Source organism: Copadichromis virginalis, linkage group LG1 (assembly GCF_057382275.1).
Source record: "Copadichromis virginalis isolate Kocher_CV1m ecotype Utaka linkage group LG1, C_Virginalis_male_GT1.1, whole genome shotgun sequence".
In the NCBI taxonomy this organism is placed as follows: Eukaryota; Metazoa; Chordata; class Actinopteri; order Cichliformes; family Cichlidae; genus Copadichromis; species Copadichromis virginalis.
Window position 1 is genome coordinate 41336333 of NC_140618.1, and position 121896 is coordinate 41458228.

General features: G+C 41.5%; 1 protein-coding gene across 6 annotated transcripts; it reads right to left on the reverse strand.

The window, feature by feature from the left end:
• Positions 1–50163: 50163 nt before the first annotated feature.
• On the reverse strand, positions 50164–120902 carry arnt2 (aryl-hydrocarbon receptor nuclear translocator 2). 6 transcript variants are annotated; one of them, XM_085463439.1, is made up of 20 exons: positions 120553–120902; positions 112741–112852; positions 109275–109322; positions 107611–107661; positions 105796–106009; positions 102634–102847; positions 94335–94437; positions 83022–83087; positions 82517–82602; positions 76912–76988; positions 72734–72868; positions 70718–70792; positions 66627–66778; positions 62401–62473; positions 61919–62042; positions 61201–61303; positions 60851–60992; positions 58689–58839; positions 52272–52417; positions 50164–52107 (listed from the first exon to the last, which is right to left on the reverse strand). In XM_085463439.1, exons 1-20 carry the CDS (start codon positions 120581–120583, stop codon positions 52009–52011), a joined length of 2202 nt encoding a protein of 733 aa, XP_085319565.1. In that variant the 5' UTR covers positions 120584–120902; the 3' UTR covers positions 50164–52008. The 6 variants fall into 6 exon arrangements, with proteins under 6 accessions (XP_085319565.1, XP_085319573.1, XP_085319531.1 ...); XM_085463447.1 differs by having other exon boundaries at positions 60851–60989; positions 120553–120900; XM_085463405.1 differs by lacking the exon at positions 107611–107661 and having other exon boundaries at positions 120553–120899.
• Positions 120903–121896: the final 994 nt, after the last annotated feature.

The following is a 121896-nucleotide window of genomic DNA, read 5'->3' on the forward strand; positions in this document are numbered from 1 at the left end:
GCGGGCCTCACTTGCCTCAGTTAAGGTCAGTATTCATGACTCCACCTGTATGAAAGAAAAAGTGCTTGTTACGCAGAGAGGTGTGGTGTGGAAACCAGTCGACATCACTCTTGACTGAACTCATTCGTTTATTGGTCAATCTTTCACACACACAGCAAAATGGCAACGTTTCCGTCTCACTCCCACATCCTGCAGTCCACCTTTATATTCTCTCAGATCAAACATTCTCAATTCAAATGTGACATAATCCTTCCAGAGAGGGAAAAGAAAAACCAAGAAGGTTAGTTTTCATAAATAATCCTAACATCATCAATCGCTTGTCAAGAATGGAAGCAGATATTTGCACATACACAATTTAAAGCTCATTTCACACTTCCCTAATTACTTTGACCAACCAAACTTGTACTCTTGCCAGCTCATATCCTATAAAAGAGCTGCATTTAAGATGGCTGGCACCTGGGTAACTTACACCAAACATTTATCTTCTATCTTGGTGCACAGAGGTATGTTAAGCACTCATTTTACATTAAAAACCCACCATAGGTGAGATGAGGCAGGACTTAGTGCTTCCTAACTTTACCAATTTTACACCACATGCCTTTAAAATGGTAAATGGCCTGTATTTATATAGCGCTTTTCTAGTCCCTAAGGACCTCAAAGCGCCTTACATATCCAGTCATCCACCCATTCACACACTGGTGATGGCAGCTACATTGTAGCCACAGCCACCCTGGGGCGCACTGACAGAGGCGAGGCTGCCGGACACTGGCGCCACCGGGCCCTCTGACCACCACCAGTAGGTAACGAGTGAAGCGTCTTGCCCAAGGACACAACGACCGAGGCTGTCCAAGCCGGGGCTCGAACCGGCAACCTTCCGATTACAAGGCGAACGCCCAACTCTTGAGCCACGATCGCCCGTTTATACTGTAATATTAACAAAATAGTAACACCATATATGCCTGTATACCTTATCAGGGCAGTGTTTAACCGAGGTGTTTTTAATTATTCTGACAGGCCATCAGGAACATGACCTGAAATGTCACAGTGTGAAAAAAACTTTCTAGTTATTATTGAGAAACTAAGTGCAGTTGCAGTCATAAATCTGACAAATGAATAACTGTCATTTCATGTTCTGCTTCTACATTTTGCATGATGTGCTGCTGAAGCTTTTTACATTTATATTCAGTTCAAGAAGTAAATTGAAAAGGGAGATGGAGACTGCTCCATTTTCACATTAGAGAAACCAGTGTAAACATTAAAACATGAATAAAATATTAAATTACACAAAGGATGAATGTCTGAAAAATAAATATAGCTCATTGATGTCAGCTCAAGTAACACAATCTCTTACCCAATGACAGAATCATTGTGCAAATGCATTTCTTCATAAAATTAATTTATAAAAACAGTTTGTTGCTTCCACTGTGATACATAAGAAGACTGTATTCATGAAACTGTGTCCAACAGCTGGGTGATGTGTGGGAGAGCGATTTGCTGCTAAAGCCTGCTGACTGCTCCACTTGCAGCAGAAGAGGTTATGACTGTGTTAACTTTGGCTTATTATATCAATCCCCTGACAGATCTCAGGCCTGTTTAATGTCTTTTTTGGGGTGTTTGGCTTACACAGAGGCAGGCAGTGCCTGAGGGGAAAATATCTTAAAAGAACTTTTTAGAGATTAGATTTGCCTGACTCACAGGGAGCAGGATGCTGAGGTCACTGCTTGATAAGCTGGCCGTGGATATATATCATTGTCTTATATATTTATATGTGTGTGTGTGTGTGTGTGTGTGTGTGTGCGTGTGTGTGTGTGTGTGCGTGTGTGTGTGTGTGTGTATTATTATTATTATTATTATTATTATTATTATTATTATTGTATTTCAGTGGTGGACAGAGGTCAACATGGGCACCCTGACTGATCTGCAGCTCTGCAGTCCCATGTGCAACAGACTGTGATACGCTGTGTATTTGAGCAATTTGAGCTATAGTACAGGGAGTGCAGAATTATTAGGCAAATGAGTATTTTGTCCACATCATCCTCTTCATGCATGTTGTCTTACTCCAAGCTGTATAGGCTCGAAAGCCTACTACCAATTAAGCATATTAGGTGATGTGCGTCTCTGTAATGAGAAGGGGTGTGGTCTAATGACATCAACACCCTATATCAGGTGTGCATAATTATTAGGCAACGTCCTTTCCTTTGGCAAAATGGGTCAAAAGAAGGACTTGACAGGCTCAGAAAAGTCAAAAATAGTGAGATATCTTGCAGAGGGATGCAGCAGTCTCAAAATTGCAAAGCTTCTGAAGCGTGATCATCGAACAATCAAGCGTTTCATTCAAAATAGTCAACAGGGTCGCAAGAAGCGTGTGGAAAAACCAAGGCGCAAAATAACTGCCCATGAACTGAGAAAAGTCAAGCGTGCAGCTGCCAGGATGCCACTTGCCACCAGTTTGGCCATATTTCAGAGCTGCAACATCACTGGAGTGCCCAAAAGCACAAGGTGTGCAATACTCAGAGACATGGCCAAGGTAAGAAAGGCTGAAAGACGACCACCACTGAACAAGACACACAAGCTGAAACGTCAAGACTGGGCCAAGAAATGTCTCAAGACTGGTTTTTCTAAGGTTTTATGGACTGATGAAATGAGAGTGAGTCTTGATGGGCCAGATGGATGGGCCCGTGGCTGGATTGGTAAAGGGCAGAGAGCTCCAGTCCGACTCAGACGCCAGCAAGGTGGAGGTGGAGTACTGGTTTGGGCTGGTATCATCAAAGATGAGCTTGTGGGGCCTTTTCGGGTTGAGGATGGAGTCAAGCTCAACTCCCAGTCCTACTGCCAGTTTCTGGAAGACACCTTCTTCAAGCAGTGGTACAGGAAGAAGTCTGCATCTGTGGCACTATGTTAAAGACAGAGACATGAAAATAGTAGCCCCCCATTTTATTTGATGCTCAGAGACATTTTCTTTTAGTAAGGCCACTGCAATGTAAGTTTTACTGTTGCATAAGTTCCGCCAGCAGAGGGCGCTGGGTCCTGTACGCATCGGTAGCTGACGCTACACTAGAAGAAGTAGTGTCAGTGATGAAGAGGCAGCGTACGGCCTGCGCGCCAAAGAACTGATTGTCTTATTTTTCTGTTTTTACAGGTAAGCTGGGTGGTTGATAATATAAACAGATGTTATAAAAGTGACAGACAGCAGTGGCGATTAATGATAAATGTCTTGTGTGTGGCGAATGTTAAGCTAAAGAGCTAATTTCCAAGTTGGTCCAGTTATTAGCCTGTGCCGATTCAAGTGTTAGACTGTACCGAAACTCTGTGAGCTCGGTGCAGGTGTATTTTTGGGTTAAAGCCATAAGATATATATTTTGCACAATAAGAGAAAATGTGAATTGCTTTATGTTTAGTTCATGAAGAGTGAATGCTGTAGAAATATGTTAAGAAAAACATTTATTTGAAAGAGATCTAGTTTATTAAATACAGTTAAGAAGACAGGTTCATAAATAGATTAAAACAGTAGTAAAAACAAGATAAAACTGTAATGAGAGTTCACTATGTTATTCATGTGTATAGTAAAATGTATTTGTGTGATTTAACCAGTTTACAAAGGTGGTGCATGTGAATGTGAAATTGTATAAGTTACTTGTATAAAGTAATGTCAGCTACACTAGAAGAAGTAGTGTCAGTGATGAAGAGGCAGCGTACGGCCTGCGCGCCAAAGAACTGATTGTCTTATTTTTCTGTTTTTACAGTTTTCTGTAAAAATAAATATGTTGCACGGGAGATGAGTTGGCCCATCATTTCAACAGTGTAACACATCCTTCAAGAAAAACATGATTTTCATGCAGGACAATGCTCCATCACACGCGTCCAAGTACTCCACAGCGTGGCTGGCAAGAAAGGGTATAAAAGAAGAAAAACTAATGACATGGCCTCCTTGTTCACCTGATCTGAACCCCATTGAGAACCTGTGGTCCATCATCAAATGTGAGATTTACAAGGAGGGAAAACAGTACACCTCTCTGAACAGTGTCTGGGAGGCTGTGGTTGCTGCTGCACGCAATGTTGATGGTGAACAGATCAAAACACTGACAGAATCCATGGATGGCAGGCTTTTGAGTGTCCTTGCAAAGAAAGGTGGCTATATTGGTCGCTGATTTGTTTTTGTTTTGTTTTTGAATGTCAGAAATGTATATTTGTGAATGTGGAGATGTTATATTGGTTTCACTGGTAAAAATAAATAATTGAAATGGGTATATATTTGTTTTTTGTTAAGTTGCCTAATAATTCTGCACAGTAATAGTCACCTGCACACACAGATATCCCCCTAAAATAGCTAAAACTAAAAACAAACTAAAAACTACTTCCAAAAACATTCAGCTTTGATATTAATGAGTTTTTTGGGTTCATTGAGAACATGGTTGTTGTTCAATAATAACATTATTCCTCAAAAATACAACTTGCCTAATAATTTTGCACTCCCTGTATAACAGATGAGATACTATAGTTGCTATAGTATTTCATCTGTTGGGTCAGACCACAAGGGCCAGTCTTCACTGCCCACATGCATCAGTGAGCTTTGGCCATCCATGACCCTGTTGCTCAGACCACTTTTGACAGATAATGACTGCTGCATACCAGGACCACCCAACAAGAGCTGCAGTTTTGGAGATATTATGAAGGAGCTATAAAGATGAAAGATTATTTAAAGTGACACAAATTTCTTGCCAAACAAGTCTTTCTACTCTTACTTGAGACAGGGTTTTCAATATTTCAGCATACACTGAACCCCACCTTTTAAAAAATGAAGTATTTCTTGGGAAGCCTTGGGGAGAAAGTGTCATGCAGTTTGACTTACTGAAAACGCAACCTAAGCTTCTGTTTCTCTTTGACACAGGCTCAGCATCATCTTGCGGCACCTTTTCCAGAGTTCAACACTGAATTGTGGGGAATTGTGTTTGTTTTTACACACTCCTGTTACCAGTGTTGGTCAAGTTACTTGAAAAAAGTAATCAGTAACTAATTACTTCCCCAAAAAAGTAATCCAGTTACTTTACTGATTACTTATTTTCAAAAGTAATTAATTACTTAGTTACTTTTTAAAAACACGATTTACAACCTGAAGAGGTGATAAAGTGATAGATCTTTCAGCCCAATTCTACTTTTTCTGCATAATCCATCATACAAAATGTAATCAAATGGAAAAGTCTCTTTTTAAAACTTGTTTTATTAGTTTTAAACTTTTAACTTTATGCATCAAGCAAAAATTTAATTATCTGCAACATTCTCTGACTGGAAGAAATTAGTTTAACATTTAAACCTATTTTCTGCACATTCCAGCACATAAAATAAAATATTTTTTGTGTTTACACTCAGTCTTTCAAATAGATGCAAGTAAAACACAGCAGACAATAAATAAAGTCAAAGACTCAGCGGTCCTGTTGCTCTATTTTCACCTGTAAAGCAGGAGTGGGGCAGGCGGAGGGTTAGCCTGGTGCAGGTGTGCCGCGGTCAGTGGAAGAATCCGCGAGTTTCTCTGTGAGTTTCCCATTACGTCGTAGCTACTCGGTGCTTGTTGGAAGTTTAGGGGTTTTTTTCGCTGTAAAAAGAAGTTTTCTTCCCACGCACAGCAGACACTAATGTTTTTGTCACTTTTTATGGAATCAAACTCAAAGTAAGGTCAGTACTTCCACGCTTTAAACGCTGCACGCTCATACTCTCTGCACTCGATATATGATCCACTGTTGATCTGCACACAGCTGTTGTCACGAACGGCGCACTCGCTTACGTCACTGTCGTGAGACATTCTCGCAAAAAATCACGGTTTTAGTAACGCAGTAACGCAGCGTTCCTACGGGAAAGTAACGGTAATCTAATTACCGTTTTTGCGATAGTAATCCCTTACTTTACTCGTTACTTGAAAAAAGTAATCAGATTACAGTAACACGGCAGAGATGGGCAGTAACACGTTACTTGTAACGCGTTACTGCCCATCTCTGCCTGTTACAGCTGAACAGGAGTCATGGGGTCACTTTTCAGCAAAAGACAGCAGCTCTAGCTTTTAATCATTCTTATCGTGTTCTGTGTAAGCTATTTGGAAATTGAGGGTTTACAACAGAGTCCATGTAATTCCTTGGCATTGATTTCTTGCTAGGTGAGTACTGTACAAAGTGAGTATTCCTCCAATCATTTGTGCTCTTGAATGCCATCTCGTTAGAGACTCAGAGATAAGCTGATGTGAAGATAGAACAAACTCAGCTCGTCTGCCTTTTAGAGGAGTAAGTGCTGACTTCTTTTCAGTAAACTCGTGTATAAAGCCTTTGTTTTAAAATATGTTTAAATCAGCCTGTGGATGATATTCTAGTCTTAGCTTGATTTGTATAAGAATCCCTGCGTACATTTCTGGGTTAAAGAAAGTTTAAAATTTTTTATTTTACCCTATAAAATATTAATTTCTTCTATTCTTTTAGTTGTTAGGTGCCTATACAATTTTACCATGAGGTGGATTTGTTTCCCCACTCCCAGAGTTCATTTTTGAGTTTGTCACTCTTACAACAAGCAGGCAAACTGGAGGATGTAGAGCAGCAAAACTCATCTTACAGTGACAATTTAAAAAGTATTGTTTTTTTATCTTAGATAAAATAATCAAATTAGAGCAACTAAATTAAGAACTAAAACTTCAATAGAGGAGAAATAACAACAACTGCAACCTTCAACCTAAGTGTTCACCCGTGTACTACAGCCCTGAAACTTCCTTGGGATTTCCTTGAGGAGCACTTGGAAAAACAAACGTCTGACTCAGTTGTGGGTTACTGTGGGTTCACCCTAGCACAAATGTAGCCTCAGATTAGTGTAGCACAGCAAGCGGTTTTCTTATTTGTCACGTACACAGTCATACACAGTATGATATGCAGTGAAATGCTTAGACAACTGCTCGTGACCTAAAGAAAAAAAGAAAAGGCTATGAATAAGTTAGGAAATAAATGTGAAAATTAAAAAGGGTAAATTTAACTAGGAAGGAATAAAATAAAATATATAAATTAAAGTTGAAAATAAAATAACTGTACAACAAATACACAATACACAGTATAGAACTATATAAGAATGTATGAAGAAATATAAATATATATATAGACAATAACAGCAGCTGTACAAGTATTAACTGGAAATGAAGAATATAGTGACCAGTGTTGTGCAATCCACATTATGTCCTGTGCAGTGCAAATATGCTTAAAGTGATTTAAGTGATGAAGTGAAAACAATGTCCAGAAAGTCCAGTGTGTGTGTAAGAACTGTATGTGTGGGTCAGTACTGTGTGGTGGTGTGATTGAGAGACCGTATCGCCTTCCTATAGTATTGAGGCCTGGAGACTGGCTAGGTCACTCCATGACCTTAATGCGCTTCTCCTTTGTTACTTTGGTGGTATTTTTCACACCATTGCCAAGTTGGAAGACCCATCCAAAACTCATCTTCAGTGTTACGGCTGAGAGAAGAGAAGGTTCTTGTTCAAGGGTTTACGGTATAGTTCCCCATCCACTGGCCCCTCAGTGCAGTCCTGCTGTAATCTTAGCGGGAAAACGACCCCAAAGAATAATGTTTCCACCTCAGTCTTGAATATGTGTTCTTTGAGTCACACTAAGCATTTCTCTTCCTCTAAACACAACAGATTGAGTTGATGCCAAGGAATTTAACTCTCCCAAGCCTTCTCTGAATCATTCAGATGCTCACTGGCAAAGGTAAGACGGGCCTGGACATGTGCCGTCTTGAGCAGGGAACCTTGCCGGCGTTGCAAGATTTCCTTTAGATTTCCCCCCTCATGTAGTTTTGGGCTGATCCACCACGTTTCTCATGATCATCTTCACCCCATGAGGTTAGATCTTGCATAGACCTCCAGACTGAAGGTTACTGTCAATGTAGCTGTCACCTTAAAACAGAATGCATGAAACAGATCAATATAATACCAATTTTATCAGTTTTCAGTAACATCATTCATTCAGCACATGAAGGGGCGGGAGAGCAAAATACTATTTTCATTTCAAAAGTGTAAGCTGACATTTTCTGTTGATTGGTTAGGTCACTGAATTACTTTGTCCTTTCAAAGCAAATTAAAGAAAGAACGGAGGGTGCGAGAGAAATCAGCTAACTTTAGAGGCTGATATAGAAGAAATCTTTTTCTCTGAGTTACTGGCAGAAAGCACACGCAGTAGTAGTGACTTTATTTCAGCTAATGTAAACTCATTCATGATGTTTGTGTTATATTATAGGTTGTGACAGGTGGATTACTGTCAGGGGGAAGGAGCATGGCCCACCCTGCATGTGTTTGTCTGTTTTTCATTGTGCTTACCTTGATACCTAAAAGCCTAAGAAATGGTCACCAGGTGTTGTGCAATTACTTTTTTTTTGTTTTTTTCAATGTTTACGTCCACAGAGGCTAAAGCGGTATCTATGACTAGAGTCAGAATACGCTGACACTCGATGTCTTATTCTTGTTTAAAAAAAGTAGTTCCGCAATGAAATTAGTGCTGATCTTCGTGACATAACCTATTTGACATCATTTTACACTTTCTAGCAACAGAAAGTTTGAGTAGACGAATTATGTTCCATTATTTTCTCACTCTGGAGTCTGTTTCCTGCCCCGATGATCCAATGCATTCAGACAATGGTAACACTATAGCACAGTTATGTCAGTGTGGTGAATAGAAAAGTTACAGGCCTAAACTGTGACACTTGTAAACTGGACATTTGTGCATTGGAGTATTAAAGGAAATTCTTCATATTTAAGTCTTGCTTGTACTCCTCAGCTTGTGCTGGAGTTCAATTCAATTCAATTCAATTTTATTTATATAGCGCCAAATCACAACAAAAGTCGCCTCAAGGCGCTTCATAGATACAGAGAAAAACCCAACAATCATATGACCCCCTATGAGCAGCACTTTGGCGACAGTGGGAAGGAAAAACTCCCTTTTAACAGGAAGAAACCTCCAGCAGAACCAGGCTCAGGGAGGGGCGGGGCCATCTGCTGTGATTGGTTGGGGTGAGAGAAGGAAGACAGGATAAAGACATGCTGTGGAAGAGAGACAGAGGTTAATAACAGATATGATTCAATGCAGAGAGGTCTGTTAACACATAGTGAGTGAGAAAGGTGACTGGAAAGGAAAAACTCAATGCATCATGGGAATCCCCGGCAGCCTACGTCTATTGCAGCATAACTAAGGGAGGATTCAGGGTCACCTGGTCCAGCCCTAACTATATGCTTTATCAAAAAGGAAAGTTTGAAGCCTAATCTTGAAAGTAGAGATAGTGTCTGTCTCCTGAATCCAAACTGGAAGCTGGTTCCACAGAAGAGGGGCCTGAAAACTGAAGGCTCCGCCTCCCATTCTACTTTTAAATACTCTAGGAACAACAAGTAGGCCTGCAGAGCGAGAGCGGAGCGCTCTAATAGGGTGATATGGTACTACAAGGTCATTAAGATAAGATGGGGCCTGATTATTTAAGACCTTGTATGTGAGGAGCAGGATTTTGAATTGTGGATTTAACAGGAAGCCAAAACAGGAGAAATCTGCTCTCTTTCTAGTCCCTGTCAGGACTCTTGCTGCAGCATTTTGGATCAGCTGAAGGCTTTTCAGGGAGTTTTTTGGACATCCTGATAATAATGAATTACAGTCGTCCAGCCTGGAAGTAATAAATGCATGAACTAGTGTTTCAGCGTCACTCTGAGACAGGATATTTCTAATTTTAGTTGCTTGCCTCTCCCGGAGTTGGCTACCTGCGTCCTGTGGCTCTCTGGCACTCCTGCCCTTTGGCTTTGGACCATAATTTTGCTTGGTAAAACTGCATGATAGGACAGAGTGTTTAAAAAAAAGAATAAATAAATAACTAAATATGGTCGACCCTCCTGAGCTTCTATGTTGCCCAGAGGGGTCCATGAACAGGGGTGGGAACTTTGTGGTGAACTAAGACTATACATGGATCATCAAGGTTACTGACATCATAGGTCACTACCTCAAGTTGAAGAAGCATTTCTGTCTGACATTGCTGAGCCTGTGTCTCCGTTGCTTGATTGTGGGCCCCCTGGTGAGGAGGTAGGGCCGGTGTGGAGACTGACTAGGCCACGCCGAGACCTTAATATGATTCTTCTTGAGCCAGTCCTTTGTTGACTTGGCCATGTGTTTTGGATCATTGTCATACTGGCAACCCACGCACAACCCATTTTCAATGCTTTGGCTGAGGGAAGGAGGTTCTCACCCAAGATTTGACGGCACATGGCGCCATCCATCCTCCTTTTGATGTGGTGCAGTTGTCCTGTCCCCTTGGCAGAAAACCCCCACCAAAGCATAATGTTTCCACCTCTGTGTTCGACAGTAGGGACTGTGTTCTTGGAGTCATAGGCAGCATTCTTCCTCCTCCAAACTCGGCAAGTTAAGATGATGCCAAATAGCTCGATTTTGGTCTCATCTGACCACAACACTTTCACCCAGTCCTCCTCTGAATCATTGAGATGTTCAAACGGGTCTGTACATGTGCTTTCTTGAGCAGGGGGACCTTGCAGGCACTTACAGGATTTCAATCCTTCATAGTGTAGTGTGTTACCAACTGTTTTCTTGGTGACTACGGTCCCAGCTGCCTTGAAATCACTGACAAGTTCCTCCTGAGTAGTTCTGGGCTGGTTTCACACCATTCTCTTTATGATTGAAACTGCATGACGTGACATCTTGCATGGAGTCGCAGACTCCTGCACACCTGTTGCCAGGCAGCCAGACCCAAGTTGGCTCTTGCTTGTGTCAAAGCTGATGCATCACCTGTCGAGATCGGAAATACAGAACAAGTTAATCAGAATTTTTCTGATCCCTTGTGTGACAGTGACCAATGTCACAGCAAAGTCAAAGGATTAACAATTTTCTTATGACAGTCTCACAACCTTTATGTTCTAGAAGCCACCAATGGTGTAACGAACATAATGACTGGAGTCAGTAACACTGGGTATAATTGGATGCCTGAGGAGCAGTCAGCTTAACAAAAGAGTCATAGAGCTTAAAAGCAGGCATCAGAACAAAGTGAGCAAGACCAGCCTTTGTTGACTTTTCCCCCCCAAACTATCAGCCTGCTGACAGGAGGCCTGTTAATCAGAGTCAATTAGCACTTAAAGCTTCAAAGACGCAGAGAAAAACAAAAAACTGATGCTGTTATGAAAAGGCCCCAGTCTGAAGGCTGCCTCATGACATCAGCTGCACTTTGTAATAGCATAATTGCGATCAGTAAGTCGAGGCATGTCCAGCTGTCACACAGGGATCAGAGGCTTTTCATGGTTAATCACAGCTTTCATGGAAGTCTAATTGCTGCTGAAGGTAAAAGAAATACTAAACAGAGTTCATAGCAAGACCAGGGGAGTATGTCAAAGAACCCAAAACTTCCAAATGTAATTCTTTCGATAAGCAAATGGCATTTCATATTTGGTTAGTACAGACTGCAGGAACTCTATGCAAGCAAGCTGGTTACTGATATTCAAAATAATATCAAATTATCACCCTTACCATAAAATAAAGTTAGTATGAATACATTTTTGTACATAGCTTGGGTCATATACAAATTTGTAAGTTTAACAAGAGCCTATGAGGAGGAACAGTGACCAACTCCCTGAAACTAAGACTGAAGTCATTAGGCATCAATTCCAAATCCATTTTGATACTGATTGCCTACCAGTTACAAATCCAAATGTTACTGCTACAAAGTAAAACACACGGTTTACATGCTTAAGGTGTTGGAGGGCCACACAGGCCTCTCTGTAAGAGAGGGTCTGAAAAAAGGTGAGAAGCAGCTGGATCGTGATGCATGCTCAATTATCCAGATCCTGTTCATCTGGACGTGGCGTTTTCAGTGGGAGAAACATTTCGAAGGTGAGTAACAAAACGTTCCTTCCACGCTATGTCCAGATGAACAGAATCAACCTTTTGGGAACAGCAGCTGTAGCACTTTCCTTTGAGTTTATTAAGGTTTTAATAATTTTAAAGATTTAATTTCACTAATTATAATTAGGGCTGGATCACGTGACCCTGAGCCATCCTTGAGTTATGCTGCTATAGACTCTGTCTGTTGGGGCACTCCCCTCTTTTTATTGCCCATGGGTTAATATTCTATACTGCAAGCCATTAAATGTAGTCTTCTCTCTACCATAGTTGGTGTTTTTGTCCGTGTCTCATTTGTAAATCCTTTTTTATTTCTGTCTTTTTCTTTTTTTTTCTTTTCTTTTTTTTTTGGGGGGGGGGTCTGTTTTTTTTTTTCCCTCTAACTCCCCAACTGGCCACGTTAGATTGGCTCCCTGAGTATACTGCTGTTGGAGGTTCCAGTTAAAAGGCTGTTATGAAGTTATGCTATGAAGTGGCTCTATAGTCTATATAAATAAAGTTTAACTCAACATAACTAAAGTAATGATGTTCTAATTATTTTTGACACAGGATCTCACAGAAGAGGATTGGGACCACTGGCACGTCTCTTTTTTCTCTCTCCAGAATTCTGAGATTAAAGTCACATTTCTGACTTTTTTTCTCAGAATCCACCACTGCATCTGATATATTTGCATTCTGCTTGTTAATTTAATGCTTGGATGCTGCTGCTCCAAGCATGAAGCTTTCTTTGCACAGTTTATGGGCTAATCTGAAGTCCACATGAAGTTTGGAGGTCTGTGGTGACTGACTCTGCAGAAAGTTGCAAATCTCTGCACACCATGTGCCTCGGCATCTGTGCCCCATCACTTCATGGCTGAGTTGCTGTCATTCCTAATTGCTTTCACTTTGTTATAATACCACTAACAGTTGAATGTGTAATACTTAGTAGCTGCTCACAACTAGACTTGTTGCACAGGTAGCATCCTATCACAGCACCATCATAAATGTTTGTAGAAACAGTCTGCATGACTAGGTACTTGTTTTTATGCACCTGTGGCGAGTGAATACTTTAGGCAACAGCGTGTACTCCTCCAGATTAGTTAACACATGGCAGAACAGTCCTAGTGTACTAAACCATCCTACTACCAGCCAATTACCTGGCACAACATGGAGACTGTTCACATGCATCATATCAGCTAACCTTCAGATGAAGTAAAGGTTAAGACCAGGCAGACCAACCAAGATTGACAACAAGACTATGACTCAGTGCCCCACACATGGATACTGGAGTGCGTGGCACCCTGTTACTGGGCCTTCTACAGCCATATTTTATCAAATTACTCACATCTCAATCAATCAAAGCTTTATTCGTCACATGCAGGTTGCCCTGCAGTGAAATGGGACCCCCCCCCCCGACCTTACACATATAGCACAAACATTACATGGGGATACAGGTCGGAGATTGGTAGAATCAGAGAAAAAAACATTGAAATGTACACTACAGTGGGGAAAGTACAAGAGGAAAAAAGAGACCCCTACTCATGCTGTGCTTCCATGGTAGGACAGCATGAGAACAGGAAACAAAAAAACTCCTCTGCACAAAAAAGCACATAAATGTCCACAGCACAACATTGTGAAGACATGACAAGCCACAAGGGTGGGTGGGGGGTGAGGAGTAATCCGAAGCGAACACAGCAGCCGCCCTGCACAGCGCTACCATTCCAGCGCGGCACACAGACCCGCCGCATTCCCTCGCAGGAAACAAGCATCGAAGGCGTTGGAAAGGGAGGGGGGATGATGGGAAGAATAGCCGTAACACAGTCGTTATCAGGGAGTGATTGTTCGGCTCCAGCCTCGGGCCTGCAGCTGACGCCGTGATGGGGATCCGCAATGTTCATGTTGATTTTGTTCATTTCCATGCGAGCAGCCCAGGAGAATTTTCAGGCTGCTCTTTACTTCTCGTTGAGAAAAGGGTGTCAATAGCATTCAGAGACCAGTTGGTCAAATCCATAATTCTCTTTTAGGTTTTAGAGAACGACAGTGGGAGGCTATTCCAGGGAAAGTAATGCACACAAGACAAGACTAGGACATAGAGGCTAAGCAGGGAAGATAAGGGTGAGGAGGAGAGGAGAAAAGTGATATATTAATATCTAATATATTAAGGAAAATAATGGGAACAATAAAATAGTATTAAAAACTGCAAACTTGGCCCAAGTTTCACCTTAATCATGTGTCATGCATCGTGTAGTATACATGGGGTAATGAGCTCATGACCAGCTCCTGATCAGCAATCATATGGTCACAAGAAAATCAAAGCTACAAATTTCTGACCCCTGAGATTCAGTCGTATAGTTTGAGCAGAAGCTGAAAAACGCGACTGAAAAAAATCACACAGTGTATGCCCAGCTTTAGTAGCTCAACCAATGAGGAGAGGGACCTCCAGAGACTCTCAGATACAAAAGCAGTTCAGACACAACAGAAACACAAGACCAGAGCTGTAACAAGCTGTGAAAGAAGAAATACAAGAAACAGATGGAAAAAGAATACAGAAACATATGAACAAAATAACAGTTTTATTGAATTGAATTGAATTGAATGAATGCTTTATTGGCCATATGCAGGTTGCCCCGCAGAGGAATAGGACCCCCCCCCCCCCCCCCCCCCGACTTACACACACAACAAAGACATCACATGGGAATACACTCGGAGATCGGCAGCGTTGCAGAGAAAACACTGAAAAATTACACAACAATGGGAAAAGTACAAGAGGAAAAAAAGAGACCTTTTCTCACGCTGGGCACCTATGGGAGGACAGCATGAGAACAGGAAACAAAAAAAACTCCTCTGCACAAAGAGCACATTAATGTCCACATCACAACATTAGAGCACGTGACTAGCCACAGGGGTTGGATAGGGGGGTGGGGGGTAATCCGAAGGAACACAGCAGTCGTCCTGCACATTCTCAATTATTTTCCTGTGAAATGTTTCTTTTTCTTTTCTTTTTTTAAATTCAATTTGTGTTTGCAGTTTTTAATACTGTTTTATTGTTCCCATTACTTTCCTTAATATATTAGATGTGAGTAATTTGATAAAATATGGCTGTAGAAGGCCCAGTAACAGGGTGCCACGCACTCCAGTATCCATGTGTGGGGCACTGAGTCATAGTCTTGTTGTCAATCTTGGTTGGTCTGCCTGGTCTTAACCTTTACTTCATCTGAAGGTTAGCTGATATGATGCATGTGAACAGTCTCCATGTTGTGCCAGGTAATTGGCTGGTAGTAGGATGGTTTAGTACACTAGGACTGTTCTGCCATGTGTTAACTAATCTGGAGGAGTACACGCTGTTGCCTAAAGTATTCACTCGCCACAGGTGCATAAAAACAAGTACCTAGTCATGCAGACTGTTTCTACAAACATTTATGATGGTGCTGTGATAGGATGCTACCTGTGCAACAAGTCTAGTTGTGAGCAGCTACTAAGTATTACACATTCAACTGTTAGTGGTATTATAACAAAGTGAAAGCCATTAGGAATGACAGCAACTCAGCCATGAAGTGATGGGGCGCAGATGCCGAGGCACATGGTGTGCAGAGATTTGCAACTTTCTGCAGAGTCAGTCACCACAGACCTCCAAACTTCATGTGGACTTCAGATTAGCCCATAAACTGTGCAAAGAAAGCTTCATGCTTGGAGCAGCAGCATCCAAGCATTAAATTAACAAGCAGAATGCAAATATATCAGATGCAGTGGTGTAAAGCCTTGGACTCTAGAGCAGTGTAGACGTCTTCTCTCGTGTGACAAGTCATGTTCTCTGACTACCAATCCAATGGATTGGAGTCTTGGTGTGGCAGTTGCCAGCAGAAAAGTGCTTGTATGACTGCATTGTGCTAAGTTTCACATTTTTTGGAGGGGTAATTATGGTGCAGGGTTGTTTTTCTAGAGTTCTGCACCTTAGTTCCAGTTAAAAGAACTCATAATACTTTAGCACACCAAGACATCATGACTGGGCCCCAGTGCACGAAGCAAGGTCCATAGAATGGTAAATGGCCTGTATTTGTATAGCACTTTTACTTTTGAAGAAAAGTAACTTTGGTGTGGAAGAACATGACTGGCCAGCACAGAGTCCTGACCTCCACCCAGTAGAATACCTTTGGGATGAATTAGAGGAGAGACTTTGAGCCAGGCTTTCTCATCCAAGTGCCTGACCTCACATATGTGCTTATGGAAGCATGGTCAAAAAAATCCCATAAATACACTCCTAAATCTTCAGGAAAGCCTTCCCAGAGGAGTTAAAGCTGTTATATATATCTGATTCTGATTCTGATTCTGATATAGCTGCAAAGGCTGGTCTGAAATCATATTAAACATTTAGGATTAAGAATCACACGTCACTCAAGTTCATATGTGTGAGAAGGCAGATGAGCAAATACTTTAGGCAAAATGATGTATCTCTGTTCACAGAGACCCTGTGGTCAGGTTCCACCGAGCTTTAATAGTCCACTTGATAATTCTAATACGGGTGTAATACAAAGGGAGGATGCAGATGGGTGGAAAATGGAGACACCAGATAAATACAATGCAGTGTTGGTGGGCAAAGTGGATTTCTCTCTCTCTATTTCACTGTAGTGTGAATATTTCTGTCAGTGTATTTGGATGAGATTCACAGCAGGGTGATTTAAGATAGACCTGTCAGCATGGAGACATACTGACTGCAGACAAGAATGCAGCTACGCTCCACCAACCAGCACACACACACAACCACTTGCTGCATAACATTTCAGTGGCTTATGCAAATTGAACACTATCTCAAACACACACACTTGGATGCATGCAGCACAGCAGAGTGTCTCAGTAATGATTTCAGCGCCTAAGGCGAGGCAGTACAAAGAGGCCAGATGCCACGCAAATGCTATTTACAACACTTGAGTTGGAACTTTTTTAAATAAACACCATCTCACCTGTTATCAGCTAATGACAGTGGAGCTGATATGGATATGGTGCCAGCATGTACATGCAAAATGAAGACATCTTGAGATTAAATTTGTCTCCCTACCTCTGCCCTGTCAGTCCATCACAAATGCTGCAGAACATTGTAAATGTCAGAGAGGAATCTAAGAAGCTAATCGGAGTACATGCTGTGTCAGAAAGGAATGTGAGAAAGTATTTCTCTTCAAATCTCCTTCCAGTTGAAGAGAACAAACAGAAAAAAGTGTTGAAGTGCCAGGAAAGAAAGGTGCCAAGAGATGCTACACATCTAAAACACATCTAAGCTTTGGCATTTCATGCGTACCTCTTTGCTTATGTTGAGCTGAAATGCTACAGGCATTTAAAATATATTAGCCACAGTATGTTTCAATTTTTTTTCATGTGTTTTAGGATTTTAGGACGTGTATTTTTTTTAAATTTATGTCAGTATTTGCACTATCATGCACTGCTTGTGTAGAGTACCAACCAGACTACAATTTTGTATTTACCATTTCCACAGTACCAGTGATAGATGGACTGTTAGTCTAAGTTCAGTGTAAAGTAAAACAGTCATTGTCAAGTCAAATGTAAATGTATAAATAAGGGTTAAAAAAGTCCAAATATAAAGAGATATAATGTAAAACAGGTTAAACCAACTAGGATGCTTAGATGATTTATGTTTAACTGTATTGTTGGGATACTGATATCGCTAGCTAAGCACTATTTGCAGCTGTCAGAATGTGTGTTGGTCTAAACTCTGCTTTAGGTCCCAAAGTCAAACGAACACTGTGGCATCACTGAGAGTTACAAACTGTCTAAATTCTTTCATCTTTAATAAAATGATCAGCGTGGCTGCTCTACCAGGGGTAACAAGTGTAACATCCAGGCATCCATGAAAACAGGATTTATTAGATTTAACAGAGTTAGAAGTTAGCAGGAAGTTAGCTCGCTAGCTTCCATCTAAACATGATATAGCATGTTCTGACTGAGAGATTTATGAAGCATTCAAACGTACAGCTCTGCTATCACTTCCAACATAAATGAAGACAGAAAACTAAACAGCAGTGACGTTTGTAGGGTTACTGAAGTTGGGCTAGCTTCTAGGGCTGGACGATATATCGAGTTTTTAAATATATAGATATATTTTTATACGAGATATGAGATGTGACAATATTGTTTATATTGATATAGTCTATTTTATGTTATAATTAGTGTGAATGCTTGTAAAAGCATTCACAGTATTGTTGTTGTAATCTTTATTAGTGTGAATGCTTGAAAAGCAAAGTTTGTTAGTTTTGAGTTCAGCATTAAAGCTGTTTTTTGAGTTCAGGTTTTGTCTCCGGAGTCTGCACTATGGGTCCTCCATACCTGCACACAGCGTAAACATGACAACGACAAGATGGACACTGCAGCTATCAAACAGGAGCTGGTCGGTAAAACTAAAACATTTAGAGATTACTATTTTAGTGCTGTTAGCGTTAATCACGCGGATCACCCCTTGCATGGGACTGCACGGCGTCAACGCGTTCATAACAAGTTACTGCGGCTCGGCCCACGCAGCAAATCGCTGTTAATGGAGATTTGCCACATTAATGCAGTTATGGCGTTAACGTCATTTTAACATGATCATTATACTAGTTATTGTAACTACTATTTGGAGTGTCAGATGAGCAGCAGAATAATGTATTCTGTAGAGAATGTCGGGAAAGCGTCCCAACTAAAGGTTGGAGCACTACTAGTATTTTCACCATTTAAAACAGCGCCATGAAGTGCAAAATGAAGAGTGTGAAACTGTGTGCTGTATCCCAGACCACGAATTCGCCCACCCTCCTGCCCCGAAAAAAACACCTTACAAATCTCGTATACCGTATATGTTGGGCTAGAAGCTTACACTAAAATCCTTTCATTTTCTCAAAAATCGACAGTGCGCTTTATGTATGAATTCTGGTTGTGCTTACTGACCGCGAACCGATTTTATGTGGTACACGGCGCTCAGAAATCTGTCAAACAAAATGTTTTAGTGCGACTTTGCTAAGCTACGAAGCCGTACCGCTTGATGGATTGTTGGAGAGTCTGGAGCCTCACTGAGTAAGACGTACTGTGCTTCAACATAATATTACCGTATTGTGTGTGTATAAGGACCACAAATGGCACCTGTTTAGAGACACGGTTACGAAGCAGATTTCGAACTCCAGGCTGTCAGTCACACAGTAGACCAGAGAACCGCTACAATGTCTGTCCTTGTTATTATGCTCAGCGTCTATTAGTTTACATTTTGACTGCACAATTGTGAGCTTTTTGTTATGCACAAAAACAACATTGTTTTCTTTTATTTATGGAGCATTATTATTTAATAAATGCTGATAATTTATTTCTGAGTAATGTTTTCATGTACATCTGCGCTGTATGTTAATAAAAGTGCCTGTGTGAGATCTGGGACACAGCTTTGATTAAGAACTCTCTTTTTGTTCTTACTTTATGGCTTTAAAAAAATATCGAGATATATATCGTATATCGCCATCCAGCTAAAAAATATCGAGATATGAAATTTGGGCCATATCGCCCAGCCCTGCTAGCTCCCATATATTGATGTGCTACATGGTGGCTAGCTACACAGCTATGTTAGCATGATATAAATATATTAGCACAGTGAAGCTGGAGGATGAATGCTAACCCTTTTCGACTCGATAAAAGTTAGCGTGAGGGTTCCTGATGGTTAGAGACAAATGCAATCGCATGGCAGGATGCTGTAAACGGACCAAACTTCAGTCAGGAGAACAACTGAGATAATCCATCCACAATATGAGGTTAGTCAATAATATACTACTGCATGGGCTGTAGTTACATCGTAAGGGTTTAAAAACTGAACTTTAAAATGAACAGTGATGATAAAAATAATGAGCGGCCGACAGTGATCACTGCCTTATTCTGATTGAATAGAACAAGATGCATGTTAAAAACACAACAGCCACACACAAAAGGCAGAGTTGTTTGGACCTGGAAGCAGGGTTCATACGTCATCATTTAAAGACCAGATTACAGCATCGTGCACATTTTTGTATTTAATTCAAGCACATATATTGCTCGAGGTTGGTAATGTTTCATTTATGATGAGTAACTGTTACGAAGAAGAAATGAGAAACAGAAGGGACAAATTTCCAATAATATTTTTACATAAATGTTTATTTTCGGTACATTTAAGCTTGATGGTCTAAGTTTATGCTTATTGATTTGTAGACCAAAAGCTAAAGTGCATTATGCACTAAATAGTGATGTTTACTTACCTGTCAGTGAAAGGAAAGAAAGGAAACTGACTTGAGACGTTGGTTTAAAACTAACAGAGGATATGCAGAATTGTTTCAAATTTCCATTATTTTGTATATATGTAAATATTTCTAAATCATTTACAATGAAGCTGCATCATGTCTGACTATTTATTTATTCTCTTTTCAGGATGTAACATACCCAGTAGCCATGTCATCATGCAGTCCAAGGGGCTTAAGACTAAAAAGGGCTGTAAGTTCCAGTCTAATTCCATTTGCCTCTAGTCTGAAACACTTTAGCTGAAATTGAATCTTGCTTTCCTTAATCATCTTTTTGCCCCTTTCATCTGCTTCCTTTAGGGGTCACTGCAGTGGATCATCGGCCTCCATCTCACCCTATGCCAAGCATTCTCCTCTGACTCATCAGCCCCTTGCATGTCTTCCTTCACAACATCCATGAACCTCCTCTGTGGTCTTCCTCTTTTCCTCCTGCTTGTCAGTTCTACATTCAGAATCTATTGTCCAGTATATCCACTTTCTCTCCTCTGCGTATGTTCAGAACATTTCAACCGTTTCTCTCTTGTCTCCAAACTTCTCATATCCTTCTGATATACTTTGATTGTCCATCCTTGTCACTCCCAGTAAAAATCGCAACAAAAGGAACTCTGCCACTTCCAACTCAGCCTCCTGTCTTTTCATCAGTGCGATCGTGTCCAAACCATACAGTATAGCAGTGGCACCCTGTTGGTCATCAGCACTGGTTCATTCTTGAATGTTTGATTTGGCAGACGTTTTACATCAGACGCCTTTCCTGACACAACCCTTTCCTGTCGGTTTTTAGCTGAAATGCAATCAGTTTTTTTAAATCATTACTTCCATTTCACATTGTCATCTCTACCACTCCCTTGGGCCACCTTGCAATTATCAGTAGGAGGTCCATTAGTCTAGTTACTTCAGTACTTTCTGCTTGGAGCAAAGTAGTCTGAACTGTCTGAGTCACATCAGTGATACTTTGCTCCAAGCAGAGCACTTTGGGCAAACTTTATGTTTTTTAAATGTGCTATATAAATAAGTTGGATTTGTATTTGATGTTTATTTCACTTTACTTCTCATGACTGTGGGAAATCAGTTTGTATTGGGGGAAGACCTACCGGCTTCTATGCAAGAATGGAAAGAAGGCACGGAACAGTACAAAAATAAGATCTGCTCAGGACCATCTGGTACTATTTATAAGGTGTCACCTTCTGCAGACACTCTGAAGAACAAGAAGGAACCTTGGCTTTGGCCGAGGGCTCGTTTGTCCCTGCTGCATGTTGAAGGACTTACCCAAGTGCATTCCACCAGTTGATCCAGGTTGCACTGGATTAAGTACCACCAGAAGCAGTTAATCTGATTATGTTGCTTAATGATTTACTAAAGATAAGGTTCACTATAGTTAACTTTACCATCAGGGTGAAGAATATTTGCGACTCTGTTTGTGGCTGCCATGAACCAACTGCTCCAGGCAGGATGATCACTGTGAGGGCCCAAAACAGGACAGGATAAGACCCCTACAGACCCTTTGGGGATTATAATTACTTCGTGGATCCTAAGCTTGATAAGAAAGATGGTCACCTGGGCACAGATGCATTTTAAACAAAGGGAAGTCAAGAAACCTGATGATACTGAAAGGAAAAGTCAGTTCAATTCAAGTTTCAATTAAATTTTATTTATACAGTGTCAAATCACAACAGTTGCCTCAAGGTGCTTTATGTTGTAAAGTGAAAAGCCTACAATAATACAGAGAAAACAGAGAAAACCCCAACAATCATATGGCCCCCAATGAGCAAGCACTTTGGTGAGAGTGAATGGTTGGGGTGAGGGGAGGAAGACAGGACAAAAGACAGGCTGTGGAAGAGAGCCAGAGAAAAATAATCATGATTAAAGGCAGAGAGGCGTATAGACACAGTGAGTGAGAAAGGCTACTGAATAAGAAATTCTCAATGCATCATAGGAAGCCCCCAACAGTAGTGATGTGCGATACCACTGATTTCCTTTCCGATCCGATACCAAGTAATATTCAGGGTGGTATCGACGATAACGATACTTTGTACAAAAACTTATTTTATTTATTGTATCTCAAATTATAGCGTCATGATTACAGGACATCAGATTACTTTTTCTTATCACTTAATAATGCAGAGTTCATCATATAGAAATAAAAAACCTGAAGTTGTGCTATTTGAACACGTTGCCTGCCTGCAGCACTAAAGGACTCCGTGAGAGACGTCTGTCTCGCCCTAGCAGCACCTGTCCCTGTCCTCCTCTTCAGTCTCAACATACGCTCGTCATATTCTGTGATATGAGTTACTCTGAGGTGTTTGACGAGGTTAGTGATGTTGCCACAACCATACATGCCAACCCTCCCGATTTTTCCGGGAGAATCCCGAATTTCAGTGCCCCTCCCGAAAATCTCCCGGAGCCACCATTCTCCCAAATTTCTCCCGATTTTCCACCCGGACAACAAAATTGAAAAACCATATCGCAGAATTCATAGCGCGGCCCAGCCAATTCCAGTCTCCAACAATGGCAGCAGCGACTTAGTTTTAATATCACTCTTATTTCTCTTTCTGGGTCGCAAAAAACTTTTAACATATTTTCAGGTGAGAATGTAGCTGTGTGAACTTCAAATATCTGAGCCGACACATCGTCTTCAAACCCCCGCGGTCGTTAAACATGATATCCCTTGTGTGGTGTTCATATTTTTGTTACTCAGCCAGTGTTCATGGGTCTAGTGGACCCGCTAGAGTTTTGGCTTTCCAAATTAACACTATCAAACAATTTTATGTTAAATTACTCAACAGATGTTTACTTCATCCCAATTACAAACCATATGAACGGCAAACATGATTATTTTTTTCCCTTTACCTTTGTTAGATCACATTTATGAATTAATGTGCTTCTCGTTTTTCTTTTATGTAAAATGTTATAAAATAAATCAGTTATAATCAAGTGGAGTGAGTGGAAAGACAACACATTTACATGTGAAGCAATATGTTTCACAACTAAATGGGATCAGCTGCTCATCAATGGTGACATTAGGCCCAGGGTTGTAAAACAGGGGGAGGTGGTGCACACACTTATCCCACACTGTCCTGATGGCAGCTAGCTTGTCTCTCTGCCGTCGAGCTGGTCTGTCGTCTCGGTTATCAAAACGGATAATCCTGGAAATTTTGTGAAAGTTTTCCGGAGACACTGATGCACAGAAAGGTTCTTGCCGGTTTCTGCATCCCACAGGATTCTGTGGATTCCCCTTTGGACCTGAAAACTCCTGCATGGATAAGAACCTGTTACGGATTCAAATATTGGGGATATTCATGAGAACACAGGCATTTTATCTTCTAAACGCTATTCAGTTCATTTCAAACCCCAAAGTAGGCCTTTGGGGTTCTTAGATGAATTTGGTCCATCTCCTTCCACCTCTCTCCAAAAACACACCTTCCTTCTAGATTACTGCAATGCAGAATAATTTTCTGGATGGAATCTGGGATGAAAAGCTCAAATGAAGACTTGATGTCCTGCACATCAGCCGTGTTGGACCTGGCTTATCACAGTAACAGCTCTGCAGGGTGGCTCATTTCTTGGGCAAGAAGACCATTCAATTTCACCAGTTATTGACATCCATATTTCTTCACTTGCTGTCTGGTGGGCTTGTTCTGGTCCTGGAGCTGGCTGCTGATGGGGTACTCGTCTTTGTTTTGTTACTAAATGGTGCTCAACCTCATCCTCTTCTTCAAAGTTACTGTCAGACTCTGAATTTTCAGAAATGTGAAATATTCTGAAACCTCTTTGTCAACATCATCATCCGAAGCTCCTCTCTCTTTCCAAAATCAATCAGATGGCCCTCGCAGCAGATAATCTTTTGCCATCTTGATCAGTTGTGATAAAGAACCACACTGGCAAAGTCTTATTTATAGTATTATGCTCCTAATTTGCAGGTGGGACAGGGTATGAGAAAATTTGGATCCCTCAAGAAAGAGGGTAAAATGTGCGGGAATGTCAGAGCAGACGTGTTGATAGTTGAATTTTCAACAATGCTGCAACTTTGTGCGGAGCAGGAGGGGAAGAAAACACTATCAGCAGCACCAGAAAGGAGGAAGACAGAGTGTGGGAACACAGGACCTACACTTTCAACACTTTTATTAGACCTGGGTCCAGTGGACCCCAACACCTTGTATGTAATGTAAATGCGTGGGGGGAGGTACAGTATGAGGTCATTGAAAATTAGTCCGGATTTATGTTCTTCACAGAAAATAAGCCAAAGCCAATGAATTTCAGGTTGAAAAAATAATTCATTGTTTAATTTTTCTTTTGAAAAAGCTGAAAACGGGTCTCACAGACCCGAACACCATACAAGGGATATATAAGTCACTTTGATAACCTAAAAATGTTCTTGTTTGGCTTTTTCAGTGTTTTATTTGTTCGTGAGTAAATCGGTTTGGCTGAGATTAAAGTTATTAGATTAGATTAAATAAAATTTAACTTTATTAATCCCTCGGGAGGGTTCCTCCAGGGTTTTCACACGGCTGAATAAATGACAAACAGAAAACTGATTAAACAAAGTGTGAGACGGTCGAGAGTTTGCGTTAGTGCCCGGTTATATTTTAGATAGCAAGGAGCAGACGGCAGAGTTTCACTCCACCGAGGGAGCTCGTGACGTACTACCCGGCTTTCTTTAGACCACGAAGGCCGGTCCTCAGGTGGAAGCAGCCTCTGAATTTGGACACCCGCGCTGTTTCTGGGCCGACCAATAATAACGGTGATTTAATGTATTTTATCCGATAAATAAACACTGTAAAATATATTTATCCTCCCAAACAGCCCTTTTGAATGTCTCCCTAATTCTGAGGTCTCAAGGTTGGCAAGTATGTTCACAACACCTCACTTTTTTTGCCACATGTATCGCAAACCACGTCTCAGCTGTTTGTGGAGGTAAAACAAGTCCACACATGACTCAACTACGCTCAGCCATTGTTGTGAGTGCGCACGCCAAGGGGCTGTGAGACATTTATACAGACGTATTTCACACAGTTCCTTATGAAAGGCGGAAGAGGAAGTAGTTCCTTTGAATGTAGACAATCCGAATGATATAGTTTCTTTCCACTGTGTTCCTGTTAATGATGAACTACAAATTTACCCTAAATTACTAAAATATCGATATTTTAATGTGAGAATCGATTCTAGAACATAAATGATTGGTATCGGAGGAATCGATATTTCAGGATCGATCCGCACATCACTACCCAACAGCCTAGACCTATTGCAGCTTAACCAAAAGAGGATTCAGGGTCACCAACTTTCAAGCCTAATCTTAAAAGTAAAGAGGCTGTCTGTCTCTCGAATCCAAATTAGAAACTGGTTTCACAGCCAGGGGCCTGTCAGGACTCTTCCTGCAGTATATCCTGCAGATTAACTGAAGGCTTCTCAGGGAGTTTTTAGGACATCTTGATAATAATGAATTACAGTCGTCCAGCCTAGAAGTGATAACTAACTAGGTTTCCAGCTTCACTATGAGACAGAACATTTGTAATTTTAGAGATATTGCACAAATAAAAGTAGTCCCACGTATTTTTTTAACATCTGCACTGAAGGACATACAGTGGGGCAAAAAAGTATTTAGTCAGCCACCGATTGTGCAAGTTCCCCCACCTAAAATGATGACAGAGGTCAGTAATTTGCACCAGAGGTACACTTCAACTGTGAGAGACAGAATGTGAAAAAAAAAATCCATGAATTCACATGGTAGGATTTGTAAAGAATTTATTGGTAAATCAGGGTGGAAAATAAGTATTTGGTCAATAACAAAAATACAACTCAATACTTTGTAACATAACCTTTGTTGGCAATAACAGAGGTCAAACGTTTACTATAGGTCTTTACCAGGTTTGCACACACAGTAGCTGGTATTTTGGCCCATTCCTCCATGCAGATCTTCTCGAGAGCAGTGATGTTTTGGGGCTGTCGCCGAGCAACACGGACTTTCAACTCCCGCCACAGATTTTCTATGGGGTTGAGGTCTGGAGACTGGCTAGGCCACTCCAGGACTTTCAAATGCTTCTTACGGAGCCACTCCTTTGTTGCCCGGGCGGTGTGTTTTGGATCATTGTCATGTTGGAAGACCCAGCCTCGTTTCATCTTCAAAGTTCTCACTGATGGAAGGAGGTTTTGGCTCAAAATCTCACGATACATGGCCCCATTCATTCTGTCCTTAACACGGATCAGTCGTCCTGTCCCCTTGGCAGAAAAACAGCCCCATAGCATGATGTTTCCACCCCCATGCTTCACAGTAGGTATGGTGTTCTTGGGATGCAACTCAGTATTCTTCTTCCTCCAAACACGACGAGTTGAGTTTATACCAAAAAGTTCTACTTTGGTTTCATCTGACCACATGACATTCTCCCAATCCTCTGCTGTATCATCCATGTGCTCTCTGGCAAACTTCAGACGGGCCTGGACATGCACTGGCTTCAGCAGCGGAACACGTCTGGCACTGCGGGATTTGATTCCCTGCCATTGTAGTGTGTTACTGATGGTGACCTTTGTTACTTTGGTCCCAGCTCTCTGCAGGTCATTCACCAGGTCCCCCCGTGTGGTTCTGGGATCTTTGCTCACCGTTCTCATGATCATTTTGACCCCACGGGATGAGATCTTGCGTGGAGCCCCAGATCGAGGGAGATTATCAGTGGTCTTGTATGTCTTCCATTTTCTGATGATTGCTCCCACAGTTGATTTTTTCACACCAAGCTGCTTGCCTATTGTAGATTCACTCTTCCCAGTCTGGTGCAGGTCTACAATACTTTTCCTGGTGTCCTTCGAAAGCTCTTTGGTCTTGGCCATGGCGGAGTTTGGAGTCTGACTGTTTGAGGCTGTGGACAGGTGTCTTTTATACAGATGATGAGTTCAAACAGGTGCCATTCATACAGGTAACGAGTGGGGGACAGAAAAGCTTCTTACAGAAGACGTTACAGGTCTGTGAGAGCCAGAGATTTTCCTTGTTTGAGGTGACCAAATACTTATTTTCCACCCTGGTTTACGAATAAATTCTTTACAAATCCTACCATGTGGATTCATGGATTTTTCTTTCACATTCTGTCTCTCACAGTTGAAGTGTACCTCTGGTGCAAATTACTGACCTCTGTCATCATTTTAAGTGGGGGAACTTGCACAATCGGTGGCTGACTAAATACTTTTTTGCCCCACTGTATATATATATATGTGTGTGTATATATATATATATATATATATATACACACTGGAAGCATTGCATATAACTATATGTCGTGCCTCTCCAACAGAGTGCTGAGCCAGTGTCTACCTGTGCTGTCAGGCATAGCTTCTACTTTTGATCCCAAACCTGCTCGTGACATGCTCAAAGCATGTGGGCCACATGGCTCATAAGGTGAGCCTGATATAAAAGGTTGAAATACACATTATCTGGGCCAGATATGGCCTGAATGTTTATTTTAAAATGGGGTCTGAACAAAGTGCAGATCAAACAACAGAACAGATTTAAAGAAGAAAATACAGAAACTAGGCTAACATGCACACTGCTAATAAAACACAGTTTTAAGTACATCAAAAGAACACCTTGATGTTGGAATAATAACTGGTGGTACATTTAAGTGTAACATCTTCCATTCAAACTGGCCTAATGAACTATGATAGCAGGAAGCAGAGAGTTGTCATACAACTTGATGGGTAAGACAATATAAGGTTCTCTTTTGTGCACAGAACGTAATAGGCTCTAGTAGATTACCCATACCTTGTTATACTTCTATACATATCTATCACTTTAAAAAAATAAATAACTTATAGATGTCTCTTTCTATAGGAATTCCTCCAAAAGTGAAGACACAAAAATGGGCACACGTATCCTGCAGTAACAAAGAATGGATATCAAGCTGTAACATCCAACTAGTAGGATCAGTGCAGTGCCCACGGCCCCAACTTTAATTAGAGAGGTGCTGATAATTTATCAGTAAATGAATGTGTGGAGGTGTTTTATTTGTAGATGGGTAAACAGAGACACGTGTTGCAGCTGATGAGTCTGGAGAGGAGCCTGCAGTCACTTCACCTCCTGCAAACTGAGCGAACATAATCCCTACTTACAGCCCCCATTTAGACAATGATTGTGCAATAATATATAGTGATGCATTAATTTATGGTTGTTGGGCTGGTTCTTATATACTGCTTTTCTACTCTCCTGGAGTACTCAAAGCACTCTATGCAACACGCCGCATTCACCCCATACACACCCATTCACACAAGCACTACTACCTATACTGTGAGTGCTTTCTAACTATCATTCACACGCATTAATACTCTGATGGATGCATCGGAGGGCAAGTCGGGGTTAGTATCTTTGCCAGGGATATTTGGCATGCAAACTGGGGGAGCCAGGGATCAAACCATACAGAAAAACAATGGATAATCCATCAATATCTAGAAGGAAATATGTATTTATAGCATATTGATCCCCGACTGAATTTGTAAGTTTTCTCACAAAGTAATGAAAAGTCTCCAATTTTCATGGTAGTTTCATTTCAATGCAGAGACACCAAATGTCAACCACAAATCTAGACAGACACACATTACATGAACATTACAAACTGATTGGCTTGTAAATGAGTCACTAAGTATTTGATCATCAAGGAAACATGATTTGTTACTTGGTGGAGAATCCCTTGTTGACAAACACAGCAGTAAGAACAGTTACTGTGTAGTTACCTGACGTTACTCTCTAAAACAGAAATCATGGGGGAAACGCGGACCAATGCATTATGGGAAGGGAAACCCATGAATTTAGGCAAACACTTTGGGTTTTCTGTTCCACAAAGAGAGTTGATTTAAACAGTTACCAGGGTGACAGACTCTGTTAACTAACCCAGGTGACCAGCAGGTTTTCTTTAACAAGCTGAGTTTTCCCTGCTGTCCTGAACAAGCTGACAGATTTGTTCCTTCTCTCTATCCAAAGTGCAATGTCTGTCACAGCTGGGATCCTGAAGATTAGTGAAGATGAGGCTGAGATGACCTTAAGACTATAAAACAAACTGAACAGAGTCTGAACCTAAACATTTTTCACCTGAAAATAACCTAAACTGGTCTCAGTGGGTCCGCCCAGAACCAGATTCGTGTAAATGGTTAGGTATGCTCTGTAAAGGCTCAATACACAGTGTCACAAATGGGTAAGGGTCACATATTGACAGTGGATTATCCCAGCATTAGTAACTCAGTAAAACATCTCTGTTATGGCTATAAGAAAGCTGTCATCTGTCATGACGTGTGAGATGAGATCAGCTTAGTAATGTTTAAGTTGGAATGTAAATCTCATTAAACATTTTTATGCAGTAATGGCAGAAATGATGAAAAAAAGGAAAAAAAGAAGGTTGTTGCAAAAAAAAAAAAAGTAATAAACTTATAAAAAGAAGCTTTTATTTAATAAAAAACAAAAGCAAACTGGGAGTGGATCCATCACAGAGTCTGTTGCTGTCTTGGTAACTAGTCCAGTCAGTAAACTGTGTCTGATCTGTTTTTACACTTCCTCAGTTTCTGACACTTTCATTTTGTTACCGCTGAATAATCATGCAAAATTAGTATTCCAGATAATTCTAATGAACGTTTGTTGGGTAAATGATAACCATAGAAAGTTCTGACTCACATACAGGTATGTGTCATGAAACTTTATACTGAATGTGATGATGACAGATGAACCAAGTTAATTATAATGACCTATTTCTCTCTCCTATTTTTTCATATCAAATTCTTGGTTTGTTGAAACAAATTTCTTGCTCCATTGGATTGAAGTGGACCTAAAACACAAAACACACAAAGACTAATTTACATTATGGAGCCCAGCTGTCAACAAATGACATGTATGATGTAAGACTGTCTGTGAAGCTGGAGTTGAACTTTTAAACACGATTAGCTCCATCTTCTGTCAGTGACAACAAGTGGTTGGTTTGTTGGTTGCGGCTAATAGACTTACATTAGTTTATGTTAACTAACTAGTGACAGAATCTGACATGTCCTTCAGCATGTGCAATAGAAAATATGTTTAAGTGCTTTCTTTCATCTGGACAAAATTGCTAAAATCAGAGCTGTCTTCCTGAAAAGCCTTCAGTTGACCAAAAACAGTACAGTGACAGTACTAACAGAGCCAAGAAAGAGAGAGGGTTTTTCTTGACATTTCTTTTCATTAGCTACCAGCACAACACTAAGATTACACAATACCAATACCAAGTTCCCAGATTGTGCTGGGCTTGTTTAGGAGGATGGAGTATTCAACAAAGAGGTTTACTGGAAACAGACCACTACCTACACTATAGTGCAAAACATATTCAGTTGTCTGCCTTCATACGCATGTGGTCTAAACGTTACATTGGACGGTGGTCTAATAAATTAATGCAGCGTTGTATATTACAGCACAATCATTGTTTATGTTAACTAACTCTTGACAATGACTCAGAGGAAAATAACAAGCGTGTGTCGTGTGTCTGCCTTCACACGCATTCATCTTTATGGATCTTGCTGGTGCACAGTCACACAAGAAGACTCCATCCCCAAACTGTTCCCAAAAAGCTGGGAGCATGAAATTGTCCGAAATGTCTTGTTATCCTGAAACATGAAGGGACGAGCCAAACTCCTGAAATGTAACCCCACACCATAATCCTCCCTCCACTAAACTTTACACTTGCACAATGCAGCAGGACCCACGTCCTCATTTTAGGTTTGGCAGCGTTTTTAGTAGGTAAAGGCGAATGGCTTAATTAAAAATTGAGCTGCGGTTTGGGGAACGTCTCTATTGGGACTGGCAGCAGCTCCCAGGCCTGGCAGATCCTCCTGTACTAATGAGAAGTGAGGACGTGAATGAACTGAAAAAAGGGGAGGGAGGGTGGGGCACGAAAAAGAGAACGAACAGCTTGTAGAACTGGGGGGTGTATAGAAAACACCCAAAAGGGGTGTGTCTGGAGGCGTGGTCCCGCTCCTGAAATTCAGATAATTTATCTTCACAACTGGACTTGTTGCACAGGCTGCATACACAGGTGGCACCACGCTAGAATTCACTGTGCGACCCATTCTTTCACAAATGTTTGTAGAAGCAGTCTGCATGCTTGATTTTATACACCTTGATTTTGGTCATAATTTAGGCATCTAACTTCGTATAGTTTTAGTCAAATAAATATATATTTATTTGACTAAAACTAGATTATCATAGACTAAATCTGAAGCCAAGTTGTTTTTTTTTCAGTAAATTGCTCCATATGGTTTTCAAAGCGCCTTCCTTAACATCAAATTCGAATTGCGTCCAGATATCACGCTTTTCATGTCTTCATGAGAAACAGGAAGCACGATAACTCCCCTCTCTCCCACCCTGTTTTTTTTTGAGGTTTCTATTCCAGCTTTTTATTTGGCATTTTTCTTTTTTTTTTTTATTGAAAAAAGAAAACAACACAGTACTTGCAGTTACCGAAATACAATTACCCTTTCTTCATTTTCCTAAGTAAATATACTTATATATAGAAAATAACAACTAAACAAAAACACTCTGTGGAAAGATTTGGCTGTGCAACCTCTCAACGTATATTTCATTTTTTCAAGTTTTTAAAAAAAACATGACATCTTTAAGGCACTGGGAAATAGTAGGATACTTAACAGACTTCCAATGCAACAATATCAGACATCTCTCTAATAGGGATGTGAAAGCTATAATATCCTTTTGTGTAGAATCAAGTGTAAGTGAGCAATCAGAGGACAAGGAGGAAGAGTTACCCAGTGACATAATAGCAAAATACCCTGTCCAGAAACCTTCCAGCTCAGGACACCAAAAAAACATGTGGCTAAGGTGACAAGGAGAGCCGTGGCATTTATCACATTTATTTTCCACTTCTGGATACAATTCAGAAAGTCTAGACTCAGAGAAATGCGCCCTGTGTATGACCTTAAATTGAATAAGTCCAAGACGAGCACAGGCGGTGGAAGACCGTACCCTCGCTATAGCCTGTTCCCATGACTCCTCGTGTATTTGAATTCCTACTTCCCCTTCCCATGTACACTTAAGCTTAACATTTAAATGGTTACTAAAAGACAGGATAGTATCATAGAGTTTGGAAATGGTTCCTCTCTCTCCCACCCTGTTTGTTGGTGGCAGATCAAGTTGTGCGTCTAACATAAAAAGATTACTTCTGATTGGATCTGTTCCAAACTCTTCCAAACCGCTTCCACCCAGTTTTTCAGTTTTTAACAAAAGTGTCTATGCATTTCATCATAGTTTTGTTCTCATCAATTAGTTTTTATTAATTATTGACTTGTTTTCATGTAAAAAAAAAAAAAGGTTGTTGGCAAAAAGTTTGACAAAAATGATTGTTCAACGAAATTTACACTGGAATGCATACATGTAAAGAAATCTCTTAAAATGTGGTTTTCGTGACTTTGCCTTCCTGAAATCAGCAAAGACACACAGAAAAGAAGGCCAGGCACCAACAAGGGAGAACCAGAATGACAGATGGAACACCACTGCGATCCCTTATGTAGCCGGATTGTCAGAGAAACTCAGGAGAATTTTCTTCAAACATGACATTCGCAGACAAAACCTGGTTCATCTCAGGGACAAAGCTCCCAAACAAGCTGAGCAGCATAGTGTGTGTTGTGCAGTGCAGTGAGGACCTCTACATAGTAGCCACGAAACAGCCATTCAACAAATGCATGGCACAGCATAGAAGAGCCATGCCAACAGGAGCTGTACATCTACACCTAAAGGACAAAGAACACTCTCCTGAGGATGCCAGTATTTACATTTTGGACCAATAAGACAGATGGCGTCTTTACTTCTCCCCCAAACTGTCTATGTTAACTGTGAAGGGCCATTATCTAACAGGAAGGGTGACTTACAGCAACAGTCAGCCACCTACAATGCAGTCTTGATATTCCTCCCCAGGTACTTTAACCCCCAGTCACACCTTGCCTCTGGTTACCTCAATATGACAGGGTGTGGCAATGTCCCACAGAGATTGCACCCTTAACTCCAGTTGATTGGTAATAAGCTATGCCTTTTTTCATACCTTGACTTATGTCAAGCAACATAGTGTATGCTGACCTATTTCAAGGCTTGGGAAAAGGTGTAGGCCATTTTTAGAACTGAAGATGCCTCTTGGATGGGAAGTGAAATTTCTTCACAAACTTTAAAAAGACCCTTAGACGCTCTCGGTCAGGTGAGGAAGAGTTGCTCTTCTAAGTTTTATTACATTTTGTGCTTAATGTACAACCACTGTGGTCATGTGCACTGTCACCAGTAGTAATTTACTGGTTTCTTTCCTTTAGCTCTAAATGCAGATTTAACTTTACTTAGCATTCCTACTGACAAACCAGTTGCTCAGTGTCTGTGACTGAGCCTCCTGCCATGCTTGACATCAATGAACCCTTTTTCACATTCCCTTAGAATTGTTCCTCTTGTTGACACAAATCAGGAAACACTGCTTACCTGTCCTGTTGTATGTTTTTGGGATTCAATTTATTCACATTTTTCATTCATTTGTGACTCTGGGTAGGCTGGGTGAGATTTAGGGTTTTTGGGGCCTGTATATACTTACTTTGGTATACTTTGTGTGTTTGTGTAAATGCATTTATTTAGTCTACTACCTGATTATAAAAGACCATATGAAATCTAAATTACAGACGTTGTCAATGAAAGCAGTTACAGAAAAACGTATTCTATACCTGATTTCAACATGCACTACACCCAGTAGTATCTGCACCCTTAACAGAAAATGGCGTTCAATACACCGAAGTTCATAGCTTGTTCAGCTTACTAATTTTTGCAAAACATCTTACCCTCTTCGTCAAAAAGACTTGCCATATCAGGGCTTACATCCTTCCTGCTGTCTTTGTTGTGGACCTTTATTGCACCCAATTTCAGTCTAAATTTGTTGATTTGCTTTAGGCTAATATCACTGCATGCTCTTATGAATACCAAGTTACACATAAGACCCTCATCCAGTCTCCTTGACGTTATCCCCACAAGACTGTCCAGACAGTTAATAGAGGCCACACACTCAAATGTGAATTAGCTGTATGTCTTTTCTGGATGTGTTCCAGCCCATTTTGAGGGACTCTGTGTTTCATTTGCTGCCCAGAAAAACTGGCATTAAACCTAGAGACATTAAAAATGTAGTCCAAATATCCTAAACAGTATCCAAGTTATGGATATACATCCTTTTGTAGTAAGCTACAACAGACAATTGAGGGGACCTATTTCCGAAAAGTACTCATTTGTTTTTATTTCAAAGAAATGTTGTGTTGTGGATAAAAGCCCTGGCTTCAACAGTGTATGTATAACCTTATTTCCAAAAAGGTTAGTACTGTGTTTAAAATGTAAACACAATTAGCAATTAAGGTAGTTATATCATTTATATAGCACATTTAAAACAATCAGAATTAACCAACTGCTTCACAGGCAGCATAAAAAAAAATAAAAAAACATAACAATAATTAACAAAATATGAAGGTTTAGTTCAAATTAAAGGCCAGGGATGAGAAACAACTCAAAAGTAAAAACGGTTTGGCCAGATCTAACATGAAATGCTGAGACAATCCAGAGACTTCGGTCAGATCAATTTTTAGGTCTACATCTTACAATATTCTTGATAAATGCAGTGGTCCTAGGACATTACAAATTATTAATTAATCCTAAAATTGACAGGAAACCAATGAAGTACTGAGTACATTTTCATCTCCCAGTTAAAAGTTAAGCAGCAGTGCACCAGCTGAACTGAACGAACGATCGTAAACTTCTGTACAAAAATTACAATAATCCAGTCTTGTCATGATAAGACCACGTGCAACATGTATGACAAAGTCAATATAAGAAAGTGCTTCAATTTGTCCAAAAATCTCAACTGGAAACAAATAACAAATAACCACAGAACTGATCTGTTCATCAAGGTTAAACAAGCTGCCAACAATCACATACGAATTTTTAACGGACGGATGGATGCATGACCATAAGTGGCCAAGAGAGTCAGCACAAGCTGTGATGGACTCCAGTAAATAAGTTGATCAGCATTATGTTTTTTTCTTTTGTTTTTATTCCCCGTGTACTGACAATTCACGTGCTTAACACTGGTCCTTGAATCAAAGTATTTGACTCAGGTAACAGATCTTTCTCTTTTTTGCAGCTTAGCATCAGATATCAGATTTAACATTTGTATCTGGATAACTTGCACCAATTACAACTGTATTTCTTTGTAGGTTAACCTTTTTTGTAAGGTCTTAGCTTATACGGAGGTACAAAAAAAGACCTCTCAGTAGTAAGCTTTTAGGAGTTGGATTGTCTTGTTCTACTTTATGATGGGTCAAAAGCCCGGCCCAGCTACTTTTAGACCCTTCACAGATATACTGAGTTTTCTTGAGAGTTAATATCGGAAGCAGTTCATGAAAGTCTGTGCAAGTTTACAACTTTAGGAAAGGATGACCATGCCTGCTCCAATGTTTGTTCAACCATTTTTCTTGGTTTTATCTCATATTCCATAATGAGTGTATCTATACTTAATCCATCTACATCTTGAAAAAAAATTCTGCAGAAGAGCAATGGCTCTGCTTTGCCCTGGTCTCTTGGTAATTTCCATAAAAATCGTGATACACTTTTCTTGTCACACACCTTAAAAATCTCCAGAGCAGATTTGGTGAGCACAGACGGAACGAGTGCAGAAGAAATATAACAGTCACTCATGACAAATACCAAAAGACGTTTTTAAAAACCTTCCTCACTGATGCGCAAGAATAGTTTAGCATCTGATTTGATACTTGTGCCATTAAAATGATAGCACGCTGGGTTTGAGTACTTCACTTAGTTTAAGTAGAATATTACTTTGGAATAATCAGGGTGACATATTTTTGCGTAACCATAATTTTTCAATTTAGCAAAGCATATACTAAAGCTGCATATGTAAATGAGTCCAGCTGCAGTTCTTCTGATTTGCATAGAAATATGCTAAATAAAAGCTGATATTGCTGGGCTTTTTTGATGCATGTTTAGAGCTCAGCTGATTAAGGACATTTTAAACATGCAAATATGTGAATGAATTAAGCCGGACAATTAATAAAAAGATCAGCAATTGAGTGCCCACACTGTAAACCCAAACGCTCATAGTACTTAAATCAATTAAGTAAACTTCTTTATTTTAAAACAGTCCTTCTAACTCGAAGTTCACTGAACCTTTTCTTCCATTTAAGTTAGTTCAACTTCAACTATTTTGTGTATTAAGTACCTGCTACTTAAAGAATATAATTTCATTTTACTAATTTATTTAAATGACATCACGACATTTTTGGCAGGTTTTGATTCCTGGGATCAGCTTGACCCCAAACATAAAGCTGGAAAATGGAGTAAAAGTAAAATGTCTCGATCTTTTAACAATTCTTGCACTAAATTTGAACAAAATTTAAGAAATGGCACCATGGTGGCACGATGGTTCAATTCCACCATCAGGCCGGAGTTTGGATGTTCTCCCCGTGTTTATGTGGGTTCTAGTGATGTGTCGGTCATGAACGAAACGGCTCTTAGAGCCGACTCTTTGAAGTGAACGACACGAGCCGGCTCCTTATTGGGAGCTGTTTTTTCTTCTTCTTTCTCTCACCCTCTCTCTCGCACTTTTTTCCCGCTTCACTCTGCACGCGAGCCTTGTGCTTTGCGCTGGGAGGAGGGGGGAGGGGCGGTAGTTACACTGGCAGTAGCACAAGAACAGAGCGGGAGGGAGAGAGAAAGAGAGCCAGAGACTACAACGTCACATCAGAAAGGTATAGTAATCATCCACAACTATTTTCAGTTGCGGATGATAAAGGATTCAGAAAGTTTATTCATGCAGGTTTATATGACAGAGGATGTGCATCTTCTTTTTGTTTTCTTATTTTTTCAGATTTATATTTAATTGTGTTGTGGTTTGCAGTGTTTTGTGTTGTTTCACTTTAAATTTGTTTAAAAGGAAAAAGCTGAAAATTTAAATAGTTAAAAGTTGAAATGTAAATAGTTGGTTTTTGTATTATGATTTATTTATTACATTTTATGAGGAGTGAATAAATAAAAGTGTATTTACAGTGGCCCCTGGAGACAAAGCACGTACAAACTCCAAAACACGTAAAAACAGTCAGTTTATTTAGATTAATTTTTTTAAATATATAATTATCTTCTAATGAAGACTTCATTAGTATATTCTTTTAAATTTAACAGGATTAAGTTAATAAATCCCAAAAGGTTGATTCTGTTCATCTGGACGCAGCGTTTTCAATGGAAGAAACATTTCGCCACTCATGCAGGTGACTTCTTCAGTCTCAGCTGACTGCAGGTTTCCCCAACCTTATAAACAGGACATTTGCATAATGACTGAAAAAAAGGTCCACCCCTAAAGATCGGGTCCCTCGACACAAACAGAGTATTGTTGTGTACGCTGTTAAGTGCCAGGAGGATTGCCAGGATTTATACATCAGGTAAACCAAACAACCTCTGGCGAACACAGAAGAGCCACCTGGTCAGGCCAGGACTCTGCAGTCTATTTACACCTACAGGCCAGTGGACACTCTTTCAAGGATGAGGATGTAACATCCTGAAAAGGGAGGAACGCTGGTTTGAGCGCGGAGTCAAGGAGGCCATTTACGTGAAAAGGGAAAGACCATCTCTGAATCGAGGAGGGGGCCTAAGGGTACATCTGTCACCATCTTACAGTGCTGTGATTGCAGCCATTCCCCAACTCTGTGAATGGGACTCATCAGAATCAGAATCAGAAAGGGTTTTATTGCCAAATGTTGAGCGGGTTTACAACATTAGGAAATTGCTGCGGTGCTTCAGTGCAAACATACTGTTATAAATTAAGCTTAAATAGACATGAAAAAAATAAAAGTAGGAATAAGAATTAAAAGTGCTACGTAGAAAGATATATGCATGAGATATACATGAGATATACATGATATATACATGAGTGCAGGTGGTGATCAGTGCCAAACATGGAATGATGCAGTGACACAGCGTAGGGTCATGTGTTAGTGGCGGGGACAGTCATACGGTTATTGTTCATGTGTCCGACAGCAGAGGGGAAGAAACGGTTCTTATGGCGAGAGGTTCTGGTGTGAATGGACCGGAGCCTCCTGCCTGAGGGGAGCAGGTCAAACAGACTGTGTCCAGGGTGAGAAGGGTCAGCTGAGATCCGAGCTGCACGCCGCAGTGTCCTGGAGGTGTACAGGTCCTGCAGAGATGGGAGTCTGCAGCCAATCACCTTCTCAGCAGAGCGCACAACACGCTGCAGTCTCTGTTTGTCCCTGATAGTGGCTCCAGCGTACCACACGGTGATGGAGGAGGTGAGGATGGACTCGATGATTGCGGTGTAGAATTGCATCATCGTCCGTGTTGGCAGGTTGAATTTCTTCAGCTGCCTCAGGAAGTACATCCTCTGCTGGGCTTTCATCATGGCCATTGATCAGCGGTCTTTGATCAGTGTTTGTTGATCAATGGTCTTGACAATTTGCATATTAATGATCAAGGACCTTACCTCACAACCCATCGTTCATTCAGTGGTGCTAGTGTCAGTTTTCATGCAACGTAATGTTTATAAAGTTGGGGAAACCTGCAGTCAGCTGAGACTGAAGAAGTCACTTGGATGAGTGACGAAACGTTCAGATGAACAGAATCAACGTTTTGGGATTTACTTACCTGGATGATTGAGCATGCATCAAGACATTGAGTTAATAAAGAATTCAAAAGTGACATGAGCTTATAAAAGAAAAGAGAAGTTAACCTTTAGTAATACGAATGTGAAGAGAAATGGCTGAACCTGTTGAGAGGAATATGTTGCTGCCCGTCAGCCTTTTGGAAGTTGTAATTCTTCTTTCAGTCTCTTCCGACAACGTCCAATATTACCAGAGACCAAATGTACTAGCCACTTCACTCGCTTTGATGAGCAACAGAGGTTCTTGCTCTCACCATAGCAAAGGGTCAAAACTTGGAGTATCCCTTGGAGTTTGAATTCTTGAATTAGCCCACTTTGTTTTCATTTTTTTGCTTTCCTCTTTCTTTTCTCCTTTTAGCTTTTACAGCTCAATCTTCAACACCATCTCAGCTTTGCATCTCTTTTTGTCAGTTGGGTTTCGTGGCCTTGGAACAGATTACTGTCTAGAACACATGTCATCTGTTTTTACCCTACCAATATGTAGTTTGTTCTCAAAAGAACTACAAAATACAGAGTTGTAACCAAAATAATACATTTCTGATAGTCATTGTCACAGCAGTATATGTACATTCTAGAGTTTCAGCAGTTTACATCTGCTATTAAGATATTCAAAAGTGCATTTTGCTGTGTAATATTTTTTAAATGTTTTATTTTAGAAATGCCCTTAAGCTTTTAAATTTAGCAGTGCTCAATGCAATTGAGACAATTGGTTGCCTTTTTTTTAACGTGATGTGTGACATGTTTTTGAATTTTCAGTGTTGATGCTTGACTATTGTTTAATTTAAAAAGTGACCAATAAATATTGAGTTTTGCTTAAGATCTGTCAATTTATTCCAGAGGGAGACGTGAGTGAATATTTTAGGTTCTACATTATCAATATTTTTTAATTTTAATTATTAAACATTTTACTTTTATTTTAGTCAAAAGGTAAACGTCAAATGCAATCAAAATATTGGAGTTCTGATAAGCTTCTAAGTTCATAAATGTAAAGAACTTAAGGCTGCTGTTTGATTTAATTTAAGTTCTGCTAACTTTACAGTGGACTTGGTGCTGGTGGGGAGTCCTCGCTAAGAAGCAGAACGAGAAGTCATGTGAAAAATATTTTTTTTCATTGTGGGCACTGTGTGTCTTGTATTTCCTGCTTTTGACTTTTAAAATAGTTTTATATATAATTTCCTTCAGTATGTGTTTGATAAAACAGTGCAGCAAATCTAACACGTGCTCCTCCAGCTGCATTTTATTTTAGTTTCTAATGATTTCTCTTCTCTTCTCTGCCTTCCTTTGTTTTGCCTCCATTCAGTTCATTTCACTTGAATTACATCCTCAATATATCAAAGCTGAGCAATTCCACATCTCTGCCCACGCTAATTTTAGAATCAAATTTTTGCCAGATCATTTGGTCCTTGATGTTCTGTTCAAAGTGAGTCACAATCCTTGATAATCAGCTGCACTGTATGATCAGGCTCTTGACCTTAAGATAGATTTCTAGTCAGTTTGAAGAGTTTCAGTCAGATTTCTCTCATGGCTGCTGTCAAACAAGCTGTGGTGAATTGCAAAGAGTTTGTTTTAGTGGTATAGCAGGTTTTTTTGTAGTTTTATTGCAAAAACGATAGCACTGCATAACACACTCTCCACATCCTACATCCGCACCTCCATGCTTTTTATATTTCTTCCTGCATTTCATTCTCAGTTGGATTGCTGCTTGTCTCTCTTTATGTCAACACGGAGGATGTGGTTTTCTGGTTTGAATAAGCTTGAGCTGGAATTGTTGCATATAAAACTGGCTTAAGATTTTTCTCTGACATTCAGTACGGACTCCACATCGTTTTTTAAAATATGTTATTTTAAAACATAACAGGACTCTGCGGATGGTGCACAGCTCTATTTAATCTGACAGCTGGTATTTGCAAAGCTGCGACAAGAACCAAATAAACATTAAATAAATGTGTGTGTATATAGATATATGGACAGTACTGACTGACAAAATGTCTCTGTTTGTCACCAGCTATGGGGACTGTAACAACACAGGTGACTCAGTCAGGTCAAGGTCAACGCTATGTTGTCCATTGGTTTTAGACAATGATGCAATTTTTGTAATTTTACTGCTGACCATAGTAAATTTGGATCAAACAATCAAGATGTGGTTGAAGTGCAGTTACAAGAACAATTGCATCATTTTTTTTGAATGACAGCTAAGGGTCTGCACTTTAACCCCAATTGCATAAATGTCCAAAAACCTACAATGAAGGTTTTCGTCCCAGGTACATAAAAGGTATATGTGGTTCTGACTCACCGAGACTTGACAAGAGAGCTGACTAAATGCACAAGCCTTTCAAAAAACCACACCACAGGGACCTGGTCTACCTCCCCCACCCTAAACGCCCTTGAAGGACCCCAGAGGACTCCAGATCCACATTACCCATCTACTGACAGAAACAAAAAGCCTGCACATCCTGCACTTTGTCTGCTTTTGATCCATAATGTTGAAATGCTGAAATAAATAAAATAAAAAAGCAACTCTAACCACAGGAGGACACATTTTCATACACATTTCAAAACCTAAAGCAGTCTACAGTATATTGTGTCCACAGGCAGCACAGTCTTAAACCAAACACACAAGAAACCATTTAAACTACGTCTTTACATTAATCTATACACCCCGTGTTTAACATCCATCTGCACCTTGTGAAAATGATCTCTTTACATTTTATAAAAGTGAGTTATGTTTGGACATGGTTGTAATTTCAAACACTTTTCCTAGGTCGTCCAAAAACTGTGCTGCTTTCATTTTAATGCAGCCCTTAAACTGGAACCGCCCCTTAACTTCCTAATGGTTACAGGCATCAAATCTTTGCTCAAGACAATATTATTTGTATAATTTTTAGTCTTACTGTGAACTCCGAGAGCTTCAACACTACAGGCAACATTCACCCACTTTAAACTATTTTGTTTATGAGGCATGCACTCATGAGTTCATTGGGCACAGTTTGGAGTTCTTGTGTCTTGCCCAAAGACATTCTGACATGTGGGAATTAAACTGCTGACCTTCTGTTTAGTACACAGCCTTTTATTCTGCTTTAACAAAAGCTGGATTTCTAGCTGTGTTAGAATTACTCTTCAGGAGTTTTTCTCTGCATTTGTAATGTCTTTGGGGGAGAAACTGAGGGACACTTGGTCCTCTGCCATTTGGTTCTGACTGGTCTCAGCGGTTCTCCCTGTAGGCTACCGTCTTTATCAAACAGCCACATGCTGTGGAATTGGTAGAGCTGCATACTGCGTGCCACAGGTTTCTAACAGACTTTCAGAGTTTCAGCTTAACTTTGAGCTGCATTACCATCCCTGCAGCCTGGAGGTTTCCCCTGAGCTTCTTGTGCATTGATGGTTTGATCTGTGATACCCAGCACTGCGGTTCCCAAATGCCATCTTTAAATCGGTGTAGCAGCAGTGTGTAAAAAGGAAGAACTGTTCCTGTGGCACGTTTGAGTCCTCCACGTCATTATCTTAGTTTTTGCTGGATCTTTTTCTGCAGTTGCACATGAACTGCTGTTATTAATGAGAGATGAGGACCCATCAGACAAATTTTGCCTATTACTGCAAAATTATATCCAAGAAAGCTTCACTGATTTCAGTATTTTAGGAAGTCTGCTGGATGGGCCTCAAAAACAGAAACCTTACCTGATTTAAATTTGGTTAATCTCTCCTACAAGCTCATATTTTCATGCATCTCTGGACTGCCTGCAGAGCTGCTATCGTCAGATCTCTTCAAAGTGCCAGACTTCCCGGATCTCTGTGGTGTGAGACCCCTCCAATCAACTGCAATGATCCCTGATGTTTATGTTTTCCATGGTGAAATCACAATGCGCACAGTTAGCAGCCAAGCTGGAAGCAATTCAATTCAGTTCAGTTCAATTCTATTTTATTTATTTAACAGTTGCCTCAGGTGCTTTATATTTTAAGGTAAAGACCCTACAATAAAACAGATAAAACAGTGTAAGTGTATAAACATATAGGAGTGAAAAAGGTGACTGAAGATGAAACACTCTAATCCAGCCCTAACTATATGCTTTAGCAAGAAGTTTTAAGTCTAATCTTGAAAGTAGAGATAGTGTCTGTCTCCTAAATCCAAACTGGAAGCTGGTTCCACAGAAGAGGGGCCTGAAAACTGAAGGCTCTGCCTCCCATTCTACTTTTAAATACTCTAGGAACAACAAGTAGGCCTGCAGAGCGAGAGCGAAGTGCTCTAATAGGGTGATATGGTACTACAAGGTCATTAAGATAAGATGGGGCCTGGTTATTTAAGACCTTGTATGTGAGGAGCATCCACCAGAGCCTTTCATTTATTGATTTTGATTAATTTGGTCCAAGAGTGACAAATAGCCTTATAAGTTAGAAACTATTATTTCTTACAAGTGTATTGTGTATTGTCAACATATAGAAAGCACTGACTTTAAAGATCGGGGCGATCGTGGCTCAAAGAGTTGGCTGTTCGTCTTGTAACCGGAAGGTTGCCGGTTCGAGCCCCGGCTCGGACGGTCTCGGTCGTTGTGTCCTTGGGCAAGACACTTCACCTGCCGCCTACTGGTGATGGCCAGAGGGGCCGATGGCGCGATATGGCAGCCTTGCTTCTGTCAGTCTGCCCCAGGGCAGCTGTGGCTACAACTGTAGCTGCCTCCACCAGTGTGTGAATGAATAATGGAATTGTAAAGCGCTTTGAGAAATTGTACAAAAAAACATCTGCGAAACAGCGAGGCCATGAAACGTGAACCACATTATAGCGAACTGTAAATGATTAAGTTTACTCAGAATTGTAATCTTTGTACATCTTTGTGGAGTAGTATTCAAAACGTTTTTCACAAGATTTAAATTAATTTGACTAAATGATGAAATGAATGATACATATGTACTAGAGAAAACAAACAGAGAAAATACTACCAGGAGACTGAGAGGTTTGTGCTCTCAGAGTGCTTCTTGTTCCCATTGCGCAGTAGCTATTCCAGCTATTCCAGTAGCGAGTCCTCCCAGTGCCATCATGTAGTCCGCATGATTATTATGCGCCAACACCCATGAAATCTGCTCATGTGTTTTTGTGTAATGTCTTTACTTTTAGACTGTTGGTGGCTTTATCCCTCATAATTACTGCTGCCAGATAGATGAACATTTGTCCTTAGCCAGGATAAAAAAATGAGGATTACTGACTTACATTTCTGTAGCCCAGTATTTCTGAGAAGCTTGTCCCACAATCCACAAAAGCATTGCACATGTCACAAAAGAGAAGCACTTAAAGCTGTCGGTTGAAGTTTTCTTTATCTACAAATTTTGCTGCTCACAGCACAGCAATATTTGAACCAAACCTAAGAGCCAATAACTTTTTCTGTCAACTTTAAATTCCAAACATTAGTGGGTATCTCTGCTGCCATCTGGTCTGCTGTCTCTCATCAAAACATTTTCTTCCTGGAGTGGTCATGAAAAACCTGTATTTATCTTCATGCTGCTTTATTCTCTGACAAGAACGCACGCTGCTCAGATGATATGGGTGTCACACGTGGGTGTTTTCTGCTTTCTGGGGAAACTTGGTGTGTGGTGTATTGATCTGTAGCTTTGATCAGAAAGCCTAAATCCATTCTTGCAAAGCCATCTGATATTTTCCAACAAGCACGTCAGGTTTTTAAAACACGGACTTCAGCTCCCTAAAACACACAACCCTTCCAGCATGTCCTCTGATTGAGTATAATAAATAGACCCTGATGTAATTTGTACTAATCCCTACCTTTAGTACCTTAATTGATGATTAGTAATTTTTTAAAGAGCTTTTTTACAAACTTGCTTTGACCAGTCTTGTTTCTGGAATGACACAACGCTTCGACCCTGCATTTGGGTGCCATTCTGCCACTCACACAGGCAGCCCTGACAAAATGCACATTAAGGCATTTTTACGCATGCACTGCAGCAGCAAACCTTTCTATATCAGATCAGAGATCAAGCAGCCTCTAACCTGTCAGCTTCATAGTACAACAGCAAAAATTCACAGACAAGATGATGCAGACACACACACACACACACACATATACAGTGGGGCAAAAAAGTATTTAGTCAGCCACCGATTGTGCAAGTTCCCCCACCTAAAATGATGACAGAGGTCAGTAATTTGCACCAGAGGTACACTTCAACTGTGAGAGACAGAATGTGAAAAAAAAAATCCATGAATCCACATGGTAGGATTTGTAAAGAATTTATTGGTAAATCAGGGTGGAAAATAAGTATTTGGTCAATAACAAAAATACAACTCAATACTTTGTAACATAACCTTTGTTGGCAATAACAGAGGTCAAACGTTTACTATAGGTCTTTACCAGGTTTGCACACACAGTAGCTGGTATTTTGGCCCATTCCTCCATGCAGATCTTCTCGAGAGCAGTGATGTTTTGGGGCTGTCGCCGAGCAACACGGACTTTCAACTCCCGCCACAGATTTTCTATGGGGTTGAGGTCTGGAGACTGGCTAGGCCACTCCAGGACTTTCAAATGCTTCTTACGGAGCCACTCCTTTGTTGCCCGGGCGGTGTGTTTTGGATCATTGTCATGTTGGAAGACCCAGCCTCGTTTCATCTTCAAAGTTCTCACTGATGGAAGGAGGTTTTGGCTCAAAATCTCACGATACATGGCCCCATTCATTCTGTCCTTAACACGGATCAGTCGTCCTGTCCCCTTGGCAGAAAAACAGCCCCATAGCATGATGTTTCCACCCCCATGCTTCACAGTAGGTATGGTGTTCTTGGGATGCAACTCAGTATTCTTCCTCCTCCAAACACGACGAGTTGAGTTTATACCAAAAAGTTCTACTTTGGTTTCATCTGACCACATGACATTCTCCCAATCCTCTGCTGTATCATCCATGTGCTCTCTGGCAAACTTCAGACGGGCCTGGACATGCACTGGCTTCAGCAGCGGAACACGTCTGGCACTGCGGGATTTGATTCCCTGCCGTTGTAGTGTGTTACTGATGGTGACCTTTGTTACTTTGGTCCCAGCTCTCTGCAGGTCATTCACCAGGTCCCCCCGTGTGGTTCTGGGATCTTTGCTCACCGTTCTCATGATCATTTTGACCCCACGGGATGAGATCTTGCGTGGAGCCCCAGATCGAGGGAGATTATCAGTGGTCTTGTATGTCTTCCATTTTCTGATGATTGCTCCCACAGTTGATTTTTTCACACCAAGCTGCTTGCCTATTGTAGATTCACTCTTCCCAGTCTGGTGCAGGTCTACAATACTTTTCCTGGTGTCCTTCCAAAGCTCTTTGGTCTTGGCCATGGCGGAGTTTGGAGTCTGACTGTTTGAGGCTGTGGACAGGTGTCTTTTATACAGATGATGAGTTCAAACAGGTGCCATTCATACAGGTAACGAGTGGGGGACAGAAAAGCTTCTTACAGAAGACGTTACAGGTCTGTGAGAGCCAGAGATTTTCCTTGTTTGAGGTGACCAAATACTTATTTTCCACCCTGATTTACGAATAAATTCTTTACAAATCCTACCATGTGGATTCATGGATTTTTTTTTCACATTCTGTCTCTCACAGTTGAAGTGTACCTCTGGTGCAAATTACTGACCTCTGTCATCATTTTAAGTGGGGGAACTTGCACAATCGGTGGCTGACTAAATACTTTTTTGCCCCACTGTATATGCTGGTCAAAAATGACTGGAGGCCAAGGTAATGTTGTAAGCATCTGGTTAGATACCATATTTCTAAGATTTTCAGGGCCGATCCAAATTAAGAAGCAGAAAGTTAGAGGTCATCCAGGTCTTTATGTCTTTAAGAAATAAAGTTTAACTAATTGGTGTGTGTTATCTGGCTTCATGGAAAGATAAGGTGTCAGAAAACCCATTCAAGACCAAGGCATCCAATGTCTGGTAAGAACTGATAGCACCCGAAAGGAAACATGGCACAACTTAAAACAAGGCTCAAGGAAATCAATACCATAACTTGAACCTTCCTGATTGGAAGGTTCAAGTTATGGTGTTTCCAGTATGGTATCATACCCAGAATCCAGTGGTCTTTTCACCAAGGCAAGCTCTGTAAGTATGTTCCAATTGTCTGAGGATGAAAGTCGGAAGGGTCTTGAGGTAGTAATTTTGTGTATGTGTGAGGGTGAGCAGAAGGGAGGTGTTAAAGGTTGTCTTTCAAATCTGCAATAGAAGGTGTTAAGGTCATCAACTAGTCAGGGATTCTTCTCAGGCTACGTCCACAGTAGCCCGGAGAGGTTTGAAAACGGTGTTTTCAACTGAAAACGCTCCTCGTCCACACTAACGTTTTCAGTCGTTTTCACAGAGTTGTGCGTCCACATTGAAACGGCCGAACATGCTTCCGTTCCAGTCCTGCGCATGCGGGAAACGCAAGACGATTCGGCCTGCCTCATTTCCGTCTGCCGTTTATTTACTTTTCAGACTCTTTGAAACGTCGCGGCAAGATGTCAAGGAAAAGCACCGAGTTTTTTTTAAATGGACCAACAATGAGCTGGAGTTGTTGCTGCGAGTAACACAAAAGTACAAAGTTGCAAAAGCCAGTGAGAGTTAAAGAATTTGAAGAAAAGCTCTGGAGCACGTACAGACTGATGTTAATCTTTAATAGGGCTGTCAAAACTGAGAGCAAACAAAACAACTGCTGTATAATGCCCTCCGCTATCTTAGTTTGATTGGTCACATGACTGCACCATATGACTAACGTGTCATCGTTTTGGAAAGTTTGCATTTTCGCTGTCCACACTGCGACGCGAATGCACCGCTTTCAAATGTATGCGTTTTCGAGAGCGCTTTCAAAATGCTGCGTTTTCCATCAGTGAAAACGGCGTCTCAGTGTGGACGGGAGGCCAAAACGGAGAGCAAACAAAACAACTGCTGTATAATGCCCTCCGCTATCTTTGTTTGATTGGTCACTTGACTGCATTACATGACTAAAATGTGTCATCATTTTCAAAAAGTCTGCATTTTCGCTGTCCATACTGCGATGCGAAAGCGCCGTTTTCAAATGTATGCGTTTTCAAGAGCATTTTAAAAATGCTGCGTTTTCCCTCTCAGTGTGGACGGGAAGCCAAGACGGAGGGAAACAATGCATTTTCAAACAAAAATGCATTAGTGTGGACGTATCCTCAGTGTGGGGTGAATGGACTCCCGTAGCTGGTGACGTGTTGCAGGGCTCCAAGCTAGGCAGCGTTGTGTTGGCTAAGAAGCTGCTTTTCGCTGCAGCTACCCTGATTTCCTTGCTCAGCTTGTTTCTGGCCTACTTGTACCCCCGGTCCTGTTGCTGTAGCCCTACTACTTGGACTGGCACAGCTTCCTCAGAGTGAACCATGGTATGTTATTATTATATGTGCAAAAACTCTTAGTCTACACACAGAGGTCCTCACAAAAACCGATGCATAACCTCACGGTCAGTGAGTTAATTTAGGTCAGTGTGTGCAGCTTCAAAAATACTCCAGTCTGTGCAGTTGAAGCAGGCTTGTAATTTCTCCTTTGATTCATCCACTTCATCGTTTTGATGTCAGGCTTAGAACTTTTTCATTTTTTCTGTTAGTAGTTATGTGATCAGCAAGTCCAAGAGCTGCACAGGGAACAGCGTAATAGGCATCCTTCTCAGATTAATTCACTGTGTGTCGTGCCCAGGGCTGGATTGGCACAAAAAATCAGCCCGGGCATTTAGACTAGAGACCGGCCCCCCAGGTATTAAAGCCATAAAGCCTTTGAATGGAAACAGATGCTGCTGTGACAGTGATGCACAGTCTTGTTGGTATATGTGTGATTTCTATACATTTTACATCAGATAAAAACTTTGGTTGTAAGATTCAGATTCAGTGAGACATTTTAAATGAGAATAAGAAAGTATGTCTTTGTGCCCCCCTCTCCCTGTTAATGCCCTACCTGGCCCCCTGGCAACACTTTGCTAGACCCGCCCCTGCACAGTTACCAGCTGTCAGCTACCTAAAAAAGGATCCTGGTGTTATTTGTCTCTCAGAAACAGTTCATAACTTCAACTCATTCATGTCACCTAAAAGGTAAACCTGTTTCTCCATCACCTGTTCAGCTCTGATGATTCAGTAAGGACATCTCCTGGTTTCATCTTCATGTTTCCCTCTCACCACATATCCAAACCATATCATGACCAGCAGCTTTACAGCTGTGGCTCCAGCAAACATCAGCTGACACTAGAAATTAATATTAAATAAATTCTAACAACAGCTGATCAAGCTTAAACGTGCTGCTGTTGTTTAGCGCGACATCCGCTGGCAAAGTGGGCGATAAATAAACAAGAGAGACGATCAGCTGATCATTGATCAGTTTCATGATTGAAGTAGAAACATGAGAGAGGGAGGGGGGAGAATGAGAGAAGAAGAGGCAGCTGTGCAGCGTAATGACAGAATAACTCCAGCTTTGTGTCTTTTTCCATTCTAGCTGAAGTTCGGGACAAACTGTGTTCTTTTTCAGCTCAACACCAAACGCGTAATAATTTCTCTGAATACGGGACGGTTGGCAACTCTAATAACTAACCTTATGAATAAAATAAATTTTACTATTAGTAAATTCATAGCAACAGCTGTATAGAAACTCCGTCCTGCTAGCTAGTAGCAGTACGAGTTATTGTAACTGACTGTAAAAAGTCAGCACAATGAAAATAAACTCCACCTAAACTTGGTTTATATCTGACCCAGATGGACTGCAGCTCATAACTTCTTACCTGAAGTTCAGTTCACCTGACGCTCGGACCAGCGGCCGCCTCGGGTCTCTCCTCCTCCTGCCTCCGATCTCCCTCATCCACCTGCTGGCCTCCACCACTTGTTAATTTTACTGAATCTGAGGAAGCTCCGCGATGCCACCACCAAACATCTAGTTATTTTTACACACCGGCCAGCATCTGGCCAGTCCAACGCCTTTCATTGTTTATACCGTTACAAAAAAACAAATTAAAAAAATCATTGGGCCACCGAGCAAATGCCCGGTATGCCCGATGGCCAGTCCAGCTATGGCCGTGCCATCAGTTAAGCCTTCGCATGCGTGCCCAGGGTTGCCGACCCCTGGTCCAGACTAATCTGTATTTCCGAGGCTAACTGTAAATTGTCCCATTTAGGATGTGGCTAAAAAGCAGAACCCAGCCCTACCTACAAATACAGAGGGAGATCTTCAAAGGGCGATCGACATGTTTATTTTTTGCAGTTCAGTTTTAGAGTATATGAAAATCTGTAAAGAGTTTTTATGATAAAATTATTTAGTTAAGGGTTAGGAGCGAAGTGACTCCTGAGTAATGAAAGACGGAACCTCTAACAAAAGCCACATAACCAATAAGAATTTATTGTCACAAGCACAATTTGTTACACAAAAATTATGGGTCACATTTACACATTTTATACAGATCTAGAACTCAATGTACAATTAACCTACTAACTAAATACCAATAGTTAAATATGCACTCACATTGGACACGATATCATTAAAACCTACACAAAAATGTACTGTGTGAAAGTAACACGAGTCGACATAAAAATCACATTATTTACAACAACATAAAAAAAACAATAAAACCATCAATTTGAGATCTTTAGCAAAAGGATGTTTGAAGGTTCTCCCATCAGTCTGAGACATTATACAATCTAGCATGTAAAAGCTCCCCCACTACAAAGTTTTAGTCTCTTAATCGTTGAAAAGATTATAAAGTAATAAATTCAAGTAGCGAGAGCTGAAGAACACCGAATACACTAGTTTATACTGCGCTTTGCTAGGACGGTATGGCGGTTTTTCCCTTTTTAAAGCAGGCTGGTGTGATTAGCAGTTAGCTTCATGAAGTGCACTTCAAGCCTTAGCAACTTTCTGCAATGAGATTTTTGTAAAAAATTTAGTTTTATGTATACAGAGAATCCTTCTATGGGCGCATCAAGTTTTCTTTCTAGAGATTACGACATCACTACATATAGGGTAATACAAGAAAGTTGATGGAGAGAGCGTTTGCAGCATCAACCGGAGGTGAGCGTCTCATCTCCTGCTGCTGTTTGGCAGAGTTGGTAATGATGTGCAAGAGGCCATTTCAGACAGATGGAGGTGGACATCGTCAACCCTTTATGCAACCGGTGATTCTGCCATTTGTGTGGCACTGAGACATTTTCTCTGTCGTGTTGAGTAGTGATACATGGAAGCTATAACAGAACTGAGACAAACAGACCCAGTTAAGGTTACTGCTACGCTGGTGTAGAAACTCTGTCACCATTACACACCGTATAAAAGAGGACCACAGGCTCCGGATCTTAAACGCAGAGGCAGAGCAAAGATGCCAGACACTTGCATTTTTCCCCTAATAACCAACAGTCGGAGTGTCCACCTGATGACAAACTAAAGTGAGAATGCGTGGACGTCGAGGGGACAACGGCTTTCATTCCCCTTGATCTGTCAATTCAGCATAAACACTTCCCCTGTGAGATTCTGCTCTCAGTTAATAATTTCAAGTTATATCAAGCACAACAAGATGCTGATTTAGTAAATTATGGTCCTCACAAGAGTGAAAAAAGGAAGAAAAACGTGTCCTGGCCGATAACTTGTGGCTGACAAGCCAACAGGTATGCAGTGCACTCAAAATCAGACTGATGCTTTGCTTACTTACGGTTACAAAAAAGGGAAATGAGAAGAGTGCTGGGACTTTGCTAACCGAGTGTTATCGCAGTCCACTTTTTACAGTCTTCCACATGGATGCAGCTAAAGCTTGTGTCAGTAATGACCATTTACACACAAGTCTGTAAGATAGGAAGTATAAAATCTAATATAGTAGCAATCATTTCTGACAGGTGTACCTGTAATCTGCTTCTGCTAACACTAATTGCAGAAAGCAGTTTTAGACACTTTTTGAGAGCGAACCAAAAACAGTAATGTTCTTTACGCCTGACAGAGGCGCCTCTCTGCAGAGATGAGGTATGTGTATGTTCACTGGTACATACTGCAGATCCTGGAGCCTAACCAACAGTGCGCTGTATGTTTGTATGTGTGCAAATGACGATGTCCACCCAGACATTCATCGTGACTAACATGGCTGTGTTGGTGATTTAGCTATACAGAAAAACGAGACAGAACATGAGATAAATGCATACATCAGTCCAGTTCTGAGCAGGAGCAAGATGGAGAAAGGCGGATATTACTCAGAGAAGGGTGGGAACATCCCAAGATCAGCAAAGTCCTCGATGTTATAGTTGGCTGTTCCCTGGGTGGGATCTCCAGCCATGGGTAACATGTCCTGCAGAGACACACAGGGATGGAGAGTCAGAGGTTCGAGGTGTGCAGAGGACACGGCTCTTATCAGACATATTACATATCTGTGTACACTGGTCAGCAGCCAGCAGCTGGAAGGCTGACCAACTACACAGAGTCCAGCAGCAGGACAGTCTCCCTCAGCATTACCTGGAAGACTTCTGTCTGGCTAGGGTTGGGGTGTGTGTGCTGTTCCCCAGTCTGCTGGGAGTGATGCTGATTCTGCCACTGGGACCAGACCTCACTGGGGCGACCCTGGAACTGGGCTCCACTTTGACTGCTTTCACCGGACACATCTGAAAACACATTTATTTATTCGTGAAAACATTTCTGACAGATCCTTTGATGCACAAAGTATTTAGAATAGAATAGAATAATCCTTTAATTGTCCCACAAGGGGAAATTTGGGTGTAACAGCTGCAAGAAAGACACATATACAAACAAACAGGACACAGAACAGAAACATACACAATGTTTACATATTTACATCAAGGACAGTGGTTACCACAGACTCCTGTACCGTAATTAAATAAAATTCAATTAAATACAGATAAGAGGCAAACCCTGGTTATAGTGTGAATCGGTTGATAACATGTGCAAGTTACAGCGCAGATGTAAACATCTGTGTTTGTTGGAAGCAGTCTGACAGCTGCAGGGAGGAGGGACCTGCGGAAACGCTCCAGGATTTAATAATGGTAGAGAAGGCACTGACTTATTACAATATTTAATAAATCTTAAATCCAAGAAGAACTTCTTTGACATCATTTGGAAAACACCCTACTGTAAACGAACCACGGTTGGCTGTTCGGCTAAAACATCATTGTTTGATCAAATCTCTTGCTCAATATAATATAAATATATTTAAAAAAATCCAAACCCAACAAAGCTAAGTAGGTTAGGTTTGTCTTTTTTGGCCACATGCTAAGAACTCGAAGATGCAATCTTTTCAGATAAAGCTCATCTTAGTTTTAGTTTTCTTTGTTGAAAGATTTTTCATTCTAAAAAAGCCCGACCCAAACCCTGACCTATATGGGTGTTGAGAAATGCTGCCGTTGCCAGGAGTGTTATTGAAACTCGCCAACTATGCTGTTGTGATTTCAACAGAAAAAATAAAATAAATGAAACACAATTCTACAAGAAAGCAAAGAGATTTCCAACATGTAGTTATATTTTGTGTTTTAATCTAAAAACACCACCACACTCCATTTTAAGCCCTTCACCAACCTTATTCCACAGGGAGTCACAGTGCCCCCCCCCCCAAAAGGATGAGCAATGCATTTATTTTTCCTGATGTTTCTCCATAAGACACAGCTAATGTGTTTGGCCAGTTTTTTACTATTGCCCTAGAGCAGCACGTTAACAATGTTATAGAGACCAACGCAACAATTTCAGATAAATCTTTCAATTTTATTTATATAAAGTACTAAATCACAACGACAGCTGCCTCAAGGCGCACAAAGCTCCCATTACACCCTAAACAGACGGACTCGACATTAACACTGCTAACTACTGATGGGTAGTATTAATCAGGGCCGCATGTGGTGCGCTTGCCTCATAGGAAGAAGGTCCTAAGTTCGACTTCGCCACCTGGTGGGGTCTGTCTGTGTGGAGTTAGCATGTTCTCCCTGTGTTAGCGTGGGTTCAGTCCACAGTCCAAAGACATGCAGTTAGTGGGATAGCTTAACAAACCCTGACAAGGATAAATGGAAGAGACTGGATGATTGGATGGACAGGCTTAATCATACTGTGGCATTAACAGCAGTGGAATTAGAAGGAATGATTGTATTAGTGGATTTTAAAGAGACATTTGATGTGCAACTAAAATCAGACATTTTCCAATGAGGCGTGTTGCATCTACCAAAGATGGAAAATCGAGTCAGAGCTATGAAAGACAAACTGATTTATTCAGTATCTGATGTCAACTCTGAGTAACCTGATGGACCAATAACTCTGGTCGATTTCAAAGTATTACCCAACTGCTATATTTTATGATGTATGCATTTAAAAATGTATTTTATTTAAACTGATATGGGGATGCTACATTCAGGTAGAGTACATTAGTGCAGTCTGTGCCTGCATGTGGTGGGGACATTGCAGGACTTTGCCCCTTTGGGAGTGTTTGGACCCGTTGATAAGGGTCAGACAAAGATGCGTTTAAAACACCAGTTAAACCCATAAACCCATTAACTGGAGCACACACAGCGACAGTTTATCATAAATGTGTAACGTATATACATCTATAACATATGCAACACTGACACCGTCACTGACTTCATGAACAGGTGCATGAGGTTAAGACAGTAAATCTTTTCCACTAGTACCTCCTTGGAAGGACTCGCCACGACTCTACTCTGATTGACTTGTTTTCCGTTACAATCCGGTACAACCTAACTGCGTTGCTGTCGTCATAGCAACGCGTATGAATGTCCCGCGACATGAACCCTACAAAAAAGGTGAACTTTAAGGACTTTGTGGCTTTTCTTCAGACTCGGGGGAACACGGCGTTTTTTTTGGAGCCATTTTCCTCGTGTCCAGGTTTCAAAGACGGTAGTTTAAATTTTAGTGAACAAGACGCTCTCAAGACTCATCGAGTGACGCTACCGACCGGCATGCAGTCTGATGACGTCACAGTTAGTAGCAGCTTGGATCGCTTGGAGCCCCGAGCGAGGTAGCAGATACTATGACCCTGGACAGATGGAAAACCCTGAAGACCGTGGCGCACCATGCTGAATCGATCTGAGTGGGTACTAATGGAAAAGGGGCTTAAACATGGAAGGTGCATGGAGTTAATTTGGCAATAGAGAGCACAAAAGATAATCTAATGTGCGTCTATTAAAAGACCATCAAGTGGGAGTTTTGAGCTTACTTGAGTCCGATAACTTTTACAATATACATAATGAGTCGGAGCAGCTGGATGTCTGTAACTGCACTGTAACTCTTGTGTTTTCCATGACCCTGTTAGCCAGCCATTAATGCTGTGTGAGGTGACCAATAAAATGAAATGACTGATGTTACAGTAGGTCCATTAAGTAAGAGTCGACCTCTGAGGACTTTCGGTCCTTGATGTCTAATCTACAACCTGTCACTTGATGCCATGTTGTAGCTCACAGTTTGGGAAAGTTCCTTTCACTGTCCAAACTCTGCGTACACAATTTAAATTGAGCAGTCGTGTTCGGCAGTGGATAAGAAGGTAACGTAAGTATAACATTCAGTAACTTTACAGGAGTTCTGGTCAAACAGTTGCCTACTTATTGTATTCCAGCTGAATAGCTTTTTACATTTTTTTAAGAAACTTTAATTCAGAATAAAACCACTGGGCTCTACTTATGAACACTGTGAACATGATGAATGTCAAATATGCCCAAGAGCGTCTTCGTCATTGGAGACTTGAAGCCGAACAGTCGTGTTGTAACCCTGACAGGCTAACCCATTAGTCAAACTGCCTACCTCGTGATTTAGACTAGTGTCACTAAGTCAGTCAGCAACTGATAAGAGTCACTGAGTAAAAACGGTGAAAACGTGCCAACATGACAAAGAAAGAGCTGCAGGGCTGCACCGAGGCCTCGTAGGAGATTAAAAAGGCTTTATTTACATTTTAGTATAGTTAAAGAACATGGAGTTGGAACTGGATAAACAATTACAACAGATCCTGTTTACAATTCTAGAGAAAAGATACAGAAACATGATCCCCGAAATGTTTCTAATTGAATGTATAATGCCAAAGATTACACATCCCATCAGCAGTCATCTCGCAACATGAAAAAAAAAGAAGAAAATATAACAAAAAAACCTGTACTTCACCTAATCTTCCAAAGAGAAACATGTCAAAATAATGTTTGTTTGTTCAGGACATTTCTATGAAGTATTACTAGTATTGCTTGTAAAGCAAACTATGTGATTCTGTGAAAATAATGCGATACAATGGGTTTTTTCATATCTTGTCACTTTAAATAATACAATCTATTATCAGCCCAGGTGAGCCAACATTTTTCTTTTTTTTGTGCTAATATTAAACCTTCATTTCTTGTACCCCACTTAGCCTGTTATTAGACTCTGGCTGCTCTATCACGGCAAAAACCTAATTCATAATTATTCCAGGAGGAAACAAGTGCTGCTTTTCATTTCATAGCTCCCACACACAGATGCAGCTCTGCTGTGTTATTCTTCTCACTTTTAAAGTGGCTTGTAAAAATACTGATGTCTATGAATGGTGGCTGTCAGACAGTCAGACATCAGTCTCCTCCTGTTCTGTCTGCTCTGCTTTCCCATCCATGTATTTACTTCAAAACCAGGAAACTGAATCTTAATTGAACTGAATATGGAAAATATAAGCCATGACAACCAATCATTGTTTTTTCTTGAAGTTGGTAATGCTTATCCATTATCTGTAATATACAGACCTTTTGTAGAATACATACAACATGATAAGCATTACTTGTAATTAACATGATAAATGGTAAACAGACTGTTTCCTATATTGTGCTTTTCTACTCTCCGGAGCACTCAAAGCGCTCTACACCTGTTCACACAAACGTTCTTCTTTTAGTGCTTTCTAGCTAACATTCATGCATGTTCATGCTCCCATGGATGCAGAAGATGCAACTTATCGTTAGTATCTTGCCCAAGGATACTTTGCATGCAGACTGGGGGAGCCGGGGATCGAACAGTAGATGATCTGCTCTACCTCCAGAGCTACAGCTCGCCCACGTTAAAAGATCATGCTAAGCTGAAGCTAAAACTACTTGTGGTGTAACTGCATGTAGCCTGTAGTGTTTTACACACATACAGTGGTGTGAAAAGGTCTTTGCCTCCTTCCTGACTGAAAATGGCACCAAGATCTGGATTATTATGTTTGGTTCATGGTTGTAAAGATTTATGCTTTCTTTTGAAATCTTGAAAGCAACTTTAATGCTCCGTCAGTAAAGACACTTTCAGACTGTCGGAGGCAGAATGACCTTTTTCTATATGTGTGTCAAAGAACCACGAGAGTTTGTGAAGCTTTTTAGGATGTTTTTTTATTTAGCTCCTGTTACACTGATAGTAAATACTTTTTCAACATAAGCATATGCTGGTTGTCTAGATACATGCTATAAAAAGTAGAAATACTGGTAAAACATTAGTGGCTTAATGTTTGAGCCTATTTGCTCATCAGGGTTAGAAACCTGAAAACATCCTTCAAACTAGGCCTCCAAAATACAGTAGAGGCTCAAACAGGATTATGACAGTATGAAAGGTTAAAATACAAAGTATTAGTTCACAGTAAGCCAGCCATTTCACTGAATGGAAAAAGCTGCTCCGATTTATTGAGAGCTCAAAGCTCTTCCTGCTACGAGCCACATTTTCCCTTTTCTCCATCCACACAGCTTTTTATTCCTCCAGCTGCTTCATCTACATTTACACATCTGGTTGAAGAAACACGTATGCTGACATGGAGAGGACAACTCCACAAACACACTAACGGTCCAGGACGTTGGAGCCAACATCACTTCACACGTCCTATTGGGAGAGGCGAACTATTGGAAACTACATGTGGGATATCTTTAGCACTGAATAATGGAATATAAGTCTTTCCTGTGATTACCTCAAACCCTCCACTATTAGTGCAAATACAGTAATGACACACCTCCCAGACTCTGCTGCCATGTTAGTCTGTGAACACACTTTAACAAGGTTCAGTCACAACAAGCACAAACAGGACTCCTGAGTTTATAACGTAAGGTCCTGTATGGGAGAAGCTGTCTGACTTTATCATTTGTAAGGATATTAGCTGTCACAAAGAAGCATTGCAGCCTCTCTAACACACTTTCTTTCTTTAGCAGCTCCACTGTGCAGACAAGTCTTTTTTCTTGAAGATGCAAATTATTTTCTTTGCTACATGAATCATTATAACTGTTACCTTCAAGCATTTCCACTCCACAGAAATTACACAACTGAACTCCTTCTCTCACCCCAACCAATCACAGCAGATGGCCCCGCCCCTCCCTGAGCCTGGTTCTGCCGCAGGTTTCTTCCTGTTAAAAGGGAGTTTTTCCTTCCCACTGTCGCCAAAGTGCTGCTCATAGGGGGTCATATGATTGTTGGGTTTTCTCTGTATCTATGAAGCGCCTTGAGGCGACTTGTTGTGATTTGGTGCTATATAAATAGAATTGAATTGAACTGTACAGTCGATTCACTTCTGCATTCTATTTTTCGAATGCTTTCAATGCTGAAATGAATTTTCAGACAACATCATTTTAATAGGAAGAAAAACCTTTTGACTCAGTCTGGGATTAAGTGAAGATTCATACTGTTATTTAAATACTCTGTGAAATAGTCACTAATCATCACTTAATAACAAGTCAATCATTTGAAGAAAGTAACAACGAACTTTTATGTTGTCCTTTGACAGATGGTGGACTGTGGAAACTCGCTTGTTATGCAGCTCGTGTGTAGGGAGGATGGAAATCATGTAACAGTGGGCTGTGCCTTTATTTGTACCACATGACAGGATGTGAACATGCCAGTAAAGACCAAGTTATACATGTAAACAGAACACAATGAGAATAAGAGGCAAACAGACGTGCTTACCAAAAGCTGTGCTGCGGTTTGTCAGTCCTGAGTAGGCATTGCCGCTGGGGGAGGAAGTGGCCGGGGAGGACAGCGGACTGTAGGAGGCTGGATCAGTCTGGTAGCTGTGGCCAGAACCAATACCAAAAGGACTGGACTGGGCTTTACTGGACTTTAGAACAAAGACAGTGGTTAAAATCCACCTAAACGTAATAATAATTTTCTCACATATCAAACCAGCATATTAAGCTCATAGCTCTTTGCACATAAATCTATTTAACGCTTCATTTTTTTGTCTCCACTTGTTTATTAATGCTATTTGTATTTGATCTGTTTGCACATATTAACCTGCATCTGTGTGGACAGCAGAGAAACAATTTCATTGTACAGAGAAATGCTTTTACTTTGCAAACACGACAATAAACGCGTTGAATCTTGAAACAAAGCAAACCAGGGTTGTAGTCTACATCTATCACACATACTGAATACCGACCCTTTAGAAAGAAAATACATTTACTTATTTATCCGCCTTTGAATCCAAACTTAGCTAAATGACTTTGTACAAATTATTTTCTATGACAGTTATACATGCGCTACACCAATTTAACTTCACCAAAGTACTGCATATTCTGTTATTTGGGCACTAATTTCCAGACTGTGGCATACAGCATGTTAGTGTGAGGGAGAGTGTGTTTGTCCTATACGACTTTATCAGTCGTTCTGTTGCTGTGGGGGAAGTTTTGCCCACTTTACAATCTGGCTTCAATTATTTGAAGTTTGGTCCAAACACAGCATTTTAATTGGGTTGAGGTCTGAAATTTGACTTTGCCATTGCACCTCGAGTTTGTCTTTGGTCCAGCCGCTCTGTTATAAATTGTCTGCAGATGTCATTTTCATGTTGCACGACCCAAGCTTTAGGCCTCAGACAGACGGCCTCGCATTTGACTCTGGAAACGTGCTCGACTCAATGTCTGCAAGGTGCTACTGTGCTTGACCTGCACCTGCCATGACGTCCAGTTATGTTGAGGTCGTTAGTGTACAGGAACCGATTGTTACACTTGCTGCTGATCAGTTAACAATCTGCCTTTGATTAGCAGCACCTGACAACTACTCATCCTCTTAATTCTGATGGAAGTAGTGAGACGTGTTTTGGTTTTTTCTTTTACACACTGCTTCTCCGTTTCGCCAGTTTTCCTGAAATACATAATGACACAGCGTGACCTCATGGGATGATATGCAAGTAGCTTATTGTAAGAGCTTCTGTCCGTCTGTTAGCAGTCCCACAGTGTTCAAGGTATCCTGATCAAATTTTATACGATCAGCTCGAGTTGATTTTCTTTTTGGTGAAAATTGGGTCAAAGTCAAGACTAGTAAAAACTTACTTGGTTTGCATAATTGATTACATGATTGTACTTATATATACTGCATCTTTGATAGGTATTTGTATTTTAAGGTATTTGTTCTTATTTAATGTTGTAACTGCCCGGCGACAGGAGATGGCAAAGAGCTGGTTGTTAAATTTAGAACACGAGGTCTTTTCTCTCATTAGGTAATAATTTTGATTGTTTCATCCAACAGTGTTTATCTCTTGTATCATCTGGCTGTTTTCTGACTGAACAAAGAATTCAGTCCAGTGGAATGACCTGACAAGTGTGGCCGTGCATGTGGAAGACGGATGAGCCTATTAAGAAACATATGCTGCGTGCAAGTCACTTTGCAAGAATGTGAAACAGAGACACAGAATATGGCAACAAGTCCATCTGCTAACAAGCACCAGAGACTGGAGTCTGGGGTACAGGAGCAGCTGACTCTAGGTATTTATTTAACTTTAGAAATAAACACTGTGTGTGTGTGTGTGTGTGTGTGTGTGTGTGTGTGTGTGTGTGTGTGTGTGTGTGTGTGTCTTCCATTCTACTGTTAGAAATTCCAGGAACCACAACTATCCATCAGTATAAGAGCAGCGTGCTCTGTTAGGACAATACGGTACTATGAGGTCTTTAAAGTGAGGACATTCTGCCTGGTTTCTTAGAGCGAGTTCTTAAACTGAGAACTTTGTCTAGTTTAAGGGTTAGTATTTAGCTGTGAGGGTCAATTTTAGCACACATAGTCACATAATAATAGTGTGTGTGTGTGTGTGTGTGTGTGTGTGTGTGTGTGTGTGTGTGTGTGTGTGTGTGTGTTACCTGTCCAGAGAAGGGGGGTCGGTTCCCTGACCACGCCACCTGGCCTGGATTAAGCTGTCTGGAGATCTGAGCTAGATTTTGATTGGCTGAACCTGATGGCTGGATGTCGTTCACACCAGGGACATGGATCACAGAAGAACTGCTTACATGAAAGCGTGCGCGCGCACGCACACACACACACACACACACACACACACACACACACACACACACACACACACACACACACACGAGACAAAAAACAGGTAAGTTATACTCCACCTTTCTATGGAGGAATACAGTGCAATTAGAACCAGACGATGTTACCAGTGTTCCCAGTCCAAGGAACATCATGTACCATGAACATGTACCTGAAAGTTTTGCCCGAATGTCCCTGCTGAAAGGGAGAACTCTGGGAATAGAGCTGCTGTCCTCCAGCTGTAGAGGAGGGAACCATCATCTTCTTATCTCCCGCTTCACACATGGACAGGGAACCAAAACAACAGATGATTACACTCTGAAGTTAATAATGGGTTTGCTAAGTATGCTGGACCCTCTGCTAACACCTAACTGTGCACTTGCAAACTGTCTGCATGTCATTGCCATGGTTCCTGCATGTATTCAGTTAGTGATGCAGGGAAAAACTAACAAACAAACGGTGTGTCCGTCTCCCGTTAACAACAGCTTGAGTTTGTCAAGCTGAGAGGCCAGTAGCTTTTTCTAGTTGTCTGCGCAGGTGATTTATCACTGCAACAAATAAGCAGTGATAAATCACTGACCAGCAACAGAAATGTGGTCCAGTTTGTGTTGTTGAACAGCAGATGTGTGTGTGCGTGTGTGGACGGATATTAACATCTTTGTGGGGACCTAAAATTGGAAGTTTACTATAATTGTGGGGACCAACATGCCGGTCCCCGTGAGTTTGAAAGCATTGTCGAGCCTCAAAATGTTACAATTAGGTTATGGTTAGGGTCAGGGTCAGGCATTCATTTTTGATGGTAGAAAAGCAGCTAGGGAAAGCGTGTCCCCACAAGGATATAAAGACACGTGTGTGTGTGTGTGTGTGTGTGTGTGTGTGTGTGCGCCTACAGCCGGAGATGCTGGTGTACATGTCAGCAAAACGTGGATCTCTTTCCTGGGAGAACAGGGCTTCTGTCTTGTCGATGTTTTTTCCAGCCTCATGAACTCCACTGCCAACGCTGGCCACAGGTACCTGAGGGTACAGGTTTGCGTTTCAGGCATGATTTAACCAAAAAAAAAAAATGCAGTAAACACATATCTCAGGCTGGATGCTGATTGGTTTAAAAGTATATTTTAAAAAAACAACTGCAACCTAGACAAAATGAAGACAAGCTGCTGAGGTTTCTCTTATCAAACACTGCAAACATTTTAAGAAAAAGGAACAACGTCAGCAACCATCTCAGTTGACCTCACTGCTGTCAATGCTTTCAGTCATGTTTGTCAAGCAATGGAAACAGGAAGAATCCTTTCACATAAAAACCCTCAAAACAGGCAAAAACATCCAAATGTTTCAATTACATCGAATCCCAAACTCCAAAGAAGAGGGTTACCTGGGAAAGGTCGTAGGCAGTCAGCCCATCTCTCTGTTGAACCTCGAGCTCTGCCTGCTGCTGTTGTAGCTGCCTGCAAAGCACCACACAAACACTTCAGACATGTTGTACTTACCACATGATGTAATGATCAATTACATCAATTCTAAGTTTAATACAATAAGTATTGAAAGAAAAATAGAAATATTCATATAGAGTATAAAGTACAGGCACAGCCAAAGACTTCATATCAGTATTTTTCAGTTCTTCTGATTCCAGGTTGTTGACAAACATGCAAACATATTTCTCCTGAACACTCGAGAACCCTCAACTCAGCATCTTGCTCTGTTGAAGAAGACCTACAACGTACAGCGAGTCCAAAGGCTGCCAGCAAAATGTCCAGTCAAGCAATGAGTGCGTCAACACACAGCAGGGCGATTTACTCATGAGTACATTTTGCTAAAGAACATTGTGACTGAGCGACACATGGCAATTTCTTCATGAGAGAATTTGTTAAATAATAATAGATCGATGCATCCATTATTCTCTGCTTTATGAAAGGAAAACAGAGAATAATCCATCCCAAAAATCAGACTTTGATCGGCGTGTGTAAAGAAATAGGATTATACAAAGTGCTCTGTAGAGATTTTATCATTATTCAGTTTGCATTAGTTCCATCCTCAGCTCGATGCACTGCAGCATTATTTGATCTCACTTCAGTTGTAGAAAGCCTTAATAAATGCAGGAGGTACACTGGAGCATCTCCACAGCAGGAAGAGGAAATACGAGCTGACAAGATGAGTAATAATCATTTCTTTTCACTCGATTTGTCAAAAACTGTTTTTGTAATGAAATAATTGTTAATATGTGCAAATAGAAATTATTTGTTTTCAAAAGAAAATTAGCATGTTTAGAAACACAACGTTAAAAATCCCTCGTTCTGTCACTCTGTAACTAACACCAGTCTCGTCAGCTGAAGGACGTTGGTTTGGTGCAACATTGGCTGGTTGAGCATTTATTACATATATGATAAGACAACATGTCATGACCTTGATTGATCTGATTAAGCTAGTCTGAATATAACTGGCAGCACCCTGCACTCACTGACCCAGCCTGAGCTGAAATCAGACCAGTGCAAATAAATTAGATGAACAACACCGACCCATTGGTGCCGCTTTTATCTTTAAAAAGAGAAGTGAGGGGAGTGTCTGACGACACCGTTAACTCCATTCCTCCACATTCCTGCGCTGATGCAGAGTCAGCAGTGAAGAAACTAGCTAATATTAACCTAACGAGTCCACTATTTACTAATCTTAACAAAGGACCAGTACAGCAGATATTCTGTACAACAGACTCTGCTTGTTACAGTGAAGTGACCCTTAATGTTTTGAAGGAGCCGGACTTTCTTGTAATGTTTATAGTGATGTTCTCCAGGCTGTCTGAATTTCTTTCTGTATTTTTCTTCGGGCAATGGCAGCTTTTTTCACTCATGTTCACATTTATTTCCCCTTTTGTTAATTCAATTTAAGGAATGAATGACAACTTATCAAAGAACCACTTTTAAATTCGAACTTTAGGCTTTGTAACATTTAGCCTGTTCCAAAAACACATCATTTCTTCCCATTTCCTTAGTTGAACATCAAGAAGGTGATTCCCAAAGAGCTATTAGTCAAAACGTGTCACGTGTCAGCTCGCTATGCAGTAAAATCTGAGTAACCTGTGCCTATGGAGGACAACAGAAAAAGTGGCAGGTATGTGAATTTCAGGTCCTTAAGGAACAGGAAAATGAAATTCAGCAACAGGACCTTAGAGACACATCTGGCCTTTCAGCTGATCCATCTACTGTTCACTGAATCATAAATTGTGTCAATGAAAAGGTGACTGTCAAGAAGCCATTCTTGACACTAGAGCCATCAGGAGGGGTCATTTTGATCCCATCTTGCAACAAGATGAGATCAAATTTTATTAGCAACTTTAAAAACCCTCAAGGTTGCATTAGTCATTGTCATTCCTTGAAAAAGTTCATTTGTTTAATCTAGTTTGACATTGCTATTATACAGCCAGCAACCTGCCCAGTTCTCCACACGTTCCTCACACACTCCCCCGTTCTGACTCACCGCTCAACCCGTGACCTATTAGGCCCTGCAGTAATTATTCATGTTTTATCTAACTACATACAGCGGGGAAAATAAGTATTTGACACATCAGCATTTTCATCAGTAAGGGGATTTCCAAGTGGACCATTGACACAACATTTCCACCAGATGTTGCCATCAAGCCAAATATTGACGTCATACAAACAAATCAGAACATATAAGTATACAAGTTAAACCACAATAAATAAAGTGAAATGACACAGGGAATAAGTATTGAATACATGGAGATAACAAGGGGCAAAATGACATAGAAAGCCAGGAGATCACCTGAAATCTGTCAGTATTGATAGAGAAATCCTGTCCCCTATCAGTACTAATTGATATCAGCTGCTTTAGTCCTAATTGATGGCCTATAAAGGCTCCTCATTACCCAGAAGGCACACAGGAAAGACTTCATGATGGGTAAAAGCAAAGAACTCTCTCAAGATCTTCGTAATCTTATCGTTGAAAAGCATTTTGATGGGAATGGTTATAGGTGCATTTCCAGAATGCTGAATGTTCCTGTGAGCACTGTGGGGGCCATTATCCGGAAATGGAAAGTGCATCAGTTCACCATAAACCTGCCACGATCAGGTGCTCCACGCAAGATCCCTGTCCGAGGAGTCCAAAGAATAATCAGGAGGGTTCTCCAAGAGCCAAGAACCACTCGGACAGAACTTCAGGAAGACCTTGCATCAGCAGGTACTGTTGTTTCAAAGAAAACTATAAGCAATGCACTGAACCGCCATGGCATCCATGCACGCTCACCACGCAAGACTCCATTGCTGAACAAAAAGCATGTCAAGGCTCGGTTAAAATTTGCGCAACAGCATTTGGAGAAGCCTGTGGATTATTGGACGACTATAGTATGGTCAGATGAAAGCAAAATTGAACTTTTTGGCAGTCATTCTACACACCATGTTTGGAGAAGAAATGGCACTGCTCACCACCCCAAGAACACCATACCAACAGTCAAGTTTGGGGGTGGAAGCATCATGGTTTGGGGCTGCTTTTCAGCAAGGGGTACTGGCAGACTTCATATTATTGAAGGCAGGATGAATGGAGAGATGTACCGGGACATTCTGGATAAAAATCTGCTGCCATCTACCAGGAAGCTAAAAATGAAAAGAGGGTGGACATTTCAGCAAGACAATGATCCCAAACACAAGGCCAAGGAAACAATGAAGTGGTTTCAAAGAAAGAAAATCAAGTTGCTTGAATGGCCCAGTCAATCACCTGACCTAAATCCCATAGAAAATCTATGGAGAGAACTGAAGATTAAAGTTCATAAAAGAGGCCCAAGGAACCTTCAAGATTTAAAGACCGTTTGTGTGGAAGAATGGGCCAGAATCACTCCTGAGCAATGCAGACGACTGGTCTATCCATACAAGAGGCGTCTAGAAGCTGTAATCACCAACAAAGGCTTTTCTACAAAGTATTGAATAAAGTGTGTTCAATACTTATTCCCTGTGTCATTTCACTTTATTTATTATGGTTTAACTTGTATACTTATATGTTCTGATTTGATTGTATGACGTCAATATTTGGCTTGATGGCAACATCTGGTGGAAATGTTGTGTCAATAGTCCACTTGGAAATCCCCTTACTGATAAAAATGCTGATGTGTCAAATACTTATTTTCCCCGCTGTATATTTATTCAGCAATCACATCCAGCTACTTTTGGCTCCTTTTACACATATTTTGACACAAAATATGTGTAAACAATAATTTTTTTCCATCCACTCCAGAATTCACTAATTCATGAGTGAGTCATTAAATATGAGAGGATGGGGTTTTAATTTAACAGAGTTAAATACATTTTTAAAATATCAGGGAGTTAAAATGACCCCTGCAGTGGGTCATAAACATGGGGGGCTCCACAATGGTGCTAGGCATCTTGTCACAATTGATGAATGAAGGCCACAGGCCGAAACACACGGGTCAAGTAATAAAGCTCTTCTTTCACTACCAGTGTTGCTGGAACTTCAAACTCTTTATAGTTCTCCTTTTACCCCCCCCCCCCCACCCCCCACCCCACTGTAGCCATTTAGATTGATGGTCTTAATACATTTGAATTATTAGATAAATAGTGGAACACAGAAAGAACATACTTCACATTAGTGTTGGTGCAGATGATGTACTCGATCTCGTCAGAGTATGGGTTCTGAAAGGTGAAACTGCTGGTTCGGATCAGCATCCACTCTCTGTTTTTCATCCGGAAACGATACATCACTGACAGGACCTGACCCTTCAATTTCACCACCTACAGAAGCAAGACAATCACAGTTTAATACAGCACTGACCGTGTTTTATCAGGCAAGTTGGTGACAAGTGTGTCAGAAAATCAAAATAATATGACAACAGCTTTTTTTGTGTTTCATCTTAGAACAATTCACTTTAAGTTTGCAGTTGAGGGAGTGTGAAACATTCATTTATCAAGCATGTAATTATACCATTTTAGCATGCCAGTATTCACCAGGCCAAGAACAAAAGGGGGAACCTATTTATTCCATTTAAGTGCTTCAAGTTGTCAAGGAAATCAGTTTGATCTGGCAGGAGAATGTTAAAATATATCATTTGCAGCCGTTTTAAAATGTCATTTAATAATAAGGTTTTGAGTTGAGCTGTCACAGTAGTGCTTTCAGTATGACCCGAGTTTTCTTTCTCTGAGGAAATCACTCGGCCTATAGTCTGAATAATGAAAGCTCTCCAATTCTTCTCAATGTGAAATGCATCCAAGTTGACTTTGGGATGGAGGAAGGCCAGAGTAGCACAGGATTTGTTTCCACCCCCAACAGACATGGGGAGGAAAGAGGAGACGAAAACATTTTCATCTTGTAAAATCCAGCCGTGAAAAACTCAGTGATATGTTGTTGCTATCAAAACAAATGCCCCACATCACAAAGTGAAATAAATTACATAACCAAAAATAAATGTACCACATGGCTTTATCAATGAGATCGATCAATAAACCACACACTCAAAATCAAATAAAGAAGTTACCAGATATCCCTCCTGCCTATTTTATTGGGCACTTAGAGAATTAAACTTTACTTCATTACGTTATTTAATCTGCATGATCCGGTATCCATTTGTCACAAAGCTGATTTTTAAACTTTGGTATGTAAACACAGAAATAAAGTGGAGTGACGTCTTTCTCATTCTGTGGTAGAGAATATGGAAAGATTTTCTTTGATCTTTGGAGGTGATCATTATTGATCTCAGAGTCCTCACCCAATAACTTTGAGCAAAAGGCGCTTCTACCCCGTATTTTGATAATGTATTGAAATACGTACATCATAAGTACATATACTTGTGAATTACCCTTTTATGTTTGCGTGGTTTCATACATCAAAGTCAACTTGATAATTCTGTCTGATAACTTTTAGATAATTTGACCACAAAAACACCTGCCCAAATGCAGTGTCCGACTGGTGACTGAGATAACAACACTGCCTGTGTGAGAAGGGAGGGAACAGTCCAATTTATCCATTTTGTTCTGCTTATTCGGGGGCTGGTTTGTGGGGGCCTAAGCAGAGAAGGCCGGACCTCCCTCTCCTTAGCCATCTCTTTTAGCTTGTCTGTGGGAACACCAAGGGATTAACAAGCCAGCCAAGAGATATAGTGTCTCCAACATGTCCTGGGTCTCATTTTTGCTGTTTGGCTGGACCATTCCAGTGTGAGCTGAAGGCCAGCACCTGATGAAACCAACAGAACCATATCAACTGCAAAAAACAGAGGTGAGATTCTGAGACCAACCAAGTGGAAGCCTTCTGCCACTTGGCTATGCCTAGAAATTCTGTCCATTAAAATTATGAACAGAATCGGTGACAAATGGCAGCTTGGCGGAGTCCAACACCCAGTGGGAACGAGTCCGACTTATTGCTGGGAATGCTGACCAAGCTCTTGCAGAGATTGTATAGCGGTTGATATATGGCCCATAGCAACAGGCCTAACGTACTCCCGAAGCACCTCCCACAGAATACTTTAAGGGACACTGTAAAATGTCTTCTCCAAGTTCACGACATGCAGACTGGTTGGGCAAACTCCCATACAACCTCAAGTATCTTTGAGAGGCTGAGGGGCTGTTCCAGTGTTACGCGGTTTGGACAAAAAGCACAGTGTCCCTCCTGTATCTGAGGTCTGAACGGACAGACTCTACTTTCCAGCACCCATGCATAGACTTTCCCAGAGAGGCTGAGGAGTGTGGCCCCCCTCTAGTTGGAGCACACCCTCTGGTCCCTGTTATTAAAGATGGGAACCATCGCCCTGTTCTGCCAATCCAAAGGTACCGCCCCAGATCTCCACAGAACATTGCAAAGGCGTGTCAACCAAGACAGCCTTACAACATGCAGTGCCTTCAAGAACTCAGGGTGAATCTCATCCACTCCATGGGCCCTGCCACCAAGGAGTTGCTTTACTGTCTCAGTGACCTCACCCCCAGCGATGGACAAGTCATCCCCCTAGTCCCCAGATTCTGCTTCCTCTATGGAAGACGTGTCAGTGGGATTAAGGAGGTCCACTGCCTGACAAAATCCTCAGTTGAGTTGTGAAGTCTCCCAATAGGATGGCACAGTCCCCGGGTGGGGCACCCTCAAGCACCCCACTCCGGGACTACAAGAAGGCCGGGTACTCTGAACTGTCATTCAGCACATAAACACAGGCAGAAAGTCAGGGCCGTTCCCCAACCTGAAGGTGCAGGTAAGAAACTTTATTGTCCACCAGAATAAATGCAAACATACAGGCAGGAAGCCGAGCAGATACCGAGATACCCACCCCAGCCCGCTGCCTCTCACCAAGGGCAACTCCAGACTTGGACAGATTAGAGCCTCTCTCCAGGAGACACTATCCAGAACCGGGTTCCAGAGTCCAGGTGTGTTAAGGTGAGCCAGACCTTATCTAGCCAGTACTTCTCAACCTCTCAACCAACTAGCTCAGGTTCTTTCCCACCACAGAGGTGACAATTTATGTCCTAATCACTTGTCTCGGTAGCTGGGGATCAGTCCGCCAGGGTCCCCGCCATTGCCAATCACCTGGCATACACTGCACAGACTCCTACAGCGCCTCCAGCTAAGGCCTGGCTCTAGGGCAGGGTAGCAGAATTGTTCCCTTGATTTTTCACTCATAGCGGTCTTCTGAATCGCTCTTTGTCTTGTCCCTCAGCAAGGACTAATTTGCCATGGGAGAAAGCCCCCCCAACAACATAGCCGCGGGGATCCCTGGTACACGCAATTCTTAGAGGGGCAATTAAGTTTATCAGAAAAGATTTTGTACAAGTAGTACAAACTCATAATGCAATCATAGTTTGGAAGTTTGGGATCTTAACCCTGTTGGAGGTATCGTTAGTGGCTTTTCTTAGTATCCAAATCCATGTGTCCACGCATGTGGAATGTTTCCTCTGCATCCATCCACAAATGTGCCCCATATTAGAGAGCGGTAGTTGGAAAACTTACACTTTGATGTTTTCCGAATTTATGTGAACTATGCACCAATGGGTTAGGCCCAGAACTCTGTTAGAGGCAAAGGTTTTAATCACCAAGTGAAGTTATGATATTCGACCAGAGTATGTAACCTTTCAGAAAATTAAAGTTAAGCCCCTACATGATCACAATCAGTTTTACTTGTGACTGAGAGAAATGAAAAAGTGGTCGACTTAAGCACAATACACAATCAGTAAACCCAATCATTCAACCATAGAGATGCCTGCTGAGAGACAGCTTATGGAACACTGTGTCTGTGAAAGAGTTGTTGATGTACTTTGTATGTGTGTGTTACTGGATTTCTCTTCTCCCCATTACTTATCTTAGACTGATCAAGCCTGACCTTTCCTGATCAAGTGTTTGCTATTGTACTTGTGATAGTGATCAGTAACTAAACACCACAACTGCTGTGTTTCATTGTTTGAGCTAAGCTCAAAGGAAACAGGAACACATGGAAAAATCCACAGCAGATGAAAAACTACCTGTTCGTCTAGGAATAAAACATGTTGGATGACTGATGCTGACAGGAAAGAGCTTCATGAATGTGATCAATGGATGGATGAGCCTCTAATGACTGCTTCAAAGTAACATCCAAATTTTCTCTATGAATGTATTCAGCTGTGTTTATATCCTCCCTGCCAGCCCAGGTAATCTGATGTAAAAGCTTCTTCTGCTGACGGTGAATGAGTACAGAAAGACGAAAAGCTACAGTGCAGTCTTACCTGTTGAAAACTTTCTCTCAGGTGGCTCTGGTCTTCGGGGTGGCAGAACTCCAGAATATCTTTCCCCAGCAGGTCCTGAAGGACAAGAAAACAGTCAGTTGTTAGGAGCTTATTCTTGCTTCAATTATACCACATTAATTTGGGGTGTATGCATTTATTTTCCTGGCAGATATTATAGATGTAATTATATTTGAATAAAGTGACTAAAAAGAAAAAATATCAACAACAATATAACAGTTATATTAGAGTGAGATGACCTTCAACAAACAGGATGTGTTTTTGTATCCTAATATAACAAACCGATGACTCAATTGTATTTCTTAAGTCAGTCAATAAAAGTCTATATGGGCTAGCAAGTAGTTGTGAAATGAACGTAAATTCTCTGTGTTCTCCTTCTTCCTGTTTGCACTTTTGTAAAACTATTCTCGAGTGTTGTGCTGGGTCACTCATCAATCATCCATCCATTTATTTTCTTAACCCCTTATCTTCTTCGGTGACATGGCAGGGCTGGAGAATATCCCTGATGTCACTAGGTGAGAAACAGGGTACGTCTTCCAGTCCATCCACAAGGCAAACAAAGACAGCTGCATACGCTTAGATACAGCCTCTTTGCAAAAGTGTTTCGATGATTTCGGAGATGTCGTCCCAGTCTCACGGCAAAGCGTGGGATAGACCCGCTCGCCTCGCAAGCAATCCCACCGACAAAGCGCAGGCCCCGGTACACAGCTGTAGTAACCCCCGCTGACTTCTTTTACTGAGGTTATATTTATCGGTGTTTTATTTCCTGATGTTCTTATGTGTCCTACGTGTTTCAGTATAATTCTGAATTATAACTAACATTAAAAACATGTTTAAGGAGGAGAGAGAGCAAATAAATTCGATTAACATCTGATCTTTGGGTTTTTGTTCAGTAATCAGCGTGACCTGTGTATAAACACATAAAAGAGATAACGTTGGTGTTTCCGTCATGTAGTAACTGCTGGCTTTAACTGTACAAAGGTTGTTCGACACTATGAAACACATACAGACTTCATGATGTTCGGCTAATATTTTTATTGTGAATATTAATCATGAGGGTAAACGGCCCTGTACACCACGGAGCGAGGTCAGCATGTCCACGATATCCTCAGCTCCATGAGTTAACAGAGTTTCCCAGCTGACTATCTAACGGTCATCTACGAATATGTCACGGCTCATATCAGTATGATTTTACAGAAAATCATCCGTATTACTGCCAACTATTCCAGAGACGTGAAAATCTACAGCATAAAGAACACAAACATATAGCAACACTGTAACAGAGATGAACCGTCAGTTTGTCCAGATCAAAGTGGAATGAAAGTGATTGGTTGAACAGGTGTGATCTGTGTTATCTGCATTTTAATCAGTGTAAGAGACTCAGCAGCAGATTAGAATAACAGTTACACATTTAATGAATCACCAAATGAATACACGCAAGAAACGAGCAAACCTGTTCTGACAGTTTGAGTTTGTGTTCCCTCAGCTGCAGACTCGCTGCTGTTTAAATGTTTGAAAAGGAAGATTAGATATAAACAAACGTCAAACATAGACTCAGTCTGCCTTCACATTTGATATGAGGCCAGCACGTATAGTGGCTGTGTCCTGTTTTAAGATCATACGTGTAAAATTGTTGTCTGAGCTGCATGGGCAGTGTTAACCCCGCCCACTTAGTTTGATGTGTGAGGCTGACAGATAAAATTATTTCAAGGAGCGAGATGAAGGGGACAAAAGTGCCAAAATGAATTAAATAAATAAATCATTAAATAATTATTTAAATGTGTCAAGAATTAATTAATTACATGTGTCAGAAATATTTATGTAATTAATTATTTCCAATTTTAATTAATTATTTAATGGTGTATTTAATTCATTATGGCAGTCCTGGCGTTCCATACTTACTATGCATTATTTTGCATTATTTTGTACCGCATAAAACACATTAACAACATGATAACTGTCGTCTTTTTTCATGACATTCATAGTACAAAGTCTGACCTGAGGCTGATAACCAATGACACTGATGCAGCGTGGATCCACAAAAGTGATGACACCATCAGAGTTGTGACGTGACAGGAACTCTGTGGGAACTGACAGGCCATTCATATCCATTGAGACTGGAGAGCTGGTCACCTGAGGAAGCCCCACACACACACATTTAACGCCATTTAGGTGTATGAAGAAGAGATTCAGGAAGGTTAATGGGGGGTTATTACAACCTTCTATTTGGTGATCTGACTGCCAAAAGTGGTAAAGAGAAAAACTGTAAGCAATTTGTAGTGCTTCAGTGAAAACACAGAACAAAATATGTATGATTCAATATCAACCACAATTTTGAAAAAACACACTGCGTAAAAGTTGCAAATTGATTTACATGAAATAAGTATTTGATCCAATATAACAGCCAGGATTCTGGCCCCCAAAGATTACAATAAATCAACATTGCACAACAATAAATCAATTACAGATACTCCTGATATCAAAATATTATGTATATACATCAAACTTGATCACAGATTTCTTTTCCTCTGCACCACCATGGGCAAGACCAAAGAGCCGTCAAAGGACGTTGGGGACAATACTGTAGACCTGCATAGCACTGTGAGCAAGCCTGAGCTTGTCTGATCTCGGAGGCTAAGCAGGGTTGGGCCTGGTTAGCATTTGGATAGAAGCCGTCTGGGAATTTCAGGTGCTGTAAACTTGGGGGTGGTTTAGGGGAAAATCCCTGGCTGCTCCAGTCTGCATGCCAAATATCCTCGGGCAAAATATTAACCCAAAGTTGCTCTCCGTATGAATGCTCGATAGGAAAAAGCAGATAGAAAGTGCTTGTTTGAATGGGTGAGAAGGTGGCAACTTGTTCATAAATGGAAAAAAAACCAACATCAATCGCCTTCAGTCTAGAGCTCCATCAAAATCATGGCGCATGAGGTGAGGATGATTATAAAGGCAGGTGGGACCACATTCATTAAGAACACTGTTGACAGAGCCTTCAACTTTCAGGCCGCTGTGGAACCAGTGTCCAGTTTAGACTGGAGGCAGACACCCTCTACTTTTAAGATTAGAATTTAAACTTTCCCTTTTGATAAAGCCTACAGCTAGGGTTGGATCAGGTGACCCTGAATCCCCATGTTGCTGGTGTCTTCCATGATGCACTGACAAACAAGCTGTGACAGATGGCTGCCCCTCCCTGAGTCTGCTTCTGCCAGAGGCTTCTTCTTGTTTTCCTTCCCAACATTACCAAGTGTTGTTCATAGGAGGTCATTTGAATGTTGGGGTTTTCTATGTGTCATGGTAAGGTCTGAAAACATAAAATGTCTTGAGGCAACTGTTGTGATTTCGTGCTATGCAAATAAAATTGGATTGAATCACAATGTTGCGGTGTCTGCAAATTCCCCAGCCTCAAGAAGGCACATGAACAGGCCTGTCTTGAGTTTGCCAGTGAACATCTACATGAATCAGAGAAGGCTTCGGAGAAAGGGCTGTGGTCAGATGAAAGAAAAATCTAGCTCTAACTCGACCTGCCATGTTTGGAGGACAAGAAATGCTGAGTATGATTCAAAGAACACCATCCCCACAGCCAAACTCGGAGGTGGGAAACATGATGCTTTGGGGTCGTTTTTCTGCTAGACGTCTTCATTGCATTAAGGGGCCAATGAACGGGGACATGTACCCTAAAACGCTGGACAAGAAACTCCTTCCCTCAGCCAGAACACTGAAGATGAGTCGTGTGTGGTCTTCCAGCATGATAATGACCCAAAACATACTGCCAATGCAACATAGGAATGGCTAAAGAAGAACCATAATGTCAAGCAGTGGGCTACCCAGTTTCCAGACCTCACTATAGAAAATCTGTGGCGCTGAAGTTTTGAGCTTCCGTTTGGCAGCCAAGAAATCTAAGTGACTTCAAGAGTTCCTGTTAAGAGGAGTCCAAATCAATCCTAAAATGTGTGGCGTGGTGCGGTTTGTGGCTCAGCTGGTTGGGTTCAGGGTGTGGTGTCAGGGAAGGCTGTTTGGCAGCCAGTCATCATGAGCCAATCATGCCTCCCGTATTTTAGGAGGACGGCAGAACCTGGAAGGGAGGTGAACTTGAGGAGCAGAAGCAGACAGCGAGAGCGAATGAAACAAGATTGCAGTGAGTGGCTGGAAAGCTGCTCCATGATGAGTACTGGGATCCAAGCAACCTTAAATAAAGTGTCACACTGGTCAGAGCTCAAGTGCAAACATCTTACTGCTGGGCTTGCCAACAAAGGTTTCTCCACCAAGTACTTCGTCATGCTTCGTTTGGGGATCAAATACTTCACACAGTGAGATGCAAATCAATTTATAAATTCTATGTAATGTGTTTATTCTGACTGATATTCTGTCTCTCTTCATAGCTGTTGTTTGATACTAGGGATGTGCTTAACTAATTGTTACTACTGTCACTAGTCGGTACCAAATCTACTATATGTTTAATCTAATTGTTTTACATTTAATTGATGCCCAGTGTCGGGAAAGATTGCAGATAAGAAATGGCTCTCCCTTAGCGATAGGGTGAGGAGTTCAATCATTCAGGAGTCGTTGCTCCTCCACATTGAAAGGAGCCAGTTAAGGCAGGTGCCTCCTGGGTAAGGTGTTCAGACCAGGAAGGTCCTATCGGGAGGAGATCCTGGAGTAGACCCGGGACTCAGTGGAGAGAATATAGCTATCGCGTGCCTGGGAACGCCTCGACAATACAATACAATATAATATTAAATACAATGTAAACATCTCCCATAAATGAGGATGCTAGGGCAATTCAATGAGAATTTAAAATAACCCCTAAAAAACGAATGTATTTCACTGTACATTCATTTTAAGTTATTTGTCTAATCAACATTGTTTGCCTCGTTGAATACGAAAGACAATTATATATGTCATGGCGCTGGAAATACCTCCTCTCGCTCACTGCTCTCCTCTCTGTTTGCTTCTTGTTTTTGTGCCTGAGTAAATGTAAGACATGTACACCTGAAGTCCATCAACTCATCTGCAGGAGTACATCTATCCCAGTTCACTTTACATTGGATCACTCTTCCCACTGCTAAGTTACAAATACTAAAGCTATGCTAACATAGGGCTGTGCGATATGACCAAAACCTCATCTCCCGATATAAGAATTCTATCGTCCGATAACGATATAAATCACAAAAATGTAACATTTGCTGTCAATTCTGTGAATCTCGGGCAGCTCGACTTGCGTGAAGTGTTTCCAGCTGTGCGTCATGTAGCTGGAGTCGAGTGTTTTAACCGATGCATGAAACGATACATTTTTAGACAGAAGTTGTAACGGCGCCGTTTTCTTTGTGAGTATTTATTACACGGCGTGCTGCGGGGGAAAGCCTGCTCTAACGTTTGAGTCTGAGGTTTATTTTTTAACACCTGGCGTCTTTTTTACTTCTCATCCGTAAATAATCTGCATCTTTCACGTGATTCAGTTTATTTTGAAAAGTCTCAACAGGATCTTGCGCTTTATTGTGAAAGGTTTATGTGGAACATAAACAAGCGGACACGCGATGGTTTTACTGTCGTTGTTGCTAACGACAACGCATAAATACAGGTGCTTGTCCGTCCGTAGTGTGGTTATATTAAATATAAGAGAAAGAGAGAACTTTACTACAGTGACATCAGAACCATGAAGAAATATTGCCGTAAACAGTTTATTTTGCAACACCACGAAACAAACGATAGCGTAAAATGAAATAGACGTTTTTATATCGTCATCCATATATATGGTTATATCGAACAGCCCTGTGCTAACACACACCTGTGATAAAGCTCTCGGCACACATCTTGCAGTTATTCATTCAACAGATCATTGGAGAATTTTATGCATGCTACACATTTACATAGTCTGCCACTTTCTGAACACGTTACAACAATATCACTTACAGTTGCAGAATAATCAAGGAGGGAAGAGTCCTATTCATCTTACAATAACTCGCTCAAATTAAGTGAGCTTTTCAGAACAAACTATTCTTTCAAAAATTTCTAACGGCAGACTCTACGGCTAGCTGCTTGATTTTATACACCTGTGGACCTGAAAACACTGGTATTCAAAGACAGAGATGTTCTGTCCACATGGAATACATAAAAACACACAAACACAGCCATTCCTTCCATTTTATCAAAGTGTTTAAATTGTTTGTGTCACCACACACCTGCAGTCTTCCAATAGCCACGAGGCAGTACTTTCCAGTCTGACCCGCCTCTGTGTCTTCTTCTGGTATAGTCATACCTGAGCACAAGAGAAAGGAAAAGAGCAAGGTGTGAAACATAAAGTGTGTTTTTTGTCGCGCACAGACAGATCCTTCTGTGGGAAGTGTTTACTCAGGAGAAGAGATTTTTCAGTGAAACAGATTAGCTCTGAAGGCTTAGAAGTGGTGACATTAAGCCCTTTCTGCCAACAGTCATCATGGGAAATGTCAACTCTCTGCCAACTTAAAGTGATGTGCTGCAGATATTGGTTGAGACTTAGTATACTGTGAGTGCAGTCTCATATGTTTTACTGAAACATGGTTGAATCATCGCCCGACTTCAATGTGGATCTAACTGGTTTCACCCTTATATTGTATGGTAATGCCAAAGATTGTCTGCAACTAAACTCCTGATGCTGCTGAAGCTCTGAGGGCGCCTGCTCTGAGCGTGCTAGTGGAAACAGATAGATTGACATGAACCTCTGTAGACACACAATCATACCCACAAAGACTGTATGCTGTTTCCACAATAACAAACTAGTGACATGAAGGCAATTTTCAACCAGAAAAGGGTAACGTTTAGAGATGGATGGGGAATCTGTGCCATCTCTGGCTTCAACAAAAAGAAAAGAGCCATTTAAGGAGCTGATGGACTCAACCAGTTCTTCAACGGATTTGACTATATGGTCACACCCAGTCCCACTGCTTCTCCTCCTCCTTGCATTTCTAATATGGATCAGGTACTTCCCCTCTCACACCTGTGCCTCTTTTACGTCACAGAGGCATGGGTGAGACTGGAGCTAGGAAGCCTAAGCTCTGGGAACGCTGATGGCCCAGAGGGTGTGTTCAAAGCTGCTTGAGGACTGTGCTTCCCCCCCTAACTGTGTCTACTTCTCAACAGGATCTTCAATCTGAGTCGACACTGTGGAAGCATCCTGTATTCTGCCAGTACCAGTGTCCACTTGAACTGAACGACTACAGATCAGTGGCCCTTACACGGCACATCATGAAATCCTTCCTCATTTGGGGGCATTTGGAGCTGATGTGAGAGTTATGTTCTTTGATTTTAGTGCTTTTAATACCATCCAACTAAATATGCTCAAAAACAAGCACACAGACACGGGACTGTATTCCTCTGTTTCCTGGATTACAGATTAGCTGACAGGAAAGCCATAGTTTGTCAGGTTGGCTAACTGTGTTTCACCCACTAAAACCTTTGGTTTTTAATCCTCATACAAAGAGCAGAGGAGCTACGTCAGACAAAATTCAAGCAGTGAGAAGTAATCTACTGGCTGACATCTAGTCCATCATTAACCATGAACCCCAAAATGCCCAGACTGGATCAAGGAAGCCCTTTCAGCTTTTCTAACGCATGCACTTTGTGATAGCCAGTTATGGGCATTCGCTATAATATCCTGGATCAGCCAGCGCTACCATTGTTCACTACTATTTTGCTGTGTCAGCACATTTTAAATATTCTCCGATGCTTTGACCCCAATCATAACTAACCAATCATAAAATGACCTTTGAAACATTGTTTTCCATTTCTGCAAACGCCACATGTTTGGATGGGCTGAGATGTTTTGAGTGAAATCTGTTCAAGTGAAGCCTTTCATGTCACGTCATAATTCCAGTTAAAAACAGAAGTTAGACCACAAAAAGGCAAAAATAAAGAAGTTAAATCAATTCCTCTTTCATTTTTGCCAGAAGTCACTGATGAATGAACTTTGTACTGTGGGATGAAGCTAAAATACCTTTGACTAAACGACAGCAGGAAATACAAATGCACAGACAGACAAAAATCCAAGTTCCAAATAAGACGATGACTTCATCGTCATCTGTGGCTACATTTCTCAATGTTCAGCCAACACCAAATGCACGCTCATTAAAGTGGAACTGTGCGTGTCTGGATTTTTCATAGCGTGTCTCTGTTATCCATCTGAAGTTTATAAGCGTCTGTATGTTGCTTGATACCCGATGTATTGTGTCCAGAACATTCCAAAGGAGTATTTTTAGCTCAAGGAAGAGAGACCATATGTCCCTGATTGCAAAACACATGTGGAATTATTCCAGTGTGGCCTGAGAACCCCGGGAGGAATTTTGTTGTTTGTATTTGGTGTTGCTCAGTCTCATCGCTCTACTTTGTCACGTCATCAATTTAGACACCTGGTCTGAGACCACGGCAGCATACCACGCACGTGCGTGTTACATTGTAAATACGGGCTTTTCCCCTCATGATAACATACGGTAACACAGCTGTAAGAAATCTGATTTATGAACAAATTTCATATTAATCATACAACCAACAATGTTCGACCAACATTTGGGAGAAGCAGATTTGTTTTTAGCTGGATTGATTTTTTTAAACTCCTATATAAACTTTTGTGTCTTTGTCAATCTTCCTTTGCCTCTTAAAAATTACCGCTGGCTTACAAAAGTTCAAATAAATGGTAAAAAAGGCAGCTCCTAGATAAAATAGCTGGGCGACAGTTATTTTATCTGTAAGAGGCATTTGCTTAAAACTGGGGGTCCAAAGAAAGTGGTTCATCTTCAGTTTGAAAAATGTTTGCCAACACTTTACCCAACCGTTTATATAAAAGATGGACACAGCCATGTCAGCCTTCAGGTGAACACTTTCACTTTTGCCGTCTTGGTATTTTGAAACTAGTTGCAAGGAATGAGCAGTGGTTCTCTTTTAATCCTCACTCGGCATCGGACCCAAACCTTCTGGCATCACCAGTGGTAGCTCCTCCACGGTAGGTCCGTAAATGCCATGTACATGCAAAGACCAGTCATCTGAAAGACGTGCACCTCAAAGGTTTTCTGTTTTCAGACTTTATATTTTTACATTTTGTGTGTGTGTGTCATGTTGAGGAGAAGGCCCTTCTGTTTTTGTTTCCCCGCTGCTATTAAAGCTTAGCAATATTAGCTACGACTATCACTGGATCCTCTCAGGGGAACACTGAGTTTAAAGACAGGTTAACAACATCACTTGCCCAGCTGCAGTTAGCAATCTTCAAAGAGATGGTTAACACTCCTCCTTCATCTTTGGCAGTTTTCAGAGAGCCGGGGTTACATGGTGGGCACTTCAGACAAAGATCCATCCGAAAACATAATGTACAAAATTAACTTCATGATGTATTCAATAAGGCTTGAAATTAGTGAAGACCATCAACTTATAACAGCAGTGTTTACGCGTTTACAGTCAGGACACCAAAGACAGTTTTCAAATTCACACTTTGACACAGTCTGATTTCATTTGAAACCAGATGACTTGCCCTTTGCTGTCTGTTAGAATGAAGGTTTCGACATGAAGCACTTCATGTTATAAAGACAATTCACACTATGGGGCCCTGCTCTCAAAAGCTGACACAGAAGTAACACTGTGTGTTTTGGATTTAAGAAAGAAGTGCTTAAAAGTAGAGTTTTTAAAACATGTCTAGTGCCATCTTGTGCCAGTACAGCGCGTGACATCATTGGCTGGTTGTGGGCAACCAACCAAGGTGCAATCTCCTCAACAATCGAACCAAAGCGGTCAAGTGTCTTTTGATGAAAGACATGAAAGAACATATGATTGCCTTTATGGGGAAGATCTCTGAGGCAGGGCATGCTGAACCAGCCCCACCACCCACTGGTGAACAACAGTGCTGGTATTTTCCAATCTTTGGAGTTTATTACCTGCGTAAACCAGGCCAAGTACAAGTAGTGCTCAACTCCAGCGCATGATGCTGTCTCCCTTAATAACATCCTGTTGAGTGGAACCAACTTAAATACACTTTGGCACTTTTAAACTGACAGTTTTACCTTTTTTGTCTTCCGACAGGAGAAGCCTTTGACCTGTGGGGGTATTTTTTCCACAGTCAAGCACAGCAGCACAAACAGCATATTTGATCTTTCGGGATTTGCGACCCCAATAGCAGTACAGCACCAAGCGATATTCAGGGAGCTGTGCACTGAGCATTGCGAATGGGCCCCAACACCAACTAAAAACGTGACACAGTGAAAGAAAAAAACCTCAAAAGATTATGTCCTCAGAACAAAGTTAAGAAATGTTCTCATTTACACCGAGGAGAACATAAAACAAAACTCATATATTCCCTCAGTTGCGGTCCACGTATGCTCCAGTGCAATTAATACATAAATAAGGCTCAAACATGGATCTGATGATGGATCTGCAGCTTCACTGCATATTCAGTGTGGTAGATGAGATGCAGCTGTTTGTTCATCCACCACCTGCCACTGGGCAAGTGCTAACAGAAATGGTTATGGACCGAGTCGGTAATGAGGGTCATTTACTTTAATCAGCCGTGTATATCTGACATTTTTGACTGTGCTTAATGGTTTCACTAACTGGTTTTACTTTGCGGTTTACTGGCCTTACTTTTTGACTGTCTTTTACAGCTGTTGCCTGTTGTGGTATCAGCGTCGCTCTTAATTTTTGCCATACAGAATTATGCAGTTGAAAATATCTGGAACTTTAAGGTCTTGAACAGGTAAACAGTGAACAGTGGAAGGATGGGACTGCTTCCGTTTGTAAAACACCATCAGTAGTAAGAGCTGACTGAAGCTGTAAAGTTTCTGTTTCGGTGTAAGTAAATGTTACTACTTCTGATCAACAATGTCTTTTGAGCCTTGGTATGTGTTTGCAGGGTTCCATAATAAGTAACGCTACTGCTCATCTCACTCGTGTCTGCAGCCACATACAGCATACCCAAGCCTTTGTGGACATGATGCTGATCCTCATGTTTTCATGTGTTTCAACTTAATCTGAAGTGGCTCTAACTCTGTGCCAACCACAGGATTGGCTCAGTCCTACTCTCACTGTCGTTGGACTTTTGTGTTGTCTGTCAGAACACAGACAGAATGATTTGTACTGACTTTATATTGGGCATCGCTCATTTCTATCAAAGAAAATCTATTTTAACATTTTGTCCCCCAGTCCAGCTGAGCTGTATAGCACATCTTCCTGAGTATGTATCATTATGGCTGTGACTCACCCAGGTAGAGCAGCTCATCTGCTAATTAAAAGGTCACTTGTTCATTCACCAACAGATGGAAGTACCAGCCCTGTTTCCAGTCTGCATGCCAAAGTATTCCTGGGCAAGATACTGAACCCTGAGTGGCTCCTGATGTGTTCATCAGAGTGTGAATGGGTGAATAACATGCTGTATAAAGCACTTTGAGGGCTAAGGTAAAGTAGAGAAGCACTGCATAAGAACCTTTTACAGTGGGAGTGAGAAAGGGAGGCTGAGACACGCAAGCTTGTTCTCATTGTAAACACCCAACTGTCCGCTGGGAAACCCATCAGCCAAAAGACACAGTACAACACCACTCCAGCTGTCAAAGACTTGAGAAGATGTAATGTTTCCTTTGGACTGTATTTGAACATGAACTTGACAGGAAAAAAAGCCTTTTGTCACAAGACACCAAGAAACTGTTTGAACTCTGTAGATACAGAGATACAGCTAGACTGAAGTCTTGATCCAGAGCTCAGCAGAGGCCACCACCACATCTCACTTACAAGAACTCTCAGTAGAAGTGTGATATGTATGAGTGCACTCTTGTTTACCTGCAGGGGGCCAGGCTTTGATGTAGCCAGTGCAATGCACCACAGAGTACTGAGCCTCTCCTTCTTTTGAGGGCCCGAGGCCATTCCTGACAAAGGAGGGAAAAACCAAAACATGTTAGCAACACAGACAGCGCTACATTGCAGTTTCATTTTTCCGTTGAAAGAAACAAGTTTTACACTTAAAAATGAATACAACATAATGATGAAATGAGAAGAGAATTTCTGATATAACTTTTTAGTTCCTTAAAAATGTACCCACAACTCGGAGTATCAGGTTGCTTTGGTGGAAATATGATTACACTGTTGCATTTAAATCTTTAGTACAAGAAGAACTCGAAGGCTCTGACTGTTAAAATAAAAGCTCCTTTTTAGGAAAATATTTACTGTATAAAGGTTTAGTTGGTAACAGCTACAAAGCTTAGTGTCTATATTCCATTCAACCCCAGAAAAGTCAGGAGTTACGCCTGGATCACAACCATGGCTGCCATTAAAGCCTTAAACATACCTGTATCGCTTTCTCATGTTAGCCAGGCGGTTTAAGGAGATGTGATCCAGAGGAGCACTGCCACATCTACACACAAACACACAACACAGACAACAGTGTTACAGAACTGCAACAGAACAAAGTGTGCACATCTTGAACTACAGATGCCAAAATGAGACAGTTACAGAGTACTCACTACTCACAGAGCTGTCAGATAATTCATCCATTGAAACATTTGTATGCTGATCGTTGACTATTTAAAATATTAAGCATTTGTTTAAACTCAGAGAAACAGGCTGCTTCAAACGTAGCTCATTGTGGAGCCGATTCCCTGCGTAAGTACTTTTTTCTCCAACTGAGTGCAAACCCTTGGCACCAGATTTTGTGAACGCATGTTGTAAGATCACATATTGGAAGACAAAAGTCTTTTCAAGAGTCATCAGTCAAAATTCTGAAGTATTTATATTTCAATACTAAATCAATCTTCAAACCAAGGAAAATTCAATGAATTTAATTTAGTGTTGGAAACATTGGAAACTAATTTGCTGAACAGTATCAAAGGATTGTTGGAGCTGAGGTGTGGAACCAACAGAATACATCACAGTGTCATCAGCATAAAAATGGAAATTGATACTTGTTGATGGCCCAGAACTGATCCCTGGGGAACACCTGCAACCACACCAAGGAAGGTACTGCCTTCAGCCTTCACACATCACATTACCAGCACAATAAAGAAGAAGAAGAAGGACGAAAACAAAACAAAACAGTGCACGGTAAATGGACTGATTCTTATATAGGGAGTTTTTACTGTCCCTCAAAGCCCTGCATACCAGCGTCCCCAACCTTTTTTTGCGCCACGGACTGGTTTATGCCCGACAATATATTCACGGACCGGTACCGGTCCGAGGCCCGGGGGTTGGGGACCACTGCGGTATACAATATGCCTTCAGTCCAGTGGTTTTTATGCTCGCCACGTGGCTTGCGTCTCAAGATGATTTTCAAATCACATTCTGTGTCACGAGACAATCTTTGTGGTGCATCGGCCGGTCGTGCACATCTTAAATTTCATAACTTGGTGCTTTGTGCCGCGGCCGATGCAGCTGGGTTGAAGACACGAGCGTACTATCATGCCAGTTTTTACCGCCACTTTAATAGTAATCCTACACAGAAGCTACACTGACACACAAAAAGAGATGTTGCAAACTTGATTTTGTGAAAAGACCCACTTGGCTTTCAGCGTTATGGCACGATATTGTCTGATTGGCGACACCTATCGTTTAGGAGCGGCTTTATACAGTGCAGCTAATATAGTGCAGCGGATTGACTGCATCTGAGCGATGAAGGCACAGCAGAGAGCAAGAGTGAAGCGACCAATAGCAGCTTCAGTCACCTTTTTAGACTTATTCATACAAGCACTTTTTCCTATGCTTTCCTAAGGTGTTCTCTAATATCTACACACATTCATACTCCAATGTATCGGAGAGCATCTTGGGGTTAGTATATTGTCCAAGTTAGGGATCGAACCACCAGCGTCCAATCAGTAGACGACCTAATGGACATAATGAAGGTGACACTGCTACCATTTAATAACTAAATCGATATCTGCCTCAAAGGTGTTGCAAATGTGTAAGATATGATCCACAAGTGTAAACTAAGATTTGTGTGTATTTATTCAGCTTTGGATGGAAAATAGTTTGTTAAACAGTTTTACGTGTCGTCACATTGCTTCATATTTCTGTGTGGATTGAAGCACAACTTCATTAGCCTTTAAAAGTTACCTACAAATTATTGGACACGTTTGTAAAGTTCATGCTTTACATCATCTCACACACATTTGCAGCACTTCTGAGGCAAATTTCTCTCCATAGGTTAGTTCTGCAGATGAACGTTACATAAACGAGACTCAATCTAATAAAGGCTCCACAGAAATGTTAGCCTGGTGATCATGCTGCGTTCTCCTTTAGTGCTGTTTCTGCATGTGTCACAGAGGGGATGCATTTCAGTGTTTCCAGCATGCTGTTTGCATTATGAAGAGCCAGAATAGCAACAGGAAAAAAGTCGACAGATTTCTGAGAATATAACACACTGAGCTCCGTGCAACTCTCAGGCCTTTGTGACAGATCCAGACCAAACAAGCTAAGAGCACACTCTGGCAATAACAAAAACAGCATGTTAGGGGAAAAAATGGAAAAGGCGAGGCTTTTCTAAGCTCTCAAAGGAGTCAGTGCTGCTTTCATGTCATTTCTGCCAAAGGGTAATGAGGGCTGTGGGGCAAACCGAGTCACATCCTGACACAGAGAAAAAGACAAATTTAGAAACAAACTGGATTTGCAAAGGGTCTGAAGCGATGGCGTGGAGAGAATATACACAGAGGGAAATCCTAATGAGCTGTATACAGAACATCAGCCACCTGGTAAGAAAACTGTGAGACAACATTTCTAGTAATATTACTTAAGGATAAAAAGGCATATAGCCTGAGCATATGTGGTGTGAAAAAGGTCATTTAAAAATCAGGTATGAGCCATATATTGGATTCTTCTTTCGTGGCATTTAGAAGCCTGGTGAGTGCACTTTCACAGCTGACTAGGTACAAATCTAATGTTACAGAAGAATCAACAAGTCATCACTGTAAAATACCTTATCGACAAAATATACTCACACTTCGAAGACTTGATTTAAACCCACTGTATCCTAATCTTAGTAAAGTCAGGATATGTTAACAACGTGTCAAACTCAAGGCCTGCGGGCCACATCCGGCCCGGCGGACATTTATATCCGGCCCGCGAGATCATTTTATATAGATTTATTATTATTGTTATGCATGGCCTGGCGATATGAGGCGCTAATAACACACACAGATCCCATAATGCAGCGCTGCAGCCTCCTTGCTGAACGCTAGGCTACCTGGGAACAACCCAGGAGTCTTATTAGTGGAGCTAATGTGGCTGTAATGAAGGAATTTAATTTAAGACGGCACTGCGAGACAAAACGTCAGGATAAGCTGAAAAACCTAAACGCAGAAACTACAGGAAGTAGAACCTGACATTTCAGCAGACGTTTGTCACCAGAGCAAAACCACAAAGTGAAGCTGTTGTGAAAGCAAGTTTTATCGTAGCAGAGGAGCCAAATCAGCCCGGTACCGCTCTGAAGAGCTGCAGGATGAAGCTGTGCGACGTCTTCCGTCCAGACAAAAACGCAGATTTTAGCAAATGTGAGCCTGAGCAGAAACACGATTGCTGATCGGTTTGTGAGACGGCCACTGATTTAAGAACACAGTTGTGTGAAAGAAGCAAAAACGTTATTGCATACTCTCTTACTGTGGATGAAAGTACAGACATGATGGACACTGCACAGCTGGCCATCTTCATCCGTGGAGAGGAAATATTGGACATTAATCGATGCACGGGACAACGACAGGAAAAGACTTTTTTTTTAAACGTATGTCAAGGTGAAACTGTCCTGGGACAAACTTGTTGGACTTACAACAGATGGAGCGCCGGTGCTGTGCGGTGAAAAAAAGCGGACTAGTCAGCAGGATGCGAGTAAAGATGCAGGAGAAATGTACGCTGAGTTAACAGCACATCACTGCATCACACACCAGGAAACGCTGTGTGGTAAAGTCCTAAAAATGGAGCATGTAATGATCACCGTGATGCGAACTGTAAACTTTATCTGAGCTAAAGGTTTAAATCACCGTCAGTTTGAGTCTTTTATGTGGGAAATGGATTCAGAGTTTGCCCACATTCCTTCATGCAGAGCTCCGCTGGCTGAGTTATGGGAAAGTTCTCAAAACAGTTTTTGAGCTCAGCAAGGAAACCTGTCGGTTCATGGACATGACATGTATGATACGGTGAAGGCGTTTCACGTGAAGCTGTCACAAACGCACCAGTGCAACCTGCCGCACTTTCCCTGTTGCAGTAATGTTGAACCAAGAAGGCGCACTTTGCTGATAAGCTGAGCGCACTGAGTTCACGCGGCACTTTGGTGACTCTGAAGCACAAAAAGAGAACTTCAAGCTGCTTCGCAAACCAATAATAACCAAAGGAATAATATTCCCGTCTGTTTTTATTCATATTTATGTTTAAAAAAACATGCTTTACTGTGTTCAATAAATGTTTTTCTTGTTTGGCCCACGACCTAAAGTGTGCCTTGACTTTTGGCCCCTGTGCAGTTGAGTTTGATAACCCTGATGTAAACCATGTAAAGATATCAGGCCTTCAGGCCTTATTAGCGCATTGTCTGTGTTATTAGCAAATCCCTATATCAATGCCCCACAGTGAATCTCTACCTTATCGTGATAGAGCGGTTTTGTCTGTCCCAGGGATCCCAGGGGCTATGTTGTCATTCAAATTGATCCTGGGTGAGGGACCAGACAAAGAGGGATTCAGAAAAGCCCTATGAATGTAAAATCCAGGGAACAGTTCACCCATCGTGGGATAGGGTTACCAGGGTCCTGCCCTGGAGCTCGGCCTGGGGAGTTTGACCCGAAGGAGAGCACCTGGTGGCCATGCCTTAGCCTACGGGGCGCAGCCAGGCATACCCCGAAGAAGCGACATGAGCCCACCCTTCTGTAAGCCCACCACCTGCAAGAGGCACCGTAGGCAGATTAGCATTCAGCGGGAGACTGGGGACATTAAGTGGACCATGTTCAGCACATGAAACTGCTTCACTGAGCTGTGGCAGAAATGTGGCCGGTGCCTGTCGTCGTGGTAACCCTAAAACCAGATGGTGGACACTGGAGATGGAGGGAGCTATCATGCTGAAGGAGGAGTCTGAGGATTCTGTGGGTGGAGCCTGATCCATTGCTAGGAGCCATTCGGTCCTCATACAACCGTTGCAAGAGTTTGGACCACAGACAATAAATGAGACTCATTGCCAGTGGGTGTTGGACGGCCCTTTGTCACTGATTCTGTTCATAATTCTTATGGACAGAATTGCTGTCTATATTTGAAAATCACGCATCTTCTAGATGAGAAACACCATTTGCATGAAGTCTACCTGAGCAACTCCAAGTCCAATGCAATAAAATAAAACCATAAAATATCATTTGCTGGACTGTTCAATTGGAATTGCGTGAGATGCATGACAAAAGGTCAATAAATAAACCTCACAGGATCAAAGGTTTACACTGACAGGCACGACATGTGAACAGACTCCTGATTTTTAGTGGTAAGTATTCATCAAAAGGAGCAGTGGTGGTGCCATAGTTGAAGATGTTAAGGTTGTCAGTGGGAGTGAGCAGGATGGACAACATAACATTAGAGAGGGAAGGTTGGGATAGTTTGGACATATGCAGAAGAGAGATGGTGACTCTACTGGACAAAGGAGACTGAATATGAAGCTGCCAGGCAGGAAAAAAGGGGAAGACCATGGATGTACTGAAAGAGGACGGGTGGTGTGACAGAAGACGATGCTAAAGACAGGGTGAGGTTGTGGCAGATGATTAGCTGTAGTGACCCCTAAAGGGAGTCAGTGGGAGAAGCTGGAAAATTCTCCAACAATGTCAAATGTAACATTTTAAGTAAATGAGGCCATTACTGACTGTAGCTAGGCTGTTCCTACAGCTGTGACTTTGATTGTGAATTATCATTGTAGAGTCTTTACCTTTCAATACAAAGTACCTTGAGGCAACTCTTGTTGCGATTTGGTACTATGTAAATAAAACATAATTAAATCAACACATCATTCATTCATTATTCATTAATTTAAAAAAACAACAACATAAAAATAATTGATAATAAGCCATTCCTATTTGAAAAAAATACACATTTTTGAGGTTTGACCATTAACCCTTTAAGACCTACCATAGAACCAAGTCCGCCAGAGCTTATATTATATTTTTACATGCTGTGGAGCCATTTATGGGAGCATTTCAAGTTGCTATACATCAATACAACCACTACAGCCTAAATTTTAATAATATGTCTGCATTAAGTGCATAGTAATTACATAAATTGCAAAAAAGTGCAATAAACTACAAAAAAATTGAAAATCGTTTTTGATTTTTTAACATATATTTCTAGTTAGAGAAATTTAAGAGGTTTATCCCTCAAAACTGTAAATACAAAAAAGTTGCACAAAATAGTTTACAACAACAGGAAATTTATTTTGAGTGTCTTTATAGTTTTGTTTTTGAAATACACCAATTTTTATACACTGCAGGAAAAACGAAAATAAATATAATAGTGCAAATTTGCAAAAAAGCAGCATCTGCATCAAAATAAACTATTTCCAGCAGTGCAATATGAGTCCTCAGCATCCCAGAAACGACACAGGAAGTCATAAAGTCAAAGATAACTTTTAAAAACACCAGCATAAGCTCATGAGGCCTTGATGGTAAAAAAACTACATTTCCGCGAAAATGACGTCACTTCCGGTTTCGGGCAGGACATGGCGGACATGCGATAGTTCGCGCTGATGGACGTAGGAAGTGTTACAAGCAGCTGATCGGATCGGCAAAGCGTGTTTCTGGAATATTATGTTTTTGTTGCTGCAAGAGCTTTTTATGCAGTTTTTGCAAAGCTGTATGTGGAAGGAGACTGTGACCGAGGACAAGCTGATGGCATAAGATGTAAGTACAACTCCTCCGGTTTCATATGCAAAAAGAATTATTGTGCTAGCTTACGCGGTTGCGGTGCTACCGGGATTTAAAAATAGTTACACAACATGGAGCGTGCCCACTCCGACCAGGCCTAAAGGGTTATGCGTATATGCGCATGCGCCAACCAGCGTGCAGCCTGTTACAGTCGCTCCTGCTTTTCTCTTAGTTTAGCTCTTTTTTCTTACGTATTCTTTTTTTTTCTGACTTGTATTTTCCTCCGTTTTCTATCTCTTACTCAATCATGTGGATTGAGAGAGTTTTTGTTCTTCTGGTGGCCGTGGAACTGTTACTTTTATCATGGAACGGGACCGCGGCACATCTCCTACACGCACGGACTGTTTACTCCAGAGATCAGCTGATCGCCCTGATGCCGGCCGGCTCGCTGGCCAGGCCCGCAGAAGTGCCCGCAGAAGTACCAGCTGAAATTTGGAGGAAAACACATCGGGGATGCAGAGGTCAAGGACAGAAGAGAAGAAAAAAGGTGACGGTGAGACAGCGGAGGCTCGAAGCGAGGAGGAGGTTTAAACCGTGTCTGCCGTCTATCGTGATGGGTAATGTGCGATCGTTGGCAAGTAAAATCGACGAGCTCTCAGCACTGGTACGGAGTCAGAGGGAATACCGAGAGTGTAGCCTGATGTGTTTCACCGAATCATGGCTGCACCAGGTCATTCCCGATGAGAATGCTTCCGTGGAAGGCTTCCACACTGTTCGGGCGGACAGGGACAGCATCGCTAGCGGTAAGCGTAAAGGAGGTGGGCTTGCTGTTTTAGTTAACAACCGGTGGTGTAACCCTGCCAACATAACAATCAAAGAAAGGATTTGTTGCCCTGACACTGAACTGTGTGCTGTTGGACTCAGGCCGTATTATTTACCCAGGGAATTCTCTCACGTCATCTTGGTGGCTGTCTATGTTCCCCCCTCTGCTAACCCCACAGCTGCATGTGACACTATCCACTCTGCCATAGCTCGGCTACAGACTCAGCACCCGAGTGCCTTTATTGTGATCTCGGGTGACTTCAACCATGTATCACTGGACAATACACTACCAACATTCAAACAATATGTGGACTGTCCCACCAGGGGAGAGAAAACTTTAGACTTACTGTATGCTAACGTCAAGGATGCATACAGCTCCTCCTCCCTCCCCCCACTTGGTAGGTCAGATCATAACCTGATTCACCTCACCCCCCGCTATGTGCCAATTGTGAGGAGGGAACCTGTGACCACCAGGACTGTTAGGAGGTGGTCAGAGGAGGCAATAGCGGAACTACAGGGCTGTTTCGAGGTGACCGACTGGGAAACACTCTGTGAGCCTCACGCCGAGGACATCAATGGGCTTACTGAGTGTATCACAGGCTACATAACTTTCTGCACCGACTCCATTGTTCCAGCTCAGACTGTTCATTGTTACCCAAATAACAAGCCGTGGGTGACTAAGGACATCAAAGCCCTCCTCAACAACAAGAAGAGGGCTTTCAGAGGGGGCAACAAAGAGGAGGTGAGGAAGGTCCAGGTGTTACTAAAGGACAAGATCAGAGAGGCTAAGGACAATTACAGGAGGAAGCTGGAGTGGAAACTCCAGCAGAACAGCATGAGAGAGGTGTGGAGGGGCATGAAGACCATCACTGGATTCAGGCCAACCAACAGCAGGGGAGCTGAGGGAGGTGAGAATAGAGCCGACGAGTTGAATCTGTTTTTCAATAGATTCGACACCACAGTGTCTGCTCCCACCCCCACAACCTCACCTGCAGTCAGCCTGGAATCCAGAGCCACACCACTGTGCCAGCCTCTCTCTTCACATGTTGCCTCCTGTGAGATTCCTGACACCCCTCCCCCACCCATCACCTTCACTCAATACCAGGTTGAGATGCAAATGAGGAGACTTCACTCAGGCAAGTCTGCTGGACCAGACGGAGTGAGTCCCCTTGTCCTCAAGACCTGTGCCCCCCAGCTGTGTGGAGTCTTTCATAAACTGTTTATGCTGAGTCTGAGTCTGCAGAGGGTCCCGGTGATGTGGAAGACATCATGCCTCGTCCCTGTACCAAAGACGCCTCGTCCCAGTGGCCCCCAGGATTACAGGCCCGTGGCACTGACCTCCCACATCATGAAGACCCTGGAAAGGCTCATCCTGGACCAGCTGCGACCCATAGTAAGACCACATCTGGATCCCCTTCAGTTCGCTTATCAGCCTCGTCTCGGAACAGAGGACGCCATCATCTACCTGCTCAATCGTGTCTACACCCATCTGGACCAGCCCGCGAGCACTGTGAGGGTCATGTTTTTTGACTTTTCCAGTGCTTTCAACACCATCAGGCCGACCCTCCTGGGTGATAAGTTAGCAGCGATGCAGGTGGATGCTTCTCTGGTGTCCTGGATTGTTGATTACCTGACAGGAAGACCACAATATGTACGTCTCCCACAGTGTGTGTCTGACAAGGTGATTAGCAACACAGGGGCACCACAGGGGACTGTCCTCTCCCCCTTCCTCTTCACCCTCTACACCACAGACTTCAGCCACTGCACAGAGACCTGCCATCTTCAGAAGTTTTCTGATGACTCTGCGGTGGTTGGATGCATCAGCAGGGATGATGAGACAGAGTACCGGGCTGTGGTCGACTCCTTTGTCACGTGGTGTGAGCAGAATCATCTGCAGCTCAACGTGGCAAAGACCAAGGAACTGATCGTGGACTTCAGGAAGACCAGGAAACACTTGACCCCTGTTTCAATCCAGGGGGTCAGTGTTGACATTGTGGAGGACTATAAATACCTTGGAGTTCACATTGACAATAAACTGGACTGGGCTAAAAACACCACAGCACTTTACAGGAAGGGCCAGAGTCGTCTCTATTTTTTGAGGCGACTGAGGTCCTTCAACATCTGCCAGAAAATGCTGAGGATTTTCTATGAGTCTGTGGTGGCCAGTGCGATCCTCTATGCTGTTGCATGCTGGGGGAGCAGGCTGAGGGTCGCAGATGCCAACAGACTTAATAAACTGATCCGTAAGGCCAGCAATGTTGTGGGGATGGAGCTGGACTCCCTCAAGGTGGTGTCGGAGAGGCGGATGCTGTCCAAGATAAAGACAATGTTGGATAACACCTCCCACCCACTCCATGACATGTTGGTCAGTCACAGGAGCTCGTTCAGTGAGAGACTGAGATTACCCATGATGCACCACTGAACGACACAGGAAATCATTCCTGCCTGTGGCCATCTCCCTGTACAACGCATCCACTTAACACACTGTTTGCTGCTACAGCTACACATGTTTCTTTTCCAACTATTTATCTATGAGTGACTTATGTATGTATGTATGTATATATATGTATATATTGTACTATTCTTAGTTAGCGTATTGTCTGTCTTGTCTTAATGTTGGTTTAAAATGGAGCACTGTAACAAAAAATAATTTCCCCCAGGGATCAATAAAGTATTCTGATTCTGATTCTGATCAAAAGAAAATATCACTGTTTTATTCACATAGCTTTACATGGACTACACCTCCTATAAGGTGTCTCATAGGCACATTTAGACAAACTGTGCTGTCAGTAAACAGCTTACCAGTGGTAATAAAGCAGTGCTCTACTCTGCCCACATTGATGTAAAAGTCTCACAACAATGACAGATCCCCAACCATTTCTGTGACCGCTTAACTTCTTTCTGATGTGACGTTTATGGGATCTGCTCTGGAGCTAGATTTGCATCTTATATTTCTGGTATAAACACATCCATTAACTGTCCCGGTTTAAATTAGATGTCATTGTCAGTGTTACCTTTTTATAGCTCCTAACACAGTAGGGAGGCTGTTGTGGTTGCAGGATAAGTGACTGCACTCTGCACTTAACAGGCTGCTATTGCTATTGTGTGGACTAACGCTGCAGTGATTAGAGGGAGGCGTAGAGACACATCATTATAACCAGGCTTCCATTTCCTTTCGTCAGCAACCTCAACATCTCAATAGATATTACACTGAACGCAAGTCTCAATCTTGGTCTCACCACTGCCCTATAGGTCTGAGATGACCTATTTCTAAAGGGATCCAGGGGCAACGCAGCAAAGACTAAAACAACAAAGTAGAAAAAACAGAGACGCTCCCTTCCTGCTACAATACATCAAACGCTGCTAAGAATCACTTCATCTGTGCTCGCTTGCATTTCAACAGATTTCAGTCTGCTGACATGCAAGCTCAAGTTGAAAGCAATGAAAGAGCAGATTTGGCCTTACATCAGACTACCCTGCTTTCCCCAAACACTTTAACATTACCCAAATAAATGACTGATGCAGTGATCACTAAAAAGTAACCACTTGAAAAATTCCATGGATCACGTTTACATTATATATGTAAACAATCTGACAAGTAAAACTCATCTGGAATTAAACCCAGAGAAACTAGTAAAATCACACTAACGGCCAAGCTAAACATCCCACCATCTACTCCATAACCGTGCATATGAAGCTTAACCCAGTCGTTACTGTACTATCATTTTGAATGGTTGTCCGACTTTGTCTTATGTGCTGTAATATAAGTTCAATGCACTGCTCTATAGTGCAGTCATTTGTGGGCTGGGGCTCTGGAGGGCCACAAAGGTCGTAGCTGAAATTTAAGTATGTATATTTGGGTGGGCCCACTGGAAGTTTTGGTTTTTAGGTAGCCCACAGCAGTCTTGACTTTTGGGTGCTCGAAAGGCACAAAATCAAAATCCCCCCTCCCCAAAAAACAACTTGGTCACACACACCTCATTCGGCATATGAAGGAGCGTCGGGAGCCCATGCACATCCTCATGGAGGATTGTTGTCCTTCCTTCTTCACCGTTCCCGTCTTCAGGTCCAGAATTCGCCCTGTTGACACACAAACAACATCTTTAATAATAATATTACACATGTATAGTCTGCAACAACACTGCCACGGTCCTGGGTCTTTCGCCCAGTGTTCTGTGTTTTTTGCTCTTTTACGTTCGGTCCAGCACTGCTTTGTTTTTCATTTTGAAATCAGCTTTAAAGCAGTTTGAAGCATCTGGGTGCTAATCCTGAGTGCCACAGTGTTTCATGACAGAAAAACGCATCAAGTGGACATTTTGTAGTTTTATGAGTGGCAGCAGGCGGGTCTGTCTCTATTGATTGTAAGTGATGGCTCAAACACAGTGAAGCTAAGGTGTACTTGTGTACTTTTGCTTTGACAGCAGCAGTGAGTACAGGCTCATCCTTTATCACATTCAAAAGAACGCGTTTACTGATTTCCTCTGTGGTAATGAACCAAACAAATGGCATTGGGTCAGTTTCTGGGGAGTAGATCCATGCAGGACCTTGAGATCAGAATCTATTCAGAGTAAAATGTTTGTTTGATCAACATCAATACTGCCATTTTAGCAATATCCAATCAGTCTGTTGTATCTAGAATGAGTGTTTCAATAAAGCTGCAGTAAAAAGCCTAATTAATCGTCCTGTGACTGACATCAAACCACTTGTGGGATCTAAGTGCACATTAAATCCCTCAACCAATTCTCTTCACTGGCACTGAGACGGGGATGAAAAGAGAGACATTCGAATTGAAGGCTTGAAGAGAAAGCTGATTACTGAGACGGCCAGAAAAAAGCAACTTCACCGACCTCTCAGAAATGCAGTTCATTACTTTTAGTATCCAGAAACCATGAAGCTGACTGGATATTCACACTGGGGGTGGGCGTTATATATTTAATATACTCAAGGAATCCTGAGTTTTCCCCACATATGACGGCTTTATCGTACCCATCAAGTATAAAGTGCTTAAGCGGAAAAAATTCACGTCGAGTTTTTCCCCCTCATGCTGTAAATGCATCATTAATTATGTTGGAATTTTTAAGATCACTCAAGCTGTTCAAGAGTTACGGTAGTTTAAAGAAACACTGGACAAAGCTCTCACAGTGGCAGGTTAGTGGCTTACACAAAGAAAAAGATGGTTTTTTTCACTATTGTTATAAACACAAAAGAGTGCCTTTTTATTTCGCTTTTAATTTTGTCTCATGACTTCTTGCTTGACGTACTTTTGATGATTTTTGGTTCTTAAAGGTGCTGACCACAGAAAGTCTGAGTGCAGCTGATGGTAAAAAAAAAACAAAAAAAACACACATTTCAATTCATTCAGATTTTTTTTTATTCAAAGTAGAAAAAAGTAATGAAGGGTCCATTTGAATGAGTACAGCAGTGCAACTTTAGGCAGTAAGTGGTTGAAGATAACAGTTTTTGGAGGTTATGTAAACATATTGTGATATTAGATTTTTTACACACAAACTTAATGATCCATACAGAGGAAAGAAGGTTAAGCACCATAGTAAACGTGGACCAACTCACTCGTCACAAAAGAACCCAACAACGTCTCGGTTAAGGACCAGAGATTCAGCTATCATAAGGTACAACACACCTTCAAACTGCTTTATACTCTAAGGCAGTGCTTCCCAAACTTTTTCCAGCCACGTACCCCTTGAGACATGTCACCCTCAGCCGCATACCCCCTACTACGAACGACTCTTAATTAGTGTCTATAAATACATTGCAATATCGCATGCATAAAGATAAATACTGCACAGTCGATTATTTCTCACCACCAAATGAATTTATCAATATTTTTTAGTAATGACAGAGTTTTAATAACAAACTTTACTACTTAATACTAGCAGTGTATCAAAGGATTTATTAGAATTCACTTTTTTGTCGAGAGCATAAAGGCCATGAACTTTCATTAAACAGAACTTTATTTAATGTGATGGATGTGCTTGAGCAGAGGCACACAGCTCTTCAATTGTTTGGCTCAATTTGGGAAAGGCTGAGTCTTAAATCGTTTTCCACACAAAGTCTTGCTCTGTATTTTGTTTTCATGTTTGTTAAAGCAGAAAATCCCTTTTCGCATAAGTATGTGGTGGCGAAAGGCATCAGAGTCTTGACAGCGCGCTTAGCCAGCGCGGGCTGTTCAGTGCGCAGCCCTATCCAGAAATCCGCCAGGTTCTTTTGAGCGTGTTCAACTTTTAGAGATCCATCTGTGGCGATTTCAATTAGGCTCTCCTGGTCAGACGGTGATAACGAAGTAGGCACGGCGGTGAACGGGTGACGTATCCAATCATTTGAGCCGTCCGTCTCTGGGAAGTATCGGCGTAACTGCACCGCCAGCTCCTCAAGGTGCACGTTACATTCGCGCTTTACACTTTTAGATAGTGTGAGATCATTAGAGCACAGAAAATCATGCAGCACAGGAAAGACTTCAGTGTTGTTTGTATCCAAGCAGTTCTTCCAAAGGTTTAACTTCTTTATCATGGCCTCAACTTTATCTTGAACATTGAATATAGTTGCAGAAACGCCTTGTAATCCGAGATTGAGCTCGTTCAGACGAGAAAATATATCACACAGATAAGCCATGCAGGTAAGGTACTCTTCATCATGCAAATGTTCAGACAGCTCAAAGGGATGGTTACTGAAGAAAACTTTAAGTTCATCCCTCAACTCAAAGAAACGGGTCAGCACTTTCCCTCTAGATAGCCAGCGAACCTCTGTGTGGAGTAATAATGTCTCATGCTCGCTGCCCATCTCATTGCACAACGCAGCAAATAAGCGGGAGTTCAGCGGCCTGGCTTTCACAAAGTTAACCATTTTTACACTCGTGTCCAAAACATGTTTCAAACGGACAGGTATTCCCTTTGCAGCAAGAGCCTCTCGGTGGATGCTGCAGTGTACCCAGGAGGCATCTGGCGCGACTGCTTGCACACGCGAAACCACACCTCCGTGTCTCCCAGTCATGGCCCGTGCGCATCAGTACAGATGCCAACACATCTGTCCCACACGAGTCCATGTGTGTTCATGAATGTGTCCAGCTTTTGAAAAATATCTGCGGCAGTTGTCCTTTGTTCCAGCGGTTTACAGAACAGCATGTCCTCCTTGATGGTTCCTTCATGAATGTAGCGCACATATACGAGAAGATGCGCCAGGCCAGCCACATCCGTGGACTCATCTAGCTGTATTGCATAACATTCACTGTGGCGTATGCGCAGAAGTAGCTGCTGTAAAACATTTTCTGACATTGCATTGATGCGCCGTAAGACAGTATTGTTTGATGATGGAATGGACTGTATCGTCTTTTTTGCCTTTTCCCCCAACATTGTCCCTACCATATCTAAAGCAGCAGGGAGAATGAGGTCCTCCACAATAGCGTGGGGTTTGTTGTTTTTAGCCACTCTGTAACTGACCATGTAAGATGCTTGTAGTCTGTTTTTATTCATAAGATCTGGCACCTGAATGCAGGTTTTACTTGTTGAAAGTGATTTTAGCTGTCGCTCAAAATATTCCCTTGGTTTATTTTTCAAATGGGGATGATTTGTCTCTAAATGTCTGCGCAAAAGTGAAGGTTTCATTGAGTTCTGAGACAATACTTTTGCACAAATAACACACTGTGGCCGGGGAAATCCACCAATATTTATACACGTAAACCCCAGCGAAATATAATTGTCATCATATTTGCGCTTCTTTGATGAGGTTGTGTTACAGTCCGTGCTGTCATGCTTTCTCCCACTTTGACGCTCCGCATCAGACACTTCATCACTTTCCACATGGCTGGCTCCAGCTATGCTAGCCACTTGGCTGGTAACCACAGATACATCCCTGCTAGCACTGCTAGCATCCAAATCTGACGAACACATTGTTGTTGAACAATCACCTGTGCGGTCACTGGAAAATGCATCTTCAGATATGAGCTTATTGGTTGTTGTGGCCGGTGTCTCTGTGGTAGGGCCTTTTTTTCTTGTTAACCACTTGTCCATTTTCGCGCTGCACTGAATGCTTGGAGGCAACTTCAACTGTTAGGTGTCAGTCATTTGGGCAAATCACGCCCATGTATTTTGTCAGAGCTATTTTTTTGCTGAACACCGGAGGGTGGTATATAGTCATGTATTTGACAGGCAAAAAAAACTGCATTAGCGCAAATTTCGGCTTTTAAAACTTTTGATCCCCACTCCAACCCCAACCCACGCGTACCCCCTACAGCCACTTGCGTACCCCCGAGGGTACGCGTACGGTAGTTTGGGAACTACTGCTCTAAGGTATTATATTAGACACACAAATAACCAGCTGATCCCCCGTGAGCAGCACCACATACAACAAACAGGACAAACTAAAAACTAGAGATGGACCGATCCGATATTACGTATCGGTCCGATACTGACCTAAATTACTGGATCGGATATCGGAGAAAAATAAAAAATGTAATCCGATCCATTAAATATCACGAAAGCACCTCACAAAACTTGCAACACACCGTAACTCACCTCAGAACGTTAGCACGTGGGAGCAGTATGCATCACGTGATAGAGCGGCTGTGGCATGCGGGACCTGTCGGTGGTCTGGATAGCATGTGGAGCTTCGCTAGCAACCTGGCATTTCATCTCCGACAAAGTTATCCCCGAGAGAAGTAAAGCAAGTGTGTAAGTTCATCTCTGAATGTAAAGCATTCCTGCGTTAAGCTTAACAAGCGATATATGGAGCGACTGCCTCTTCTTGCTGCTACTTCAATCATGAAACTGATCAATGATCAGCTGATCGTCTCTCTGGTTTGTTTTTGGCCCACTTTGCACCAGAAAGAGGAAACCAGCGGCTGAACAACAGCAGCACGTTTAAGCTTGATCAGCTGTTGTTAGAATTTATTTATTATTACTTTCTACTCGAGGATCTTTTTCTACAGCTGACGGCTGGTAACTGTGCAGGGGCGGAGCTAGCAAAGTTTAGCCAGGGGGGCCGATAGGGCATGAACAGGGAAAAGGGGGCACAAAGACATACTTTTCTTTCTTATTCTCATTTAAAATGTCGAGCTTTTAATAAATAATTATCTGACACCCAAAGTTTTAATTTGATGTAAAATGAATAGAAGTCAATTACTGTATATAGTGACTATTAAGTCTAATATATACCCTAGTAAGCTATAGTACTTTTTACTTTGGGAAGGTACCATCTGTGCAGTTGCAATTTTGTTGAAGAAAGATGTTGAATCTATTTAATATTTCTTGAAAAATAATTGATTTCTGTGCATTTTTTTTCACACTGCATCAAATTAAGGTTGATTACGTCGATTAAGCATCATGAGGTGGAGCGTGAGGGGTGGTTCCCTATTTTTTTTATTTATTTTTGTTGTTGCTGGGAGTTGGAACCCTATTAGTTAGGTTGCTTAATATTTACGCTAAGTACTCTTTAAAATACCAGAATAGGGAGGATGGTGTAGGTTTAAGTTTATTAGATTGATCAGTATTGCTGAACTATGAAATATTTTTTTTGCATACAGGTATAACAGAATAGCTTTAGTGTTGTTGTTGTTTTAAACTTGAGTATGAACTTATACAAAATGCAGCAAGATATTAAAAAAAACAGTTTTGTTGATTAAAAAACACTATATCGGATTCATATCGGTATCGGCAGATATCCAAATTTATGATATCGGTATCGGACATAAAAAAGTGGTATCGTGCCATCTCTACTAAAAACTACAGGTGCAGCTGTAGTTCAGGAAGGAGTGCAGGAAGTTTGCTTCGATCCCTGGGCCAGATGTTACCGGGTGAGCAGCCGGGTACACCAAAATACCGTCACAGGGAGAGGCAGACCATCACTCACACCTGCAGTCAGTCTAGAACCACCTAACCCATAGGTATCAAACTCTGGCCCGCGGGCCAAATTTGGCCCGCAGCCTAATTACATTTGGCCCGCGAAGCCATACCAAATGACTATCAGAGCTGGCCTACTGGTATTATACAGCTAATATATATATTGTTTAGTATTAAGCTTTGCTTGTTCCATATTCAGTTTTTCAGCAAAACTTGTTTGAGTCCATAAGAAAAGATTCATTCTCATATCTGGAGGAAGATTTGTTTTCCAATAAATATTAATGTTAGCCCGCGACTTTGTTCCAGTTTTGAATTTTGGCCCACTGTGTATTTGAGTTTGACACCCCTGCTCTAACCCTAACCCTCTGCCACACATGTTCGCCCCATGTCTGCAAACTCCACACACAAACGCCGCAGGAGCTTCTTCCTGTGTAGCAACAGTGCTACCCGTCGAACACCACGCTGCCACCAGCATTCTGATAATCATAATCAAAGACTGTACTCGTCTCTTAAATCCAAGCTGGGAGCTGTTTCCACAAGCCTGACAGCCGAAGGCTCTGCCTTCGATTTTACTTTTAAAAACTCTAGTAAGGAAAAACTTCCAGGATGTTATGGGTCAACTGAAGGATTTTCAGGGAGCTTTTAGAATAGTGAGATAAGGAATTACAACAGATGAGTCTAGAAGCAACAAATGCAAAAGTATTTGTTGTATTTCAGCATCACTCAGAGACAAATGTAAATGGCCTGTATTTATATAGCGCTTTACTAGTCCCTAAGGACCCCAAAGTGCTTTACACATCCAGTCATCCACCCATTCACACACACATTCACACACTGGTGATGGCAGCTACATTGTAACCACAGCCACCCTGGGGCGCACTGACAGAGGCGAGGCTGCCGGACACTGGCGCCACCGGGCCCTCTGACCACCACCAGTAGGCAACGGGTGAAGTGTCTCGCCCAAGGACACAACGACCGAGACGTATTGTATTGGTATGTTAGAAATACTGGCAGGTACTAGTTGAAGGACATATCCTCATTAAAAGTGACTGGGATGTGGTTCTGGGGACTTCCACAAAGTGTACTGGGCTAAACTAAATATGAATAGAAAAATAGCATTAATATTTTTGTGTGCCATAATAAAAAAAAAGAAAGATGTGAACTGTACTACGACCTTCTCACCAAAAATAATCAACTTTCTGCAATGAGCTACAGACATCAGCAACTCCTTTGGAGAGTTTTGGTCTACTGGGAGCTGACGGATATTGTTCAGTCCTTCCACATCAACAAACTGGAAAACCATGCAGCCACGCACACGATGAGGAGGAGAAGAAGAGGAGTGAATTAAACTCAACCCAGTGACTTCAAAGGCTGTGCGCGTGTGCTCATGTGCTTGTGTACGCGTGCATTCTGGTGTGTTTTCATCTGCCAGAGCTCGACACGGGGATTACTGGGTTACGTGGATTACACAGTACTGCTGGGTGTTCAGAGGCGCTCTGGAGTCCACGCACAGACCAACAGGCACGCTTTGTGGTGATCCAGACTACAGTCTGCAGAAGGAGGTTTAAGAAAACAATGCTGCCCTCAAGTGAGCAATCCAAGTATTGCAGAGGTTTTTAGAGTTCCAATGTTACTGTCAGTCTTTCAGCTTTAAATACATCATATGTATGCAGCTAGAATTATAATGTAACACCAAATATAAGAAAGATTAACAGCAGATTTAAACCAGACCTAAATCTTAATAATAGTTTCAGAGTTCCATTTCTAAATGCTAAATTAAAATGCCTTTGATAAATATTCCACCCTAATCTTAAATGTTCTCCTCTTCTCCCCATTTTGATTCTTCCTCTGTGTCCAACGTTACAATAATGACACTCAGTTCTGCGAGGTGGAGAGGAGTGGTAGATTGAAGAAAGCTGCTCATCTTCCAAACAGCAAGAACCCACCTGTGATCTCCCCGCGTGACAGTGACTCCAAACTGTGGAGCTTCACAAATAAATAACCAAAACATAGCTGGCTGTAGGACGGTTTCAACTGGACCTGAAGCTTAAATGGTGGTACGAATCAAAAATGTCAGAACAGAATGAGAAGGAAACCCAAATGTTTGTGACTCAAGCCTTATGCCGCTGGGTTGAGATGATCAGCTGGCCAGATCAACCACTTCTGTCGTACTGTGTTATGATGAATCCAGTCTATGAAGTCTCATCAACAAATCTTTTCAGAATAAGAGCGAACCCTTCAGACCGTGATGAATATCAGAGTGTTACTTGTTCTAAAAGGTAAGCGTAGTGCAGCCTGACAGGTGGTGAGTGTGTGTAGCAGGTGGTTGTAAAGACGCTCTGCTGCTCAAATCATTTTACGAAACAACAATGATCAAAAGTACAACACGTCAAGCTGCAAGAATTATTTGTGACGATCCTTTCTCTACCTGTCATGGAGTTCTCTGAGGTGCTGAGCTGTTCCCTCAATTTGTCCACATCATCAGGGTGGACCTGCTCGTACAGAGTGCTGCCAAACCACTCAGACTGGGGATGGTTCAGCACTGGTGTCACCGAGTCCGATACATAGATGACCCGACCCGTCTCTGCAGCAACCACAAACAGGAAGCCATCCGCCGCCTCCAAGATCAGGTGCTTTAGTTCCTACAGGGAAAGAAAGGTTGATTAACCAAGAAGCACAAACAAATAGACAAAGACAAATCAAGCTAATTTCAACCAAATACACAGTGAAAATGTGTTCAACTCAAATTAAGATGTAGTGAGTAAAAGTAAATGTTAATAAAGCATTTAAGTAGATATAAATGTTTATCAGAAGATGGAAACTCTTGATTAACTTAAAATAATTACAGCTCTGGTAATGTTGAAGAAATAGGTTTCCTGTTACTTTGAGCTATAGTCATTGAGATCTGGTAGCATGGCTCCGTGCTGCTGCTCCGTCTGCATATATGGCCGCAGGCAGGGAGAACAGCAGCAAGGGCATGACTGTCAATAGATGCAGTATTAAAGTCAGAAACAGCATGAAGCAGCTGCTCGTTTCCAGCTTGCACTTGGAATCTCTCACGCTTCTTGCGTTTCTTCTTCCTGATGTTGCCATCTCTTAATGTAGGTGTATTTTTCATTACAGCCATCTTCCTCTCACCTGGTTTGCCAGCACCAGTTTGTTTACCTGCATCTGGAAGTCCCACAGGATCTTAACTTCATCCTCAACCACCCTAAGGGGTGTGTCCCATTTTGACCTCAGGACTTCCAGGCCATACTCAGTGCAGATGTTTCATAACACTTGGTTATGGCGTTCTATGTATGCCCTGCCTGCTAGCATCTAGCACCCTGCTCTTATGTGCTGCAGGGATATCGAATGCAGCAATCTTGTTGATCATTTGGCTGAGGGGGGTTCAGGCCTATGCACACAGAGAGAGCATCTCCTTGGTAAATCCCACACTTCATGCTGACTTTTGGCTTAAAGTTGTCCTCTGGTGTTGTTGGCCACATTCCCACTGAATTTCTAATGAAGGCTCTTAGTGTCCTTTTGGTCTTGTATACTTTTAGGCATTCCAGGATCCATGCGTGAGGTACTGAGTCATTGCCTTTCTTGTAGTCAATTCAGGCAGCGCACAGGTTGGTTAGTCTAGTCTGAAACTCTTGAAAGTGATGGGGAATTCCGACAGCTCCATATTGTTCTCTCTCGTCTTCTCAACATGTTTGTGGTTTGCAAGATTTACGAATCTTGAAGCTGCTGCAAGGAGCTGTGACTGCAAGGCGGTTGGTGCCTCTTGTGATGGTAATTGCCATGAAGCTGTAGAGATGTCCTGTCAGCTTAAGCTTGGTTAAGCATCAGGTGGTTGCCTCCAGCCCTCACTGGAATCACCACCTCCAAATCTGTGGCCGTGGTCCTCAGCCAGAAAAGGGTGGAGTGCCCGCTCTGCATCAATGTGCAGCTGCTACTTATCCACATCGAAATGAGTCAGTTGAGATAGTTCGGGCATCTGACAAGGACGCCTCCTGGGTGAGGTGTTGCAGGCATGTCCCAGGACCAGGACACATGCTGGAGTTCCCCTGGATAGACTGGATTAAGTGGCCAGGGAGGAGGAGGAGGTGTGGGGTTCTCTGCTTTGGCTGGTAGCCTCCACGACTCAGCCGCAGATAAGGATGGTTGTTTATATCAGATTTACAGCATTTTTTGGGAATGGCATAATAATGCATTTGAAAATGAAAGTGGGCTGATTTTAACTCCATTACAAAACACGTTAATTATTCTTTCTGAATCATATTTGTTTATATTAAGTGTTGTTAGTTCAAGGATGATAAAACATGGTGTGATTTTGTTGCATTTACTTTGTGTGTAAGCAAAATGAAAAACAGTAAGTAGCCACAAACTGTTTTTAATTTAGTAGAACTTGAGATGTTGGTCAGAACAACAAGTTGATCTTATTACTGTGTACTCAGAATGAGTACATTGCCCAACTTAGTTATCTTAAGTAACCTTTACTTAGTTTTTTTGAGGCAATGAGTTTGCATAATTGTTTTTTTTTAGTTCTGGGAACGAATGAGATTTTACAGCGTGCAGATTTTTGGTCACAATGGTCACCAAGTGCAGTTTAAAGACCTCTTTTAACAAAAGTGGTCTTTGTTGCACACTAGAAGACAGACAGTATATTGTCAAAAGCATTTGCTTGTCTCCTTTAACATAGATATGAACTTGAGTGACAGCCCATTCTTAATCCTGTCCGTCCATCCTTTGCAGCTGAAACAGCTTTCCACAAGGTTTAAGTGCCTGTTTGTGGGAATTTTGGACCATTCTTCCAGGAGCACTTTGTGAGGTCAGACACTGACATTGGCCAGTCAAGTCCTTTCACACCAAACTCGCTCATCCACGTCTTTATGGATCTTGCTTTGTGCACAGGTGCACACTAATGTTGGAACAGCAAGGGGCCCAAACTGTTCCTACAACTTTGGGAGCATGAAATTGTCCAAAATGTCTTGTTATCCTGAAGCACTACGATTTCCATTCACTAGAACACAAAAACAGCCCCACACCATGATCCCCTCTCCACCAAACTTTACACAGTGTAGTCCGACAGTACTGTTCTCCCAGCAACTCGTCCATCTGATTGCCAGACGGGGAAGGATGATTCATCACTCCAGAGAATACGCATCACTGCTCTAGAGACAACTGGCAGCATGTTTTACTCTCCTGCATTCGACACTTTGCATTGCGCTCTGTGATGTAGTGCTTGCTTTCAGCTGCTTGGCCATGGAAACCCAATCTGCAAAGCTCACTCTTCTCCTCTACGCTAATCTGAAGACCACGTGAGGTTTGGAGGTCTGTAATGATTAACTGTGTAGAAAGTTGGGGACCTCTGTGCACCACCCACCTCAGCATCCACTGACCCCATTCTGTGATTTTATTTGGCCAACCTCATCCTTGCTGTTGTTCCCAGACATTCCCACTTCAACTAACAGTTGACTGTTGAATATTTTGTTGTGATGAAATTTCACAATAAAAAATATTTTTCTATGCCAGTTTCAGTTCCACTGCCATCCATCTTTTTGCTGTGAGCAGCTAGAGCTTTGCTCCTCTGACAGTGCAGTACCTGCTCCGTGAGAAAGGAAGGCTTATAGGCGCCATCGGTAGATGTGTTGCCCGTCCCTCTCATGGACTTCATATGGGAAACAGCCATGCGCAGGATGGTCAGCTTATCAGGTTTTCGAGCTAAAGCACTGCAGGTGGGGACCATGTCTGACAGCTCGGTGATGTATTGGGTCATTTTGTTGCGCCGGCGTCTCTCAATCTCACTGTGGTTCTCTCTACAACAGAGAGAAGATCAGTTAGGTGCTTGGAAGATGCAAGTTGAGAACCCCTTGCAGCCTTGGGATGTATCTTATCAGGATGTTTTGGAACTTTAGATGAATAACTGTACAATTTGATCTCAAAGATGCCCTTTGTTGTCAAATTATTATTCTTTATTTTAACAATTCAGTGTTTAAATATGCATCTAAGAAGAAAGCAGTGACAATAACACAGGGCACAAACAGTTAAGGACTTCAGTGGCTCCTCCAAGTATTGTTAAGTACTCTATTTGTAAAAAACACCTATTAGTCTTAATCCTGGACATAATCTCCTGCACTCTGACCATTATTATACAAACAGACACGAGTCTACAACGGCCAGATTAGCTGGTCCCACTTTATTTGGGGAAGACACAAAAACAACCAATGAATCTTTAAGTTGTGTGTGCTCCATCGAGCAGGTTACGCTGCAGACTTTACAGATTTACCAGCAGAGAAAGGTTTTTAAAAAAATCCATCATATCGGTGTGGATATACATAAAAATCATGCTGGAGCCAAGTTGGCAGTTTTTATTGACACCTCACAGATTCTCATGAAACTCGCGATTCTCAGAAAATTTTGGGTAAAAATTGAAAAATAAATGGATAAAATAAAATACAAGACAATTGCACAATACCAAAATAAAACATACCAAGCCTGCATAAGCTCAGCACACAAGGGAAGCTCTCGGCTTGGCTTACATCTGTCCCACATGTTGGGAATCCAAGTATGGAAAAAACCATCCTGGAAATCTTGTTAGATGTAACAGCAAAGGTATAACCACAGAGTACAACTAAGGCTCTGTGGCTTCAGATAATAGTTATATTTTACATTTATGGTTTGGCTATACTCATGAAGAGCCAACAAAACACAGAGTGAAGCCAAATCTTAATGCAAGGCTGATAAAGTGCGCTTCTTGCTCGTTTCTGTTATGTAGCAGGAACGTCGACCATGCTGTGAAGCACCCTGTGAGAGGAGAGAAGACTTGCAGTATAAACCTCATGATTCTGGAATTTGCTTTTTATTACTTATGATTATTTTTGATTATTTTAACTTCGTATGAATTCATTACTAAGTTTACTTTTTCCCCAAATTCCAGTGTCTAACTTTACCTCCCTGTTTTTAGTTTGTTTGGTTCCCTTTTGTTTGTCTAACAAAGACCTTCGTGTTCTACACGCCGCTGAACAATCCCAAAGCCCTGCCACAGGATATAAGGCTAAAAAAGTGACTTCAGTGTTGCCATCTTGGATGTGGTGCTCCGATTACCTCGCAGTAGCAGAAGGTGTTTAACTGCTGGAATATGACCTGGTTTTAAAAAAACAAAACCTACAAACTGAGTGGGAATTATTGACTCTTTTAAAACTGTTGAAAAAATGTCTGTGCTCACCTCTCTCGTACTAAAATTGGGTGCGTTTAACAAACTCAATGCTTCCAGTTTTATTTTTAGCCATCTTTTTTGGGAACTCGCTGTGAGCATTTCTAACAACACAGAAGTGTTTTTGTTGTTGTTAGGATCAAAGTGTCTGTTGATCCCTGCATCAATGCAAAATCCTCTTTATGCCCAGCTGGCTAAGCCTACCTGGCGTATCTCTCCTTATCCCCACCAGGATTCTGATCATCATCATCATACCTGCAGAAAGGAGAGGACACAGCATGTAACACGCGTGACAAACATGTAGATACAGGAAAAGTATCAAGAGCAGCTTCACTGTCCATATTCAGCTGCCACGCAATACTTCATTACATGTTCAAGATTGATGATCAATGCGACAAAGTCTGATGTACAAAAATGGACAACAAGATGGTTTCTCAGGTCATGTGTGTTTTTAGGATTGTCACTTGACTCAGCAGTGACTCACAACCACTACTACTGCCACGTCAAGGCACCAACGAACTGAGCCCAGTTACACAGGAGGGTGTTTGCCTCCTTTTTAAAATGAAATTAACAATCTTTTTAATTGTTTAATAAATTAAATTAGTGTATCGATCCACTTCATGTTACAGCACGCTACAATACACATAAACCCCAGCATTCAAATGTCATCTAGTGTCAAATTCTACATGAGGCTAGAAAACATCTTGATGGACCACTCATCTCATGCTAAACATTTACTAGAATTTCAATCAAACAATAGCTCATAAGCAAGTTGCAAAAACCCCACAAACCCACTAGTGAATATTGTTTCTATGATTAAATTAAGTCCACAATATCTGTAAAAGTCTTTAAGTTGTTCAGATTCCAACAAAAAACAAAGAAAAATTAAATAATTAAACTGGTGAATCTGCACCGTCCAACCTCAAGGTGAGTGTGGGAGGAAATGTGACGTATTTGCTTGAGCTTGTATTTTGTTTGTAAAGACATGTCACCTTCATCAGTTCTTAAAACAAATATTAGACCGCATTCAACCCCTAGCAGGGAATATTACCTGACTGAGAACCTTTCACACTCTGCCTGTACACAGGGCAGTGTGTTTGCTCATCCCTCTAACCTTCAGTTCAGGTGTTATAGCCTAAAACAGTACCAGCTCTCCCCACCCACCATCCCCCCTCAAAAATAAAAGTGAATTCCTTTTTTCAGTTCATTCTTTTGTGTCATGAAATAAGATGCAAGGTGAATGAAAGCTGTTGCATATGGGAGAAAGCAACGATGAATATGCTGGAGTGGAAACAGCAGATGTACAATGTGCATATGCAGCGGCACATCCTTTCATGGTATGCCTTTCTCAATCCACATGGATCAGACATGAAATGCAGTTCCTTGTGTAGCCAGCAGAGAGCAGCTCCTGCTCTCCATTGTCACTGTTCAACTTCACAGATTCCGTCAGCTCCAAACAGCACTGACTGCTATACTTCAGAACTATCCTACACACTCACACATTACATTGTATTAGAAGGAACAAATGAAAGACAGGCTGAAATGAAAGGAAGTTGTGAGAGGACACTTGAGATGCAGTGAGAGGAAGACTCGAGTCCCCTTTATGTAAAAGAAAAAAGTCCCGATGTGTCCACATCAGTTACAAACAGGGTATCAGGAGGATTCTCAAAACAAAATGGGAATTTTTAGAACGATACCTCAAATTAAGGGACCAATTTAAACCAACATAACTGCTACTTTGTTCCAAGAAACCATTAACAACTCATTGCACCTGCCGGTACCCTGAAACAAAAACTGTGTGGTTTTCATGAACTATGTACTCAACAATTTCAGACAGTATGTGTGCCATCTACTGTGAATGTTCTCACCTTGAAAACTTGCTAGGCCCCTCTCCATCTTCATCATCAAAGTCCATTCTGAGAAACAACAACAGGAAAGAGAATTACCACTTCTTAATTTAATTAAGTATGTTTTTAATAAAAAATTTAAAATATTGCATAAACATATCAGAACATAGCCACAAGCTACGTTTGGCCGACAAATTACAAGCAATTTGTAATTCGTAAGAAGAGGTAGAAAAGCTCCTTTGTCATTGATAGAATACCTACCAATGGTTGGACAAAGCTGGACTCAAAGACAGCGGACGGTAATGAAGAGAAGCAAATGTAGTCAGAAATGAGTGGACTGAACTACCAGAAGGCAACACTGCAGACATTGAGGACAGCTACAAGTACCTAGGAGTCCCACAGGTGAATGGGAACCACAAAGAGGCCGCTGAGAAAGCTGTAACCACCAAGTACCTGCAAAGGGTCAGGCAAGTCCTGAGGAGCTGAACGGTAAGAACTGTCAACACCTAGGCCCTGCCTGTGATCAGGTACCCTGCCCCTGCTCCCTTCACTTGTGAACAAGACCCTAAGATACTTGAAGTCCTCCACTTGGGGCAAGAATCTGTCCTTGAGACAGAATGGACACTCGACCCTTTTCTGGCTGAGGACCGTGGCCTCAGACGTGGAGGTGCCGAGTCTCATTCCCACCGCTTCACACTCGGCTGCGAACCGTTCCAATGTGAGCTGTAGGCCATCACCTGATGAAGCCAACAGAACCACACCCTCTGTGAAAAGCAGTGTTGAGATTCTGAGACCACCAAAGTAAAAGCCTTCCACTAGGTGCAGCAGCTTCAGCAATCAGAATCAGAAGGACTTTATTTATCCCCGAGGGGCAATTAAGATACAACAGAGCAGCATGGCGTTGAAGATAAGGACAGGGCATAAACAGGCACACACAGAATATACAGTATATACACAGTTTTAAAATTTAACTGACTGAATAGGTGAATAAATAACTGTAAGTGACTAAAAGTGAGTCAAGTGTCACTTACAGTTATTTATTCACTTTAATTTGGAGATGCTGAACTCAGGTGCAGACTCAGTGTCCCCAGTCTCAGATGCTGTTGACGCTCTGCCGGAGGTGTGAGTTTAAGATCTAGTGGGCCGGGGCCTCTGCTAGGTGTTCCCAGCACACCCTCACTACACGTTTAGGTGCGCCAGGTCTGTCCAGCATCCTTCCCCAGCAGGTGGTGATCAGTTGACAGCACAGCTCCTCTCTTCACCTGAGTGTCCAGAACATTAGGCCACAGGTCTGGTGATTGATGTTCGAATTTATAATCGTATGACCAGACCTGCGGCTGAGGGTGTCTTGGTGCCACGTGCACTTCTGCTCGGATACGGTGTTCATTATGGACAAACTGTGGTTTACAAAGAAGTCCAATAACAAAACATTGCTCAGGTTCAGATCCAGGAGCCCATTCCTCCTAATCACGCCCCTCCAGGTCTCACTGTTGTTGCCCACATGAGCGTTGAAGTCTCCCAGTAGGACAATAGAGTCCCCAGCACCCTCAAGCACCCCCACCCAGGAACCCCAAGAAAGCTGGGTACTCTAAACTGTGGTTCAGTGCAGAAGTGCAGGCAACAGTCAGGACCTATTCCCCAACCAAAGGCGCAGGGAACAAGCCCTCTCATCCACTGGGAGAAACCCCACATTACAGGCAGCAAGACGAGGGGATAGTACGATACCACCCCAGCCCGGTACCTTTCACCAAAGTCAACTCCAGACTGAGACAGAGTCCAGTCTCTCTCCAGGAGAGTGGTTCCAGAGCCCAGGCCGTGCATGGAGGTGAGCCAGACTATATCTCGCTGGTACCTCTGTCAAACTCATGCACTAACAGGCTCCCTCCCCACCAGAGAGGTGACATGCCATGTCTCAGTCACTAGTTTTGGTAGTTGGGGGTCGGTCCGCCAGGGCCTCCGCTTCTGGCCGCCGCCCAACACACTTTGCTACCAACCCCTATGGCGCCTCCTGCGAGTGGTGGGCCAATAGGAGCATGGGCCCATTTCCCTTTTTCAGGGTTAGGGTTTGCTGTTAAGAATACTTGCTGGAGAATTAAAACTGTTATGCACACTGTCTGCAGGCAACAGAGAAGATTTTTAGCTGTTCGTTACCTTGACATCATTTCGAAACCACACAAACACGTGAACACGTTCACATACACTCTGAGCTGGGCACATACAGCAGGAACACCATAGACAGGAGTAAACTGTGTCGCAACCTTGAGCCATACCTTACTTTCTACATTGCCTGTGCATGGGTTAAGTGCACCGTTAAGTGTAAACTGACCAACTAATGTACAACAAACAGAAATATACAAAGTCTAGAGCAATCGATGTGTATTCCAGATCATTCTTGTAATTCTGTGACTTCCATGCTAATGCGGTCTGCCTTCAGTATGAGATGTGGTTCCATTCTAAATGAATCCTTTTTAAATTCAAACAACTTCTTCCATTTTCCACTAGAATATTTTTCATATAAAGAGGTGAGAAAATATCCTCGCACATTTTATCACTCACAGAATAAAATGTGCGAGGATATTCACAGAAACTGTGAATGACAGAACAGTATTAACAGTATACAGTTACTTTTTCAGTTAATACTGTTAATGAATCACAACTCGATGGAAGGGACGATCATTGTTGGCTTTTTCCTGCAGAGAGAACAGCTGGACCTCACAAATAGTATCTTGTGCGGAGAAACTATTCTTATAAACGAGTCTTCTAAACAATATGCTTTCAAAGTTTGAGACACCCAAACTTCTAGTTTTTCATTTAAACCTTGATTGTCTTTCTGGTATTGAGATTGTGGGATGCAACTACGTGAGCACCCACGCTTCTTAGAAAAATCAATAAGTATTATCAATAGACACAATGTGTTGATAATTACTATTGATAATGGGAAAATGCTGAACTACTGCATTTTTCCATTATCAATAGCAATGAATCTTGCTGCATCAACAGAGCAAGAATCAGTTCCATGTCCCACAGTGGGACCAACTCCACTGAGCAGTTTGCAATTAGCAAGTGGTGAGTTTATTGCAGCGAGTTGTCTAGTGTGTAATCATACCGCTGTGAATTAGAAATACCAACGTGTTAAATCTTGCACGGTTCCAACGAGGATGAGAGAGGCTTAGCATTGTTCCCAGGAGTGATAAAAATCGCTCTTTGATGGTGTACTCATTGCCCAAAATCAGACATGTAGGTGCAGATACATTTAAAAGCAGAAGACAATAAGAAAATTTGTCGTGTCAATACAGTTATGCTGCAGTATTGAGGACACTGCGACAGTCCTAAACCTCAATACAATTACACCGATTGCATTTACTAGTTCAGAATACAGTAAATTTAACACTAACAGGATTTAAAGGACTGATGACCCAACAAAGCTTTTTTGATCCTTTAATTTTAAAGCTAATTTCCACAGCATATCAGCAGTAAAGACACTCACCCTCCTGATCTCCTCTTGCCCCCACGACCTGGGACGGCTCCACCCATCCTCACCGGTCCAGATCCAACAGCTCCTGGCATTGAAACTGTCCCTGGCAACTCACTGCCCATTTCTGGAAGATATAACAGAGGGAGGACTAACTATGGTTCTAATCTTAAAGCAATATAATTTGCAGCTATAAAACTGTTTCTATGCTTGTGTGTCCTCTGTGTGTGTCTTCTCCATTGCTTAATATAAACTGTAATTTGCAAATGTGCATTTGAAGTACTGTAAGATGTGTCAAATATTCTAAACTACTCACATGTATGTTTACATTGCTTTTATGTTACAGTGCTGTTAAAAAAATATTTGTCACACTTTCAGATTATCAAACACGTTTTTAGACATATATACACACATACACACACACCAGTAAAAATACAGGCTTCCTCTTTTACTCAACATTAAGCTGGTACAGTGTGAGGACCACAGTCTATGCTCCTGGAGTCTCTATCATCACTCTGTGCCTCTACATCTTTCTGCGCCACTCACTCATTAAGCCAGGTGAAATGGATAAGTGAAGCAAACCTGCCAGTATAACTCAGTGCACAAAGTAAATGAATTAAAATTTGATACAGTATGTGTTACTGCACCCAGAGATATATACATACACAATCTCACATGCACACAGACACAAACACTGCACTAAATAAAGCAGGCTAAATGTCTCCTCATTGTTGAGTGCCACAACAAAATGATGATAAAAACCTGATCTATACAACAAAAAGGAACCTAGGAAATTAAAAGCCACTAGTAACACCAGTACAAACATCCCTCATAACAGATAGGTGTCTGTTCTCTCGTAGCTCTGTTTTTAGCCTCCGCCATCTTCTACTCTACTCGTTTCACTATGTTGATGAGACAGTGAGAAGTCTGGAGCTCGACCAGAAAGCCAGAAGTAGAAAAGCCCTGGGGTTAAATCCATTAATGAGCCTTTGGGGAGACTGAAGGAAATGCTGCCTCCTTTCTCCTTTTCAATCACTGCACACCCTTACCCAAGGTTGTTTCTATTCCCGCTCTTCAGTCACGCTTTATTTCTGACCTCCATAGTTTTTTCCCCTAGCCACAAAGCTTAACAAACAGCCCTCAAACAGCAGGATTATTACACACTCAAAATACCACTATACACGTCTTTCAAGTTTCGAGTGAAGCTAGCTAAATAATAACAAAAAAACAAATGCTGCTAAAGACACATACAGTGAAAGTGGAAATTATATCCTTAGTTTTAACCTAAAACTCATTGTTGCACTCAGGGGCAGCACAAAAGCGACCCCGCTTAAGCTCATTTTTAGTTTTAGTCCCCTCGATTTCCCCCCGAGTTATCAGTTCTGTCGCTAGTTAGCTAACATGAACTAATGGAAGTCTATTAGACGCAACCAACCAACCCGGTAACGTAGAAGATGGCGCTGAACATGTTTTTAAAACTTTAATTTTAAGCACTTTAAAAAAATAACAGCTTCTAAGAGTTATAACTATGTCAGTTTCACAGTGTTTCATCTCCTTTAATTGTCATGGTTAAAATGTTGAACACCGTCAGTGTTTCTCTATACCTCTGCTATCATTTCTCATGATGAATTATCACTTATCATCACGTAGAAGTCAAAGGCCAAAATGTAAAAGACTTGATTTTAAAGGTAACATTATCTGTATTCACAAACTATGTTTACTGAGCAGGTGTCTAAATCGAATCCGAATGATATAGCCTGTACAGGTACACAGGGCTTGTTTGCAATCATACATTAATGCTGGCATGTGTTGGCTGATAATAGAAACGTGCAGAACCCTTAAAAATATATGCCTCAAGTCACCAAGTTTCACTGCTGTATAAATGGACAGTTAATTGTTTAGTCCCTGTGTGTAAATATGGTTTTTGGGGACCTTTTCTGTAACTTAAATACTCCCAACAGCCTAACCTAGTTGAAGCTGGGATCGGCCTGAGCATCCCACAACCCTAATCCAGACAAGCTAGTCTGATAGTGAATGCATGAATCCAATAGAAGTAGTGGGAAAAGCTCAAATTGCTCCATAGTGTGTGAATGTGTGGATGACTGGATGTGTGAAGCGCTTTGGGGTCCTTAGGGACGAGTAAAGCGCTATATAAATACAGGCCATTTACCATTTACAGTCTTGGAGGGATATTCTGATCTGCTGTTATATACTGGTGTATACTGGTATATACTGGTGTATACTAGAGATGGCACGATACCACTTTTTTATGTCCGATACCGATATCATAAATTTGGATATCTGCCGATACCGATATGAATCCGATATAGTGTTTTTAATCAATAAAACTGTTTTTTTTAATATCTTGCTGCATTTTGTATAAGTTCATACTCAATTTTAAAACAATAACTACACTAAAGCTATTCTGTTATACCTGTATGCAAAAAAAATGTTTCATAGTTCAGCAATACTGATCAATCTAATAAACTTAGACCTACACCATCCTCCCTATTCTGGTATTTTAAAGAGTACTTAGCATAAATATTAAGCAACCTAACTAATAGGGTTCCAACTCCCAGCAACAACAAAAATAAATAAATAAAAAATAGGGAACCACCCCTCACGCTCCACCTCATGATGCTTAATCGACGTAATCAACCTTAATTTGATGCAGTGTGAAAAAAATGCACAGAAATCAATTATTTTTCAAGAAATATTAAATAGATTCAACATCTTTCTTCAACAAAATTGCAGACTGCACAGATGGTACCTTCCCAAAGGAAAAAGTACTATAGCTTACTAGGGTATATTAGACTTAACAGTCACTATATACAGTAATTGACTTCTATACATTTTACATCAAATTTAAACTTTGGGTGTCAGATAATTATTTATTAAAAGCGAGACATTTTAAATGAGAATAAGAAAGAAAAGTATGTCTTTGTGCCCCCTTTTCCCTGTTCATGCCCTATCGGCCCCCCTGGCTAAACTTTGCTAGCTCCGCCCCTGCACAGTTACCAGCCGTCAGCTACGTAGAAAAAGATCCTCGAGTAGAAAGTAATATTAAATACATTCTAACAACAGCTGATCAAGCTTAAACGTGCTGCTGTTGTTCAGCCGCTGGTTTCCTCTTTCTGGTGCAAAGTGGGCCAAAAACAAACCAGAGAGACGGACTCACGACAGAAAAGCCGATCAGCTGATCACAGATCAGTTTCATGATTGAAGTAGCAGCAAGAGGAGGCAGTCGCTCCATATATCGCTTCAAATTCAAATCAAATTCAAATTCAAATTTTATTTGTCACGTACACAGTCATACACAGTACGATATGCAGTGAAATGCTTGGACAACTGCTCGTGACCTAAAGAAAACAAAAAAGGAAAAGGCTATGAATAAGATAGGAAATAAATATGAAAAATTAAAAAAGGGTAAATTTAACTAGGAAGGAATAAAATATAAATTAAGGTTAAAAATGAAATAACTGTACAACACAAATTAGAATGAAGGGTAAATTTAACTGGGAAGAATAAGATAAAGATAAATATATAAATTAAAGTTGAAAATAAAATAACTGTACAACAAAATACACAATACACAATATAGAACTATATAAGAATGTATGAAGAAATATAAATATAAATAAATATATACACAATAACAGCAGCTGTACAAGTATTAACCGGAAATGAAGAATATAGTGTATATATAAGGGCATGGCTATGAAACTAACTTTACTTGGAAGGTTTATGAATTCAATAAATCAACTGACCTTAGTACAGGTGTAGAACAACTTTCTATTTTTTGATCACTTAGTTAATGGAAAATGATTTCAGCAATAAATAAGACTAGTTTAACTGATAAATGAACAGTCAAAGATCTGACAAGGATGCTCTGCTACATTCTAGCAATCCGGTTGTTCAGTCTGACGTCACTAGCCGTGTCTGGACCTAAACTCCGCTGCAGGTCCATATATCAAACGATCACTGTGGCATTACTGAGAGTTGAAAAACTGTCTAAAGTCTGTCATCTTTAATAAAATGATCAGCGTTCTGCTCTACCAGGTGTAACAACTGAGTTTAACATCCAGGCATCCATGAAAACGGAATTTATGACATTTAACGGAGTTAGAAGTTAGCAGGGAGTTAGCCCGCTAGCTTCCATCTAAATACAATATAGCATGTCCTGACTGCGGGGTTTTGGAAACAAATTAAAACGTACAGCTCTGTTATCACTTCCAGCATAAATGAAGACAGAAAACTAAACAGCAGTGACGTTTGTAGGGTTACTGAAGTTGGGCTAGCTGCTATATAATGATGTGCTACGTGACCGCTAGCGACACAGCTATGTTAGCATAATATAAACACGCTAACTTTTTTTCCACTGGATAAAAGTTAACGTGAGTGTTCTCGGTGGTCAGGAACAAATGTAATCGCATGGCAGGATGCTGTAAAAGGACCAAACTTCAGCCAGGAGAACAACTGAGATAATCCATCCACAATACGAGGTTAGTCATTCATATACTGCTGCATGGGCTGGGCTGTAGTTACATCCTAAGGTTTTAAAAACTGAGCTTAAATAAATGATTAGCGGTAATAAAAGCCGAGGGAGGTCAACAGTGATCACTGACTGTTTTAGGAGCTTTTTGAGATTAAATAGAAGAAAATACAAAACATTAAACATGTTAACAACACATAGTTAACACATAGCCATATTAAACGCAGACTACTTTAGACCCAGAAGTAGGATTCGTCGCGTCATCACTGAACAACCGGATTACTCTTCTGAGCTGCAGTTTGATTTATGGCCTGATTTTTTTTTATGGGTTTTTTTGTCCTCTCAAAGCACACAGACCTCATCAGATCATTTCACTTCTCGTGTTTCTCACCCTCTTACACCAAATGAGTCTGAGCCACAGAATTATGGGAATAATCCTGCAGTGACCAGCCCCTCCCACATCCCTGGGTATCTGGTCTGAGTCAATGTGCCTGACTCTACTGCCATCCCAGGGAAACTATAAGGCTGATTTTTTTCCTCTGGCTGTGCTTAATGACACACAGAGCTCTCACTGCCTGCATCCACCACACATTGGAATGGCTCATTATACAGTTGGATGCAGCCTCCATAGAAGACATCTGCACTGACTGAGATCTTCTTTGACTAAGAATAAGAAGAATTTTGTTTTGTCTGCTCCCCGTCTTCTTTTCTTTCAGCTGCTTGATTGAGGGGTCACAATAGCCGCTCATCTGCCTCCATCTGACCACATGCCTAGAAGGCACCTCTGTCACACCAGCCCTCTGCATGTAGTCTTCTCTGAGATCTTACTCTTTTCCTTCTGCCTGGTAGCTTCATATTCAAAATCTTTGGTCCAGTATATGCACTCTCCCTCATCTGCATGTCCCTCTGATTTACTCAGTTCTAATCTTGTCCATCCTGCTCACTCCCAATGAAAACTTTAACATCTTCAGCTCTGCCTCCTGTCATTTTGTCAGTGCCCCCCTCTTCAAACCATACATCATCACTCCTGCTTCTATCCTTCTGTCAGAAATGACTCCTGAAATTCCTCCACCATGCCTGTTCACGCTTCTTCACCTTTTTCTCTGCAGTTTGTCTGCTGACAGTGCCCTTTCATTGTCTGACAGGACTGTTCATTTTTCATTCTAATTGCACCTCATTTCAACACTCTGTATGCAGCAAAGGTACTAATAACCAGTCAGTTCTTTATTTGTATTCCCTTTTCATTTACACTGTCAATGAAGTGACGCAAAGCATTAAGGCTGACCCGTTTCTTCAAGAGAGTCTCTGTCATCCGCACAGGAATAATTACTTTACCGCAGTACTTTTTCAGATTACGTCAACTTGAATTCATTTATGCTACAGTGACATATGATGTGTGACAAGAAAAAAATTCTCAAGGGTGCTCCACACTCACAACCACCTTTGATCACAGGACGAGTGCACAGATCGCCTGAGAAGACGCAACGTTTCCGCAGACAGTCGCTGTCTCACTCGGACTGTTGAAGGTTTGCAAATGATTTGTGTCCAACTAATAAATGTAAACAGATTGCAGAGTCTGTGTCCGTGATCACACACAGAGAACTCAACTCTATTTGTGCCAGCTGAGTTGAGTCCTGGCTATTTTCTTGTACAACAGGAAAACTTGCTGAGGACGAATGGACTTTTTAAATAGGAATCCCTACCTATGTAGACGGCAGAAAACATGTGATTTACCACAGTTAATTACTGTATTATCAAAAACAGATTGCTTGTAATTGACTGCTTGACCCCATTTAATCTCAGACTGTGGAGTGCTCTCTTCTAGGATGACAGTCACAGCTTGAAATCTTTGTTGCTGATGAAAATGGTTCAGCAGCATTCTGAAACTTGCTGAATGAATTCCAGCGAGTCCTGAAGCTGCTGTATAACTTTATCAGCATTTCGTGGTTGTTTTCCCTTTGAATTGCCATCAAAATTCAAAAAATTCAACCTATTTAGTAGTATATACTTTCATTCTTTACCAAGTATTAATGTAGCAAACAGGTAGAACTTCACATACAACTTATTTAGTAAACTGGCAAAATGAGGACAATGTATTAGCATTGTAGTGAAATTTTTAGGACTGATTCAAGCACCTAACGTCTATTAATGCTGATGCTTAACATTTGGTACTGCAGTTGTGTCCGTCTGCATATCTACAAGTATTTGGCAACAAAAAGCATGTTGTGAGGGGTTTTTAACCAACTTCCATGCATGCTGCAACTGCCTGATGCTTGACATGGGCCAAAAGCTGACTGGTGATCGGTGGAGTTTACCAGGAATGGGAGAAAGATTGAAAAACAAAATACCAAAGATCAGGACAGCATCATGAAAAGTGACCGACACCGGCTACAGTGGGCACTTCTCGTTGTTTTTAGCATTTTGTTTCGGTTCTTTGTATCTTATAACGTCTCCGTGCTTGGCTAAGGACCGACAACAGCACAGGCAACAGTAGCCCACAAAAGGTTGTGCATCATATTTCTGACACCTGATGTTCTCTGCATCAGTTGTCAGATGGACACCGTGTCCACGCACCGCCAACGCGCCACCGCCGCTCAACCGTAATTTCCCCTCGACTCTGCAGCCTGTTTGTGGTCTTTAAAAGTTTAGATATATGGATTCAGCTCACTTGTTTTCACCGTGGCTTGACGCCGGCTTGCAGTTACTTGTTTATTTACCCCAAACCAAGAGGAAATCCCAAAGTGCAGGGGCAGACTTTTAAACAGCATTCCGCTTTGTCCAAGCGCCCCGGAACATATTTATCGGCTTTCTGTGCAATAAAGAATCAACAGGCACGGAACAGAGATACACGAATAAGGCAAATGCCGATGTGAGACTGCTCCCCTTTCATAAAAACGAGCATTTAAATATCTTAGAGGCAACACAGCGTATAAAGGGCAATGGGGTACGGCAACAATATGCAAAATAACCTTTTGTATCACTGAGAGAGGAAAGCAACGGGCTGGACAGCCAAACCCGTACAGCTAGCAGTTCTACGGGACACGAATCGCAGCAAAAGTATGACAACAAATGGGCATAAAGCCATAAAATCACACAGCAACCACGTCATTTCGACAGAAGTTGGCTGCAAACCTGGGAAGAAAAGCCTCGCGGTGGTGTGAATGTCGGCTTGGTGGGGGAAGGGATATGGATGCTGGAGCCAGGCTACGGCGGCCTGTCGGAGCTTCGACCTTCTTCAGCAACAGTCGAAACAAAACCCGGCTGCATTTTCTCCTTTACTGTCCTGAACATATCCATTTTATTTCTCCACCAGCACACTATAGCTGCTCACTTACCGGACGGGTTGACCGCAGCCGGGGTTGCCATGTTTCCTCGGCGGAGAAAAATAACAAAACGGCGGCGATGCAGATGACGCACAATACGGCTCGAAAGCCCCCGTGAGAGACTGTCTCTTCTCCGCGGGATTAGCACGCGAGACTCGGTCTAGCCACCAACTACACATCCGCTAAAGCAGCGGAAAATAATGTGAACTCAAGCCGCTAACAAAGCCTGTCTGTATAAATATATAAAGAGAGAGAGACAGATGGATAGATTTAAAATATATATATGACGTATCTTTAATGAAAAAAAGTGGTTTTAATAAAATTCAAGATGTCTGAATGGTAACACCGCGAGATTTTCGACTTGCTTGAATAAATTAATGTTCTACAGTGTGGACAGTGTACGTAATGCACGGTGCTGTGGAAGCAGGCATCGGTGGTTTGTAGCGGGCTTGTTTGTTGGGACGCTTGGAGGAATACATTTCCGCCTACGCTTGTTCGCTGCTCTTCCTCTCGGCACCGAGCCGTGCAGTCGTGGACTTATTACAAGATCGTCAGTTGTTAACCTTTGCATTTGTTCTGCCTTAAAATATTATCTGCCATCAAGTATCATTGCAGTATCCGTATCACTGCAGGGTCCTGACTGATGTTCGCGCTATATAATAAAACTGAGCTGAGCTTAACTCCTCACTGGCTTGTACCTTTTATATTAAATCAATCGATTTTGGCAAAACCTGAAACAGTTAAGACACAAGTACAGGCCTTATTTTCCCTCTACGCACAGGATAATGCAATCTTCAACAACTGAAAAGATTTCACACTAATTACTGATAATAATTAAGAAAAATAATTAAGAAAAAGACCACCAACACACACACACACATATATATATATGTATATATATATCTGTGTGTGTGTGTGTATGTATACATACACACACACACACAGATATATATATGTATATATATCTGTGTGTGTGTGTGTGTGTGTATGTATACACACACACACACACACACACACACATACTTGTAACTGGTCAACATTCACATTATTTTCATCTACTAAATTACATTAGTTGAAAATGATTTCATCAGTAAATAATTAGGTCGAGACGATATTTTATTGTGTGAATGAGAGAAGTTGGACAATGTAAACGCCTCAGTCTCAGCAGATCCTCTGATACTATTATGATCTTCAGTCCTTACTTATTTCACTGCTTCTTATCTTAAATGTAAAATATATTGGGAAGGAGTGGTAACATTTCTGCTTTTAAGAAAGTTGATTTAACAGTTATATAACAGTTACACTTAATGACAACTTCTTTTCTGTAATACTAACACAGCAAAGGAAATTACTACA

What these genes read in the sequence shown, in the direction of transcription:
- arnt2 (XM_085463439.1), bottom strand. Translation starts at nt 120,583, where the DNA reads ATGGCAACCCCGGCTGCGGTCAACCCGTCCG. An exon ending in GGCAAGAGGAGATCAGGAGG is followed by an intron (nt 109,323 to 112,740) that starts GTGAGTGTCTTT and finishes GTTGTTTCTCAG; the next exon opens with AATGGACTTTGATGATGAAG. An exon ending in CTCAGAGAACTCCATGACAG is followed by an intron (nt 94,438 to 102,633) that starts GTAGAGAAAGGA and finishes GTGTGTCAACAG; the next exon opens with GGCGAATTCTGGACCTGAAG.